Consider the following 114,278-nt stretch of genomic DNA (forward strand, 5'->3'; position numbering starts at 1 on the left):
CTAGTTCCAGACTATTGACATGTGGAAGCAAAGGCCCAGGGAGAAGTCTGGGCGCATCCAGAGAAAATCGGGACTTTTTATTGAGACCCTTAATAAAAGGGTCATCCCTTAACCCAGTATTTCCTCAAGGGAGTCAAATCCTGCCTGATAAACTGACTGTCATGTTTAGAGATGTGGGTACATAGAGATTATCAATCTCACATCCTTCCTTCTTCTCTGTTAGAAACTTCAGATCTCCTCCTTTGTTCCCACAGTTCAAAAGTGAAGACCTGTGGGTTTTGGAATTAACCCGTAGGGTGGCACATGGCAGTCAGCAGAACACAAGAAAATAAGAGTGAATTAGATTGATGGTGGTCATAGCATTAGAAGGTTTCCATGTACTTCCTTTTATAACAAGAGCAAGCTCTGAGCCACAACAACTGACATTTCCATGAGCTGGGAAGCCTCTATGGATGGGATAATTTTCTGTTATCACCCACAGCAAAGAGAAATGATGCTTTTCACAAAGATCTAAGGTTCTGTCCAGGACCACATAATGACTGGCTTTTCCCTTCTCTGAGTTTATATTCTAAGATTGGATGAGAGAGACAAATCATCAATTTGCACATATTCATTAATGGTGATTATAAAGGAACTGTGTAGGCACAGGATAGCATTGGGAAACTGTCTTAGACCATTTGGGCTGCTCTAATAGAATACCATAGACTGGGTGGCCAGAAACGATGAACATTTATTTCTCACAGTTCTGGAGGCTGAGAAGTCCAAGATCAAGTTGCCAGTAAAATCAGTGTCTGATGAAGACCTGCTTCCTGGTTCATGGACAGTAGTCTTCTTTCTTCATCCTCACATGATGGAAGGGACAGGGAGCTCTCAGGGGTCTCTTTTATAAGGCACTAATTCCATTCACAAGGATTCCAGCTTCATCACCTATTTACCTCACCTCCTAATACCATCATACTGGTAATTAGGTTCACAACATATGAATGGGGACGGAGGATGCAAACATTGAATAGAAAGCAGAAAGTATAAGGCAGTTTACAAAAAAAAAAAAAAAAAAAGTAGTACAGAAAGATTTTAGCATCTACAGTTCCTGGTTAATTAACAGGAAGAATGGAAAAACTGAAACTTTGGTTAACTCCCATGCTATCTGGCTATCCTGCTTTTACCTCACAGATTATGGGATTATGTGAGATATCTAACAGTTTGGAGGAAATGCTATCTCAATGCAAAATGATTTCGAAATAGAGCATCTCATCAAAATAGAGCACTCATAAAGCCTGAGGCCATCAGAATCTCCTGGGATGCGTCCTGAAATGCAGATTCCAGGACTCCAACCCAGCTCTACTTAATCAGAATCAGAAGCATGAGCCCAGAGAAATCTGTATTTTGAATAAATTCTCTATGTGGCTCTTATGCCCATCAAAGTTTGAGAACCCCTGCCAAAACCCCAAATCAGGAGCCAGCCCAGTGAGTCTTGAACTTTCCCATCCTTCAAGAAAACAAAAAGTTCACAGAAAAGAAAGTGTGATAGCTTTGTGGAGTTCTCTCACACTCCTGGAGAACTGTGTGTACATGAGCTGTAATCAGACCCATAAGGAGAAAGCTGTGACAGGAAAGGTTTTCACTCAGCCCACAGAGCTAGTTGAATGAGATCAATAACCTTTGCCAAAACCTAATCATGCAGAGCCGCCATGAATAACTTTAATATTTTAAAGCCCCCACAGCACAGCCAGGATCTCCAGCCAACTCAGAGAGCCTTTCCAATGTCAGTGCCACCTTTTGTTTAAAATTGCTGCCTGTCAGGGCGCCCTTCCAAATCAAAACATCATTTAAAGAATGCTATAGAAATTCTAATACCAGAATATGCATTGCGCCAGTTTGGACAAAATTTCCAGTGGAAGGAATCTCCTAAAACATTTTTATGACAACATCTATTTAAGCTTGACCAAAAACAAGGTTTCAAGGAAATTTTCTTATTTGATATTTGGATACAATATAAATTCCCTAAGAAAAACTAGATGTATGAAAAGGCAAATTATAATATTACTATTTTTGGTGATACCTTCTTTTTAGTTAAAAAAAAAAGTTATATTAAAACCAGCCATTCTACATCATGAAATTCGCCAACTGCCCTCTGCTAATTTTGAGAAATATTATCGTATTCATGTTCTCAAGAATTTTGACCTATTAGGGAACCCTGAAGAATAATTAACACTTACAAAACTGTCCTATTCAACATTATTTCTTCATTATCTAGTTCATAAATTCACCCGGCAAGCTTTTGTTGGTTTGCCTTGTTCTGTTCTGCTGGTCAGGCTGCCAATGGCTGAGTCTCACTCCCAGATTCTTGTTTCACGGGTCTGAGGTGAGGCCCAGGCGACTACAATGTGCAGCCAGGGTTGAGATGTCCATTTACAGCCAATGCAATAGGTTTTCCCCAAGATATTATCAGAGAAGAAATTTTCACTGATATAGGCGCCTTACATTCATAATTCAAGAGTTTCTAAATTAAAAGGATTTTCAGCCTCTAATTCTGTTATGCAAACAAGCCAACTGTTCTATGCATCCCATAGTTATGTGATCTAAGTCTCCAGGAGTCGCTGAGCCTAATTCTTTCGGAGTCTACTAGGGTAACTCCAACATCTGAGTATAAAGAGTGTTATTTCTGAAGACCTCTCTAAGTTGGGCCAGGTTATGTATGCAGCTTTGATTGTGCGTGTTAAGGCACCGAACTATTGAAACATGTTGTCTCCTTGGTTAGGTCTACTGGGCGGAGCCTGATACATCAAGATGCTCCCAATGCAGATGAAGGGGAGGACTCAACAGAAGATGGCTTGCTGTCAGTATTTGAGGCTGTGACTCCCAAAATTCTAGTCCCCACCACCTCAATCCCACTTTACTCCCAATGTACAACCAGTGGTTTCTCATCTCATCTCTTTGCTCAAGATTTGCCCTGCCTGGCATCTGTCCCTACCCTCCCCCTCACCACTGAAATACTCTTTTCTCTCATCTGATCGAACTGTGTTCAGGTCTCTCCAGTGGCACTTCTCTCAGAAACAACCTCTGACATTCAGAGTGATTCTCTAGTAAAACTTTCAAATGAAGCATAAACTGGGGGGCCCCTCACTTGCATGTGTCCCTTCTAAGCCAGTGGATAGGGTCCTAGCAGTGTTTTCACATGGTTGGGTTTGTCAAATAAGATGTTCAGAAGGAAGATATTGTTTCAGACTCTCTACTTCAACTACCCTTGGATTAAACTTCCTCTTGTATCAGGTAGCATGGGAGTGACCACGAGCACTTTTGGGAATCAGGGGAAAGCGACATCGAGTTTGGAACACATTTGGTTGGTTTAATGGAATAATATATTTATGTGGTTGTCAGTACAGGAATAGTGTATCAATCAGAATTTGGGCATAGAAAGAGAACCAGTAGGAAATATTAACATAATGGAGAGAGAGAGAGAGAGAGAATAGGCAAATGTCTATAGAGAAAGGGAAAGTCAGGAGCAAGTTGGAACTCCATGAGCCAAAACTTTCTGAAAAGCAGGAATTTGCCCCCAACCCCCACCCTTGGGAAAGCCTAAGCCCAGTTTTGAGACCATTCAACTGATTAAGTTAGGCCTGCACAGGATAATAGCCCCAACTTAATGTCACCTGATTAGGGACTTTAATTACTTTTGCAGAATCCCTTCACAGAGCAGCTGTGAGTACTGTAGTTCAGCCTTGTGAGACTGCATGTCCAACAACCACCTCTCAATTGGTTTCTGGGAATGTACCTACCATCCACTGTATCCAATCGTCCAGACCCAATTGGAAGGCTGACAACCAGAATTAATTTATTCAGCAGTATGAGCATATCCTTAACGTACCCAGGACCACAGTAAGTGGACTTAGAGAAGAAACAACATTAAACATTTGAAACCAGACACTAGTCTACGGAAATTCCTTCGATTACGACAGGGTAAAAAATTTGAGTAGAAATTTCAGTTGCCATCAGAGCCAAATCAAAATGGAGGGTTGAAGTAATGCAGCATATACAATATAAAAGCACTATGTGGCTTTTCTTTTTCTCTTTTTTTGCTGGGAATGTGGTCAGAGTTTTATTAAATACATTACTTCACCTGTAACTTGGAAAAACATTTTTGTAACACCTCAAAAAAAAATGAGAAATTCTTCTATAGGTGCTGGTAGACTGCACATTGGGATGTGTAGAAAATATACCTTATTTTGTCATTTTTAAATTTATTTGTTAAAGGGGTGCCTGGGTGGCTCAGTCAGTTAAACATCTGCCTTCGGCTCAGGTCTTGATCCCAGGGTCCTGGAATCGAGCCCCACACTGGGTTCTCTACTCCACAGGGAGTCTGTTTCTCCCTCTGCCCCTCCCCATACGTGTGCTTTTTCATGTTTTCTTGCACTCTCAATCTCTCTCCCTCAAATAAATAACTAAAATCTTTTTTAAAAATAATAAATAAATAAAAATAAATAAATAAATAAATAAAATTTGTTAAAGAATTAGAGTAAAATACAAGCCAAATGAATGGGAATATAAAACTGTAGAGGCCGAGAAAATTAAGGCCATTCCACCTCAAGTTCAGCGTTAGCACAAGTTCAGCCATCTCAGGCCCCTGTGAATTAGAGCTGAACTTTACCTTACTTCATTTAAGGCCCATATTAGAATGAGAACAGAGCTGAAGCCAGTGGCAGGAGCCCCATATCAGAATGAGAACAGAGCTTAATGTCCTTGAAGGCCCCATATCAGAATGTAAACAGAACTTGAGAAATTCCTCCACCCTTTCTGAAGGTCCCCTAGACCAGCCCATTTTTATAAGCTAAGCTGGAACCCACCTTGGGGTCCAAGTCCCTGCTCCTCTGTGTCGGGTATACTTGGACCCAAGCTCGAGCTTGTTAATAAACCCTCATGTACTTGCATCTGTGTCGGTTCCTTGGTGGTTTCTCGGATTCGCAATCTTGGCCACAACAGAAACAAAGCAAAAATAAGCCAACAGAAAATTGGAAATTTTGAAAGTTGCAAAATGAAACCAACAGTATTATCTGACATCAAGATGGAAATAGGAACAAGAAAATCTTTAGATCATTCCCAAAGCAATAATTTATTAACAGGAAGGGATTGATTTCAAGTTGAAGTAATGAAAAGACTCTCAGGTTATATGGTAATTTAGTTAATGATGAAAATGAAGAGAACTGAATCATATGAACATATTAGAAAAAGATTTGAATTGTTAGCTGATTTGACACAAAATACCAACCTCACCAAACACATCATATGACATTATAAAAATGTCAACAAACTGATTAGTGATTATTACAGATTCAAACTTGTTTATGATTACTCATTATACTTTCATGCACACACATGTGAACTCAAAATAAATGCCCTAATGTATTAGTGCTTGTAGATGAATGAAATTCAAGAGTTTTTTCATATTTTCTCATAATTCTAAAATGTATACATTATCAATAACATGTTATATAGTTAGAACTATAAACTATCAAAGAATTTTTTAAAAATTCTATCATGCTGAAGACTGCATTATCTTTCTATTCTCTCCATAAAAAAATATTGCAAAAACCATTGCCATAAAGGGGGGAGATGGTTAATTTATGTGTCCACTTGTTTGGCCATGGTGCCCAGATAGTTGCTCAAGCATATTCTGGACGTTTCTATGAAGGAGTTATTTTGGATGAGATTAACATTTGAGTCAGTGGACTTTGAGCAAAGCAGATTACCCTCCTTCATGTGGGTGAGGCTTGTCTAATCTGTTGAAGGCCTTTGTATAGAACAAAGCCTGACCTTCCTTGAGTGAGTCTGCCAGCGGACTGCCTCTGGACTCAAACTGCACCTGGGTCTTCAGCCTGTCCACCTAGCCTGTACATTTCGGACTTACCAGACTTCCACAATTGCATGGGCCTTTTCTTTAAGATATCTCTTTCTTGGGTTGCCTGGGTGGCTTCAGCCTTCATGCCTTCAGCTCAGGGCATGATCCTGGGGTCCTGGATTGAGTCCCACATCGGGCTCCCTGCAGGGAGCTTACTTCTCCTTCTGCCTGTGTTTCTGTCCCCCTTCCCTCTGTGTCTCTCATGAATAAAAAAAATAAAATCTTTAAGACAAAATAAATAAAATACAATATATCTTTCTCCATTTAGATAACTAAGTAGATAAAAAGATAAATAGATGGCAGGTAGACAGACAGCCACATCCTTTGGTTCAGTTTCTCTGGGAAACCCTGACAAATACAAGGGACAATCAAAAGAAGTGCTGAATTGTGTCCCCCCACTCCCCCCAAATTCAAATATTGGTGCCCTAACCCCTAGTACCTCAGAATGTGACTGTATTGGAAGACAAGATCCTGAGGGAGGGTACCAAGTTAAAAAACAAGGTCTTTGACGTATGACCTAGTCCAATCTGACTGGTATCTTTATAAGAGGAGGTAGGACAGGGACGTCTGAGTGACTTGGTAGTTGAGCATCTCTGCCTTAGGCTCAGGTCATGATGTCCTGGGATCGAATCCTGCACTGGGGTCCCTACAAGGACCCTGCTTCTCCCTCTGCCCATATCTCTGCCTCTCTCTCTGTGTCTCTCATGAATAAAAAATAAATAAAAATCTTTAAAAATAAAAGAAGAGGTAGTACACACGTGGAGACACCAGGAACCTCTGCACACAGAGCGAAGACATAGGAAGGGGTAGCAAGTAGGCAGTGATCTGCAACCCAGAGAGACAGCATCAGAGGAAGCCACCCTTTGCCAGCACCATGATCTTGGTCTTCCTGCCTCCAGAACTATAAACTGTCAGAAAGCTGAAAGACAATAAACTTCCATGGTTTAAGGCATGGGTCCATGGTATTTTGTGATAGTAGATGCTAGAAAACCAATACAAAGTATATCGGGTAGCTAATAATTAAAAAACAAGCATAATTATCTTGAATTTATGATATTTGCTGTACATGCCAACTTTAAAAAATTGTAATTTCTCACATTTCTTTTTTCACTTTGAATACATTTTCACTTTTCGTACCTGTTTTTTTGTATTATCTTTCTTCAAGAGCCCCACCCTCCAAAGTGAATGCTGCAGACCTGCAAAACCCAGTTCTTGCACTGCTGAAACTGTGTCTGCATCTGTCACTGCTCCATTAATATCTAGACATATTTCAAATTATAATTATGTGAAGTGATGGATATGTTATCTAACCTTAGTCATTACTTTGCAATATACAGATATATCAAATCATTATGTCGCACATCTTAAATTTACACAATGTTATATGTCAACTATATGTCAATAAAGCTGAAATTTTTTTAAGATTTTATTTCTTTGAGAGACAGAGGGAATATGAGCAGTGGGAGAGGCAGAGGCAGAAGCAGACTCCAAACTGAGTGGTGAGCCCGATGCAGGGTTCGATCCCAGGACCGCAGGATCATGACCTGAGCCAAAGGCAGATGCTTAATCATGAATCACCAAGGTATCCCAAGCTAAAAAAATATCGAAGCCTATTTCTACCAGTGTAACCACCCACTGTTATAAAATGATCTGTGTCTAGACCTCCACTAGGCTGTGCACTTTTTATGGACAAGCACTGCTTCTCACCCATATTTGAATCTCCAGGGGGTCACTCAATGCCTGGCACATGTAACTGATGCTCTAGAAACATCTGAAGGATGAAGGAGCAAATATATAACTTGGCACACTAGCAAATACTGAAAAGTAAATTAAGAGTCTGCAAGTCTCTGCAAATATCAATTTTAGCTTTAGAGTTCAAGTTCCAAGCTATTCACATTGTCTGTACTCAACGGGGGGGGGGGGGGGGGGGGATATCCTTAAGAATCTTCCAGCTGCTGGATTCTGATCCAAACTTGAAGCAAGTGCAAAGCCACCGAGTAGAGTACTTACACATTTAATCCACCAGATAGAATTTTCTGGTTAAGAAACAAAACTCAATTTCAACAACCCAAACCAAAACTGTTCTCCCCCAACCACAAAATATCCTTGATATTTTAGGAGTATATTTGGATACCTGTGTAGGTATAAATGATTTAACTATTTGATTATATATTTGAGTGGACAATGTGAATGTAAAATATAATGCTCAGCACTCTACCAAATATGGACTGCTTCTTGAAAAGGTAAGACATTTAAGTCTGAGATACATGTTTGAAATCCAAAGTATCTTCTGTGAAGATATGGCTCTGAGTTATAATGAAAGTGACTTCTGTAAAGAATTTTTAAATCATGTTCTCTTATGTATTTCTCCTTATTTTATATTTCCAATTTACTCTTGTATTTTGAGGTAAAAAAATATATATTAGGAAAGGAATATATATATAGAGAATATATATTATACATATGTCATATATTATACTATATATAGTATAACATATATAATATGTATAATATATATTAGTATATGTAGTATATTATATAATAAATACATGTTATATATAACACATAGTACAGTATATATAGTGTATATAATACATACTATATATACTATACATATATTATATATTAATCATAATGTGTTTATAGTATAAAATTAATTATAATAGTAAAATAAAATATATTAATTATAATATAATAAAATAATTTAGTAAAATAATATAATAAAATATGGTATAATAAAATAATTATAATGAAATAAAATTATAGTATATAAGATATATAATAAAATTATATGTATATATAGTACATATATTCTATATATAACATGGTATATATATATAGTATATACTATATATACTATTATATATAGCTCACTAATATTATATATTATATATATATATATAGTTCACTATTATTATATATAGTTCACTATTCACAGCTGTGATACTACAGCCATCATTCCTGTTGGAACTTCTTCAAATGAAATATGCTTTATCCTTACCAAGAAAATGAAAAACAATATGTTTTCTATTGTTTCAGATATGAGAGGGAATCCTTTGTGCTCAGCGGGCTGTTCTCGAACTGCCTGTCACTTCCCATTTCTTTCCACCTGTTACTCATCTGATTTGGGGTATTAGAAACTCCATCCTATTCCAACCCAGTGTTCAGTTTATTCATCTTTTTTGAATTACAGACTTACCCAAAAATCTGCTATTTTCTTCCCAGGAAAAAAAGAAAGAAGGCACACACACAAATTGGTACAGCACTTTGCATGCAATTTTTGGACGTTCCTAGATCTCTTAACACCAACCAAGGTGTCCCATCTGGAGACCTCAGGTAAGGAACTCCCGCCCCGGACCAATCCCTTGACAAAGGCAAGGATGAACTGATAGTGTGGCATGTGTATGAGATGCAAAATCTCTAAAGTATTACATAGTGCACAGGAAGCTTTATCTAAGGCAACATTTTTTTTTTTTTTTTTTTTTTTTATGATAGTCACAGAGAGAGGGAGAGAAAGAGAGACAGGCAGAGGGAGAAGCAGGCTCCATGCACCGGGAGCCCGATGTGGGATTCGATCCCGGGTCTCCAGGATCGCGCCCTGGGCCAAAGGCAGGCGCCAAACCGCTGCGCCACCCAGGGATCCCCTAAGGCAACATTTTTAAGGCAAAAAAAGAATTATTAAAGTGAAAAAAAGATATTTAGAAACCTAATTCTCAATAACAGTGCCTTTGTTGAATTCTGACTTGAATCAGTGTTACAGAGGAAGATCTGGGAAAATCATGCAAGTCACTATGAGAAAAAATTCATTTTATACCTGGTGTTTTAGTGACATATCTTTTTTCCAAATAGATGGAGGGTTTAAAGAATTCCTCTTGCTGATCATACTGTTTATTTTCAGAGTAAAGTATCAAGTAAATAGATAAATAAGTCACACTTAAAAGAAATTTTACATTTACCAAGATCACCAAGATACAAATATATTAAAAATAGACCTTGTCTTTGATGTTTATTTCACATTATCTAAGTACATTCAGTTATGCAAATTTACATTTTTATGTCACATCTTTGCGTTCCTGATATACATACATATAACAGGACAAAGAACACATTTGCAAGATTCAGCCTGGAAAACCCTGCTCCGGGCAAACAAGATTCTCAGCTGCCTCATTCTTTCTGCAGGTGTACAAATATAATTCCAAATAACTGAAGTAAAACATCAAAATTGGTAAGAGAAAAAAGTGACTAAATTTTCATGCCCCCTGAGGATATCTGTACTTGATTTTTTCATCAATGGTCTTCTAATTACTGAATTACAAGTCAATAGGTAACATTTCTTTCTTCGGGAGCTCCTTAAACTATTTCAGGAATCTTAGGTATTTGGGGTTCTCCTAATCCACAGGCGGTTGACACTAGCTGCACATCAGTGATGCTTAAATGTTGGCATTCTTGTGCTGTGTATTCACCTAAGATATTTTTTAAAGTGGTAGTCAATATCCTTATTCTTCTTTTGTGAATATACCTTGCCAGGCTAGAAAATGAGCAATTATTTCTTCAATTAGGCAAAGAAAAAGGACAGGTCAGTTCAATACAGTACTAATTTTAAAGGAAACAATCACATTGAATTAAAGACCTTAACATTTTAGTTATCATGTTATAAAATTCAAAAATACCTAAATCACATTATGATACTAGATGCCTGCATGTTCATTCTGTTCAATGTTGCCCACGAGATCTTTTGTGTCACTAGTTCCTGGACTCGATCTGCTGTTAAAATAGAGAGTGTTTTCAAAAGTGTTTTCTTGAGGTAAGTGCACATGTCTTTTCTTATGAAAGAAATATGCAGCGAGGCCAGCACCCGTTATGATTAGGAGGACCACCATCACCACGACTCCTGCCACGCTGGAAGACGGCTTGAAAGGGTCCATCTTCCTTGGGTCAGCTAGAAATAAATAAAACCATGAGGATAAAGGTGGAGGGAGGCAAAAGGTAGAACACTATGGAGAAGAGTACAACTTTCTTTTTTGAAAGGCTAAAATGCATCACTGTCCTTTCATGTCCAATATTCATTGACATTTGTCAGATAGAAATGCAGGGCATGAAAACAAGTCCATGTAAAGGATTATTTTCAATATTAAGATTATTATACAGCTGCAGGAATATTTCATCTATCAATGTTTGTTTTGTTTTTTAAAGTTTTATTGACTTGAGAGAGAGAGTGAGTGTGAGCGAGAGTAGGGGGGGAAAGGGCAGAGAGAATCTCAAACAGACTTTGCACAGAGCACGGAGCCCTGCACAGGGCTCGATCCCACAACTCACGAGATCACAATCCAAACCAAAACCAGGAGTCAGATGCTCAACCAACTGAGCCACCCAGGCACCCCAATTAATCAATGTTTTAAAATATTTACACCTGTTTCAAAACAATTTAAGGCTGTTCACAAATACATCATATGAAGATAAAGAGAATAGTAATTATGATGATTTTTTTAAAAATGCAAGGGAGAAAATTAGGGAAAAGAGAAAACAAGAGTAGTGGGAATCTGAGCTCATGAGTATAACTAGTTAACAAACAGCACCCAGAGGTTAATAAAGAGGTTGAAGACAAACCATAAATCATACTTTGAGTTTTTTTAGCTGCCAACAAAATTGGTGAAATAAGATCAGTTACCTGATTCAAGTTGTCTATAAAAAAAAATTTAAGCTATTGCTTTTAAAAAAGGTAAAAAACCCACAAGGATTCCTGAGAGAAATCTCTCTCGGGGTTTTCACAAGGCACCTCTGTAATGCAGCAATGTCTTCAATAATATCTATGGTAAAAACACCAATCCAGTGCTTGATTTGGCCCCACATATACTAAAAACACCAACCTGACTCTAAGGTCTGCTTTCCTAGAGCATCATTCAAGCAAGACTGATGACGCAATGGCAAAGGCTAAAGTAGCCCAAGCAATTCTACTGAGCATACAGGGGGTGTAGGAAGGGATCATTATGGTTTTTTAAATGAGCAAACCATATTGATATATTACTAACAGAGAACTTAAAATTTCATATTGGTCTTACCTTTTGTTGCAATTAATGTGTGAGTAGGCTCAGCATCAATAACTGTGAAATAAAAAAATAATTAAATACTTACAAAAACCCATAATAATTGCATGCAGATAGTGACTATTATGTGGTTCACAAATACATGAAATCCTCCATATTTGGTTCATGATGGATGGTATGATATATATGTATAGATAATAGATGATACATAAATAGAATCTACGAGACATATATACATATATATGTATCATCTATCTATCCATCCGTCCATCTGTCCATCCATCCATCCATGCATGCTGCATCAGAATCCTAGAGCTATAGGAGTTTAAATACAATGAAAATTCTGAAAATATAATCCACTGAGTTGCATTTGACCCACTGATACTGACCCTCAAAATTTATCCAATCTATCCAAAAATAATGTATTCTAATCTAGCTGTTTTTGAAGCCTAAAGTACCATAAGGCATTGGGATGAAAAGTAAAATAAGATTCTAACTCTGCACCAAAGTGTCTCAAACAGAGTTTTAAAAGCCTGAAGAACTACACAATTCCAAAATAATAAAATCTACTGAGGATAGACTCTTAATTTATCTAACTCACTTATTTAAATCTATTATCTAATTAATAATTTCATCTTTTGGGAAGGATACTGTGTGAAGTGGAATGGCATAAAAATAGTCTTAACGTCTAGACAGTACCACATCACGGGTATGTAACACTATTAATTCCCCCAATCCCTGTCCTTACATGGTCTGCCACCTAATCTCAGAAGGAGATTTAATTGGTCTTACATGATTTATTCTATACTAAGTTCTGATTCCTCTGCAAAACCCTAATCCCTTCTGGTTTAGTGGAGATGACTATTTTAACCCCTTTTCCTTTTATGCTGTAAGACTTTTAAGCTGGTTCTCCAAACTGCCTGGAACTCCACAGTCTATATGCATGGGCATCCCCTCCCAAATGTACTGATAGACCAAAATCATTACATCAGCTAAGAAGACAGAGTATGCTCACTTGGAGCTGCAGCCAACAGCTGATCACTAGGGCAGATTGGATTTTTCACTTACAAAAGGGGAAAGTTTGCAAAAGACCTATAATCGTATTATAATCCCACACATGACCCCCTAATATCTGAAAGAAATGCTGGCCTGTGAACATGTGTACTGCAAGGAAAATTCTTACTGACTTTTTGGTCTTTTACAAATATATCCTTTGTAGGAAGAACAGTGAATGTTATTCCAAAATCCAGAAGATGCAGACAAAGCCACACAATCATTTCGTTCACCAGAGGGATCTCCTGTGTTCCAGTTGACAAAGGAGACTGGATTGTTGTTTATCCAAAGCCACATTCCTGATGATCAAATAAAGTCAATAAACACAGAAGTTAAAAGTCACTCTAAAATAAATTCAGCCTATTCATGCAAAATTTCTATGCATCTTGTATCATATTATAATCAATAGTTGTTTACAACTAGACTTTTAGTATGCAAGAGCATAATAATGACCAGTTGCTACAGAGAAAACAACAAAAAAGAATATGTTTCTCACATAGCTTTAGTTGAAAATGTATTCCCACTTAGAACAAATAGATATGCTTTATCCTTCCCTAATTTTTTTTTCTGGCAAAAGATAGAAACTATTTTTTCAAGCTTCTTAAACTACCTTAGCTATGGAAAACACTCTTTTAACCAACAACTTTCAAGATAGCGTAACATGTGAGTCATTTAAAATTTCAGTTCTTATTTTAAATGAAAATATAAGTTTGAATTTTCAAACTCTTCACAAATCAATCATTATTTAAGGCAAGACTTTCTGGAACAGAAAACTGTTTTGCACAGAACATTTTGAAATATTTGTTATTAAATTATTGTTCTGCAAAGTCACCTTCAACATTTCTGAACAATCCTATCCAAAAGTTGGTTTTGCTTTGAAGTGGCTCTACTCGATAGGACAGAAAACTTGATTCAGCAGCACTTTCAATGGAAACCAAAGAGGAACCTGTAAAGTATAAAAAAAACAATGTGATGGAACTGCATTTAAGGAACGAAAAATATTTTTATAAGGACAGTATTGATAGTAACTAGAGCAACAAAAATCACCCCAACATCTCCACTTAAGGGGAAGGATTTCAAAGAGTGGACATTTGACTTCTCAAAATTTCAGTTTCCCTTCTGAAAATCTGATTTTCAGGGTGTGCCTGGCTGGCTCGGTTGGTTAAGTGTCTGACCCGTGGCTGCAGCTCAGGTCATGATCTCAGGGTCGTGAGATTGAGCCCTGCACTGGGCTCCACGCTGCATATGGAGCCTGCTTAAGATTCTCTCTTAAAAAAAATGTTTTTTTTTTAAGCATAATTTTTGTACAAGCATTGAATGAGTTGTGGCAGGATATGCAAAGACCAGTAGGACAATGTGTCTTTTCTTTTTTTTTTTTCTTTCTGAAAACTGTTTTAATGTTTCATAGGCACTTCAAGCTCCACATGTACAAAAGGAAATGCATAACATTTTTGTCTAGAAATCTTATTTCTCTGTAGCTGTTTGCATGTTAGCGAGCAGCAGCATCTTCCCACTTGCTCAAGCCTGAACGTGAGAGTCATTCTTGATTTCCACCTTTTCTGTTGCCTGTGCCTAAATTCTGTTGATTTTACTATTTAAATATTTGTCACATCTGCCTGCTTCTCTTTGTTTCTATTACTTCTACCTTAAGAATGGCCACTAGCATCTCATACTCAAATTATGGCCAGGACTTTTGGGGTAGACATAATCTAAGATGGCTCACTTTGATCCTTGCCTCCTAATATTTACACATTTATGTAACATGCCTCCTCTTGAGTGTGGGTTTGGGTATAGTGACAGGTGTGTGAGTGATTTCTTTTATTTGAATATATCTGACACACAATGTTTCATTAGCTTCAGGCATACAACTTAGTGACCTGACAAGTTTACACATTAATTACGCTATGTTCACCACAAGTGTAGTTCCCATCTGTCCCATCACATCACTATTATAATACCACTGCATTCCTTATGCTCTGCTTTTATTTCCTTTACTTCCTCATTCCATAACTGGAAGCCTGTATCTCTCCCTTCCCCCACCTCACCCACTTTGCCCAAACCTCTACATCCCCTTCCCTTTGGCAACCATCAGTTTGTTCTTTGTATGTAGAGATCTGATTTTGAGTTTTGTTTGTTTATTCTTTTTTATATTCTATTTATGAGTGGACTCATACGGTATTTTTAGGCTTATTTCACTTGCAAAATACCCTCTAGGCTACGCATGTTCTCTCAGAAAAAGCACAAACTTATCCTTTTTATGGCTGTGTAATATTCCATGTTTTCCTTATCCATTCATCTACTGATGTACCCTTAGTTGCTTCCATGTCTTAGCTATTATAAATAATGCTGCCATAAACAGTGGGGTGTGTATATCTTTTTGAGATGGTGTTTTTGTTTTCTCTGGGTAAATACCCAATAGTGGAATTATTAGATAATATGATAGTTCTATTTTTAATTTTTGATACATTTCCATACTGTTTTCCATGGTGGCTGTATCAATTTACATTCCCACTAACAGTGCATTAGGGTTGCTTTTTGGCAACACCTTGCCAACACTTATTATTTATTTTCTTTTTTGATTTTAGCCATTCTGACAGGTGTGAGGTGATACCTCATTGTGGCTTTGATTTTTATTTCCCCAATAGTTAGTGATGTTAAGCATCTTTTCACATGTCTGTTGGCCATTTGGATGTCTTCTTTGGAAAAATGTCTATTCAGGTCATCACAGAGTATGTCCTAACAAGGTTATGTTATCTACACTATACTATCAGGAGATAGATGGATGTATTACAAGAGAAAATAAATACAATATGTAATTGACATGTCAAATAAGGAGATTTGTTTTAGGTGGAACAACTAAAGGGGAACATGGAGAAAACAGAATTTAAGATATTAAGAAGCATAGGATTTCAAGTGGAAAGAATAAAAAATAATTCCAAGAAGAGAAGGAATAAGAGAAGAGGCAGAGAGAGGGGAGAATAGAGCTTCTTTAAGAACATGGCATACAGATACATGGATTCCTCCATATCTGTTTTATGATGATATGATACAGACAAATGATGGAAAGATAGATCTGACTATTGCAAGGAACTTAGAGTGTTAAAAGATGTCTGTTTGGCTGGACTAATCTGGTTAACAGGTGAAAAAGGCTTGAGTTAGGCCTCATTGTAGATGGAAAGAGATTGGTATTCAGGGTAGTGATAAAGAACACTTAGTTTTTTTTTAGGCAGCAGAATTAATTATTAATCCTGTTGTTAGGTATAGGACCGTACAGAGTAAAAAGAGAGAGGAAAACTGAAAGCCTGGTTAGATTACTATGGCATCAACATCTCACATTACATTAGGGTTGACTCAGTGTCAGCATTAGAGTTTATAGTAAAATATATAGCTTTATAATAATAACAACTAATATATTTTAAGCACTTCATGCCAGACATTTCACATTGGGCTTTACAAGAATGATCTCACTAGGAATTTACAACCACCTTTTTAAATGAACGCTACTGTTACCCTACTTTATAGATAAGGAATGAAAATTACAGAAGGTAAGTAATTGGTCAAGATCCCAATGATAGTAGTGAGCTGAGTCATAGCATGATCCAGGCATTCTGAATCTCAAACCCTACACTTAACCATGTGCCTGCATCCCATGTTACTGCGTCCTGGTTGATCCTCTTGATTATTGCTTTTATTGTATAATTTTATGTTCCATTGTTTAATATATTTCAGAGATAATAATCATTTCAAAATATCTGTGACATGCTTTGATATATGAGAATCATTTATTTTATTTACAGGAAAACATAGTCACCTAAAATTGAAAAAAATGTTTCCCATATTCATTGCAAGTTTTTTTAAAAAAAACACTTAGCAACATGAAGGAAAAAAAAATTTAATTAAAAAGTTCCAAAGAAGACTTCGGTGACACCATAAAGAATGGCAGAGTAACTATCCATCAAAATCCTCTCCTCTACAAAAGTGGTAAGAACCCTGAAAAATTTCAGACCCCTAAAAATTAAGCAACAGTTGTAACAATACAGAAGGTATTTATATAAAAAATATTCAATCTTTGGATGAAGTGTGAGATTCATGGTGTTTAACTTGTTCTAATTTCATTGCCTTATCTTCAGGTTTCTGTTTACCTTAAAAACAATTGGCACCCAAATCACAGTGAAAACCAGCAGCCCAGAAGCCATTGGAATAGTCAGAATGGGGTTGGAGCATTTTCAAAGTCTCAATTCAAAAAATTTCCATTATTTTATCTCTCTGACAGTTCTGTGGAAAGTCTCACTTGCAGAGCTTGGCTTTGCTTGTCCTAATTCAAAACCCAACAGTGTAAACAGCCTTCTTCCTGAGGGAATTTTTCAAAAACTATCAGTGGCAACTGTCTAACATCATAGACACCTGAGGCAGGGATCACAGTTGAGGAAAAGAGGATAACAAAGAATAAAAGCATAAAAGGAAAAATGGGAATAAAATGACCATATTGAGCTCCAAAAAACTTTGATCCATTCTAGGGAATCTAGAAGGCCACAGACATGCACTAGAGTGTGTACACACCCAGGACTACATGCCTGCTTATGAAAAATTTGAGGGATTCCCAAGCTCTCACCCCTGGCTGACCTTGAGGGTCTGCACAAACAGGAAGTGAGGACTAAGACAGAGTTGTAAGCTAGCTGAATGAGTGTAGAAGGCAGTATTTTCAGGCAGAGTCCCTTAGGAAAATCTGGGAAACATATCGGTTTTAAGAATTTAAGAAATCTGTTCCCAATCATTAGCTGACCACTAAACTAGCTAAGCAGTGACTACAGTGACTACCCATGAAAAAGAATACAATCTTTACAGAATTAATGATAGAAAATCACTAAACCAGAAAAAAAAAAAGAAAACAGCAACAACAGCATACTCTGGAATGGAAAGAATCTCATCTCCAGAGTTGCCCATATTATTTAAAATGTCTAGTTTTCAACAAAAAATTACAGGAAATGCAAAAAAAAAACCCCAAAAAACAAAAAACAAAAAACAAAAAACCCAAGAAATTATGGGCCATACCCAAGGAAAAAAGCAGTCAATATCAACGGTTTCTGAGAAAGCCACACCTTCAGTTTACCAAAGACTGAATCAGCTATGTTAAAGAAATGAAGGAAAATGTGTAAAAAATGAACAAAAAAGTATGAGATAATGTCTCACCAAATGGAATATTAAGAGAGAGAGAGATAGAAATTATTTCTTAAAATTCAGGAGATGAAAATTATAACAATTGAAAGGAAAAATTTACTAGAGTAGCCTAACAGCAGCTTTGGTTAAGCAAAAGAAATAACCAAAAACCATGGAAATAGGTAAATTGAAATTATCCAGTCTGAATGATGGGGGAAAAAAAGAAAAACTTACAGAGCCTCAAAGATTTGTGGGACATAATCAGGTGTATCAAAATATACATAATGGGTGTCTGAGAAGGAGAAGAAAAAGAAAGAAGCAAAAAGAATACTTGAAGAAATAATGGCCAAAAATTCTGAAATTTGATGAAAACCATTAATGCATACATCTAGGAAATTCCACATCTATTTAAGCTCCAAGTGGGATAATTGCAAGGAAATTCATATTGCAAACTGTCAAGATAGAGATTCTTAAAATCAGCAAGAGAGAAGTGACTCATTGTGCACAAGAGATCCTCAAAAAAAACTGGCACTGATTCCTCAACAGAAACCATGGAGGCTAGAGGGCGATGCATAAGATACTCAAAAGGCTGAAAGGAAACAATTATTGACCAACAACTTTCTATCCAGCAAAACTATCCTTCAAAAATGAGGGGAAAATTAAGACATTTCCAGATACAAAAAAAAAATGGAGAGAAATTATCACGAGCAGATTTACTCTACAAGAAATACTAAAGAGAGTTCTTAAGGCTGAAATGAGAAGATACTTGACAGAAACTCAAATCCACATGAAGATATAAAAAGCACTAGTAAAGGCACCTATGTAAGTAAGAATATGACATATTTATTTATTGTTTATAACTCATTTTTAAAATCTTACATGATATAAAGACTACATAAAGTTAATAATTATAAATCTGTATTGATGGGCATACAATATATAAAATACGTTTGTATGACAATAGTAACAAAGCATTGTGGAGGGAATAGACTTATATAAGTGCAAAAATTTTATGTATTATTAAAATTACATTTATATTAATCTGAACTAGATTGTTGCATATTCAAGTGGTAATTATCAGCCCCAGGTCCACCATTAAGGAAATAAACTATATATATAAATAATTAATAAGAAAATTTAAATGGTATACTACAGAGCATGAAAATAGAGAAATGCTGGCAAAAGGGTAAAATGTTTCACTTATAAGATAAATAAAGTTTTGGGATAGAAATGGATAACATAGTGACTACAGCTAATAATGCTGTATTGTATAATTGAGATTTACCAAGAGAGTAGAAGTTAACTGTTCTTACCAGGAAAGAAAAAAAAAAAGTAAATATGTGATATGATGGATGTGTTAATTAACTTGATGGTGACAATCCCCTCACAATATACACCTATATCAAATCATCATGTTGTAATGATGTAAATCATCATGTTGTACACTAAATATGTGATATGATGGATATGTTAATTAACTTGATGGTGATAATCCCTTCACAATGTACACCTGTATCAAATCATGTTGTAAATGATATAAACATCATGCTGTACACCTTAAATGTCTCATAATTTACTATATTAATTATACCTCAATAAAGCTAAAGAAAAAAAAAACCTAATAGGAAAAAAAACAAAATCCAAGGTTGACTTTTGAATGACTTCTAGGAAATGAGAATAAAGCTCTTGTATGAATATATATATATCACTATTGGATAAAGAACAATGACATACAACATAATCAAAATTTAAAAAAGAATAATTCAACAGTTTTTCAAAAAGTAGGATTTAATTAAGTATTTTTAAATGCAATCTGAAAAATTAATTTTAACATTTTTATTTTGGGAGGAAAATTATCCATCTCTGTCATGTCTTTTTGAGTTTTGTTTTGTCTTTCTTCACATATAAAATAATCAGAACTAAAGGCTTTTCTATTAATGGTAAAGCAAATGACTCTTAGGCATTTGTCGAACCTGAGCTTATAGTGATAAGAGCTGAACACAACACTCTACAACTGAGAATGACAATCCCAACAATTGAGAATATTAGGACAGAAAGTAAGGAAGACTTATCCAGCAGATGATTACTTTCTACTGTAATTCTTTAAAATTTTGAGTCCATGATGTTATAAATTATATTTGTGTGGGACATGATGTTGACTATTCATTCTGTTATAAAATACAGAGAAAAATAAACAGGTATTTTTGCATTCCATATGATTTAAATGTACAGTGTTGTTCATATCATGGTAGTCCAGAATAGGTGATTATGGGATTTTTTAGAGTAAATGTGACACTTACCCATTCGGAGGCATTCCAGAGACGCTTGACCCCAGTTTCTTGTAAATGAAGATTCAATATAGTAGCAGTGACCGTGGAAAGGAATCCATGCTGTGTGCTCGGACTCTGGGCATCTGCCAGGCAGTTGTGGGGGTTCAGTGGCAGGGATTTCTGTTAATAAAATGACTTATAATAAAATAAAACCTGAGGTTTCTATATTAGCAGCTAAGAAAAATTTCATCGCCAATCATTATTTGTAAAAAGTTCTAATGGTAATCATTTGGATCTGCCATTTTTTGTTATTGGGTGTTCTTTTTACTTTATCTTTTTGTTTTCATTTTAAATATATTTCAATAGACTGTATTCTGGTAGAGTAGAAATCACAGTCATAATGAAGAAGGCAGATCTATAAATACTTACAAAGATGTTACGTTTCTTAAAAAGTCACCTAAATATAATTTGCAAAGCGTGTCCCCCTTCAAGACACTCTTTTCTGGAACCCTAACCCCTATTAATGCTTGTTAGCTATGACTGATGTCTGTGATATAACGAAATGTGACCATGAAAATTCTAGAACTTTATCCCTGTCCACTTCTAAGACTGTATTCTAAGAAAGCTAAAGCCATAAATCACTGATTCTGTTTAATCTATATGGATTCTGATAAAACTATTTTGATATAGTTGTGCTGTCAACATAAAAAGTCATCATAATTTCCTGACAAATCTGACATCAGAGATTCAGAGGATAATCTCAACAATAAAAATTCAAAAATCTACAAAGTGCAAAGAAACTCTAGCAATGAAGAAAATCTTCGACCTCCATTATTTGCCTCTTTATATATTTGTTTATTACCAAATCAGCCTTTCATTAGGTGAAGGGATATGTTCTGTTATCTTACTCTTAAGATACCTAAGACATGTTACGGTTTAATAATGTCAATAATGGTGTATATTAGCTCATTGAGAAAATATCAGATCCCTTGATTGGCTTTGTGTATTTGATTACCATCTGATCTTTTGCAGAGAAAATAAAAACTTTCATTGCAATACGCTGTCTTCCAGTGACCATCAATATCCAGATAAACACATGCTGATTTCAATTTGGGCTCATCAGCAGCCCAATTGGTGTATCTCATCCTCCATTTATCTGTCCAAGCATACTCATTATTGGTCTGCAAAGACAAAAAAAAAAATTAACATGGAGTCTTGTTTATTTAGAAAACACCAAAAGAACCAAGTGAGGAGTAGAAGTATATTTAAGACTGTGATTTGACAAATCTTCAACATTTGAGAACAAAAAGGACATTATAAATCATTTCTACCAACTTAAATTCAGTTTAATGTCACCTTTCTTTTATAAAGACCCTTGGACTTCTCCATAAAGACATCCTTGAAAGATAATTTGTAAAACATAGACTTAAAAAAACCCTTATGCTGGGGTAGCTGGGTAGCTCAGTGGTTGAGTGTCTGCCTTTGGCTCGGGTCGTGGTCCTGGGGTCCTGGAATTGAGTCTCACATCAGGCTCCTCATGGGAGCCAGCTTCTCCCTCTGCCTATGTCTCTGCTTCTCTCTCTGTCTCTCTCATGAATAAATAAAATCTTATAAAAAATAAAAATAATTATAAATGTCGGTATAGTGGAAATGTTGTTTAATCATTCTAAAAATAAATAAAAGCCTATTTCAAACTCATGAGAGAATTGTGACCATGCCTATAAGAAGAAAATGAGTGAACTATCAAGCAAATTAATTACTAAAATTAGAGTCAACATAGACATAAAAATGTCCTGCCTAAGCTTAATCACAGAAATAATTATGGAACTACTTACTTTTAAATATTCAGTTCCCTACTTAGGAAGTTCTCTGCCCATAAAGTGTACATTTTGATCTCTGTAGCACAGCATTAGAAGCTCTATCAAATCTGACATCAACCTACTTTCCAGTTTTATCTCCTTCTGTCCATTTCTCTCATCTTAGTACTCCTTATGTTCCACCATCCCAGACCATATCTATAAAGTCCACTTTCCCTAAGAAGCCTTCTTGGCCCTCTTTTCTGACTCAACCAATCCCTTTCCTCTCCTCTTTAAGCACTTTTATAGACTTCTCTTCAACCTTTCTGATCTTGTCTCTCTTAGTTACTTGTAGAAATCTCTATTTCTTCTACTAGGAAGTTTGCTGGCTGACTAGATAAGTGGATGGAGGATGGATGGGTCACAGACCATCAGAGAAGGCTCATTTTAAGAATATTTTGGCAACTCCATCACCACTCTTAGTTCTGTGACCCCACCCCCACCCCAGTTCTCTGCTAACCTGCCTTTTTCTTTTATGGAACACAGAGAATTGACTGCAGTGAAATTCTTCACATAACTTTAGGACTGATAACTCTAGAATGGCTTGCCACAGAAAATAAAAAGTATCCTCATCATCTAGGAACTATGCCTCTGATCTGGTTTCTTAATTTCCATGGCACAGCTATAATTATGACACTAGAGAGAAACAAGTTAATAAAAAAGGCTTAGATGTAGAATCTAAGTTTAACATTCAAAAGCAGAATTAAAGTTAATATAAGTTATATAAATCTTAGTTTGATTTCTGACACATATCACTAGCTTGCTAGATCCTTGAAGGCATTGGATCCTGCAAGACTGGATCTAATTCACATTAGCATCACTCACATTGCCTGGCTCAGCGTCTTGCAGTTATATGTAAGACATAAATAAAGAAATAAAACTTATTTTAATTGATTAATATAATTAATTTAAATTTAAATACATTTTATAGTATATAATTTGATTTATTTAATAAATTGATTTAAATTAAGTTTATTTAAAATAGATTCATGTAAAAGATTTTATGTAAATATTCAACGGAATGAACAGAAAGAGAATCATGCTTAATCACAATTTATCAATCATGTCAAGTCACACATGTTTCCAGTATCTTACCAAGTTACTGTTCAGGGCGATCCACACAGGTTCATTAAATCTTTGCATTTGCATCCATACAAATGCATTGCTATAGGGATCTAGAATGCTAGCAATAAGGGAAGTGTGAAGCTTGCAATACTTCTCTGCTTCATGCCACTCTAACTTTAATCTCACGAGTGAATAATTACTTTCCCCATATTTAATAAAGCCATCTGTTGGAATTGTTGTTGGAGAATTAGGCAAGGAAGAGTCTGGAATAAAAGATTTGTTTTTATTAGCATTATCAATGAACATTACTTTGAGTGTTAATGGTACATTATATCTATTACCATATCTCATATATTATAAAAATAATAAGGGTAGCATAAATCTAAACCATCAGGTGCTAAAAATATTTCCATGAGTCATTTCATACCAAACACCAAAAAAAGCTCTGTTTTTTTAACCAGTATGTCTGGTTGAATGAAATAATTTCCAAACTGTATTTAGATCATCAATATAGATATGTAATCAAGTTTCTAAACTATATAAAAAAAAAAAAACCCCAAAAGGCTTGCAAATTCAATGAGATCTAGTATCTGAATGAAAGAAACAACACAGTTTAATTCCATCAATTAAAAATATCTATCATCCTGTCATTACTAATCTTTAGTTTTACCATCTTGGGCATATTTCAAGGTTATCAACCATCTTCTTCCCCCTCCTCCATCTGTTGCACCCAATGCATGAATTTGCATCTATTTGTATCTATTTGACTCAACCTGTTCATAAAGTACCTTGAAGAGACTGCTTTAAGTTCTGGCATGAGGCCAGATACCAGCCCTGGATTCATTCAACCTTTATTCCAGCATAAGTCTTTTCTCCTACTGATGATTGTCAATGCCTTTCATCCTGTACCCTCATATCTCAACCAAACTGACTCAGGGACCAGAGTCACTTTGACTTTCTGAACTCTTCCTCAGTCTTCTAGCATGGGTTTCTAAAGGCTGTTTGGGCCCACCCATTCTTTGTGACACTGTCAAGAACCCCCCCCCAAAAAAAGACCTTCTTTCTGGGCCCCTTAATAGATGGCCTAGGGTGAGAGGTTAGCAAATGACAACCATAAGGTGAAATCTGTTGTCTGTTTTTGTAGCCAATGAGCCAAGAATGGCTGGACAAAAAAAAAAAAAAAAATTCAAAGAAGATTTTGTGACATGTCAACATTGTATGAAATTCAAATTTGTGTCCATAAATTGAGTTTTATTGGAACACAGCCACGGTCACTTATTTAATGTTGTCTGTGATTGCCTAGTATCACAGCAGAGTTGAGTAGTTGCAACAGAGAATGTACATTTACAGCCTAAAATATTTATAATGTGTCTCTCTACAAAAAAAAAAAAAAAAAAAAAAAAAAAAATTTGCCAATCCCTAGTCTAGGATTCTAGATGTCCTTGCCTACCAATTTTGTCTTGGCTAATTCTCAGACATGCTCCACTATATACGGACCTAATCTACCATCTGCCTTGTTCTGTCACTGTACAATGCCAAACCTGGTTTTGATTATGCCTAGTATGGTAATGACTTTATTTTGGCCGGGGCAGCTTCCCCTTTCTTTTGCTGTTGCTGCCACCTTGTGTTGGTAGAAGAATATCATTAAACCAAGAGACCCAGACCAGCACCCTTCCAATGGTACAGCCTGTAGAGACTGAATAACCACCATTTCCCAGCTTGGGGAGCTCTGAATTTGTCTTAATACCACTGGAAAATTTGGGGAGCACTAAAAGTGGCAGAGGAGGCTTGACGTAAAGCTTAAAAGTTTCTTGGAAGGCTATATGCAATTAGGAAACAGCTCATCTGTCCAATTTGCTTGTTTATTAAAACATTCATAAACCAATTATAATGAAAAACTAAACTAAAATACTGGGAGGTTTTTTTCAGGTGGTTTGATCATGGGTACTTTTTTCCTTCGTGCTTTTCTGCACTTTCAGAAATGTCAACAAAGAACAGGTGTTATATATTTTTTAAATGATGGGTTTTATATTCATTGATATGAATAAAAACATGAATGAGTATGTGAATATGGTTACCAATATTTATTTTTTAATAAGTTTTGATGAGTGGCAAATTTCTATCACTTATGGTAAGAGAAAGATTTTCAAAAAGCTTGTAAGTCACTATTCAGTCCTGGAAGGATACTTCTTCCTTTCCTCAAAACAGAGGCACAGATGGCATGTTTGGCATTTCTGGTGGCCTGAGATTCTGGTGCCATAGGACATAGCATAGAGGGAGAAGCAACACGTCCTGTACATAAATTAATGAATTAATGAAATTAATTCTGAATTAATGAAAGTTTAGAATTTCTACAGTACTTTTTAATCATCCAAAAATATCTTGTGATTTCCACTCATTGTTATGAGTTGACTTAGTTCCCTGACTCCCACGAGAATATAGAAAAATCAGTTTGATGCAGAAGAACAAGTACCTTCCAATTCCCACTCTAAGAACTGTGCTCAGGATGAGAGAAGCCCACCCCACCCTACCTCCTCCTCTCTAAACCACCTTTTAATTTCTGGCTCTTTTTGTACAGGAAGACATTTGTATTCTTCTTTCACTGGAGGCTAAAGTACAAACATAATCTTGACTCAGTAACTATGCACATTTTCTGTTTTATTTTTCTGTAACTATAGGGCTTCCCTAAGATACGAAAGAAACATAAATCAGATATCTAGGGATACAGAGTTGGCTTAGTCAGTAGAACATGCAATTCTTGATCTCTGGGTTGTGAATTCGAGCCCCGATGTTGGGTAGAGAGATGACCTAAAATCTTAAAAAAAAAAAAAAAAGATATCTACATTTTTAAAGGCAGAGAGTACAGAACCAATGGAGCATATATAATGTTCTGTGCCAATGGTTCTCAAATTATGCAAGCAGAACTGTAATATTCTTACTGTGACATTTTTTAAATGGTGTACCATCCTAAACTTCTAATGAGGCTAGAAAAAGTTCCAACCTCAAGTGTAAACTGCACAAAATGTTTGTAACGGATGAGGCGGTACACCCAGGACAAGGTCATAGGTGTCGCCCTTTTTTCTGTTATAGACACACATGGAATGAGGTGAGAAACAACGTGCAAGGCAATGGCCATTCTTTAAATAAAACTTTATGTTTTTAGAGCAGTTCAAGGTCTACAGCAAAATTGAGAAGGTCGTTTTTTTAGACTGTTAAATAACCTCAGCTCTTTGGGACGGCGAGGTTCAGTACAGCTTACCAGGAAGTGTCTGGCAAATGTAGCCCCGCTTGCTGTCACACGTGTCATCCATCCATTTTCCTGCATCTCTTGACTTCCCTCCAATAATAACAACACAGTCAGCCTGTACATTTGTGGAGAAAGGGCGGGGGGAGCAGCGTGAATCAACAATTGTTTAAATAAATTAATAAGCCAAAAAAAAAATCCCTCATTCCCAACCACCAAATTTAAAGACATCATCCTAATTCATTGACAGTTCTGGCCAATTCACCCTTACTTTCCACGCAACTGCTCACACTTTCTATGTGGATCTCTCACAATGAACTCTTGCTATTGTTTTTAAAGATTTTATTTATTTATTTGAGAGAGAAAAAGAGAGTGAGGGAGCATAAGCCACAGGGAAAGGCATAGGAGAGGGAAAAGCAGTCTCCCCACTGAGCAAGGACCCCTATGTGGGGGCTCAATCCCAGGACCCTGAGATCATGACCTGAGCCAAAGGCAGATGCTTAACTGACTGAGCCACCCAGGCACCCCTGAACTCTTGCTGTTCTTAATCAAAAGTCAGATAGATTTGGATAATTTTAGAGACAGGTTGGAGAAACTTTGCCATCAGAAATTACATTAATCCCTATCAAAATTTAGCAATCAAATGTTAGAATACAATGTCTTCTCCATCTTAATTCTCATGATTCAAACCCCCAAACAGGTATCCTACTGTTAAAGGGAAATAAATATAATCTATACTTTTTATTGCTAATTTAATTCATAAAATATCATTATGGATTCAGACCAAATTGTTGGCATGTAGCTAGAAAGCTTCCCATCTTATTTGCAATCTTACAGGGAAGTATGCCAGGCTGCAAAGAGTTTTCTATTTTTTGTTGTGAATATGTTTGCAATATCAAGCTTCCATAGGATAGTCTGAGCCAAAGCAAATAAAAAAGTCATAAGATCTGCACCTGCCAAAGTTTTCATCCAGTGTTTCAGATGAAGATTTTGATTTATTACATGTTGGGCTTCTTTAACCTATCAGTTCTAATAATTATATTTCACACCTATAATATCTGGCATTGTTCTAAATACCATCTATGTATTAATTCCTATAAACTCACATCCATCCGATGTGGTTGGTATTATGAGTATGCCCATTTCATAGCTGAGAGCTCTGAGGCACAGGTTAATAGAGGCACAGGTTAACTTGCCCAAGGTTGTACAGCTAATAAATAATAGCTAGGATTCAAACTCCAGGCATTCAAGCTCCTAGCACAGGCCTTAGTCACTGCACTACCCAGCTTCTCAACAAGTGAGGAATGCAAAGCATGCTATGAGCAGGAGTGGCCCCCCAGGAAGGGTTTCTTGTTGATAAAGAGCCACAAAGGAAGGAAGATTGGGTGTTTTCTTGACTGGATAGAACGACTGGAACTTCTCTACCATGCAGTAATGAAGAGCTAAACCAACATACCAATGATGTAGAGCAGAAAGATGGAAAGAACCCCAGTTATTAGTTATTAGTTACCCCCTAATCCCTGATCCATAGCTACCACTGCTTGCAATGCTGCACCAACTGCCTTTGTGACCTCCATGCCTCTAGCCTCATTATCCTATGAACCTCAACCCCCAGGAACTCCTGATCCTGCATTTACATGCTCCACTCATTCCCATCTTCCTTCTTAGCTTTTCTTATCTTCCATTACCCTGGCTTACACCCTACGCTCTACTTCAGAAAACCTGTACAGAACAAGTATGTTTCCACTACAAAAGACATATGAAAAGCTCTCTCACACTCTCTTTATCACACCGTGTTTAATCCTCTTCATTTTTCAAGTCCTAGAAATTGTAACAACACAGTATGTGTGTTTTGATTACATTTTTGTGAGATAAACTTTATATTTTTCACATACGAAGAACAAGTCTACAAATAAATTCAACAAAAAATTGTTTTTTCCTGGATGATGAGATTACAGATTTTGCTTTTATTGTTTTTGCTTGTCTTTATGTTCTCAAAACAAATGAACAAACAAAAACCACTTGAGCAATAATTTTTACACAAAATTCATGTCTCATCCAGAAATTTTTCTAAGCAAACCTTGCCTCATTCCATTCTGCTTGAATTTCTTCACTAAGTTTTTAGCCTTCGTGAATGTAATGAAGATTCAAACAATTTCTCCACAGAAAATCACCAACCCATCACCTAAATGTATCTGCCCTACACAGAGCTAACCCAATTAGTTATTGTAAAGGCACCATTGTGATCAGATAATTTTTCTGCTCTAACCTTTTCTTGCTGCCTATCTGACAAAGTCCAATTTAAATGGGGCATTTAAATTTCTCTAAATTCTGCATCAACCTTTCAAAGTTTACTCCTACTTCCTTTCTGTATAAAAGCCTTGTTATATCCAAAGTCATGTACTCCTGCCCAGCCCTACCTGGTGTCTTTTTCCTGAAGACTTTATTCACCTTGCCCAGTTAGCATGGCCTTCCCCACCCCGCACACCCGATCATTGTTTTAAACCTCTTGAGAGATCACTCTATCCCACAGTAAGCTTCTTTCCTCCTAACTACTACAGGGCTTTATAACTGATCCCGCCATCACGCCCTTGCATTTCTCACCATCTTCTTTCCCGTGGAAGACTTGTAGTCTAACAAAAGTGTGGGCTTCTTTAAGACAAGAACAAAATCTTTTGTTTCTTCATGTTTTTCCTCAATGCCTAGTGCGGTGTTTAACACTGATGGGTTGACTGTCCAATGATACAAGATTAAAAGTACTAAAATAAAGAAACAATTATCTGTCTCTTAGGTTAATATATGAGAGCAGCGAGCACAGTGGCACACAGTAAGTGCTCTACAAGTAGTAACTCAATCATGATAATTTCTATCTTTAGAAGTAGTAGTAGCTGGGCATCTGGGTGGCTCAGTGGTTGAGCGTCTGCCTTCGGCTCAGGTCCTGATCCTGGGGTCCTAGCATTGAGTCCCACGTCGGGCTCCCCACAGGAAGCCTGCTTCGCCTTCTGCCTATGTCTCTGCCTATTTCTGTGTCTCTCATGAATAAATAAATAAGAATCTTTTTTAAAAAAAAAAAGTAGCAGTAGCTGCCAGACGTAAACCCCTAATGATACAAGCTTCAAGAGTTTAGAGGCAGTTGATACAGCTAAAATTGATAACTCTGGGTTCAAGTGTACATACTGACTGCAACATAGGCCCAGATTGGAGCTGGCTTTCCCATCCATTGAGGCCGCCACCACCTACCCCACAAGCTGAAGAGTCCATAACTGAATTTACACCCCTTCCCTCGAGGTTGGCTCAATCTAAAACACTTAAGATCCGCAAGAATGAACCAGATCAAGGAGAACTCTGGTAGATTTTTCACAGATTAATCACTAATATGATGACTCTAAGTAGGCTGACGGTGCATGGAGAGGTGACCTGAAACTGATATTTACATCTTCATAGGAAAGACTGCTCCTTCTTCCACCAGGGTAACCTTTCCCCCAGTTTGTAAAATGAACTCCTCGCCCATCCGTCCAAAGGAATGTGTGCTCTGAATTCACATCATTCAGCCCAATCCAGGCATTAAAAGTGGAGTCCTTCATATGATAGGTAAGAAATGCTGAAAGAAAGTTCCACAGGGTAATTTTAAACTTTGGTGGGGGAGGGGAGGAAGATACTCAAACTACGGAAAATATTCAAAATACGTAATTTTAAAACATTGAGTACATGATTCATGTCTTTATTATGATTTCAAAGCACTTACCATGAAAACAAACACATTCTAACCTAACATCACGTTATCACTTCACTTTGTACTTTGGAAAGTTTCGTATAATAAAAGTCTGGGTATTTATCCGGGCCGCTGCAGATAGTTGTGCAGGCCGTGCCCTGCCCAAGGGCAGTGGGGAACTGGGACAGGGTGGCTGAAATCCATCCCAGGCCCTGTGCTCCATTTCATACAGCCCAATCTGGGTTGTGGCTGCCTGCCATCCTGCAGGAAGAGGCACTGTTTCTAATTCATACGCAGTCATCCCATGAGTTTGCAGGTGTCCTGATTCTTTAAATAAGACAATCTGATTATAATAATGAGGGGGCAAACAGGGTGCTTCATCCAGAAAACTTCTAAAAATGAAACCTACTTGTCAAAACAAGAAGCATTAGGCTGTCACATTATCACTACTTTGGATTTCCAAACCAAAAGAGCCACCCAATTAGAACTTCTCCCGGGGAGCAACTGTCAGGGGTTGGTGGCCGTCCACCAGGTGTGCTTGGACCAAGGGGGCATCATGATGCTAAGCACTCCCCTCAGTAGGAGAGAAGATTTGGAAAAATGCACAGAATGTAGAACAAGTGTGGCCTCTTGCTTCCTTGCCAGTTCTGCACAGAGAGGTTGGTGGCAAATATTCAGATGCTGTAAGGGGCTTAAGTGAAGACATGCCCCATCCCCTGTCCATTTGCCCTTCTGCACGCCTCCCACACCACACGCTGCCTTCCATGGCTAGTGACCTCATCTGCCAGCAGCCACGGACACCTAGGTGAATGAACATCAACTCTACAGAATATTTTCCAAACATGCTTAAATCCGACTCCCAAATGCAAATAGGATACTGAATGACTAAGCATTTGGGTTATTAAAAAGAAAATGCAAAATAGAAAGAAGCCTGAAGAGATACAATTATCTGTTTATTCATGAACAAACATTCCACAGAAGGGTCACTGTTACGTGTTTATTCTCCTGCCAGACTAGCAGACGCAGTGACCACTGTGCTCAGGGATTTGCTTATTTCTCAATCAAAGGTGAAAAAAATAAATAAATAAAAATTAAAATTAAAAAAACAAATTCTTTCAACATTTTTTAGAGCGAGAAGAACACAGCTAGATATTTATTTTGGTTTTGTTTTATTTCCTAAATAAGATCAGAACTTTCCCCATCCCCAACTTGAGATGAATGTGGAAAAGCACTACCTGCCAGGATTTCAGCACTGACTTTGTTTCTGCCAACAACCACAATAAGAATTCAACAACGTGTGTCTGTTTTGCCAGGAATAATGTTATTTTATCTGAAAATTGTTTCCTTCTGCACATCTCTATTACCCAGGTTCTAATTTTGTGATGCCAGGAATCAGCACTTTGTGGTTAAGAGAAGAAATCAATTATTATGTTTCTCTGCTGGGTAGCTAGGTCCAAAATGTGGTAGGCCAGTTAGAGAAATATGAATATTATATTCTTAAAACGTTTCTATTGTGTGCTATGGTTTGACCCTTCTCTTTCAATGTCTGGCAAGCTGCTGAACTTGACAAAGGCTCTCAGTGAAACTTTGTTTGATTTATTGTATCATGTGTTCCAAGAGAGCACATGGCGGCATTTACAGAGTAAACATTTGAGACAGTGCCACAGAGGGTTTTCCTGTGTCTTTCTTCTTTTGTATATTTTGTACCATGTTTTCTAGTAAATGATTCTGGAAGTCAAAGAATCTCAGAACCAAAAGGGAACTTAGAAATTATGCAGTTCCTCAGCTCCCCCTTAACATCTCACATAAACTCATTCGTACAAACACTCGTTGTAGATCTTTCGTGCTTTGTACCAGTCAGCATGTGTGACTCTATGACATCCCGTTGAGAACTTCCCAGTGTAAGCATTTCACAGCCCCGTAGAGAGCTCACAGAACAACTTATTTAATCAGTTCTAATTGTTAGAATGGCTTCCCAATTTTGAGCCTAAACCTATTTCTTTGCAACTGCCATCCCTTGCTTCCTTCTGGAACTATACAGGTTTACATCTTCTCTTTTCAAAGCCCACAGCCTCTCTTTCTGGGGCTGTGAAAGCTGAGGTTCCTTCAAACAAGCCTCACTCAATGCCTGCTGTGGCTTCCAAAACTTCCATGAATTTAGTTACTTCATCTGGCTGGTCTGTAGGTGGGCAGCATCCTTCTTAAAATGACAGGTCAATAATATACTGTAAAATCTATTTCAGGTAAGGTGGCCATGAAAAGACCATTGCCAAATTGGTCAACTATCTTTCTCTTGACAGTATAATAAATTTTCCAATCTGTTCTATAGATATGGTGAGTTTTCTCCTTCAATATTTTCTTCAAAGCTCTGGTTTATCCTTACATTTTATGGGGGGGGGGTGTCTCCATTTGCTCAAAGTTCATATTTAAAAATTAGTTTTATTGCATTTTAAGGTATGTGATCAACCAGTTAGAGGCACAATAAATGGAAAACAAACAATTTTTCCGTTTTACTTCTAGAACTACTCTACTTCTTTGACTGCTTGTAGGGTGAGGATAACCTGCTTCACACAGTTGTCCTAACAATGAAAAGGGACTTTTTCAATCGGAGAAGGATAAACATTATATGTTCTCATTCATTTGGGGAATATAAATAATAGTGAAAGGGAATAGAAGGGAAGGGAGAAGAAATGGGTAGGAAATATCAGAAAGGGAGACAGAACATAAAGACTCCTAACTCTGGGAAATGAACTAGGGGTGGTGGAAGGGGAGGAGGGCGGGTGGTGGGGGTGAATGGGTGACAGGCACTGAGGGGGGCACGGGATGAGCACTGGGTGTTATTCTGTATGTTGGCAAATTGAACACCAATAAAAAATAAATTTATTATTAAAAAATAAAAATAAAAAAAAATAAAAGAGATACCACCTCACACCAGAGAGAGTGGTGAAAATTAACAAGACAGGAAACAACAAATTTTGGAGAGGATGTGGAGAAAGGGGAACCCTCCTGCACTCTTGGTGGGAATGTGAACTGGTGCAGCCACTCTGGAAAACTGTGTGGAGGTTCCTCAAAGAGTTAAAAATAGAGCTACCCTATGACTGAGCAATTGCACTACTGGGGATTCAACCAAAAGATACAGATGCAGTGAAAGGGCAGGACACCTGCACCCTGATGTTTATAGCAGCAATGTCCTCAATAGCCAAACTGTGGAAGGAGCCTCGGTGTCCATAGAAATATGGAAAAAGAAGCTGTGGTCTATGTATACAATGGAATATTACTCAGCCATCAGAAATGACACCCACCATTGGGTTCAATGTGGATGAAACTGGAGGGTATTATGCTGAGTGAAGCAAGTCAATCAGAGAAGGACAAACATTATATGGTCGCATTCATATGAGGAATATAAATAATAGTGAAAGGGAATAAAGGGCAAAGGAGACAAAATGAGTGGGAAATATCAGTGAGGGAGACAGAACATGAGAGACTCCTAACTCTGGGAAACGAACAAGGGGTAGTGGAAAGGGAGGTGGGTGGGGGGTTGGGGTGACTGGGTGACGGGCATTGAGGGGGGCACTTGATGGGATGAGCACGCACTGGATGTTATGCTATGTTGGCAAATCAAACTCCAATAAAAAATATGCAAAATAGAAAAAAAAAAAGAAAAAAAAAAGGGACTTTTGTGTTAAATGCCCAGCACAGTGCCTACAACTGAATAAAATAGTTCTCCACGTGTGTTTGGGTTTTCTTCCCTGCCTAATGTTTACTCTGGAAAACCAAAATATCATTTACTATCAGCAGGAGAAAAGAATTACATATTTAAGGGCATCACTGATTATACAATGGTTGCATACCTTGTTCTTTCTCATTGTGGATTGATACCAGATTTCCCCCAAATCCTATGCAAGCTTTTCGCGCCTCTTGCCAATTTTTTCTTTCTTCTTCAACAAATCCAAAGATTTTGAAACACTTGGATGAAAGAAAAAAAAAAAAGGAACTAAGTAAAGATAATAGTGTTTGCTTTAAAGAAATTAAAATTCTTCATGAAGATTATAGCTAAATATAATTTTTTTTCCAACCAAACAGAGATCCAAAAGGCTAAGTTAGTTTTATCACCCACAAACTTCCTTTGCAAAGTTGTTTTCTTCCTCAGAACAAAGGACACATCCATTTGGAGAGTATCTTCAAGTATACTCTCAATTTCCATAGAGAACTTGAAATAGCAACCTCTATCCTTGCCTAAAATTTTCTAAAGTCACTAGAGAAGCAAAAGTTACCACCATACTGAAAGATTCGCATTGTCAATCCACACACTGATCAATGCCACAACTACAACTAATTTTTTTAGTACCTTGTTATTGTAAAAATGCCAGCCCTCCTTACAACCTCCTGGGACAGAAGGCACTGTAGGAACAACTGTGGCATTGATGCTGCTGTTGTGTCTCTGGCAAATGAAGGCATTTGGATAACCACAATTAATGTCATTCCAAAACCCTGGCAAAGAACAAAATAGCTAAGTTAGACTTACATATTTGCATTTAAAAACACTCTTTTTTTAAAAAATGCATTTTTTTATAGATTTTATTTATTTATTCATGAGAGACACAGAGAGAGAGGCAGAGATACAGGCAGAGGAAGAGGCAGGCTCCCTGTGGGGAGCCCAATGTGGGACTCAATCCCAGGACTCTGAGATCACAACCTGAGCCAAAGGCAGATGCTCAACCACTGAGCCACCCAGGTGCCCCAGTGCATTTATGTTTTATAAGGAGTCTCAGAAAATGGATTAGACTACAACCATCATTTTTACACAAGTAACTAGAAAGATCCATGCCATATTCTTTTGTTCTTTCACTTAAACTGATAATAGTTCAACTTTATAGATAGCTTCCTATGAGCCCAGAATAAACTTAGTGTTGCAGATGTATTATCTATATCACTATTAAGAACTAATAATAGTAATCTAATAATATCTAAACTTATATATACGAAGCATTTGTTTAGTGTTTTAGATATATTACATCTTTAATCTTCTCAACAATAGGTAAATTCTATCATTATTCTCATTTTACAGATAAAGATGTGGAGAGAGAGAAGGGAGATAGATAAACATTCTGGATATTTTGCTCAAATCAAAACATAAAGAAATGTTTCATAAAATGAGAAACGACACAATTGTGTCATGTATTAGAGCAAATGTTAAGCATCCATTCTCACAAACAGTTAACACTGCTGAAATTAAACTTCTTTATTTTCTCTGCTTTTCTTGCCTGATTTAAGTGCACGACTTGCTACTTTTAGCCTAGGGATGTAGCAGATGACACATCATACGACAAGGCAAATTCACGAAGATTTTTATATTGTCTACCTGAATTTGAATACATGGTCACGCAGTTTTCATCGTCATTTGCAAAATTAGGTTCACCTGTGGCCCAAGCCACGTAATCTACTTTGCTTCCATCCATCCAACTGGAAAAGAAAATTCAGGCATTTAGCAGTAATAATACAAACATTAGGATAACTGGCTGCAGTTTGGTGTGGGAAACAGATTAGTCAATGAAGATGAAGAGAGTATGGAATTTTAAGCAAACAGAAGAGAGGAGTCTACAGAGACTAGCAGGAAAAAGCCCAAGAAGTTGCTGCTTCCCGTGGCACTGGGCTCCTCTGCAGCAACCTGATGCCTTGGCTAGTCTGTCTTCTTTTCCTTCCCTGGAAGAAGCTACCTTTAGTCTTGAAGTGAGAGAGATAATGGAGATCCCAGTTTCTCTGGAAGTGGGTCAGAAGCAAACAGCCTCTCACAGTACTTATTAGACATGATTCCTACAAAACAAAACCACCCATAGAGAGAGACCAAGAATTCAGAGTTTCTCATTAAGCCCATACTCTGATTTTTATGTTTATTCTAGGTTTCTCCTAAGGTATGTGGGTCAATACTTATTTTCATAAATTATAGAAATTCAGAGACTGTTAGCTGGAAAGAGAGCAAGAGATCATCAAATTCAACCCTCTTATTTTAGAGATGATTAAAATGGGTGCTTGTCCAAAGAAGCATCAAACATTTCTGATCTTTAAAAATAATGAGTGTGAGTTTTGTTCTCTATTGCTCAAAAATGGCAATTAATGGTCAAGCGGAACATATGTGGCTAAAACATCCGTGCCTGAGCCAGGAAGACATATCTGCTCTTCAAGCTTAGGAGAACATTGTATTAATGAACAAGGAAAGAAACCCCAAAAATGTACTAATTTCCTCCCTCCCACAGCTTTTCCTGGCCCCTGTATCTAATGGAAAACAGTACAGTCATTCCTTTGAAGGGAAAGCATTTCGTGCAGTTGAAAGGGGATTTCAAAGTAGTGCTGTGAAAGCAGTAAGTGGGGCATCTTAAAGGCCCCTTTAATCCTGTGCACCAAGGATGGTCTAAATGGGAATCATAATTTTTAAAATAAGTTCAGTATTCATATATGTATAATATATCTTCTTCGTAGATCATTGGCTAACATGTGACAAAACCCTAAAACAAAGACAGGTGGAGTTTTGCAAGATTAAATCAGACTTTGAGTTATCTGTTTGAGAATTATGATGCTGAAAATATGAAACAGGATTTTTAAAAATTCCTTTTGTTTTTTTAAAGACGCATTTTAGATTGAGAATTCAGTAGGATTTTTAAAAATGTATTCAGCAAAACTAAAGTCTTAAAAATAACTCTTAGATATTTATCAGATTAGTCTCTGAAGCAAAGTTGTTTTATTTTGATGTACTTACATAAACTTTTTATCCAAGCTGATCATTAAGCCAATAAAATATGCTGGCTGTGCATCATTCCTGTTTACCTAAAGGATGGAAGTTTACATATAGTTCAATCCATACTTATATGATAGGAAAATTCTTTTTTTTAGAATATTTATTTATTTGTGAGAGAGAGGGCAAGTGGGGTGAGGGACAGATGGGGAGAGAAAGAGAATCTCAAGTAGACTTCATGCTGAGCACAGAGCTGGGGCTGACATGGGGCTGGATCTTAGGACCTCAAGATTATGACCGAAGCCAAAACTAAGGGTTGATGCTCAATCAACTGAACCACCCAGGCACCCCTATAATAAGAAAATTCTTAAACAAAATGTACTTATTAATGAGGCAGCCCATTTGGAACCTTTTCTAAGAACAGATTCATGCAGAGATTTTGTTGTAAAAGTTATGTTTTTCATAAAAATTAAAAGAAAAATATTGGGGTGCTTAGCTGGCTGAGTCAGAAGATCATGCAACTCTTTATCTTAGGATTGTCAGTTCAAGCCCCACATTGGGTGTAGAAACAAAGAAATAAGCTTTAAAAAAGAAAACTATGCACACTATATAAGAATGTGAAGTTATAAAACAAATACCTTAAATCATTCTCTATAATACCAAATGGCTACAGTAATTATTAGGTTGTTGGAAGATATTCTTGAAAACAAAGTAACCACATGGTATTTTGTTTCTGAAGAAAGACTTCATCCACATATATATTTGTGCAAATTAGGAAATATCCTCAAAATTTCAAACCAAAATATATCCACAAAGATGAAGGTAAGTCAGACTATACTCTAATCCCTTTGTCAGCAAATGAATTTTTATTTTTTCATTACGTTAACTTTATTTTTTTCTGCTCTCCCTCTTACCTCCCTTCTGATAAGCAACAAGGATGTCATGAAGATTTTTAAAAAGAAATACTAAGCCAAGTGCCTTTGGAAAAAAAAAACCCTATACTTTCTATGTTATGTGACAATTTCTGTACAACCAAGAAAGATTTTTTTAAAAGATTTACTTATTTATTCATTCATGATAGACAGAGAGAGAGAGAAAGAGAGAGAGGCAGAGACATAGGCAGAGGGAAAAACAGGCTTCATGCAGGGAGCCTGATGTGGGACTTGATCCCGGGTCTCCAGGATCACTCCCTGGGCTGAAGGCAGACGCTCAACTGCTGAGCCACCCAGGCATCCCAACCAAGAAAGATTTTTATGTGAATAATCAAGCTTTTTTTTTTTTTAATAATCAAGCTTTTAACCAACAATTTGGTCGAAATAAGATAGGTTTTTAAATAATCAACCTACACTGTACACAAAGAGTCCAGGATTGATATATAACAACGAGTTAAGAATTATGATATTTGAAAATCAAATTAGTGAACTCAAAGCCATCATGTGTAGGTCTTCACAAAGCCTCGACTAAAAGCTTTCTGGGTTCTGTGACTCTGCATTGAATATTTAAGCAATCAGGTCACTTGTTTCTGTTACGGCCACCACTTGCCTGTCCTCCTCTGGCATTCACATCTTCCCCAACCTTAGAAAATTCAAATACAGCACATAACTTGAAATTGCACCATGGGGTACCAATAGTAGGCATTATCTTTGCTTATCACATCACTGTTTCATTCTTAAATTAATCAAATTCTTACATATTTCCATAGAAACTTCTTTTTACTTTCACTTTGAATAGAAACAAGATCGCCAAAGTTCTTCTTGCAAAATTCTCTGGCTTTGTCCATGGTTTCCTTCTCTTTGCTAAAATAATACTGGTAGTCTTTGTAAATAACCCACCCATCTTCAGTGACTGGCGGATCTGAAAAATTAATGAAAAAGGGTGATGAATTTTACTTAGACAAATTCAAGAATCTGGTATGTGTGGTTCACAAAAGTGAAAAGGACAGAGTCGCTTTATCAGAGGTATCTGAAACTCTGAGAACCCAAATAAGCAAGATATTTAAGCCAAATACAGACTGCATTGCCTAAGGCCAGATATCCACCTTGCATCAACTCTGGAACTTTTTCTTCTCAATTAAGTTCCATGTATCATCATTGGGTAAAGGAACTCTTAGCGTTATTTTTATCAATAGGATCACAGAGCTGGCAGGAGTTACATACCTGCACCCATGATGTTCTGAGTTCAAGAAGTGGAAGCTGGGAGAAATCAGCTTTCATCTCAATATAACAAAGAGCCTGTAACAGATGGACTTGGGTGCTTCAGTGTATACCTGGAGAATCAAGGAATTCACATACCAGGAGGGCTCCTAAGCCTTCTTCCAAACCATGGTATTCTACAATTCTGTGCTATTGTAGGCTGAATAAGAGTCCCCAAAGATATCCATGTCCTAATCTCTGGAATCCATAAATGTTACCTTATGTAGAAAAAGATACTCTGTGCATGTGATTAATTTAAGGGTTTTGAGATGGGGGTGAGATTATCCTAGATTATCCAGCGGGCCCTAATATAATCACAAATATCCTTAAAGAGGGAGATCTGACTACAGAAGAAGAATAGAATGTGATAAATGAAGCAAGATGCTACAGTGCTGGTTTTGCAAGATGGAGAAGGGAGCCACCAACTAACAAGTGCAAGAAATGAAGTTCTAGAAGTTAATAAAGGCAAGGAATCAGATTCTCCCTTAGAGCCTCGGGAGGAAGCATGATCCTGCCAATTTTGACCCAGTGAAACAGAGTTCATATTTCTGAATAAGTGTGTGTTGCTTTAAGCCACGGGGTTTGTGGTAATTTGTTACAGGAACCATTGGAAACTAACACAGTACTAAAGAGGCGATCCAGCCCCTTGGATTTGATTCAAGTGGCCTTGAGATATTGTATTAAAACTCCTTGTGTTTGTGCATGTGAGCATCTAGAGGAAAAGGTCCAGACTTCCACAAGATTCTCAAAGATATTAAGAACTCTGCTCTTCCCAGGTTAAGTATGTCTCATAGAGAAAGGAAAGAGAAGAAAAAAAGGCTACCGATATGGAGTTCACAAAATATGAAAACACCTACTGTCTTGAGGAGCTGGCGTTGGCTCAGGTTTTGGTGTTTTTCCTGGAAAACAAAAGAAAATCAAATCATAAAGTATGCTGGAACTTCTGCAATCACATGTCCTTCTAATTTTACTATTTTCACTGGGTCAAAATAGCTAAAAATATAACTGCTCTCTCTGTCTCCTCCTCTTCCACTCCCTAATTCTCTTACCATGTCGTAGAGTTAGAGAATGAAGGACAGCAGAATTAGGTAAGTAACAGCCACCAGAAATTGGAAGACACTTTTCAGGGCCAACAAATAGTGTCATATAAAGAAAAAAAAGGAACACAAGTTTTGGATTCAGAAAGCCTAGGTTCAAATCCCAGACTAGGGCTTAAATTGCCTACCTTCAATTCTTTCAACTGCAAAAAGGAGTTAGTAGTATGTGTAGAGAGGTAGGGTAAAATATGTGTGCTATTGGTATGTAGAAGGTACTCAATAGATGATAATTAGCTGTGAAATTACTTAAAATTTTATTATTTGAAACCATTAAAGATGAACTATTTGTTTATAAAATGTTTTCTTCAAAAGAATCTCATTTTTATTAAATGTATATTTTACTAAAAGTTAAATAAACTTTCTGTCCAAGTAGTTAATGATGTATCTGGACTTTGTTGGAACCTGATAAAAGGACTCAGGTTACCCAGCTTGACTTAATGTATTTAACATCTGTTAAGAATAGAGCTACTAACAATACACAAAGAAACTAGTCATTGGGAGTTAGGAGACCTCTAAAGAAAAACTGGTCACCATTTATTCCTCCATTTGAAAAACTTTGAAAACACTAATCTATGCAGAAGTAGGGAAAATAAGCAGACAGACAGTGGGAGAGCAACAGGGTTGTGTCTCTATCTAAGCAGTGGCGTTGGGACAGTAGCCAAGGTCCCCAACAGCAGAGGGCAATGTGGTTCCACTTAACTGTTTACAAAGGAGGAAGATTATGTAAAGTGTGGTTCCAGGGAAGATCTGTTTATTCCTTTATCTGAACATAAGAACCTGGATCCTCTGACTTCAATGCCTGACTCGGATATGCGGAACTTTCTGAGTCCCAGATCATAACTGATAGCATGCAGTGATATTTTTTGACCACCAATAGCATGGTGGGTGTAGTAGTACCAAGCACCTCAAAATGGTGCTTGTGCTTTGTGCTGAACATTTATTTAAGAAATCAATATTTAGAATATTTGGGAAATTTTCACCTACTGGATGGCTGACATAGGTCAGGGGGTAAATATCCCCAAAAGAAATGGTATTTGCATTACACCCACTCCTACCCCTGTAGAATGTGAGCCAGAATCACAGCTCGTGGGAACTCTTTTAGAGGACGTGACTCTTGTCCAGGATTCCCGGGTGGCCTTTTGATCTCCTGTTCCTTTGGAACATTTATCTGTACTCAGTGACTTCATTCTTATCCTGTGAATTGATGGACCCTGCCAGTTCCCTTATTTTGTTATTTTGTTTGTTTGGTTCTTCTAATAAAGGGAAAATATTAGGATATCAGGAGGTTAGTTCTCCAATCTAGGATAAAATAAAGCACAGGTTATCATACCTTTTTGTATCTGGCATATCCAGTTGTTAAGATGTTCACAGTTAATATCATTCCAGGACATACCAGAGTCACCTTTCAACTCACCACAGTATTCAACATTTTGATAATTGTTAGGTTCTCCATAAGCCCAATTTTCATATGAAACCTATGTTAGAGACATTACATTGTAACCATTAATCATTTATATCAGGCCACTGCCTATCATTTATCCAAACAGGAAAAGAAAGGTATATTAACATTTTTTAAATCCTTTTACTTTTTTTTGCAGTACTTTGTTTTGAAAGCAAGGTTGATGAAAATGGGTAGGAAAGAAATAGCACCCATTACATAGAAAGTTTCAAAGTTTAATAGAATATGCTATTAATTATTATAAAATTTTCTGTGGTCTGGGGATCCCTGGGTGGCTCAGCAGTTTGGCACCTGCTTTTGGCCCAAGGGATGATCCTGGAGACCCGGGATCGAGTCCCACATCAGGCTCCCTGCATGGAGCCTGCTTCTCCCTCTGCTTGAGTCTCTGCCTCTCTCTCTCTCTCTCTCTCTCACGAATAAATGAATAAAATCTTTAAAAAAAATTTTTCTGTGGTCTTATTAATAAAATGGATCCAGGGCTGCAAAAGTGGGATTTAGGGATCCCTGGGTGGTGCAGCGGTTTAGTGCCTGCCTTTGGCCCAGGGCGCGATCCTGGAGACCCGGGATCGAATCCCACATCGGGCTCCCGGTGCATGGAGCCTGCTTCTCCCTCTGCCTATGTCTCTGCCTCTCTCTCTCTCTGTGTGTGACTATCATAAATAAATAAAAAAAATTTTAAAAAGTGGGATTTATATATATAGGGAAAACTTAGCAAAAAAAGCCCCACTTCTCAGTATTGGGAATCCCTAAATCTGTCATATCCCTACTGCTTAAAGGATAGTATTTCACTGTGATGTTGGAAACTTTCTCTTTTTAGCTAGGCAGGATAGAGAAGTGCAATTAAAAAAAATTTAAAAAAAAAGAGAAGTACAATTAGTTCTTCTTATAAAAGAAAAGGACTTATGAAATACTCCTAACAAAGCTACCACACTTCACCTAAATTAACAGTGAAAATCAATGAAGGGGATGGGTTCAGGTTCCCTTTGCAGTTTTCAGTGTGGAATCAGAGCCAAGAGAGTTTTAGATGAAGCATTTTCCAAAAATATCAATATGAAATCCAAGTGCCAATGGAGCTATGAATTAAATCACTTTACTTCAGTGCCTTGAAAAATTGCTGATGGTTTATAAGAGGAGGTAGAACTGAAATTACACAAAATCACTTCCTGGGATGACTGGAACACTAAATGCCGCCAGCATGTGTCCTAGCCTCTCACTTCTCCATTCCCGAGAATGGGGAAGGCTGACAAGGCCTAGTGGTTACTAATGGATTCTTGAAATTTGTTCCCAGATCTCCTGGTCTATAAAAGGCTGTAAACACTCAATTTTTCATATAAGTTTTTAATTTTAATTCCAGTATAATTAACATACAGGGTTATATTAGTTTCAGGTGTACAATGTAGTGATTCAACAATTCTACACATTACTCAGCACTCATCATGGTAAGTGTACTCTACATCTCCTTCACCTCTTTTACACATCTTCCCACCCTCCTCCCTCTGGTGACCACCAGTTTGTCCTCTATAGTCAAGAGTCTGTTTCTTGGTTTGTCTCTCTTTTTTTCCTTTACTCATTTGTTTTGTTTCTTAAATTCCACATATGACTGCAATCATACAGTATTGTATGACTGACTGGCTTATTTTACTGAACTTATACTAGCTAGCTCCATCTATGTTGTTGCAAATGGCAAATTTTCATTCCTTTCATGGCTGAATAATATTCCATTATATATAGTAATTTACACCCCACATCTTCTTTAGCCATTCATCTATCAACGGACACTTGGGCTGCTTCCATAGTTTAGCTATTGTAAATAATGCTGCAACAAACACAGGGGTGCATGTACCCTTTGAATTAGAGTTTCTATATTTTTGTTGTAAATACCCAGTAGTGCAATTACTAGATTATATGGAAATTCAATTTTAACTTTTTGAGGGACCTCCATACTGTTTTTCAGGGTGGCTATATTAGTTTGTATTCCCATCAATGGTGCACAAGGGTTTCTTTTTCTCTACATCCTCGCCAACACTTGTTTGAAACTCAATTTTTAAGAAGTTGAACTACTCGCACAAAATTTTGCATGATAGAATGAAAACATTATTTTATTTAAACTAGCAAAATGAGTTTTCTAATTTTTTTTCATCCAGTCCACTATGCTTATAACCTTGGGTGAACAGGAAAACTATATTAAGGCAGGAGCAGAATAAAGATCCAAAATAGCATTTACTTCTGCATAGAAAAATGTTTCTAGTTATTAATAATAATCTGTTTTATGAAAAACTTGGATTAAGCCATAGGATAGCATGAAAATAAATACATGATAAACTAAGAAAATGGTATATAATTAAATTACTCACAGGAGAACCATCACTCCAAGTAAAGCCCTCTGAAGGACTGCCATATGTCAATCCCAACCAAAACAGTTCATGGTAGCTTCCACTAGCCCTGTAATTTACAAGACACCAAGAGAGCTTATACTATTGGATAAAACAAGTCTAGTTACCTAGAAGAGCTAATCAAATTTAAACTACCTTCCAAACTTAAATTAGTATACAGGGAAAGAGATTCAATGAATAAATAAAAGCATTATGCAATTGCTGTGCAATTTGGTACACCTCATAAATATATTGAAAAGGAGCCGCCGATTGAGCATATTTAATTATAAAGCACTGAAAGATATTAATTTATTGATTTAATAACATGTATTGAGTGTCTGGTACTTTTATAGAGCAATTTGTCACAGGATTTATACCTACAAAATTAAAGCATTTGGAAGTGAAGCCAGATCAAAAAGGTCCTATGGATTTGGTATACAGTATAGGCACTCAAAGTAGCATTATGAGCCAAAACTTTCAGAAATATAAGAATTTTCTCAACATCATTAGCATCAGATAGGTAAAAGAAAGGAGTATTATATAAAAGACACTTACGTTATTAATCGCCATATTGCTTGCTGTTCTTCTTTATTATTGATACTAGCTAGATCACCACCCAGAGCTCTACAAAAATCTCGAGATTCAAACCATGTTTTCTTCTCATGTTTTCCTTTTGCAAATAGCTAAAGATGATATAGTTTCAAAAGTTATTTTTCACTTCATTGCTTACCAAATCAAGAGAATTAATTATTTACTTTTGATGAGATTTCACTTTAGAGAAATAAGACACCTCTATGGTGCAAAACAATGTAATTCTCTTGGTTGAAAATCAATTTAGAAGTAAGTATTTGGGTAACAAAATGTGCGAGATGATTTTGTTGAGAAAACCTTAAAAAATAAAAGCATGTTATGGCACAAGAGAAATTAGATTAAAATCTTAGAAGTTTCAGAAATATGGGAAAGCATACAGCTCACTGTAGAAGACAGGCTTAATTTGGTTAGGTGTAGAAAGCAGCACTGAGATGGGAAAGAAAGAAAAACTTTTGTCTCTCTCTCTCTCTCTTTTTTTTTTTTTTGAGAGAGAGAGAGAAAGCTTGTGCAAGCAGGGGGAGTGGAGGAGCAGAGTGAGAGGAAGAAAGAGAATTTTAAGCAGACTCCACACTCAGCCTGGATCCTGACTCAAGGCTTGATCTCATGACCCTGATATCATGACCTAGTCCAAAATCAAGAGTCAGACACTTAACTGACTTAGCCACCCAGGTGCCCCCAAAAACTTTTGAGAGATAGCAACAAAACACAAATAAGGAAAACTTCAAAAACAACAAAAAATGTGCCATAGTTTGTTATCCTGTTTAGCTTAAACAATGAATAACCTGGCAGTATTCCAATACTCTGTAGCTGGTGTCCTTTACAATGGTCTTGTCTTTTTTTTTCTTATCATTGCCTGTTTTAACAACTTTTAAAGCACATGCCACAAAAGACATGTATTTGGTAAAGCATCTAAAAAGGTTATGAGCTGAACTAAATTTAATAGATCATATAAATTAGGGAATATCTCCTATTACCCAGAAGCCTACAGTGAAATGGAATCCCAGACTGGGAAATACCTGTCTGTATGCAAATATTGTAGGAGTCCATTGTATCCCCCAACTTTTCTAATTTTCATTCATTGTTTCTCATGAGTCATGGTCCCTACTATCATAGGCCTGTGGGAAATAGGATTTGCTCACAACTGACTATGGCTGCCCAGATGTCACCACATAACTCAAGGCAATCTTCACCCTGACCCTAACTTGAGCTATCTAGACAAAAAGTACCCTGAGCAACTTTCCACATCAATAACTCCCAAGATTCCTGTGAGCACCTCAACCTGCTCAACTGTGATATAAGATTTTGTTTTTTCTTAAAGATTTTACTTATTTATTCATGAGAGATACAGAGAGTGAGGCAGAGACACAAACAGAAGGAGAAGCAGGCTCCCTGCAGGGAGCCTAATGCAGGACTCAATCTCAGGACCCTGGGATCATGACCTGAGCTGAAGGCAGACGCTCAACCACTGAGCCACCCAGGCACCCTAAGATTTTCTTAAATAAATTTACTATCACCTAAATTTTATTAATAACTCCTATATCTTAATATGTACAAAGATGGTCCATATATTTCCAAACAAACCCTATCTAAGCACCTCTAAAGCCATATAATTTTCTAACGAAGCACATATTCTAATTTGTTGAATATCCATCTGGATAACATCTCTACCAGAACCCTTGTTCACTTCCCAGCTCTGAAGAATTCTACCACTTTTCTCAAAATCCTGCAACAAATCTCCACAGCCTACCACCCTCCAGTGAATGGCCATGTATAGGATGAAATTGGCCTTTGTGTACTTAATTCAAAAGTTTCCAGATGCCACAATAAACACCTGATTTGCTTTATGTTCATCTTCAATTAACTCATTTACAAAATCCTCTTCTATCTTGGCCCCAAATGGTCCCTTCTAGGCAAATTATGCATTTAGCCCAGACTGGACTGAACAGGTTAGCAGTCTCCATGGCTAGTAGTGGGAGTGGCTAATCCAACTAGTCATGCCCCATGAGTTCCAGAAGACTAACCAGCCTCATTCTGATACATGTTAGTAATTCAAGTTTTCCCTTAGCCTTGCCTAAGTGTGTACCAAGGCATGCCATGGTCATATGCCACTCAAGGGACTAAGTAAAAGAGGTCCTGAGAGTGGGACATTAGAGAATAGTATCATTAAGCAGTAGATAAACACTTTTCTGTATTTGACTAAGTCTAATTTTCTCAAGAAAGGATGAAAGAGTGAAAAAAAAAGACACAAATGCGTAATTCACTGAAGTTTTTATCTCATTCATTTTAGTCAACTTGACTCCCTAAGTAGAAAATGGATGGTGTGATCTTGGAATGGATAAAATGATAGCAGAATAACAAATTGTCATCGAAAGGGCACGGAATGCCTTCACATCCCATCAGGTGTAACAACCAGGCACTAAACCAGAAAAATGGACCATTACCTCTAAGATGTCCATTTGGCATTATCAGTGCACTTACCTAAAAGCTTGGGCTCTAAGAACAGGGGTAAATGAGATGCAGTGGGATCACATGAAGTGAAACAGAAATTTTCATTTGAGATGCAGACAAGTGAGAGCTCAGACTAGGGCAAGGAAGCCTGGGAGCAAGGAGACACAGAGGGGGGATCCCTGGGTGGCGCAGCGGTTTAGCGCCTGCCTTTGGACCAGGGCGTGATCCTGGAGACCCGGGATCGAATCCCACGTCAGGCTCCCGGCATGGAGCCTGCTTCTCCCTCTGCCTATGTTTCTGCCTCTCTCTCTCTCTCTCTCTCTGTGATGACTATCATAAATAAATAAAAAAAAAAAAAAAAAGGAGACACAGAGGGAGGGTGATGAAGGCAAAGCATGTGAAGAAAGCTTCTGTGAGTTGGGTTTGTTAGCTGAAATGCAATTGGTCATTGACATGCACTCAAGGAGAGCTTTTTTAAAAACTGAAGCCCAGCTCCCTTTCCAAATTAATAAAATTAGAATTTTCACGGGTAGAGCCTGAGCACTGTGGTTTTTGGTCCTGTTTGAATTCCTCACATGATTCTTTATTAGCTTAGCAATCGATACTCACCTTGAAACACAAGCTTGTTTTACTGTTGGTGCCCCAATCCTCTGGACATTTGGGTTCAGGGGTTGTTGTGGGCTCCGGCGGGCGAGTTACTCCTTCTGCCCAGTGTTTGCACACAAATTTAGCCTTTTCTTCACATCTCAAAACATCCCACAAGCCCCCTGCAAGTCCCGTTCTCATGGCAACGCATCCTGTTTTTCGGCCTGTATTAAATACATAACAGAATTCACTTAACAGGTGCTATTAACGGTAGACCACGCTCACAGAAGAGAGTGCAAACCCGAGTGTCAAACGACATGGTAAAGTCTGTATGTGAAGACAACATATAGGTGAGAAATCCAGCAGCATTTTGCAATTCATTTACACTATTTTGAACTGCTATTTACCTTTTATTTCTGTGGCCTAAATCCCTGAGCAGAACTTTGATATCATATGTCAAGGTTTTGATAACATTTTGTATTTCTAACGTCTGACAAGGTGCCCCGCATATAGATATTTAACGATACAATAATTTTGGTATGATGAAATTTACCATCATGGTAAAAATAGTGGTTTAAGGTGAGTTATTTAAGGGTTTTTTTAAGAACCCCTTTTTTTCCATAGGTCTCTCAAAACAGAAATTCTTCACACACTTCAAAATGAAATACAACTGAGAGAGAGATTTTAGTTATTCATAGATAATGTAACTATGTTGAATTGGTTTCCTCACCTTAAAAGGCAAATATCCCTACCTACCTTACAGAGTTATAATGAGGGCCAGCTTTAGTGGATAAAAAGGCACATAAAATAAAATAAAATCTGTTTTACAGTTGTGATTATTTCCAAATAGTAATTCATTAAGATGGAACATTGAAACCAGCAGGAGTCTTTGCTGCTAGAATGAGATAATCTTTTATTGCTATTCTTTTAATGGACTTCAAGCTTTTAGAGGTAACTCTCAAAGTTCTGGGGAGGCATATCTTTTCCAAAACATTTTCTTTAAGATCTCTCCTTCTCCATGGCTCTGATTTCATCCATTTTTATTTCCAGCACATTCCAGGATGAATCTCTCGAGGTCCCCTGCTGAATGAGCAACACCCGTGAAAATAAGGAGTTTGGCCTAGAGAGTAAGAATTACCACTCCTACTGATGTTTAAAAAAAAGTCTATACTTAGTTTTTAATATCCTGTCCAGTTAATAATTTAAAAATAAACTGGTTGTACTGCCTTTCAGAACATTCAACAATTAACCAAGAATCACACTATCCAAATTACTCATCTATTTTTTTGTCAATAATTTGTGAATACAAATTAAAAGAACTTTTGAAGATTGGGACTTATTAGGGACGCCTGGGTGGCTCAGTGGTTGAGCGTCTGCCTTCGGTTCAGGGTGTGATCCTGGGGTTGCAGGATGGAGTCCCACATGGGGCCCCCTGCAGGGAGCCTGCTTCTCCCTCTGACTCTCTGTGTCATGGATAAATGGATAAATAAATAAAATCTTTAAAAAAAGATTAGGACTTATTAGGCCAAATAGCAAATTCATGAACTTAAGCTAAGGGTCTTGCTTTAGCTTTTAGCCCAGACACAGTGAAACATTTGCTATAAAGGATGTGGAATTTCTGGGCGGTGTTACACTGAATAATGTCACATGCTATAGCAGTATATAAAGAAGGCAAACAATCTTTCAGAGGCTATTTCCAAAACTACTTCCCAGGGAAGGCAAATCAAAATTGATAGGGAGTCATGGCAGTATTAGTGCAAGTAGTACCGATCTGGGAATTACATAGGCTAGTCTAAATCCATGCTTGCAATATTTCTAGTCACATAAATTTTCTGAGTTCTAGTTTCCACATCTTTAAAATAAAGATACTTAAATTTACCTTGCAGGTTTCTTATAAGGATAAAATAAAATCCAGGATATATAAAAGGCTAAGGGCAGTACATACAAGACAGTAGAATAATGAGTCCCATGTAAGCACAATTCCTTGCCCCACCACTGAAGCACAAGAATAGTTCCATTCATCGCTGCACTGAAAAGTTTAAATCCCTTTAATATAATTTTAAGGTTACAGAAATAAGTTAACCATTTGGAACATCTGTGGCCATTTAGGATTTCCTAAATATTTTTCAAACAAGGTCATACCAGACAACCAGTAGTTTTTCCTTCCCTGTTTTTACACCACTGTAAACGAATTAGAAAATTAGAAAGAAACAGAGAATGAAATATAAAATGCTGAAAGCATAATTAGTGCACACAGTCTATCTGGAAAGGCACATGGAAGGATAATAAGCTTTGCCCAATCGATTTGGAGGTTGAATGAAAACCGCAGCCCCAAGTACTGAACATACCTGGCATATCTGAATTCCAGTGGGTGAACAGAACCTTTTCCTCAATGGTCCACTGAAAGGTCCCTTTGTTTTGCACATCTGAAAGTCCTGTCCAAAAATATCTTTCAGGCCTCAATCCAACCAGACTAGTCAGAAAAGCTTGTTCATATCTTTAAAAAAAAAATTTAACTAAATTTTAGAAATGTGAATTTTTCTAATTAGCCACATGAAAAGTATCTCAATTGTATGTTTGAGTTAATGATTTAGTTGGTAATTCAAACATAGTGTGTCATGTTGATATGTCATTTAGATTATGCAAACTTGAGGTGCCTAAGTGGCTTGATCGGTTATGTGTCTGCCTTCCACTCAGGTCATGATCTCAGGGTCCTGGGATGGAGCCCCACAGCTGAATTTCTGCCCAGCAGGGAGCCTGCTTCTCCCTCTCCCTCTGCCTGCTGCTCTCCCTGTTTGTGCTCGTGCTCTCTCTCCCTCTGTCAAATAAATAAATAAATCTTTAAGAATAAATAAATAAATAAATTACACAAATTTCTAATAAGGAAATGAGGGAAAATACCATAGGGCTGAGTGAATAAAATCATTCATATATATACAAACCATTTATCCCTATTCCTCACCAGTCCCTATGCCCATCCTCAAAATGTAAGAGAATTCTGAAAACGCAAAGTAGTTCTTTAGCCTCTTTGAAATACATTGTTTAAAAAAATTAGTTCTTTAGCTATAAAGAGTTCTATAGCCTCTTTGAAATACGTTGTTTAAAAAAATTAGTCCACTTTTCAAATATTTCAAATGCTCTACACAGTTCTTAGTTAAGTAAATCGTGAGGCTGTAACATTATCAAGGATGATACAGATGGAAAAATCTGTGAGGATTTCCCCTTCAATTTTATTCTCTTATCTCAGGTCTGAAACAAAAGAGGAAATTATTGAGAAAAACAGAGAAGCAGAGATTCAATGTCTAGAAAGAACTGGGAGCAGAGTCACAAATTTCCCCATTTTCTCTCCCTTTAGATCTTATCCACCATGTATTTGACATAATCTGGTAATGACACAATTTGGTTAGTAAAGCAACCAAAGTTTGTCTTCACTGACAAACATTACACAATGAACCAGAAACATGGGCAAAAATCTTTCTTTGGAGCAAAAGAAAAGTGAAGGGATCCCTGGGTGGCTCAGTGGTTTAGCGCCTGCCTTCAGCCCAGGGTGTGATCCTGGAGTCCCGGGATTGAATCCCACATCAGGCTACCTGCATGGAGCCTGCTTCTCTCTCTGCCTGTGTCTCTGCCTCTGCCTCTCTCTCTCTCTCTCTCTCTCTCTCTCTCTCTCTCTCTTTTGGTGTCTCTCATGAATAAAGAAAATCTTTAAAAAAAAAAAAAAAAGAAAAGAAAAGAAAAGAAAAGAGAAGTGAAGCTCAAAGTTTCCAGCAATGAAGAGAGGTGATGGCTCCAGAGAGAGCAGAGACGGAAATGTGGAGGTTACCATAACAGAACATTGATATGACCCTAATCTGAGTAATTTCATTCCCTACATTGAAAAAACAAAAAAATGTCAAAGTCCTAAACTCAATTTTTCTCAAATGTCTAGAAATCAAATTTAACCACAGAGTTAGGGAGCTCCTGAATATAAATATCATAGAAAACACAAAGGAAAACAAACCCAAAATATAAAATATAGGGAAATCTCTGCTCTGATGAACCAAAAGATCAATTACAATGCAGATCAGAATATATTCCCATAATACTTAAAGATGTAAAGTTCATCTTGTCATAAGATAAAAAAGGATCTATGTTCAGATTTTCAGGCATTAGCATTATATGAGTATGCAACAATATATTAGGTATTTAATTGCACATGAAAAAAAGAATATGGTTGAAATACAAGCTCTTTTACAAAGACTATACAAATTCTATGATATCTCTTTTTTGTTTTTATCAAAGAATTTTTTAAAATATCAATAGCATTCTCTACATTTTATTGGGTGTGCCTTAAAAGGCCAATGGATATAACTTCTTGCATTAAAACACAACTTGTTTTTATCTTTTTATTATAAATCAAATGCACATTTTAAAATTTCTTTTAAGTTTCTTCAGTGCCTAATCCAGTGCTTTGTAAAGATTATGGGCAAGATAAATAAAAACTAAAACCTCAAAGATGGTTGGGACGCTAGAAGTCAAAAGTTATATAAAATATCCTCTATGTCTATGTTATTTTTCTGGACCTAACAGTCTAGCAAGCATAGCAAAGCAAAAAAGAAAGCACAGAAGGATATAAGGGAATAATAAAAAATTTATATTCATTAAATCTCTCTATCACCTTTTTTGGTGCAGATAGTGGTAAGATAGAAAGCAGCATTTTTTGAACTAATAAGTTTTACTCAGTTTCCTTGCCTTAAAAAATTTGACATATACTAGATCAGAAAAAAGTCAGACCCACAAACTATGTTTACTAGAATATTAATAAACTGTCCTGAATATTGCTTCATAGTTCTAAAAGAAGCAAAATACTTTATAGTATTTACAAGTGAATAATTCCAAAAAGAATATGATTTTTTTAATGCTCCTACTTCTGCAAGCCATACCTCAGGATAGATCACATGTAACTTCCAGAAATTTAGAGCATGTTGATATTTAGGCTTCTCTGAAAACATTTCATTATTTGACATACGTTCAAATAAAATTAAAGTAGTTGCATACCTGTCTTCAATAGTTGTTAAGTAAGCCTTCTCATTTATACAGGTTTGGTTAGCTTCTGTAAATGTTGAAAGTGTGTGTCCAATCAAATAGCAGTAAAAGCCATGTCTTTTCCAGCCCTGTTAATGTTATCAAGCAGATTATCATGGATACTGATTAAATAATATTATTTCAGTAATTCCTATACCATGAAACATAAATTGATAAATAATAGGAGTATGTGGAGAACACAAATCTGGAAAATTTGAAATGCAATGAAAAATATTTATATGAATAAAGAAAACAGTAGTACATTGTTCCTCTTAGGACAAATTATGCCACAAAACTAGAGGCAGGACATTTACTCTCACCACTCCTGTTACATCTTCCAACAAAAGTGATTTTTGAAATGCTTACTGAGGACCCTGAACAGAATGGTGAAGATTTCAGTGTTAGAATAAGTAACCACAGGAAATAATTTGCTGAGTAGCAAGCCTAGTTGCCTACTGAAGCCAAAAGTAGGTAGTGACTGTAAAGCTGTATCATCTGGTCCTAGGAGAATAATTATCACACTTATGGCAACATGATTCTGCATGGTTCTTCTCCCATACTTCAAACACACAGAAATGCTAAATAAAAACATAACAATAAAAAAAACCCATGCCTGAGGAAACCTTCAGGAACCAAAAACATATAGAAAACTAAAATGGTAGAATGGGAAATGCTCAAGCTGAGACTGTAGTTGTCCTGTCATGTACTAGACCTAGACTAGGGTCCTAGGGTCTCAGGGTAGGGGTACTAAATGTCCGTATAAATGAGGGTATTTGGCTATCAGACCACCTGAGGCAGGGAAATGGAACTGAAGTCCTTACATAAAGATCATACTGACTGGGGTGCCTGGGTGGCTCAGATAAGTGGCTGACTCCTAATTTCAGCTCAAGCCATGATCTCAGGGCCCTGGGATCAAGCTCCCTGTTGGGTTCTGCACTCAGTGGGGAGTCTTTTTGAGAATTCTCTCTCCCTCTGCCCCTCCCCCCACCCACTTGAGCGCTCTCTTCCTCTCTCTCTCAAATAAATGATTTTTTTTTAAAAAGATGATACCCACTAAGGGGAGCCCCTCCAGGAAAGTAGAGTGAGAAAACTATATTCACAGAACCAGGCAGTGGCAGATTCTTGTCATCTGCTTGGGCTTCTAGGTACAGGAAAAATAATTCTTCAGTTAAAAATAAATAGTGATTATGTGTCAGAGATGGGTGCTGGTCCCCAACTTGACATTGTTCACGTTGTATTAGAATCCACAGCCAAGTCATAAAATAAATCTTGGTTTACAAAAGGAGAAATTCCTCGGTACTCAGGTAAGTAAAATGCAGAACACAACTGAAATATTTCTGCAATACAGGTCATGTATGACTATGACATTTGAGGTGTAGGGTGGAGATGAGATGGGAACTAATCACAGTTGAAATTTATCAATCATGTGAGGCTCATTTTAAGGGAAAGTCAGCAATGTAACATAATAAAACAATTTGGAAAGAATATAAAAATAAGCATGTTTCTGATGATTTAACAAAAGAAGGCAAAAAGAAGCAGAACCAATAATGAAAGATCAAAATGCTATGAACAAAGAACACAAGTATCTGAACACACAAAAAATAGAATTTCTAGAAAAGAAAAAATATAAAGTTAGAAACACAATGACCAGATTAAATATAGAAAATGTGGCTTAGTCAATCAAATGAATGCATCAGAGAGATGAACAAATGAAAAGAGATTTTAAAAGCATGAAGAGAAAACAAAATAATACAATGAGAAGTTTCAAAATCAACCCAAGAAAAGTTTCTGAATCACCGAATAAAATTAATGACTGATGACTTTCAAGAATTAAAAGAAAGAGACAAATTCCAAAAATGAAGAAGCACATGGAGTACCAAACAGAAGAAAATAAATCCAAATTTCAACATATTGTACTAAAAGCCTGCATAATGACAAAGACAATGAGGAGATCTTAAAATCAGAGAGAAGATACAGAGTTCCCACTTTAAAAAAAGAAGAATTAGTCAAATAACAGGAATTCCAATGGCAAAAATAAAGGCCAGGAGAGGGGATCCCTGGGTGGCGCAGCGGTTTGGCGCCTGCCTTTGGCCCAGGGCGCGATCCTGGAGACCCGGGATCGAATCCCACATTGGGCTCCCGGTGCATGGAGCCTGCTTCTTTCTCCCTCTGCCTGTGTCTCTGCCTCTCTCTCTCTCTCTCTCTCTGTGACTATCATAAATAAATAAAAAAATAAAAATAAAAAAAAAATAAAGGCCAGGAGAAAATGAAATGATATATACGCAGCACTCTATGAAAACTACTGTCAACCTAGCATTTAGTTATTATGTAAGATGAAGATGGATCAAAACATTTTCAGATAAAGACAGAGAGTTTTCTACTCCCATATCATTGGTGAAAAAAAATCACTGAAAGATTTACTTTGGCAAGAAGGAGTTTAAATCAGGAGGAAGTGGGCTAAAAGTCTACACTGATCAAAGAAACCAATAGATGCCTTAGTGAATCCAGGTCTAAATGCTTGTAGGAATAGCAAAGATAACTAATTGCAGGTGGGAGGTTAAAGAATGAGAAATTAACAAGATGTATAGTTTAGTTAACATATTGAATCCCTGTCAGTTACCTAGCTGTGATCCTGTACTCTAATTACATAAGGGGTTCTCACTGGAGGGAGCAGAGTAGATGGCACAGGGGAATTTTCTGTACTCTCTTTTACAGTTCCTTGGGAGTGTAACATTAATTCCAAGTTAAAAAAAATTTTATGTTTACGTGGAATAATAAACTTCATTTTGTTCAGGAAGCTGAGAGAGATGCTGCTTAACTTCAAGTCAGAAATGTGTGTTAAAAACAGAAGGTTAACCATTAAAAAAAATTAGAAGTGGAATATGATTCCCATACGTGTAGAGAAGGAAAAGGTGATAAAAACATTCCATAGAACCAGTGGAATGTAAGAAAGGACGCACCAGAAAGGAAAGAAAACAGAATGGTAAACAAAATAAAGCCAAAATAAGATGCTAGAAACAAATACATGAGTATGCAAAAAAAAAAAAAAAAAAATCTAAACTCATGTTTGCCAGGAAAAAGCCAGAGTTCCTCCAATTAGATTTTAAAAAATTAAAATGCAGATACATATTTACAAGAGCCATTCCATGACATAGAACGATTAAAAAGAACTAGTTGGAAAAAAGAGATTCTAAGAAAATACCAAACAAAAGATAGCTTCTGTGGGCATATTAATATTATTTAAAATTGATTTTACGGTTAAAAGAGCATTATAAATAGGGAAAGTAATTGCATAATTAAAGGATGGATGTATCAGGAAGATACAACATAGACTAAAGTATATAAAACAAAAACTGACAGAATTGCAAGGAGAATATTTTGTCGAACAGACAAAATATTAGGAATATAGAACATCTGAATAATATAAATTAGCTTTTTATCTAGTCAATATCTATAGACCCCTGAAGCCAACAATCAAAGATCATCCTGTTCAAATACACTGAATATGTACAAAAACTATGAATTAGATCATAAAGTCTCAACAAGTAATAACCAAACCTTTATATGATCACAATGCAGTGAAATTAAAATCAACAGTTTCTAATTATTTAGAAACTAAAAACCAAAATTCCCATCCCTACCACCAAACTGCCATCAATATCAACACACACATAAACACTTCTAAATAATTCAAGGATCAAAGAAATCTTAATGGAAATCAAAAATATTTGGAAGTGAATCATAATGAAAGCACTAGACAAGAAAATTTGGTTGATTGGTCCACGGTTCCAAGTTCATCTCTCATTTCTGTAAGAATTCAAAAACACATTCATTTGAATGTCACATCCATTAATCCCACCATTTAAAGTTCCTGATATAATTTCAGATTTCATACTCATCTGTAAGATTCCTTGTCAGCCTGGCAGAGGGAACGTCTGCATAAAATGGCTTAACATTTGTATCTGTCAGATATCCTGAAATATCAGAGACTCAGGACCACTTTGCCCCGGATGTCTCACAAAGGTAGCAATGAATTGAAAACTGATCCCAGATCTGTAGAACACATCTGCGGTTTTGAATTCTCACAAAGATCCCCACACCATGAAGTGCCCAGGCACAGATTAGAAAATAAATAAATTAATTTTTAAAAAATCTTATCTTCCTTTGCTAGTGAGTGGATTTTTTGCTGTTATTGTTGTTGTTCCAGTCTTCTCAGCTCTCTAAGGAAGCTACCTATCACAGGTATTTTTAATCTGGTCAAATTATTTAATGTCTCTGAGCTTCACTTTCCTCTTCTGTCTAACTAGGAACATAATATTTATCCTTTAAGATAATTAACTGTACTCAGCAAACAGTTGTGGATATTTTCTTATTTTTCTTATTACCACCTTAATGATTAAATTGGATTTTATCAGACATTGTAGATATGACAATTACTAGACTATACATATAACTTTTATTATACATAGAAACTGTTACATGTATACAGACTTTGATCCATTGTACAGAAGTAATAACATCTAAGGATTTTTTATTATTTATAGAAAATTACAACAATATACACAATCCTGTATATCCATCCCTATGATTAGACAAAGAATATGTAAGTACACTGGTAGTGAAACCAGTAATCTCAGTGTAGAGACATAGGGTTGGGAGACCAGAGTTCTAGCCTTGCTTCTGTCACTCTAATAAAGTCATGGCTTCCCTGGGCTGAATTCCCAGAGCATAATAATTAAAGGGGGGATTTTGATTATCACAGAGATATCGTGAACTAGCTCTGATTTTCTGTTTCTGCTCAATGTTTCTTTATGATTTATTTGGACAGTTCTAAATTATGTTTCATGAACTCTCAGCCTTCTGGTGTTTGTTTATAAGATGATCTGATCACAACATGACATGCTTGGAAAGAAAATTAGTTTCTACTTTATTTTTATCCAAGAGAAGTGAGAAAGGTAAAAAAGGGGAAGACAAGACAAAGGTAAAAAAGGGGAAGACAAAAAGGAAAATGATAACCATACACCCTGTATTTTGTAGTTTCTGGATGCTTTTAGAAATTGTTTCACAGAGATCATTTACTTCAACCTCAAAGAATTATAAGAGCTGCAGAGAGGTAGTATTAGCTGACATACAAGTGGGGACAAAGCATAATAACTTGGCATGGCTTTATAACCGGCTATTACCAGCTAATCTGATCCCCTGCTTCCCACTGCAGGGATCTACGGGAAGAATCCCTATCAGAAGCAGCACCCTCAGAAATATTATAAATGGAGAAAATGACAGGACAGTTTGCTATCCAAAACTTGCGGTTATCTATGGGAAATGTTTCTACAAACCATAGGATCACTGACTACCAATGCCTCAATGACCCTTCTTCCATGACTATAACTCACTATAGTCTCATTGCCCTCACCAGGCTCCATAGAAGTGTGGTTTTATTTTCTGTTCTCATTCCCCCATTTGGAGCAGGAGAATTGCCATGATGTTCTTTAAGCTGCTACTGACCACATGCACCCGTATTACCTGTAGAAGACACCCAAAGATGCTTTTGGGGAGAACAATGATACCAAACACTAATGATAACCCATTGGATGGTTAAACAGTTAGAACACATGGCTGGCTACCTAAACAATAATAAAGCACTTTCACAGCCAAAAAATAAAGCCAAGGCATCACATAATATTTTCTACTCTGAAGTTATTGTGCATGTTCTATACTCACTTTCTGGCAGCCTGTTTCTGCTTTCACTGTTCCTGTGGGCTGGGTTTGAGATTTCATCTTACAGATGTAGTCAAGAGGTCTCTCGCAGGCTCGATCTGCCCAGTACCCATCCTGCAGAAAGCAAAGAGAAAAACAATGAATGATTATCAGTTGTTTGGCTCTGAGGCTGTTTCCTTACAATCAGGCCTCAGGAAAAAAAATAAATAAAAAGGTTCTTAAGAGAAAAATGGTATCTCTGAAAGGAAAGGTAAATTGACGTTTAATAAGTGAATAGCAAATTTGATTCTGGCTGCAAAGATGTGAAAAGAGATTGCAGCCCCAATGTGTTTTTCTATTTTGGCTGTCCATGCCACTGTAGAGTAGAGGGATCTAAAGAGAAACTAAGAAAAGCTTGTAAGTTCTTAAGTGATGGTGTCAAAAGAAGGTCTATACACAGCCTCTTCTATCAGCTGCTTTCAAGTGGTTTCAAGTGGTTTCCTCTTCCTAGGACCCACTTCTTCCTATCCTTTCAATAGTTAACACCTACTCTTTTCTTTAGCTTTCAATTAATCACAATGAAAACAACCCCAATGATGAAATAGCCTCTAATACTTACTGAACAGTAGGTTTGGGCCAGTCACTGTGCTTGTTCTATGCATCAACCCATTTAATCCTTTGCCCATCATTAAGTTGGGTACAATTATTATGCCTATCTTATAAATGAGAAAAATAAGCCATGCATCAAAACCCAGCATCTTGCCACCATGTTCATCATCCATTAGCAAAAGATAATTTGATGATATTCTTTAGTCACTAAAGTCATATTTAAGGACATGGAAGCAATCTTCTCATACATCTCCATGTAACCTAAAAGAACAAATGTAGCTCTCCAAGTACAGACTGCAGACTGTGGTATGTGGATGTACTTAAGTACATCTACTCAGAGCAACCAGTAAGAAATAGAACCAAGGTCTCATTTGACCAGTCAAATCTACTCAGAGCAACCAGTCAGAAATAGAACCAAGCTCTCATTTGACCAGTCAAGCTCTATATATTGCCATTTAGAACCCAGCACAGGAACAATATGAATATGGGTTATTGGTTAATTTCACCCTTGAACTGAATGCTTCTGTCTCTTGCTTTTTTTGTCCCCTTAAAAATTTGACCTTGCTAAACAACTGAAATGTAGATAGATCACCTAGACTAGAAACAATCTAAATGATTATATGAGTGAGTGAGGCAGGAGGGAAAATACCCTCAGGCTTTTGCTAGGTATCAGCAAATACAGTTGCCTTACCTTGCCTTTCATGACGACACAATCTTCCTGCCTGTTGTTTTCATGGCTTGGTTCCCCACGAAGCCATTTAGTAAATGTTACAGGGGTCCCATCACTCCACTCAAAATACATTTGAATCTTGATGTCATTTAAGCCAATCCATAACTCATCATTTGCCTCTAAACAGGAAGAAAAACAGAAAAGTAACATACACATAACATTTTTTCTTTCCAAAAATCAGTTTATCAGGAAAGAAAGGTCCCTGTTTTATTAGCAGAGGTCTATTCCCTTAATATTATAACAGATAAAAGAGCATCCTCTTGAGTGTTAATCTGAGTTGCCTACTACATTTTATGTTGTCAATATTAGTTTACACAATGTATTCTTTATATTATGAATGCAACTTTATTCTTTTATTGTGTGAGTATAACTTATATCTCATGGCAGTTGCTAAAATGAAGCTGAAGTTGATCCATCATTACTCCCTATTTTGTGAAGTTACTTTTTTGGTTATAAATAACTTTCCATATCTACTGCACACTCTCAGTGTTGGATATATGATAATTTCCTTATATATTAATCTATTCGACTGTTATTAAACTCATGAATGTTTTAAAGTACTATTAAAAACCACTTCTAGGGATGCCTGGGTGGCTCAGCAGTTTGGCGCCTGCCTTCAGCCCAGGGCATGATCCTGGAGTCCCGGGATCAAGTTCCACGTCGGGCTCCCTGCATGGAAGTTGCTTCTCTCTCTGCCTATGTCTCTGCCTCTCTCTCTCTCTCTGTATATCTCTCATGAATAAATAAATAAAATATGTAAAAAAAAAAAAAAAACCACTTCTATTTTATTACTATGCTATTTTGAAGAACATACTGGGTGTTCCCATTAAAGCTCAATATCTATAATAGGAGTGAGAAGATATATAAACTGAGGGGTTGAACTGTCTCTCCTGACATTTGGGACTTATTTATTAGTCTATAAATATAAATGAATATGAAGTCATTTTCACTATAAAATACCAGAAAAAATTCAAACAAGTAAAGGTTAAAACAAAAACAACCAGGTACAGATATAAGATGTGACCATTTTGTTTTATTCTATGAAGAACATTGATGATCTTATCTGTAGTTAGAATTCTAAAAATTCTAAATGTTTTAACTAAAATGGGATAAAATTTAAGGCCTAAACTTTCATGGCTAGAAACATATATATTTGCAAATTCAAAAAAAAGAAAGAATAGACAATGTCTATTTAGTTTGTACTACTGGAAATGTCATTATGAATGTCTGACTTATGTTCTTTACATGGTAAAAATAAAATTACTCGCCAAAGGATTACAAACATGATGTTGCAGTAGAAAATGAGAAAAATGCCATACCATATAGGAATTTCCCTAAATGGTTTCATCTCTTCCTCCTAAAAGTTGTCACTCAACTTTGCTTTTGGAGAAGTCTCTATTGGCCCATTGCCAGCCCCTGCAGATGTTTCCAGTACCATGAAGCATGAATGACATCGCCAGGATGATCCCCTTTTCCTTTCACTTAATTTGGCAGATCATGATCTTTTGGGCAGAAAATATAAGCTTCAAAATGACCTCATGTGCCCTTCTAGGATTTAGGTTGAAGACTAATAAAAATGTAAACTCTCAAGTCCCACAATTAAAGTATTAAGAGTTCCCTATAAACATTTTTTCTCACTAAATTGTGCACCTCCCTCTAGTTTTTATAATTCCTAAGCACAATCTAGATTCTATAAAAATACACAATACACAAGTTTAAAAAGTTGTTAGACCAATTATTATGAATCAGTTAGGGAAGCTGTCTTAGTTGATGTAGTCATAACTTATGTGGGCAAGTGTCAATTTCTCCATTGCGTTTCCACAATTAATATAAAAATATTTTTAAAAAGAGATATTGTCTCAACTACTTAAAGAGTTTTCTAGGCTTTTGATTTAGAAACAATAATTTTGTTTACCTTTACTTTTATTTGTTTTTATCTATATTATTGTTACTGTTTTAAATAAATCAGCCTATCAACAATAAAGAAGGGAAGATTTCCCAGTGAAAAAGTATTAATTCCTAATCTGAATTGTAGAACAACCTTTGCCAGAGGCAGCTCCAAACAGCAGCAGCATATGAAGATCCTGAACTCAACTCCTCCAACGGATACAACAAATCTATAGCTACCTATGGAACAATTCCTCTGAAAGGAACCTGACAGCTAGCTGAACCACTATTCTACAACAAAAGATAAAAAGGCCATGTTGAGATGGCTAGGAGAAGCAGAGACTTAGTCCTGCCAAAAACCCACAAGGGTGTAGTGACCCACCATCAGGAGGGGTCTCACAAATATGGAACTCCTTCCTAAAGAGCAAGGAATTTGTGTCTCACATCAGGCACCCCAACTCTCAGGATGTGTACTAGAAATGAGACCCTAAAACATCTGGTTTTGAAAACCAATGGGGCTCAAATCCAAGAGAGCCATAGGGTTGTCAGAACAGAGGTCTCACATGCAGTGGCACTCAACCCAAAGCCCAAGGCAAAAGCAGCAGTTTGAAAAGATCCTAGACCATATTCAAAAGAGATTCATTTGCTAATCTTAAAAATTGCTGGGGGGGGGGGGGGGTGGCAAAAGCCTGTTGGAAATCTCTCCAGAGAAAACAGTGCAGAAAGGCACCATTCTTACATTCTTCCTCTACTTTGCTAGTGTGGGGACTTAATAGGTGCTATTTTTGTACTATCAATCTAATCAGGTAATGCCATTCCATCACACTGATGCTGTAGCCCTGCCAGAGGCAGTAGGTGAGGGCCCCACACCTCCTTCCACTACTACAGCCCCCTCCCAAAAACAGCAAGCAGCACTTTGCCTCCCTACATCCCTTCAATGCACAGCCCACACAAAGGATGCCCCTTGAGTCCTGGGCTTTGGTAGCCAGAGTTGGGGGACAGTTTCTGGGCCCTGTAAGTCTGAAACATTGGAGAGACAATTCAAGAAACAGCTAATGATTAAAGCAAAGTTAGATGGTAAGGATCATCACCCACACAGGGCCACCACTTTAAGACAGAGAGGTAACTGATTCCTGACACACAGAATCCAACAGAGAGTTAAACAAATTGTAGAAACAGAGGAATATGTTCCAAGTTTTTTTTAAATGAAACTCCAGAAAAAACTTAAAGAAATAGAAATAAATAATTTACATATACAGAACATTCCATTCCCAAACAGCTGAATATATAGTCTTCTCAAGTACACAGGAATCTGCTCAAAGATAGGTCACATGTGAGGCCACAAAATAAGTCTCAATAAATTTAAGAATACTGAAATCATATCAAGCATTTTTTCAACCACAATGGTATAAAACTAGAAATCAACTACAAAAAGGATACAGGAAAAAATCAGGAATAAATTGAGATTTTAAAAAATGCTACTGAAAAATCAATAAGGTAGTAAAAAGATCAAAGGAGATATAAAAAAATACCCTCAGACAAATGAAATGTAAATAAACATACCAAAATCTATGGGATACAGCAAAAACATTCTAAGAAGGAAGTTCACAGCAATACAAAGTTCCTACCTCAAGAAAAAAGAAAAATCTCAAATAAATGATCTAACTCTACACCTAAAGGAACCAGAAAAAGAAGAAAAAAATGAAGTCCAAAGTTAGTAGAAGGAAGGAAATAATAAAGATCAGAACAAAAATAAATGAGAAACTAAAAAGGCAACAAAAGACCAATGAAACTAAGAGTTAGTTCTTTGAAAAGATAAACAAAAATGACAAACTTTTAGTTAGATTCAATCAGATAAAAAGAAAGGTGCAAATAAATAAAAATAGAAATGAAAGAGGAAAAATTACAACTGATACCAAAGAAATACAAAGTATCATAAGAGACTACTGTGAGTAATTATATTCCTACAAATTAGACAACTCAGAAGAAGTGGATAATTCCTAGATATATACAATCTTCTAAGACTGGACATGAAGAAATAGAAAATAGAAAATCTGAACAGACCAATTACTAGTAAAAAGACTGAATCAGTAATCAAAAGAAAAAAAAAAAAAACAGCAAACTGAAGTCCAAGATCAGATGGCTTCACCAGTGAATTCTGCCAAACATTCAAAGAAGACTTAAAACTTATTTTTCTCAACTCTTCCAAAAAATTGAATAGGAAAGAAAACTCTCAAACTTATTTTATGAGACCTGTATTACCTTGATACCAAAATCAAAGGCATCACAAAAACAAAAAAAAAAGAATCCCTGATGAACACAGAAGCAAAATCCTCAACAAAATGTTAGCAAACAGAAATCAACAATGCCTTAAAAGGAGCAAATACCACGATCAAATGGGATTTATTTCAGGCATGTGAGGATGGTTCAGTATCTGCAAGTCAGTCAATGTAATACACCATCATTAACAAAATGAAAATCGTATTATCATCTTGAGGCATCTGGGTGGCTCAATTAGTTAAGCATTAAACTATTGACTTTGGCTCAGTGTTTTGAGCTATTGGGCTCCATGCTGGGTGTGGAACCTGCCTAAGATTGTCTCCCTTTCCTTCTGCCTCTCCCTCCACTCATGCTTGCTCTCTAAAAAAATTTTTAATTTAATTTTAAAAATAATACCAATAGAGGCAGAAAAAGCAACTGAAAAATCAATATTTATTTATGATAAAATCTCTCAATCAATTGGAAATAGAATGTACCTTAACATAATAACACCATATATGGTGTGCCCACAACTAAGGTACTCAATGATAAAAAGCTGAAGGCTTTTCCCTTAAAACAAGAAAAAGAGGGGCATCTGGGAGCCTCAGCGGTTGAGCATCTGCCTTTGGCTCAGGTCATGATCCTGGAGTCCTGGGATCAAGTCCTTAATCAGGCTCCCCATGGGAGCCTGTAATTTTTCCTCTTTCATTTCTATTTTTATTTATTTGCACCTTTCTTTTTATCTGATTGAATCTAACTAAAGGTTTGTCAGTTTTGTTTATCTTTTCAAAAAACTAATTCTTAGTTTCATTGGTCTTTTTGTTGCCTTTTTAGTTTCTCCCTCTGCCTATGTCTCTGTCTCTTTCTCTGTGTCTCTCATAAATAAATAAAATCTTTATTTAAAAAAAAAGAAAAAGAAAAGGATGCCTGCCCATTTTCCCCAGTTTTACTCAACATTATATTAGAAGTCTAGCCAGAGCAATTAGGCAGGAATAAGAAATAAAAGGTATCTAAATTAGAAAGGAAGAAGTAAAATTATCACTATTTGCAGCTGACATGATTTCATAGACAACTCTAAAGACGCCACCAAAAAAATTGTTAAAATTAATAAACAAATTCAATAAAATTGCAGGATACAAATTAATACATAAAACTTTGTTGCCTTTTTATATGCTAACAATGAACTATAAGAAAGAGAAATTAAGAAAACAATTCCATTTTCAATTGCATCAAAAAGAATAAAATACCTAGGAATAATTTAACCAAAAAGGTAAAAGCCTTGTACACTGAAAATTATAAAACTTGATGAATGAAATTGAGGAAGAAACAAATAAATATAAAGATAGTCCATGTTCATGGATTGGAGAATTAATATTATAAAAATGTCCCTATTACCCAAAGTAATATATAGATTCAATGCAATCCCTATCAAAATATCAATGTCGTTTTTCACAGAAATATAATGAACTTAAAATCTGTATGGAACCACAAAAGATCCCAAACAGCAAAAGCAATCTTGAGAAAGAACAAATGTAGAGGTATCACACTCCTAGATTTCAAACAATATTACAAAGCCAAAGTAATCAAAACAGCATGGTTTCAGCATAAAAGCAGACACACATCAATGGAACAGAATAATGAGCCTGGAAATAAACCAATGTATATATGGTCAATTAATTTACAACAAAGATGGTAAGAATATACTTTGAGGAAAGGACAGTCTCTTCAGTAAATTATGTTAGGAAAACTGGAAGCCACTTACAAAAGAATGAAACAGGACCACTATCTTACACCATAAACACAAATTCATTCAAAATAAAGACTTAAAAATAAGCCCAGAAACCATAAAACTCCTAGAAAAAAAAAACATAAGCAGTAAGCTCCTTAACATTGTTTTTGGCAGTATTTTTTAGCTCTGACTCAAAAGGCAATGGCAACAAAAGTAAAAATAGTCAAATGGGACTACATCAAACTAAAAAGCTTCTGCTCAGCATAAGAAAGCATCAACAAAATGAAAAGGCAACCTACTGAATGGAAGAAGATATTTGCAGACCAAATGTTCATTAAGGGTTTATATCTAAACTATATGAAGAATTCATACAGTTCAATAACAAAAAAAAATCTGATTTAAAAATAGGTAGATAACGTGAATTGACATTTTTTCAAACAGTACATAAAGATGGCAAACAGATACATGAAAAGATGCTCAAAACCACCAGCCATCAGGGAAGTGCAAATTAAAAATCATAATGAGATATTACCCAATGTGTGTCAGGATGACTATTATCAAAAGGACAAGAAATAACAAGTGTCGGCAATAATGGAGAGAAAAGGGAAACTTTGTGGGCTGTGGTCGGAGTATAAATCGGTGCAGCCACTATAGAAAACAATGTTGAGGTTCCTCAACAAGTTAAAAATAGGTCTACCATATGATACAGTGATTCCGCTTCTGGGTATTTACCCAAAGAAAACACTAACTCAAAAAGACACATGCACCTCGAATATTCCTTGCAGCATTATGTACAATAGCCAAGATATAGAAATAGCCTAAGTGTCTGTCAATGGATGAATAAATGAAGAATACATTTCATATATATATTCCATTGTAAAAAAAAATTATATATATATATATATATATTCCATTGTGTATACACACACACACACACTGGAATACTACAAAACCATAAAAAAGATTAAAATCTTTCCATTTACAACAACATGGATGGATGGAGCTTGAAGGCATTATACTAAATGAAATCAGAGACAAATATCCTTTAATATCACTTATATGTGAAATCTAAAAAAGCAAAACAAATGAATAAATAAAATAAAACTCATAGATACAGAGACTGGATTTGTGGTGGCCAGACATCATGGTGGGCGGTTGTTGGGGGAAGGTGGGTGAGAGGGTCTAGTACAAATTTCAGGAGCACCTGGGTGGCTCAGTCAGTTAAGGACCAGGTCATGAGCTCTAGGTCCAGGGATCGAGCCCTGTGTTAGGCTCCCCCACTCAGCAAGGAGCCGGCTTGTCCCTCTGCCCCTCCTCTCACTCATACTCTCTCCCTCTCTCAAATAAATAAATAAAATCTTTTTTTTACAAAAAATATGAACTTCCAACTATAAAATTAAAAAGTTATGGAGATGTAATGCACAGCATGGTGACCACAGTCAAAATTGGTAAATAGGTTTATTCTGGTGATCACTTTGGAATGAATACAAATGTGGCATCATTATGTTAGATATCTGAAACTAATAAAATGTCAGCTATACTTCAATAAAAAAATAAATGAAAGCAACCTTTGTCAGTCAACTTCCCTACATAACTACAGTAATAAACATAAGCTGCTTCTTTTACTATATCATGTTATATAAAGTAGAGAAAGATTTGCACTTTGGGTCTGTGGTATCTTAACTAATCTGTTTTCCAGATTCATTTGCAAACTTTATTACCTGCTGTAAGTATCATGACTTGGATACTATGATATTATTCAGACATATCAGTCTTGATTACATTATTATCTTCTAGTCTGAATTCTCCAGAATGCGTAATTAGAGAATATGAAGAAGTTGTTTACAGGCTGCAGCAGGCTATTATCAGGGCCTATTAAATGGAGTCAAGTAGACAGAGGGGAAAGAATTCCGTTTGGCACAGGTGCTAGGAGCCCTGGTGTTTTGGGGTCTTTGCAAAGGTTCTCTGTGACTACTCTGCTAATTCCCATCTTTTGTCAACTGCTGAAAAAGCCCTCCTTCACTCCCCCTGACTCCTATCAATTTTCAGGCAATAAGTGTCAGGAAGCCTCCCCCACCATTGCCACCATCCATTTCCTCTTGTTTTGCTGGCTGGAAATGAACAGCTGTCGCTAGTCAGTAGGCTCGAGGGGGAAGCACAAAATGAGCATCACTGAACCAGCAGGTACCCAAGTGTCAGTTAGCATTCAGTTCCTCCTCTCTTGCCTCCTCTTTGGGATAAGTGTTACCAGTTCATTTTTCTTTGTTTTCTGATAGAATCAATTTTTGAAAACCTTCCAGTATTTTGTTTAGTACATTCTCTGTATAATCTTTAAATTACATACCTAAAATCGAGGCATACCTTTCTTTAAGTTTAGGCCACCACCTAACCACCCCAGTAAAATATCCTGTTTCTTTCACTGCTCAACACTGTAGCAGTACTAGCTAGGTCAATAAAGAAAATAAAATCCACAGTACAATATGGCTCATTTAGAGATATTTCTGGTGAGAGAAACTATGGGTGTCAAAAAAGAAAATACGTACACACCAGTACTTCCAATAAATGAAATATTAATGACAAATTTAAGGTAGACTGTTCTGCATGCAGATTATATAGAAAAAATAATATTTTAAAAACTATATGTCAGTTGATTATGTATTAAAAGAAAAATAAGTCAAATTATCTTCTTGATAAAAGTTTTTAAAATTTTGGGTGCCTGAGTGGCACAGTAAGTTGGGTGTCCAACTCTTGATTTGAGATCAGGTCATGATCTTGGGTCCTGGAATCAAACCCCGAGTTGGGCTCCCTGTTCAGCATGGAGGCTGTTTGGGGTTCTCTCTCCCTCTTCCCCTGCCTCTGCTCATGCACTCTCTTTCTCTCTCTGTCTCTCTCTCTCAAATAAATAAAATCTTTTAAAAAAATTCTTTAAATTTCTAAATAATTTCTACTATGCATGATTAATATTTATATTTATCAAATAATCTCACTATTAATCTTCAATTATTAAATTAAATTTAACATTTATGATTAAATTTTCCAAGAGATGGGTGGAGAGTGGGGGAGAGCCAAGCATATTACTGCTATAAGGTTTCTCACCATATCCGAGCTGGGAAATGATAAAGTCAAATTCCTCGATGCTGTGGACACTGGCTAGATCACCACCTTCCTTCCGACATGCAGTTAAGGCATCTCTTTGAATTTTCTTCTCTTTTCTATCAATCTTATAGCAGTGACCTGCGTATGGCCACCACTGACTTGGACAGTTAGTAGGCACATCACTTTCTAGAGAAAAAAAAAAAGAGTTTGGAAAACATTTAAAAGGGAAGATGTTTTTAAAAGTATAACAAAATTTTCTAAGCATTTAAAGGTAATGTTTACTTTTCCTTTTTGGCACACATACTCACAAATGATAACTAGGTGGAGACAGAAGCGCCACCAATGAGCCACAGAAACCACAAGAGCATAAGCCGGCCACTGGTGCCTCTACACTGACCCACTGGCTCTGGCTTGTTTCAATGAGATGGCATATGATACTGTAGTGACCACAGAGCTTTAGATTCAGAAGTCTTTCAGGCCAAGCCTGAATGTGCCACAAGTTGTGTGATCTTGGGCAAGTCATAGCACATGAACTAAAGCATCCATATATGTAAAAATATTTCAATAATGTCAATAACAATACTAATATGAAGCTATTCATCTTCACTGTGTTCTTCTGAACTAGAAAACACTTGGGATAATGTCACTATAGATGACAAATATCATACAATTATTATTTAAATCAAGAGTAACAGTGGCCAACATCCTAATTATTGCTACTAAGAGTTATGGTCAAATTTCATAAATCTTGATTTCGCATTGCAAAATGAACTAATCGTAAAGAGCTGGGGAAATGGAAAGGAAGGATGTTTGAAGACAGAAACTCAAGTTATCCATCCTTGTATGTCCCAGAATTGGCATGGGGCCTGGTACATGGCAGGTGTAATGAATGTCGGTTGAGAAAATATATTTGATATATAGCAGCTCATCAGTTCTCTTCACAGATACTATTTCAAACTGCAATTTCGCAATAGACCTTGCTTAAAAAGGGACTATATTACCAAATGAATGTTAATTTATACATTTGTTTGGTAGTGAATGTTCTCAAATGTGCTGCCTTAGTAAATGCTCAATATAGTAAATGTTTGCTATTCATTTAATGAATGCTGTACAGCCATTATTCCGAGAGACCAGGACTGTTTGCCGTATCTTCAAGTTACAGGATTGTGTTTACACAGTCATATAAGTAAACAGTCACTCATGATGACCAAACGCTCTGTTATTGTCATAGAAAAAATGCATATACTTAAAAATTCTGGCCCCTCAATACAATTTAGATGTTCAACATTGCCACGTTACAAAATAAATAAATAAATAAGTTAGTATAGCTCTGGAGCCCTCTGGTGGGATATTTTGACTTTGCTACCTAGGAAGCTAAAAATAATGTCAGCAAATGCTGAGGACTTCAAAATGTGCAGATGACCTTTAAAAATGTTTAAAACAATCAATGAAATGGCATTCCATGGGACAGACACAAAACATCACTTGTTCCTGTAGAGCAACACTGTCTATTAGAGATACAATGTAAGCCACAAACAAGAGTTCCATACATAGTTTTAAATTTGCTAGCAGCTATGATAAATTCTCAGAGGGGGAAAAACAGGTATTAATATTTCCCTTTACGGATGAGGAACACAAAACTGGGGGTTAAGTATCAAGGCCAAGTTCTAGAATTCTACTTCCCATACCAGGGAAGCTGTAAAACAACCATTTTTCTCTTCCCCTAAGTGGCAATTCCAAATCTTCCAAAGGAGAATTGTATGAGCTTTTCCAAGGAGAAAGAATGATACTATTTCTCCTATGGGAGGAATAGAGGAGATGAAGTACTGAGGCCTCCTGCACATGTGCTTATAATCATCATGGTGTCTCTGGAAATATCACTGAACCCAAGAACCAGGACCCTCATCTGTACCCACTGGACATCTTGACCATATCTGTATCTATTAAATTTGCAAAGGTACCTACTCTTTGGTCTGGCAACTCCACTTCTAGGAATGATCACTCGCATGAAATGACACGTGTATAAAGTTATTCATGATAGGAATGTTTCTGATAATAAAAAAAATTGGAAGTAAACTGAAGGTCATATGGTGACTGGTCAAAAAGTATACATGGTCTCTCTCTGTAATGGCTATCATGCAGCCATAAAAGTAAACCAAGAGGCTATTTGTGTACTGTATGGAAAGATGTCCAAAATTTTTATCTGAAAAAAGTGAAGAATATACATAGAGTATGCTTCCATTTGCATACTAAAACAGACAAAAATGATTATAGACATATTTGTTTATATATTTATACAATAACTACATAAGGATAAATATCCAGAAACAGTTTACCTAGGAGGAGAACTGGATGTTAGAGGTTAAGAGGTGGAAGGAAAATACTATTGCTTCCTATCATTTTTATACCTTTTGACTTCCCAGGCATGGAAAAAGTCAAAGAGAAAAGCCAAGAATGCCACAGTGTCAGATTTCTCAAGCAGAATACATACATACATACAACTAGAGAATTTCTGCAAAAACAGCCGATGGTGAAAAAAGTGTAGGTTGCTTGCTTTTTGCCAGTTTGAAGAAAAAAAGGTGCATTCTTGTGTAACTTAATTCTTCTCAAAATTATAAGAGGGAGCATAATTGAATTCTTTCCCCAGAGTCTAGCCTATATATAAAATTCATTGAGTACTTTTTGGATGTTTTATCTCATTTCTGTTAAGACTGCCATTGAAGATACTAAACTTAACAGCACTAGAGCCAGATGGATCCTTAAATAGCAAGAATATAATAAAAAAAAGTCCCTTGCAGAAATCTATTTCCTAGCTTGGATTCCAGTTTTGTCACATGTGCAAGTTTTATAGATCCTCCGAATAACCTCTTCCTCGTCTAGAATGTGTGAATAATAATGCCTAGCTCACAGAGCTCCTATGAGGATAAATTCTTATTTATGTTCTTTCAAAGGCTTTGTACATGCCTGAGCACCATAGCACACTAGTTGGTTACTAGTAACCAACAAAAAGAAATTCCATAGGGATATCATTACGTTTACTCTATAAATTATCAACAAAACCTGTCATTTCACACAGTTATGGCTAGACTATAAGTTTTCTTCTTTAAAATACAATATTTTATACACTTCAGATCAAATAGATCACTTACCTGAGGGAATCACAAAAGAATTCAAAGTTGTGTTGCCCTTTTTACAAATATAGCCTAGTCTCTGAACACATTCCAGATTTTCCCATTTAGCATTTTTCCCAGGATTTAGGGACACACAGCTTTTTCCAGGTTCTGCTGATGGACTTCCTTTGGGGAAAAGGAAAAATCAAAGTGGATTATCATAGGTTTTACAAGCAGATAGCCCCCACAATGGCACGGCTTCATCCTTGGTATTTAATGGATCCCATTCTGTCACTGGCTTCACATTCACCAAGAAATCTTTACTGACTGCAGAGAAAAGACATGTTGGGTGTCTATTTCTTTTCTTGTCATTGGATCATTCCAATGTTTAAAATGTTGATTATATGAATTTACTTCTTTGAAACAACTTTTTTCACAATATCAACAATAAAGCTAGACCATATAATCTTGAACAATCTTCATGTTGGGTTTCGTGATGTATAACCAAGAGATATCTAACAAAATGCAAAACACATGATGTTCCAAACCAGTCATATTGAACACTGTAAATACCTACCAAAAATCTAAGTAATGCTAACTGTGAGGAGCAAACTAGAGAATTTCTGAAAGTGGGAATCTTTCTCCAACAAGAGAGAGAAAGACAGCAACGAGGAGAAAGACAAGGGGAAAGGGAGCTTGAGGTGCAACATGACATGGGAAATGCTGATAAGATACACCCCCAAACTAAGACTCTTCCTCAAGATTTTCTACCCAGCCTACTGAAGATTTTTAACGACTAACCCTTCATCCCATATCTTACAGAAAAGTGATAAAAGAACCAGATAAAGTCAACTTCAGGGATGCAATGGATACATGCATTGATGCCCATATTTCTCATGCTTTTTCACTAGTTAATATTCTGCAAACTAGCACTCCATCTCTCACCTGAAGACAGGGTGATGAGCCACATTGTGTTAATGGCTCTGTTTTGTGACCTCTGACATGTGTATAACCTGGACCTGGACCTCACTTTGCCTTCTTTCTAGATGGGAATCATATCACCTGCTCCATAAAGCTTTTGTCAAAATTTTTTGAAAGTTGTGGAAGAGCACACAAAGAAAGACATTGTTAGTGATGAGGACTTTAACATATCAATCAGTAGTGATGAGGACTTTAACATATCAATCAGTTGTCTTTCAATGGCTACCACAGTTCTATATTTGAATTCACACTTCTACATCATTTGTGTAAAATATCCTCACTTAAACTGTGAATGTATTTCAATAGATACATTATTACTTGGTAAGTACTCAATTGAATGCTTGATCAAATAATTCATGCAATGACAGCTTCTACTATTCCAAAAGATTTCTGGTTTTAGTTTGAAGAAACTCTAATTATTTCAGAAGGGATTTAACCTTGCAGCTACTACTTCTCAGGAATTTGGTTTAATAAAGAGAGAATTTTTCTTTTCCTTTCTCAACCATATTCCAATTTCATTCCTTACTTTCACTGAAGTTAACCTCTCAATTTTCTTACTGAACTCTTGGAATGCAAGTGGTTAAATATTACAATAATTATTCCAAAATTGCACAATAAAGTGACTTGCCTAAGATGCAATAATAAGCAGCAAAGAATATACTCTAGTTCCTTAAAAAAAGAAAAAAAGATTGGGGCACCTGGGTGGCTCAGTGGTTGAGTGTCTGCCTTTGGCTCAGGTAGTGATCCCAGGGTCCTGGGATCCAGTCCCGCACAAAGCCGGGAGACTGCTTCTCCCCCTGCCTATGTCTCTGCTTCTCTCTGTGTATCTCTCATGAATAAACAAAATCTTTATTTAAAAAAAATCATTATTATCTAAAGATCTGATTGAGCCTAATTGGCATTCTCCAATTTAATCTGAGTAGGCAGGCAAATCAAATCCTCATCCACAAAAAGGACATTTTATATTCCCTTGCAGTAATGTTTAGTTCCCACATTGTAAAGGAAAATAAAGCCAATTCTAGGACAGCCCTGTAAATATGCACTGAAGGAATGCACTGGAAGTGGAATTTCATAGTAAAAGCCAGTCAATTTAAACCAAAATGTATCCTCTAAAATTTCCCTCTTGTGTTTTAGCATCTATTCTGAATATCCTTCCTTCCTTCTTTTCTTTCTTTCTTTCAAGTTTTCATTTTCTCTAAATACCATAAATCAGTAATACAGAAAAGTTTAATTTCCTAAGCCAAATGCAAAAACCATTCAGTGGCTTTTAAGAAAGCAGTCTGACCACATGAAGGAACACTGTATCATTACTTTCTCATAGCAGAACTAGTAAATGAAAATGTGACTCATCCTTTCCCACATCCATGGCATTCAGTAATCATTAATTATTGTACTTTTTGCTAATAAACCAACATTAATTAGTACAGGGGTATGGGTGGAGAGTTCTGAATCACACTTGATAGAGCACCTCAAGCAGCTACTAATGGTTGGCATTTGTGAATAAGATAAAAGTTTTTTTTGTCATCATTGGTCCTTTTTTATTTTCTCTGAATGATTGCCATGTATGTAAAACACATTTATTATTTAGCCTCCTTTATGTTCTGTTACCTGTATGTTATGAAAATGTAGACATAATTAGTTCACAGCATTTTCTGTCCTCCAAAAAATTTGACAGCTGTTGAAGTCTTGGTCATCCCCCAATAGCATTTCTTTATAATTAAACCACAAATTGCCAACGAAACTGGTAATGAATTATTATATTACCTTGGAATATTATCATCTGTCTGAAATATTATTTTAATGCAGCTCTATTAGATTAACAACAGGAAACAATGAAGTTAAGATCATTATAACAATGACAATCAGAGCAAATATCACAAATATCTCAGGGCTCAAGATAATGAGAAATTTTCCAGCCCCAAATAATCCACACTCACTTAAATATGTGTGTGTAAATATAAATAAATACATATAAAGTCTTTGAATATATAATATAGCATTATATAGTATATATCTCATAAATATACATTTTATATATAAGCATTTTCAACTGGAACATTGTAAAATTAGAAAATTTGATTTTGAATATAATACCTAGCCAATGAAGAATACTCAGAGAATATATATACACTTTAACAGTGTCCTGTATTGATTGGTGTCACAATCCTTCCAGACAAATCCATATCCCAGGAGCCATAAAAACTTTATGGTTTTAGTATACACAAATCTAGTTGGCAGATTTCAAAGCAACATGAGAAATGGACTATATTCGGTAAAGTTTCCCAATTCTTTTCTTTGAGTTCTACATGTGAGATGATGAAGATCCCCATGGTATCCAGATAAATTAAATTTAGATGAATTTATTCCCAGGCAAGCTGAACCCTACCTGGTAGCCAGTTCAAATATCGGAATGGACTGCCACCACTCCACTGCCACCCACTGTTGAAACTCAGGCTGTTAAGTCCAATCCAGAGTCCTGAGGTCAAGGAAGTAGTTAATCCTATACAAGAAAAGCAAAAACAAAACTGACATTTGGAAAAGACAATGGAATCGCATTCAGAATTAAGTGCTTGAATCAAAATGTATTTGAGAGAAATGATTAAAACACCATGCCCAACATTTCTCCTTGCATTCTCTTGAGGTAAGTACAACTACTACCTCCACTGGCTGATAAACAGAGGTGAGAGCCTAAGTAAGATTCTTAGTAAGATTCTTGGTAAGCTTCTAACCCAGATCTGACCAGGCTTTACTCTATTGTCTTGAATACTCCTATAGAATGGTATGAGTGTGCTTTTTTAATTTGGATAACACTCTATCATCAAATAATAACATTCTTACTTCACTTTTGAGTACAAATAAGTTTTTTTTTAAAGATTTTACTTATTTATTTGAGAGAGAGAGATAGAGAGAGCAGGGGGAGGAGCAGAGAAGGATGAGGAGACTCCATGCCAAGCGCAGAGCCAGAATACGAATGTGGGGCTGGATCTCACGACCCTGAGATAATGACCTGAGCCAAAATCAAGAGTCAGATGCTTAACTGACTGAGCCATCCAGGTGCCCCAAGTGTACAAATAAAATTTATTATGAATAAAATTCAAAATATTCTATCATAAAAATGTTTACTAAACATTTTGATCTATCATGCCCACAAATTATTACCTAACCTTACATTCTAGAACTTATTCTAAGAATTTTATTTTATAAAAAAAAAAAAAGAATTTTATTTTATGGCATCTTTTAAGATCCATTTTTCTCTCATTAATATTTTGCTTAAAGTCTAAGCAAAAATCTTTGGCTAACATGAACAACATTTTGTTTAGGTACTTCATAAATTGTAATTATAATGTTCCAAACTGTGTGAGGTTGGCGGGTGCTGATGTAGACTTAAAAAACAAGCCACAGGCAGCTCAGCCCTCTGGTGTTAAACACTCTCATTTGTTACTATTTATACTTTCTAAAAACCACACAGATTCTCTGTTCTCTTCACATTCTTTTTAGTTGATTATAAAGAGTTCATAAAAAATAAAACTATCCTCTGTCTTTAATAAAGTACTAAACTTAAGTTGGTATTCTTGTCAATGGCAAGAATTAGCACTTATTCTATTCAGAGCACTGCCTGTGTTCATTTAATCCTCACTAGCTATGCTAGGTGTCTCGTGACACCAAAGTGCAGACACTCCAGTTCTCCAACTGAGCTACCTCAAAGTCATTAACATTTTCCCCAATTTTTCATCAAATCATGTATGCATGCACACATTCAAGTCACCAATTCAAGTGAATAGGGGTCAAAGTGACTCAGTGCCAAATAATCAGATCTCACATTTATTGCATCCACTTCCATAAAAGTGAAGACAATGGTTTTAGAGATAATGTGACCTCATGTTGCACTCAGATTATTCAGCATCTGGCAGAGAGGCACTAGCAAAGGGCAGTCCAAATATCCACTTGAAGATATGATTAGGTTGATATTGATTAGGTAGGCTGATTGCTTAATAAACTGAACTGAATTCAATGCAGGAATTACTTACTGAAAAGTAAACTTGACTTTACTTTTCAGGAAGTAAAATAAACTCTACTGTGTGATTTTTTTAAATAAAGTGATAAAATAACAATGGGATGAAATAAAATACTGGAATGTAAAAATGGGTGAAAATGAATTCAGACTCACTCATTTTTATCAAATGTTCAAGAAAAAATGTTTGAGTTAGCACAGCTCTTACAGGCAGGTACTTTAAGTACCTTGGGAGGCATCTAGTTCAATCTCTTCATTTTACAGAAAAAGAAACCAAAGACAGAGAGATTAAGGAACTTTTAAAGTGAAGGAGATTAGCAGATCAGGATTGGAACCCAGGGTTCAATGTGGTTTCTCCAGTGGCTTCAATTCCTGCTTAAATTAATCTTGCCTGTGAGTTACTACTAATACCTTTTCTAGATAACTTTAAACATTAGAGCACCTTAAATAAACAACAGTGAACTAGACAGATATTTCCAATACATGCCCTTCCTCTCCAAACAATAGCACATGCCAGAACTCATTCCTATCACCTGCAAAGATGCAGCTTTTGGTTCTCCAAAGTTGGAATTTTACCAAAAAATAGAAATGTTTATTGTAAACTACCAAGGAGATGAGATTATCAAAAGGACAAGTCTTGAAATTTCTTTAGCCTTAAATCTCTGGGATGAGCATCATCAAGTATGATTGCAATCATCTGAAAAAATAATAATGTGATAAAAATTCATTCATATTAAATCAATTTCATAATTATTCATCTTATCAATGGTTTCTTTTTAGTTTGTTAATTATTTTTTACATGTAGTTATTTAAACTATTTTGAGTACTATTTTATTACTTAGGTCACTTTTGGATAAATGAAAGAAATCAACTTAAAAGTTCTGTCCTCCCTCATTTATGTAATAGGTAATTTGTGTCAAGAGGAAATACTTGCTTACTGGTCTGTGCATTAGAAATGTTATTCTGGGATCAACGTCATACCGACACTACACTTTATGTTAGTAATTACTTTGTTAAATACTATTGGGCACTGAATGATTTTTTTCCATAAATTATTTAAAGTTGTAGTAACCTGGAAAATAATTATCTCTATACTTACAGAGGAGTATACTACAGAAAATGATGCTGAAAGTAGCATTTCACAAATGTTAAATATAGCTATTTATTCCCTCAAATCAAATACTCTGGTATTTTTTTAATTGTTATTAAGAAAATAAGCATTTCTAAGCTTTTAAAACTATAAGTAATTCATGGACCATAGGAAGAATTAAAGTAGATTTTGTCTGAGATGGCTTAAATTACTGTGTTTGGCAAAATGAGAAAAGAAGATAGCTTCTTATAGGAATTATCTATCTTCTGATAGCCTGAGTCTGCTCTGTGTACTTCTAGGCTTGTTTTAAAGTATTAAATTAGTAAATACTTCTTAAATCAGGGCCTAACACATAATATGTACCCAATAAATGTAAGCTGCTATTGTTATCAGTATTAGTACTCTATCTTGAATCAGGGTTGGCAAAACCTGTGATTAGAAACAAAATTCAAATTTTGTGTTAAATATATCATCACCACTTAAAGCAGATGAGCATTGTCTACAAATTTCTTTCTCTAATGTGCTTTTGTAATATCATAGAGAGACCTAGGGTTGTTTTTTGTTGTTGTTGTTGTTTTTAGCATTACTATACAAAGTATCGATTCCACACACTGAACTTTTTAATGCTTTATTTTTCTGCATGTGCATTGTCTGAAATGGTTATGCACCTATTTTTGAACCTAGTTATAACAGAAGATGCATTCACGTCCAATGTTATCCTTCCCTTTCATCTTTCCTGTACTGTGGTCCAATTCACTTTCCAACCAGCACCAAAAACAATCAGGGAAACAAGCCAACTTTCACTTCCTACAGCTTATTTCAGTTCTGTAAACCCTAACCTGGCACATATGCTGTTATAACTCTGATTCAGAAATTGAAGGATAAATAGCTTTCCAGCAGAAGTTGAGGATGATGCAATGATCATAAATGATATAAGAAGTTGCCGGTGGGCAGACGCAATAAGCCCTGCACACAAGGGGAAATCAGATCACCATTTTAAACTAAATTCACCAGAATGATTTGTTGATACTTAAATTAAGGATTCTCTTTAGTGATTTGGAAATCACCAGATCCTGGCTCATTTCATGAGTAGGACCGGGACAGAGCAAATGGAAAGATAGTGGGCAGCTCCAATCCAACTGTTTTCTTAACAGGAGGTATTAGGCAAATTTCTAGCTTCTTCCTTTTATTTCATCTATAATATGGAGACATTTAAAAGTTTGGTATGAGCTTTAGAAATAAAGCCCAGTGTCTGGCACACAGCAGCTGATCAATACATGACAGCTCAATGGATCTGAGTCATAAAAACGGTTTACACCTTTTAAAAAAATGTTATTTACACTGCTTACAGTCCTCACATGGAATAAATCTTATTTTGAAAGTATAACTATTTATGGATATACATTTTTTTCCTTTTAGTGGCATATTACCTCAAATGGAGTAGATCTACAATTCTTCACTCACACCATTATTTTCCAGATTCTTTCCTACTACCTCCCAATGAGTCCTGAATGCCATGACTATCTTCCCTTCAAAAAACAAAGTTCTGTTTTACTTTATGAATTCCCCTTTAGACCTACCCCCCACCCCATCTGTGATATTTCTGACTTAAAGAAAAGCAGGAAATGCTACAAATCTCACTAGTGAAATCATTCTCATCCAGATTTCAGTTAAAATTTGCTGACTAAAATTCCGGAGGCTTGGATAAGATTCAAACAAGTATCTGAGGTGAACTCGGCCTCTGAGCCTCTTAGCGCCTGTCTGCGCTCCTGAGGGACCCAAGAATAGCACTGGCTGATTAGGAAAGCATTTCCTGATGCCGGAGCTGGAGCTGCTGCACTCACATCACCCCTTGCCTCCATGCAGCTGGTAAGGCAGGTAAAAAGTCACCTGCATTCTGTACCTTGGCTTCCAGAAAGCCAGAAACCAAGTAAAACTTGGTAGAGTCTAGATAATACAACGCAGAGTCCCTTAAAAAAAAAAAAAAGCCAGCTCAAATCATTTCAACTTTTTTTTTAAGTTTTTATTTTAATTCCATACATCACCCTCTGCTCATCACCACGAGTGCCCTTCTTAACCCCCATCACTCATTCTCCCCATAACTCCCATCCTCTGCACTGGTAACTAGCAGTGCGTTCTCTGTGATTGAGGCTGTTCCTTGGTTTGCCTCTCTCTCTCTCTCTCAATCTCTCCTCTTTGCCCTTTGCTCATCTGTCTTGTTTCTTAAACTCCACATATGAATGAAATCATTTGGTATTCATCATTCTCTGACTGACAGAAACCACTTCACCTCTGATAGTTTTCTCTCACCCAGGCCAGCTCACACAGAAAACACCTGACTTGTCTGATGTCATCTTTTCTCTTCCTTGATCATCTACATGAATTTAGTTTTGTCTCCGTCCATGCTTTCTGCCCTGATTTTTATACATAGTCGTAAATATTAATCACTCTGATACTCTGCCCTGATACTAGGAAGGCCTCCCAGACCAACATGAAACAGAATAACTGAGGAGACATGAGGCATAATTCTTTCTCTGAGTTTATGAACACACAGGTCAGGTTGCTTTTCTATTATTGGTCTCGGTCATAATAATAGAAATAAAATGGTCAATTGCTGTCTGTACTGAAAAGAGACCATTAATAAATGCTAAGCTTGGCACCCCACTATTATTGCAAGAAAGATTCTATTACAGTGGAGCAGCTCATGATTCAGTTCTCAGGAATGGAGGAAGAGTAGAAAAATGCATTTCATGGGGCTCCTGGGAAGCTCAGTCAGTTAAGTATCTGCCTTCAGCTCAGGTCATGATTCTGGGTCCGGGGATCCAGCGGGCTCAGCGGGGAGTCTGAGTCTCCCCTGCTTATATTTTCTCTCTCTCTCTGTCAAATAAATAAAATCTTTTTTAAAAAAATGCATTTCACAAGGCTGTGCTAAATAAATGTGTGTTACCTCTTTTCTCCAAAAAGAGAATGGAATAAACATCTTCTAATTCAATTAAAAATAATAATAACTTACAGGGGAAATGTGTTCCAGTCATTGAAGACCTATCATCCAAAAAGAGAAAAAAAGGCCAAGCTGGGGACATGTTCCATCCCTTGTATTGGTTTACACATACTCCCCCCTTTAACAGATGATGTGACTGAGGCCCAGAAGCTTCAAAGCTTCGAAGAGCTGAGACCCAGGCTGTCTGGCTCCAGAGTTTACTCTCTCTCTCTCTACTCCTACCTTCTGCTGCCTGGTGGCTAGTCAACTAGACTGTGTAGGCATTGCTGACACAGCAGGCGCTAACACAGTAGTCCCTCAACCACTTGCCCCAGAAGTACCTGGAAGGTTGACAATATGTAGACTCCTGGGCCCCACATAACAGCTACTGATCTAGCATCCCTGGCATTCATGTCCATGTATCTTCATTTTAACAAAGTGGCCCAATGATTCATATGCAACTTTACATTTATGAACCACTGCATTAACCATCTTCTTGCCATAAACTGACCACCTGTCCACACATGAGGCTGAATTTCTAAATAATTACTCTTATTGTGCGACACCATCAATTGTCATTTAGCAAACATTCTTTGAGACTCTCTTCCTTGGACGTTTCTATGTGAATCTCTATGGGGGCTGAGGGATATCACTATTCATAAGACTATGGGGGCTGAGGGACATCACTATTCATAAGACATTCCTCATTTTCAGCGATTTGCTCCTATAATCCATCCTTCACATGTCTTTAAGTTTTCTTTTTTCATGGCACTCACTAAAATTTGTATTTATCTATTTGTCTTCTGGTTCATGCTGGTTTTCCCCACTGGACTTTAAGCAACATGGAGACAGGACATGACTGGCTCTGGTCACCCTCATGTCTCTAGGACCTATCATAATACCTCACACACAGATACCAGCCACCTGGTTGAATAAATGAATAAGAAATAACAAATGAATGTATTTATAGTCTTGTAGGTGAAGTGAGGCATATACATACACAGCTATTATAAAAGTAGTAAACAAATAAGAGAAATGCAGATAGAAATGAATAAGATTGCATTTCACCTGTATGAAATTTGGGGATTCCAGGTATAAAACAGCATGGGAAAAGATATGGCAATGAGAAAGTATTAGATAAAGATGAGAGACCCAAAATTCTTCTGTCAAGACTGCAAAATACCTAAAGGAGAACAGCAGTCAGGGAAGAGCCGTCAGCCTCTAAATGCCAGGCAAAGGTGTTAATTATTTGATAGGAAATAAACAGCCATGATGGCTTTTTTGAACACGATAGGCATAGGATTAGAGATATATTAATCTGGTAGCAGTGTCAGGGTGAACTAGAACTGCTCCTAATCTCTCGGCTCCCCAAGTGTGGACTTCAGAAGCTAAAACAAATAGTTTGATCTCAAGCAAACACTGGTTCTCTTCCCATCTTCACAATCCTATAAGAACAAATGCTTAAAAAACAAACACATTGTGGGAAGAACACCAATAAGGCCTGAAAATCAGTAGAGTCTGGGAGTTTGAGAGGCAGGAAGTAAAAAGGACTCCAAGTTTCAGAGCTGCTCTTGACTCATCCCTGCTTGTGGCAAGAACATATGATATACTTCCTTCTCTCCTTTTGAATTCCGTGATGCTGATGGAAAATCTTTGGCTTCAGGTTAGATCTGGAATGCTTGACCAGCATAGTACCCCTGCCATGTCCAAGAACATCACTGACTGATTGTGATGCCTTCTACTCTGAGCCCAGGTCAATTCTCAGAATCCTTCTCAACACAGGTTCTTGAAACTGTCATAATTGATGAAAGAAAGTTTGCTCCTGAGACAAAACCTACTTGCCATTCCGGGGGGCAAATCTATCCTACCCTTGTAATACCTGCTCAGGACTGGCTCTCTCCTAATGTCTATAATCAGATGCACCATCTGCTTTTAAGCTAAACTAGATAGAAATAAAATCAGCATGATCTTACAACTTTCTTTTCTTTACCCGTCATTACCTGTCAGGTATGTTTGCTCATGTATCTCCGTGATACTCAAGAGTTCAGCACTCTGTTGTTGGCAGCTCCTCCTCGCCTGATGCCAAGTTAAAGCAGATTTGGAGTTTATCTGGTAAGAAATGCCAGTCAGCGGGTCTTTATTCCATAAGCTTTCACTGCCCTCAACTGTAAGAGAAGTCAATGGAATTGGCTGCATTAGGCATAAAAAGACTTTCAAAAAACAATATTTTTAAACAATTTTAATAGCATTTTTGTCTGAAATATATTTATTTTCTTTTCTCTTACTTATTTTAAAAGCACCTGTGAGATTTTCTTCACGCCTTTGATAGAGAAAGAGAGTTTTCAAAAGATCAACCACACCTAATTTTTTTTCATCTGCCTAAGAAAGGAAAGAGAGGTATTGTCTCCCTATTTTTGTGTCAAGATGTTTGGGATCAATTGAGTTGAGAAGTGAGCCAATGCAAAAACTAAGAATAGAGATGCCAGCCCAAACTCCTGGAGAAATGTGGGGAAAGAGAATATATGTATCTTCTCTCAGGAGGTGAATATTTTGCCTGGACATTCTATTTGGGTCTTCTCAGACCAAAGGCATGGGTGTTAGAAGGCAAAGTCGTGGACTCTACCTGTATCCAGGCAGTGGCACTCACTAGTTTGTCCTTAGTTTTAAAGTCTTTTTCCCATCTCTAGAATATATTAAATTTATGTAGCCCCAGCCAGAAGTAGATGGTTAGTTTTCCTTCCTTTAGAGTAAAAAATAATTCTTTGAGCTTATTTCTGCCTTTGCTGTTTTACAATTCCCAATATACTCTATAAGCTTAGTTATACTTTATGAAAGGCCAAGAGTAGAGACTGATAAATATTATTTGTAGTGTGTTACCTACAAGATGTTTGGGAAATTAGTCAACAAATGAAATATTTCTGTGTGCTTCATGTTATGAAAATGTCCCTTTTTTCTCTCTCTCTCTTTAAAAGATTATATTTATTTGAGAGAGAGAGCAAGAGAGGGAGAGCATAAGCATGGGGGGAGGGGCAGAGGCAGAGAGAGAAGCAGACTCTGCTGTGGAGCAGGAAGGAAACCTGATGTAGGGCTCAATACCAGGACTGCAAGATCATAACCTGAGCTGAAGGCAGATACTCAATGGACTGAGCCACCCAGGTACCTCCCTCTTCTCTTTTTAATAATATAAAATTCTATTTACAAATCCTAGGGAGTAATAATTTCTTCACTTATTCCTAAGGAAGAGGAGGAATCATGTAACTTCCCAAATTTTCTGAGAAGTGTTCAACCTGCCAAGAAGTTGGCCAGTTTCCCATAAGCATATAACCTACGCTGCCATGAATCTTTGTATGTGACAAGGAAGTAACCTTTTTCATACACATACCACATAATGTGATATGAAACTTGTGGTTCTATGAAACATCAAAGAGGAAGAAAAACAGATAAAACTTCATTTGGGCAACAACATAGAAATTTCTATGTTGGGGATCCCTGGGTGGCTCAGTCATTTAACATCTGCCTTCGGCCCGGGGTGTGATCCTGGAGTCCTGGGATCGAGTCCTACATCAGGTTCCCTTTGCCTGTGTCTCTGCCTCTCTTTCTCTGTCTCTCATGAATAAATAAATAAAATCTTAAAAAAAAAAAAGAAATTTCTAAGATGTTTTCATTATAAAATGACTATATATTTACATAAAGATAAATTTGAATTGATAATGTTAAACTTAAATGATCAATGATCATGATGTGGGGCACCCGGGTGGCTCAGTCAGTTAAGCATCTGCCTTCAGCTCAGGTCATGATCCTGGGTACATACTCTGTACCCAGATTCCTGCTCAGTGGGGAGTCTGCTTCTCCCTCTCCTTTTGCCCTTCCCCCTGCTTGTGCTTCTCTGTCAAATAAACACATAAAATCTTAGAAAATATAAAACAAATGATCATGATCTGAGATCTTACTAGTTCTCAGATTCTTCTCCACTAAGTGAGACCATCCATTCACATGAGACTGGTTTAAGGGTTATTTGAAGATGGAGATGTTTTAAATACATATTTTTAGAAATTTGGAGATCTAATACGGTAAACAATGTGAGACTTCTTTTTAAAAAGAAGGGATTATTTTCTTGCCCAGAAATGGAAGTAAGAGATATACATGATCAAAGAAGGAAATGTGATTTGACTCTTCTCTTCATTTAAAGAGTATATTTTGCACTGTAGATCAAGGAATTAAAATCTATTTCCCAATGAATATATAGGTTTGCTGACTCTACACCTCCCCATATCGTTCAAATTCCCACAGTAAACCAATACAACTGATGTGGAAAGCTAAAGTTGCAAGCTCTGGAGAACTGAGAGAAAGGGTCTTTTCCTTTTCCTGTTCTCATGATACTTTAAAATAAATGTCTAAACAGAAGGAAAACATTACAATAAACAACACAAAGGACAATGAAGATTAGGTCAATAACTGGTACCTTATCTTCCTGTATTAAACCTGCTAGTTGAAGGCTAATATTTACAAAAAAAATGCTCTTTTGAAAGGAACACAAAGTAAGGAAAAAAAGTAGATTGGGAAATCACAAAGCCCTTTAAGAAAGGCATGAATGTATTAAATGTGCTTTAAATTTTTAATGCACACTAAAGTCAAACAATTTTTTAAATTTCCTATAGTTATTTTACTTTTACATTTACCAACTACACACACACACACACACACACACACACACACACACACATTGGTTTTGAAGACATAAATTAGAAGTAACAAGACTAAAAGATTATTCAAGAAAATACTCAGGATACCCCTCCAACACACATGGATCCCAAGGTCGTGAGGTTTTTTCTGTTTTTTTTTTTTGTTTTTGTTTTTTTTTTTATGATTAGTGACTAGTCATTTGTCTTCCATTTAATGATTGACTAAATCATACATACATCCAACAACTCCTTCATCAATATCACTTAAGTGCAAGATGCTGTAGACTCATGAAATCCACACCTCCAAGAAATTCCTTGATAACAGATTTATAAAATACCATTTCTACTAAGTAAAGGTGAAAGACACTCCTCAATCATTGGAATACAAGCATTACTTTATCTTAGGGGAAAAATATCTCAATTCCAACAAAAAAAGACATCTAATACAGAGGTCAGACATCTATTAACTTTTCGTGGGAATCAAACTTCTGAAAATTGTTATAAGAGGCAGATACAATTACTTCACCCAAGAACAAGTTAGCAGCATCGCCATGAATGGGAAGCCTATGAGTTTTTGCAGATATTAGCCCAGAACATGGGAACTGCACACAGAAGAAAATTATAATACTATATGGGGCTGAAAAATAAAATTTATTTTAAGTGGGATTATAAATCTAAAAAGAGAAATAAGCATGATTCTTAGGATTCTGGCTTTAATGTGAGACACTAAAACATTTTTAGCATTATTAATTTATTTGTTATTATTTTTATTAATATTACATTCATAATTAATTATTAATTCACAATAATGCTTGTGTGTAGTTCCCAAAATTCAGTGGTAAGTGATGCTATTGCAATTCAGGTGGCCTTACAATCATCCCAGACTGCATCTGCACCTAACTCCTCTCCTGCACCCATCCCTCTGCAGGCCAGCAGGAGAAAGCTCAGGAGAATAGCACAAACAGGAGTTGCTGTGCTCTATAAAGTCTGAGGGAGCAAGAGCAAGGGTGAAGTTTAGGGGGTAGAAAAGGAAGAGGATAGCTGGCAGGAGGCTGAGGAGGGGGGGTGATAGCCCTGCCTCCTTCTTCAGTCTCAGCCTTGGCTTCCAAGGCTCTTCCACTCCCTTCTCTCCTGCACCTCAACCAGCTACACTGTTTCCTTACAGATTCTTGAGTGTGGAGAAAACACAGGAGAATTCTTATGTTCTGGCTGCTTCCTATCAATTCCATGCAATGCCACTTATTTTGTATTACTGCGTAATACGTTTTCATTTTAAAAATCCTTCAAGCATAAAAATAATCTACTTCCATTTGATTCATAGCAAGGTTAAATTAAACGACACTGTTCTTAAATTAAATTTACTGTCATTACTATTCATTACTATCACTTTCACAGGAAGGCGCCCTTTTCATTACATTGGCAAAACATCAGGAGTCCCTCACATCTCTCTAGCCCCATCAAACCACATGCTTATGGCATTGTTTAAATTTTGGTTTTGAGGAACTCCTGGGTGGCTCAGTGGTTGAGCATCTGCCTTTGGTTCAGGGTGTGATCCCGGGTCTGGGGATCGAGTCCCGCATCAAGCTCCCTGCATGGAACCTGCTTCTCCCTCTGCCTGTGTCTCTGCCTCTCTTTCTATGTCTCTCACGAATAAATAAAATCTTAAAAAAAAAAATCTGGTTTTGATCTATGGTTTAATAAAGGTAAGTCCCAACGGTGACAGTATTCAGTATATATAGCATCAGCATAATTTGCCCTAAAGTCTTAAAAAATAACAGATAGAACAGTAATAGTTGAAGGAAAGAAGCAGTTGATGGAAATAAAGGAGTCATGTATGCAGCCCAGGGCTGAGAAGTCAGAAGATCTGTGTCCTGGTCTTCAGCCAATATGGATCACTTTCTCCATTAGAAAGTGGGGACAATGATATCCGTACAGGGTTGCAGTGGAGTGTGACAACATGATAAGTGGGAAATAACTTTGAGAGAGAACATAGTCCCAATAAACACAAGGTCTTATCGCCATGTTGCTGTACTAAATGTGGCAAATTTTCTTGACGACAACACTACTTACATTTCAATGGACAATATCCAAATAGCTTGTCTGCGTCATAATCTGCGGTGGTTCCACACCAGAGCCATCCATCTGATCGCCCAGCACTTGTGCAATCTGCATACCACTTGTTCTCAAACTTGAATGGAAATGCACATGCTGCCCCATTGGCATTGCCCAGCAGTGTGTACATGTCTAGAAGAGACACATTGACCACACTTAGAATGTAAGTCAATCTTCTGAATGGTGGCTTTGCAATAAGAAAAATGCCGAGGATGGGTCTTACTCTTCTGATCACATTTAATGTTCCCACACGGGGAATTCATTTCTCTTTCCCTTCTCTCTGTACCCCAGTCCCTTTCTGAGTACACACAGCTGTCTGTGTTAGGAACAACTCTAGTTCCACTTCATTTCTGCTGTCTTTTAGGACAGATTTTCCTCTTTCCTCATGTTAGGCAAAAGTAGTCAGCTCTAGTGACACCTGCCTTGACTTCTGCATTTTCCCTCAAACAGAGAAGAGGCTATCCTTCCTCTTGCTTGGTATCACAGAATTACTGAATCTCTACATTGAAAAATAACATTCTAGCTGTGTAACTCTAACGCACAAATCCCCTCCTACCACTTCCTGTCAAGCCAGCCTCTACTGGAGTCCCTCAACAATGACTATGAGGAAGGGTCAGAATTTGAACATAACTCTCTAATCCACATCATAGAAAGAAAGCACTCAAAACCATTGGATACCATTTATAATCAATATTTGTCCTTCTTAAAACTGAATTCAAACAGAGCAAAATGGGAAGCTCTGAGCTTACCTAGAAAAGAAAACTGAAATAAAAAAATCATTGTTGATTATGGTTTGGCTTAAGCCAAAGAATTAGAGAAGCTCATATCTCCACTGACAACCACACCACTCCTCTAACTGCATTCTTCAAAATGTTTACTGTCTCTGTCCCTGTAGAGACACCGCCCCCACCCCCGCCCCGGGAAAACAATAACCCTCTATAGGGTAGTATTTTGCCTATTGCCACCTGATGATACTCAGAATTTGTCCTAGATAAAAATACTCTTTTCTTCATTAAGTTTTGTAGATTCATGACTTTAAAAGGAGTCCCTAAAAGATATCTCAAAATCCGATTTAGACAATATAAAATGTATAAAACGTAACACAACACCTAACAAATATTAAAATTGTAATTCATGCTAAGTTCCTTACTCTCTTTCCTTTCTCTTCAGTCACTGAGAAAAAAACATGGGAATTAAGGGTTGCCAGATTTGGCAAGTAAAAACAGGATGCCCAGTAAAATTTGAATTCCAGATAAATACTGAATAATTTAATACCAGTATATCCTAAGTTTAGTAAGCTGTGCGACCTTTGGGATATACGTACACTAAAAAGGTATTTGTTGCTTCTTTCTTTCTTTTTTTTTTTTTTTTTGCTTATTTCAAACTCAAGTTGAACTGGCCTAGATTTTATCTGATAACTCTTGAAGGGTTGGTGCATGAGCCTCCTGGGGACACACATGTGTGCTCCTCAGACCAGTCCATCTGGTCTCAAGTGAGTGGGGTTACTCACTGGGAGTATTCAATGTGTGGACAAAGGTCTAGTGTGACCCAGACTAGAAGCAGGGGCTGTAGCATCCCAGGGACCTAATGGCCTTGTCCTCCACACCCAGCTGGGTGAGAACCCCATGAGAGAGGGGCCATCACCCATGACCCTGTACTCATCCAATCCTCCTGACAAACTAGGCTTATTTTCATTTACTAAAAAATTAACTTTTTTGTCAATTAGCTAGTTGTTAGGAACTTCAAAATACAGTCCTACCTTTGGTTCCACTATATTACAGGACCAGTTCTCCAACTCATATATTGTATAAGGAACATGCTGGATTTAGATATAATTGTGCCACCCTTAATCACTGGGTATCCTGTTCCTTCATATGAAGAAAGCCTGTTAAAACCACTTCAAGACCAGCTGTACTCTTAATTAAATTAGCCAAGAAATTTTCAGGGCTGGGTTTAGAGCTCTCAATCAGAAATGGCATTTTCAGAACTAACCCTATTTATTTAAACATAGCCCTGATGAGGCCAAAAGAACCAAATTCCATTCTAGCCACTTCACTGACAAATCATAACTACCGTCAATTTTTCTTCCTATGTGGTCCAAACTCCCAGATAACAGTTTGATTCTACTAAGTCTACAATTCTGATTCTCTTATTCTAAAATAATTCTTGGCCTCAGCCAGTTATCTTCCTCAAGTGTTCTTTTAGAGAGACAGATTCTATGTATACCCTCTCTACATTATCTTCAGATCAAATGTGTATACCAATGAGTAGATTCCAAGATCCCTTTGAAAGGCTAGATCTTCTAGTAGGAATAGCTTAAGCTCTGAGAGAGACATGAAGAGCAGACAAAATGTGGTCAATGGACCATCTTCATCCAACCACCGAGGTGCTCATCAAGATAATTCAATAGATTCTTAGATCTTACCCCCTATATGCTAATTTAGCTTCTGGGTAGGAGGGGAACCTTGGTATCTGCACTATTAACAAGCTTTCCTGGTGATTTGTAAACATATTACAGTTTGAGAACCACTATCCCAAACCCTGTGCATCTTTTTCTCAAATAAGCAGGAGAACACAAAGGATGATTGGATTTGGGGATTGGGGTCTATGTAACTTCAGTGATATATTTTTAAATAAGAAGTCTGATGTCTTAGCACCAATCTTCCTTGTTTTGAATCCCTCAATTAGGATTATTGTGTCATCTGTAGAATTTGACTCCATCAAGTTTGGTTCACTCTTGTCTTGCTGAAGTTTTCTATTGAGTTTCTCCTGAAAGGTTATACTACTTAGGTTGCCTCACCTATAATTTCTAAAACTTCATTATGTTCATTAAGTGGCTCAGGAGAGCCTCTTTCTGAACCCTTCTTCTCATTCTTCTACAATGCCTACCCTCCCTCCTCTTTATAAAAAAGGAAAATGGAAAGCCTTAGAAAGAGCTGAACTTCCCAGCTCTGATTAGCTACGGCAACTAGCTAATCAACCAATCTTTGTAGCCTCAGGAACATAGTAATTTTGGAAACAGGTAATCTCTCATCCCAAAAGGCAGGCTATTCCTCTGACTCTGAGGTTGTTCTAGATAACACTTCCAAATAACCAAGTGTCCAAACCTGGAATGTGGTTATCATATCATCCGACACAAGAAGGTTTTGTAAAAGGTTTCAGTTCTGTTTTATTTGTGTTATGTTGTTTCTGTGCAGCCACCAGAGAATGAAATTTGGCCAAGATAAAACTAAATACTCTGGTTTTATTTAACCTTCAAGAGCTTAAGGAACCAACTTCATATAAAATTATTTTCTACCCCACAGGTGCTATCACTTTCTAAAATAGCTGACTAAATATGTTACATGTAATTTGCAAGCTAATTCCTTAGATGTTCTAATCTTGTGATTATTATATTTTTTAATGCTCATAAGGGGACAGAGAAACATTTAGAAATTTAAGAGATCAAGAAATGCCAAGCTTTCGTTTTAGGCAATTTGACTCGAGAAAGAATGTTGTTCCATGTGTCATTCTCTAGGAAAACATAAACCAAAGGAAAAGAAACATCTGGTTAGATTCATTTATCACAATAACCAAATAATGTCAAATGGGAAGCTTCTGGTCAAAGACTACAGTGCAAATTCATTTCTAAGAATTGCAATCCATAACTTAAAAAATATTTTAAAAAGTTAAAAAAACACAAAATAGTCATTCCATTAATTATATATAAATAGCTAAAGTATCATTCACTGTCATTTATTTATAGAACGTAGAATAGTCTAAAACACAACCAATTAATAATTCTAGCACAGACTAAACAATAATATACTTATTTTCTTGAATTAGATTCCAGCTATAAAGATGAGAAAAACTTGACAGAAAGGCAAGACATTCCATGCTTCTTACCTTCATAACCTCTGGAGCATAAGTCATCTGTAGTTCCATAGACTTTCCATCTGCTCCATAAACCAGAACCCTTGTAAAGCATAATATTCTTTTCTTGTTTATTGCCATAATTAAAAAATAAATCTTCTCCCTTGATGCCCAAAAGTGTGTCATTTTTGCACTCCCATTTCTGAAATTCGCTCTTCGGGTCACAGGCATACAGAGTGACAGCAACCCAATCAGTTTTTGATGGCACCCCCAAACATAATTTAAAAGCAATACTCATAATCCGGGATTCAGACACCCATCGAAATTTCTGTGCTTCATTGTCCTGGTTGCAAGTAGCTGTTTGGACTGCACTGGGACTTACTGCTTCCACACAGCGCTTGTGATCTTCATTGTATATTAAAAATTGCCTAGTGTCTGTTTAAAAAAAGTAATAAGAAAACATGCTTAAGTGGATACATATGACAAATAATATTTTTGGTCAAGATTCCCAACGTTTTTATTTCCATAAAACTCATGATCCCAGGAGAAGGGGAGAAGTGGACTCTACCTGGGCCAGCTCTGCTCCCTCTGCTCCAGGCGGGGAGGAGGGTGGTGCAGGAGACCCAGAGCGGGAGTGTCCTTGAGGCTAGGGGAGAGACTAGGGGGAGAGGCTCTCCCTGGAGAACACAGGGCCCCCAGCAATCGGCTGGAAATCCTGAAGACTTCCTAGTTCATTACAGGGAGCATTACAAAAAGGTTTGCCTTAAATGCACACAAATTATAGTAGAGTAAGCATAAAAGGAAGATAACAGAGAAAGAAATAACATGCATTTGAGAAAAGACAATTTAGAAATATATCCAGGGGATCCCTGGGTAGCTCAGCAGTTTAGCACCTGCCTTCGGCCCAGGGCATGATCCTGGAGACCTGGGATTGAGTCCCACATCAGGCTCCCTGCATGCTTCTCCCTCTGCCTGCCTGCCTGTCTGTCTGTCTCTCTCTCTCTCTCATGAATAAATAAAATCTTTTAAAAAAGAAAAGAAATAAATCCAAAAAGCAGTAAAATTAAATATATGTGTACCCTGGAATAGAATTTTGAAGTCTGATTCAACCCTACTCTCTTTGAGATAAAGGAAATACACACATAATTATTCTAATTACAACATTAATGAAGCTTTTCTGTAACTTAAAAAGTAATTTTATTTTAGGAAATGTTACCTTTATGTCCAGCCAATCTTTGAACTAAGTGCTTTCTGGATAGCCCTACAAGAGCAGTGTTTTGTTTTGTTTTCCCTTGCAACAATAGGTAACTTAGAGATATAGCACTGAGATAGAAGTTAGTATCTGTTATATAATTTTAACTTTCATTTTATTGGCATACTCAAGCTAGCCTTTGTATAACAAAAAGAAACAATGAATTTGTCAAATTCACAGTAAAGTTTAATTAAGTATACATCCTTACTTCATTTGAGGTAATATTTTTTAGAATAACTACAAATAACAGTGTTGTTTTATACTTACAACTTGGGAATGGTAATGTAAATAAATATATGTGGATGGCTTATACTTATCGTACAAAGCTGCTAGCTGGCAAAACTGAACTTCCACTTTGCAAAAAGAAAAAAGAAAAGAAAAGAAAAAAGAAAAGAAAAAAGAAAGAAAGAAGAAAGAAGAGAAAGAAAGAAGAAAGAAAGAACAGAAGAAAGAACGAAAGGAAGACCAGCAAGCACGAAACCTACAAAAGAACTACACTGCACGTTGTTATGCCCACTGACTCCATCCCCACGCATACCCTCCCCTCAACCTCACCACCCCCACTCAAACTACCAGAAAAAGAAAAGAATAAGAACAGAAAAGAAAAGGATCTGGCAAGTATCCCCGCCCCCCCCTTAAATCAAAACTGAATTCATGGAAAGGTTTTTTTCTTTTCTGTTTATTTTTTTTAAGAATAGACAAATGAAACTGACTTTTCATTTTATGACATAACTATCAAACATTACTTCTGAGAATTTACTAAATTCCTTCTAAGTAAGTGTTCTTTCAAAATGAGCTGCCAGTATTGCAGATATTTGAGGGTCTGACTAAATTAGTTCTTTATTTTTAATCAAATCATCCCAGTGAAATGTCTTAAAGTAATAAAAGTACCACTAGCAGAGTGTACATTTACAGAACCTTTTCACAAGCCATATTCTTTTTACTGTCTCAACACTCCTGTCAGGTTAGAACCACTTACATCCTGAGATCAGTTATTGGACCATTAATTTGCCTTGAAAGTTTATTTTTCCCTGCCCTGCTCCTGCATCTGCTCTTGCCCCACACTTGTTAGAGACCTCCTGCCTCTAATCCATCTGGGTTCCTAATTTGGTGCTACTTTGAACCTTAGCCGGGCGTCCTCGGCTGGGTTTCTCATTTCTGCTGGTTTGATTTCTTGGAATTGGGACTCAATAGTCTCAATTCAGAACACCTGCTTCTGTTTGCTTCTCTGGAGTTGACATCTGTCAACTGAGTATGCAATGCCTGGCTGAAGCTCCTCCCATTTAGCTGAACTCCTTCCCAGACTTGATCTCATCTTGTTGCTGCCCATGTCCTGGTGTGACAAGATGAGTAACTTTCTGTGTCGGCAATAAAATTAAAATATTAATAATATCATGTTCTGTTTATAATAAAACACAGGACATAGGGGAGAAAAGCTTACTATGATAATTCACCACACACAAATGTAAGTCTACGCTTTTCTATCTAAAATGGTAATGAAGTCTGAAATTTTTCATATATATCTGTGAACTCAACTATATTGTCCTTTACATTTAATTTGTATGCTATTCCACCTATTGTTTTCCTATCTAGACTTATCTTCAGACAGTTTTGCTCAGTAACACCTCATAAACAGTAATATTTTCCACCCCATACTTCAGCATCATCAAACAGCCAACATTTATTAATCACAAATTCAGTCGTTCAACTAGTTGGTAACCAGATATTTAAGGTAAGGTGCTTGAAAGTCTTTATGCACAAGTAGTGTTGTTCTTCTTTTAGAGATTTTTATACTTATTTGATTTTTATTTCATGCAATTTTCATCTGCAGTTCCATCTTGATTTTTCTCTAAATATTATGGCATTTAATAAGCAAACCTCCAATCTTCCGTTTTTCATTAATGGTATCATCATCCACTAATATCCATAAGCTAAAACCCTAGGACATCCTGGATTCCCTGATTTCCTTCACTTTCTAGAACAAAAGCAGAATCTATTGGCTCTATCCAAAAATATACTGTGATAGTTAATTTTATGTGTCAGCTTGGCTAGGTCACAGTTTCCAGATATTTGGTCAAACACTGGATGCTGCTGTGAAGGTTTGTTTGATGAGATTAACATTTGAAGCTAGACTTTAAGTAGATTATCCTCAGTACTGTGGGTGGGCTTCATCCAGTCAGTGGAAGGCCTGCAAGATAACAGACTGAGGTCCCTAAAGAGAAAAAGAATTTTACCTCCAGACTGCCTTTGAACTTGGACTGCAATATCAACTCTTTCTTGAGTTTCCAGCCTGCCAGCCTACCCCTATTTTGGACTTGCCAGCCTTCACAACTGCATGAGCCAATTCCTTAAATATTCTCAAAAGATAGAAGATGATTGATAGATGGATGGATGGATGGATGGATGGATGGATGGATGGACAGACAGATATAGAGATACATACACATACAAACACACCCACATAACCTATTGGTTCTGTTTCCCTGGAGAACCCTGACAGATACATATACTCTAATCCATTCTTTTCTGTCTCCACAGCTACCATCCTAGACCAAGCCACCATAGTCTTACTCTGGTCTTCCTCTTAAAAATGCAAGCATCAAAGAATATAACACTTGATTCTCCCAGTTTCCTGGGTGAGATGGGCCTACTTTGCCACCTGACTCCAAACCACAAAACCTACCTCATGTAATAGGTTGTTTCTATTTAACTACATAGATTAGTCTGATTTTTTCCCCCTTTTTGCAGTCTTTTTAGTAGATTGCCTGTGATGTGCATCCCATTCTGGTTGAATGCTTATTCAACCATGAAACTGTTTTCTTTTTCTTCTAGCTTTGTGAGAGGTTTTCTAAGCTGGGAGGAGATTTTGTTTTTAACTATATCTTCCCCAAAATTTAAAACCTTCAAGAGTACACTATTGTACATAGGACAAAAATATCAGCCTCCACATCCTAGCTCCCTAGGGAGGACATGATCCTGTCTGGCTATCTCTTAGGATACCACCTTCCAGCCACAGGCCTTTCTGTTCCTCAAACACTTAATTTCCACTTTAGAAATTTCATATTTTAAGTTCCTGTCTGGCTATCTCCTAGGCTACCACCTTCCAGCCACAGGCCTTTCTGTTCCTCAAACACTTAATTTCCACTTTAGAAATTTCATATTTCAAGTTCTCTCTTCTTGGGATGCTCTTTAAGGCCCTAGTTCAAGTGTCAACTCCTTAGTGAGCAGACTATCCCAATTTTGCTCTTTTATTTTCTATATAGCATTCACAACCATCTTAAAATATATTCTCTTTAAGAAATCACTTAGTTATCTTTTGCCTGTATCCCTCCACTGGAATGTAAATTCCACAAGTAGACTTCATTTTTCTGGTTCAGTACTCTATCCTCTCTTTTTGGAGCATTATAGTCTGTCGACAAATACTAGTTGAATGAATGAAAGAATATTAATTAAATCTGAAGCACCTTGACTAGACACCCAGACACATTATTTTATTTAATAACTGATTAATGATGATGAGTACGTTTAATGTTAGCTTCTTTCCCTGAAAGTTTATTTTTACCAAAGAACAATCTATAAATGTTTATACAAGGAGTACTTGGAAATGAAAAGCTCTATTTCAATTCACCCTTATCTATTCTGGCTTCCTTTATTTATCTTTGACATTAGGGAGCAGTGCAAGTTTGATATTGCCTTTGCCAGACAATATAAGGAAATGTAAAATTATCATTTTATGATTCCACAGTCATACATAATTCCTCTCCCCCACTAGTCAACACTGAGTTTTACTTTTATCATGGTATCTGTGTAGTGTCTCTGATTTAAAATGTCATATTTCTTCCTCTGAAAATGATCCAAGGCCTTGACTAAAAGTCATCTTGTGGTATTTTTGCCACTATCAACCACACCAATGTTTTCTGTTCTTTTTCTATACTAACTATGTTATTGTAATAGAAATATTACAAAGCTAACAAAAGAGGATGGTGGAATTTCTATATTCATTTCCCTGCCATCTCAATTATGGAATTAATTGTGTTTTAATTTTTGCTTATTAAATACTTACACATCAGATATTTATTTACAGGATTGAAGAGACCCTTCTTCCATCCTTAACTCTATTTTTCTAACCTCATATTAATTTTTCAACAAATATGTGCCAGGCACTGTGCAAGTAACCTTGCAAGGACAAACCAGAGACAACTTTTGTGCCACATTGAGCTCACACCACCTGCAGTTAATTTAAAGGCAGAAACCTCAAAGGTCAAAATACACACATGAAAGAAGCAGTAAGTTCCAGATGAATATTTCAAGTCAAAATAACTGAAGACTAGATATCCAATAACATGAGTGTGAATATTCTTTTTTTTTTTTTTAATAGGCTCCATGCCTACCAAGGAGCCCAAGGCAAGGCCCAAACCCACAACCTCAAGATCAAGACCCGAACTGAGATCAAAAGTCAGACGCCTAACCAACTGAGCCACCCAGGTGCCCCATGAATATTCTCTTAAGCATGTTTTAACAGATTTAAATTTTTCCATTGTCATTGGGTTAATTTTTCCATTGACATTGGGTTAATAATTAAATTTCTAAATTGATTAGCAAAGAAAATTAGGTGATTAAATTTGACTATCTAGAGATATAAGTATTATATGCTGTATTTCCTTATACATTTATAGACTTTCCCTGCTGGCAAATAAAATGCTGAGCTGCAAACATCTTTATCTTTTGCAAGACAGTGAAGCTGGGTAAGAGGAAAATAAGTGGATACTTTGTACCAGATACTGCCAGAACCCTACTTATCTCTTCTTGCCTTTTGCCATTTCAGTGCACATGAGCCCCACTCCCCAAGGTCAGCATAGCATCTCTGGGCCTGGGGGGCATCTGAGTCCCCTGTGCCTACACACTGTGAAGACAAAAAAGGCCAGAGAAGCCCCTGAGTAGTAGCCTTTTACCAGTGACTGATAGCAATTGATGAATGAACACCCCAAGTCCCTGGCACGTTGGGAGGGATAACTCTGAGGCACATATCCTACATTGTCACCCAGAGCACTCTAGCAGGGCTGAACCCCAGGTGTTCCCAGTGGTCACTGGCTCCTTCCCTTCCAGTCCCACCTCCTTACTCCTTTGCCAGGGTTTCCTGGGACTGTCTCCCAAGAAAACTATTCGCTCAAATCATTGTCAGAGAGACAGCATCTTAAGCAGCCCAAACTAAGAAATCTGTCCATTAGCCTCAGTAAATGAATGTAAAAACCTTCATTTGTGTCCTCTAAGAACCGAAGTTAAGTGAAAAGCAGTTATTTATCATTCACCTAGTACATGCAAAAAACACAAAACCAAAAACTATGCCAAGTACTGGGGGCATGGGGAAGACTAAGGATCACAGTGTTAGGTTTGGCAAAATTGAACAAAAGAATAAAGGAAAAATTAAGAATTATTTTGGTTGTCACTTTGATCTTTCATTCATTCACCAAATATTCAGAGAGCCTAATAATTTTAAGTCACTGCATTTGGCCATTTGGGGAGGTACAAGTGTGAATCCAATAAGGGTTATGACCTCAAGGAGAAAGGAGAGGCCAGGCATAAGACATTTATCCAACTTCCTGTCTTCCTTCCTAAAGATATGAAGAACTACACCCTTCCTGGGTTTGTTCATTTCCATCTCAGTAGGTCTCCCTCGGTCTGCTGATTTCTTTACCTATGTCCTGGACTCTACCCCTCTCTGCCTCTCCACTTGTTCTCCTTTTCTTTCTCTCCTAGAACTTCAACCTCAGAATGCCAGCCTCTCCCCTCGTTCTAGGACAAAATCTATAGGTAAAAATTTGACACTACACCAATCTTCTTCTCTTCGCAGCCATACTCATTAATTAGTTCATCTTTATGGGGACACCTGGGTGGCTTAATAGTTGAGCGTCTGCCTTTGGCTCAGGGCATGATCCTGGGGTCCTGGGATGGAGTCTCACATTGGGATCCCTGCTTCTCCCTCTGCCTGTGTCTCTGCCTCTCTCTCTGTGTGTCTCTCATGAATAAATAAATAGAATCTTTAAAAAATTAATCCTTATGTATCATGTCCATTTGACCATGGCATAATCAGAACTCTTGTCACTCACTGGGTGTGTGACTTTGGTGAAGTTTCTAAACTACTCTGTGCTTCCTTTTCACCATCTGAAAAATGAGGGGAAAATCTTAGGACTTGCTGGTTGTCGTGAGGCTTCAATGAGATCACCCAAATAAAGCACTGAGAACAGTTCCTGACACACAGAAATCGCTATATACATGTTAATTATTATCATTAACTTAGGAAAATCAGTTTTGAAGACAGCGTGAAATGGTTCAGAACAGGATGAGACCAGAGAAAATAGAGCTGTTGCAGCAGACCAGAGAAAGGAACAGAGATGATGGAGACTCCAGTTTCCAAACTCAAGAGACAGATGATGTGGTGGAGAAGGGTATATTCTTTGAGGTCAGCAAACTTGTGATCAAATTCTGACTCCATCATTCGCTTGTGGTATTGCCTCAGTTAAAGTAATCACTCCAGCCTCGATTTCCTCATCTGTAAAATAGGGATAATAATGCTCCTTGATAGACTTACCACAAACTTCTAAATGAGATAATTTATGTAAAAACACCCAGCATGTCATTTTGCATAAAGCATACATCCCAGTATTAATAACCTCTTTCCCTTCCCCGAGTGAAAAGTCTAAACAGTTGATATAAATAGAGGGACTAACTAAGTCCTTCTTTGACATACTGTTGTTTTGAGCACATTTTATGTCTTTCCTGATCTATATCTTCCCTGGTCTACACACCCCAGCTGGTAAATTCTTAGCCTCGGAGCCAGAAGACAATAGTCAAGAATCAGCTCTGGTCCTTATTGGCTAGCTGACTTCTGAGCCTGTTTTCTCCTGTAATAAAAGGTGGATGGTAACACCGACCCTTCTTACATCATGCGGCTGTTGTTAAGGATCTGAAAATGATTAATGAATGTGACTAAGGTTCTGAAAGTGCTCTGTGACTTTAACTTGGTTTGTAAGTGGACAAAGTTGTCTTAGAAGGTTTTTTTTTTCTTAAAATTCCTTTTTTTAAATAAAATTTATTTTTTTGGTGTTCAATTTGCCAACATATAGAATAACACCCAGTGCTCATCCAATCAAGTGCCCCCCTCAGTGCCCATCACTCAGTCACCACCACCTCCTGTCCACCTCCCCTTCCACCACCCCTAGTTCATTTCCCAGAGTTAGGAGTCTCTCATGTTCTGTCTCCCTTTCTGATATTTCCCACTCATTTTTTCTCCTTTCCCCTTTATTCCCTTTCACTATTCATTTGGGGAATATAAAAAATAGTGTTTTCTCCTATGTCAGATTCAATTCTTTTTAAAAGGGTATTGCTTTCTTACCTCTTTTATTCTTACTTTTGTCCTGATTTTCACTAGTTTCCTCTAAGGACCAAACTAACCCCATGATGTTTCCATCCAACAATGCATGATGGTAGCCAAGAAACAAGAGGACACTAATATTCTCATTATGACGTCAGTTTCATTCCCTCTCTGCTATGGAGGTAAGCTACTTCAGAGGCTACTTTCCTTTTGTTCAACTCCTTTCGTGGCCTCTGTGACCTCCTAGCTCTGATCCTTAGCTGCTCATGTTCCAGTCCCAGAGGACAGATCTGAGTGTTGAAGGTCTTCAGCTCCTTTCTGAAGACAAGGGTTCTTGTCTTTAACTGATGTTGAGCATATTTGACTCTGTAAAGTTGACATTTAACCAATGATGACTCCTTCTACTGAGAAATTAGGTTCAGCACCCCCTAAGGCACTGAATTGTCATGTGACAAGGCAACTGTCATCTTACCTTTGTAATATCCTACATACACAGATCTCCATCTCTCAATTTCAGAAAAGTCAGATGAAGTTTGGAACAGTAACAGGAAAAATAGACAAATATAAGAACAGTGGAAAAAAGAAAATGACAAGAACTTGGTTTTGCTCAGTAACTTTAGAAAGCATGTCTTAAATCCGGTGTCTAAAAGAAGTCACATGTAAAGGAAGAAATGAAGAGATTAGAGATAAAATTAGAAATCTTTTTTTTTTAATTTTTTTTTTAAATTTTTATTTATTTATGATAGTTACAGAGAGAGAGAGAGGCAGAGACACAGGCAGAGGGAGAAGCAGGCTCCATGCACCGGGAGCCCGATGTGGGATTCGATCCCAGGTCTCCAGAATCGCGCCCTGGGCCAAAGGCAGGCGCCAAACCGCTGCACCACCCAGGGATCCCTAAAATTAGAAATCTTATAAAGAAAATTTTATGAAAATTAAAATGACTAAGGGAATGGCAAAGGGGAATTATTTCTTGAAGAAATTCTAGATTGGTATTAACCAATAATTCATATACCAAAAAAATGCATTGCTTCTGTTTATTTTTTAATTTTTAATTTATTCATGAGAGACCCAGAGACATAGGCATAGGGAGTCTGATGCGTGACTCAATCCCAGGACCCCAGGATCATTCCCTGAGCCAAAGGCAGATGGTCAACCACTGAGTCACCCAGGTACCCTGCATTGCCTTGGGAGTCAGGAGCTCTGAGCACTAAATTGGTTGTGCCATTAACTAGTTGTGAGACTCTGGAAAGATCACTTAACCTGTCAGGACTTCAATTTTCTTATCTATCAAACAAGGACGGTGGATGCAGCATGGGACTGTGCCAGAGATCAAATTCACTGTATCTTTTTTTTTTTTTTTTTTTTTTAATAATCACTGGCTAGTGAGGTCCTACTGTTGGCATCCTTTCCAAGTCTGCCTCCAGTACCATTACATTGGTAGTTTGAAATCAGCTGTGACAGGAATGTTACACCATGAAAATCAGTAAATGCCACAAATCAGTGCTTTTTTTTTTTTTCTTCTCTGGGAACTAATTGTTAAGTTTACCAACATATTATTGCTTATGCACCAAACCATCCCATTTTAAGCTATGTTCCTCTGCTGAGGTCCAACCTCTGAGTCTGAGCATCTCTCACTGTATCATGACTATGACTATATCACCACTGAGGTCTAAACATTGGTGCTGAATGCAATTCTTTCAGCTAAACACCAGGGCAAGAAGAAAGCTAAGAATTGCCCCCCCGTCCCCCAACCACATACCTGGCCTCCTAGGACCTCAAGGTAGGACATGGATGCTCACAGTGCTGATGACGTGGAGTGCGCTGGGTTCTGAATTGAAAGAAAAATAAACCACAGAAAGTAGGGAGACCTTTCTGTGGGTTTTCTTTATGGGTAGGGAGCCAGGGCAGGGGGTGCAGGGGTAAAGGAATTCATATACCCTTTGTTCTACTGCTAACTGAGCAGTAACTAACCTCTGTTCATGTGCTGTTTGAACCAAGAAAAGGTAAAATCAGAATTATAGGTTCTCAAGTTAAAGAAAAAAATTCTGTAAGAAGCTCCCTTACCCATGTTTCTGTTTGTTTTTTATTCTCTGAGTAAACAGATCTTCAGCAACTCCCTGCTTCCCCCATATTTGTGCCTATGAAGAGGAAGACATTCATCAGAGTAAAGGCATTCTGCTGTCTCAAGGAGGAAAACTCTCCTAAGCAAATTGAGAAACATTTCTTGTCCCAAAGCATTAAGAGTCAATTTAGAGAAAATTAGTATCTATGGGACCCAATATGGTAGCCATTAGCCATAAGCCATTGCATTCAGCACCAAGTCTCTGGTACACTTGAAATGAGGCCAGTCTGAATTGAGAAGTGCTCTAAGTACAAAATACATTCTGGATTTTGAAAATCTAACTTTTAAAAGATGAATATAAAAATATCCCAATACATTTCTTTACTAAAAATATTTTAGACATATCAGGTTAAATAAAAGATATTCATAAAATCAATGTTTTTTAGTGTGGCTATATAATGTAGCTAATAAGGTTTCTTTTTTTTTTTCTTTTAAAGATTTATTTATTTATGATAGAGAGAGAGAGAGAGGCAGAGACACAGGAGGAGGGAGAAGCAAGCTCCATGCTGGGAGCCCAACGCGGGACTCGATCCTGGGTCTACAGGATCACGCCCTGGGCCAAAAGTAGGCGCTAAACTGCTGATCCACCCAGGGATCCCCGCTAATAATGTTTCTATTGGACTTCCTGCGTTAGGCTCCAGGTCACATACAGAGAGCCCTTGAACTGTTCACCTAGATTCTGCCTGAAGACTTTCAGTGACAAGGAACTTAATCCTATGCAGATGATTCTATGTGGGACAGCACAAGTCTTAGAAGATTTTCATTGGTCTTGGTTTTACCTCTTCCACTTGCAGACTTGCAAGATGAACACTTGAAAATGTGGTTTTCTCCCACTTGGGTTAAGCATCTCCTCCTCCAGCACCCCTTACTCAATCAGAGATATGCTTTGTAGCCAGAAATAAGGCAAAATATCTTCTCAGGCTCTAAATTTTTCCTCAGCATAGTTTCTTGGGAAATCTCTCCTTTAAATCTACTGCTTTTATTGGATAATTAGTTACTACTGTGGGAACAAGAACTCACTACTTCTAATTGTCAGCACTTAGGGAGCAATTCCTATGGCCCATACTATGTTCCAAACATTTCATATTTTGTAACTCATTGAATCCTTGCAAAAGCATGGGGCAGGTAACATTAAGCTCCCTGTTAGAGCAGGGAACTAATACATAGAGTAATTCCGTAGCTTCCCTGCAGGGGCAGGAGGCCTTCACTTGTATAATCACTGCTACTTTTTTTTTTTTTTTTTTAAGTAGGCTCCACACCCAGAATGGAGCCCAGTTTGGGGCTTGAATTCACCACCCTAAGATCAAGCTCTGAGCTGAGACCAAAAGCCCAATGCTTAAGTGACTGAGCCACCCAGGTGCCCCATATAATCACTGCTACTTAATGCTTAATGATTTAACGTTTTCTGTGGTCAGCACCCTCTCTGAAGTCTCCTGATGGTTGGAGTTTCTGTGTTATTAATATGCTCCCATTCCTGCTCTCACCATTACATGGAAGGTATGGAATGCCATTGGCAGAGGTGGCCTGTGCTGATGTAGGAGAAAAGGGGGATCAGGAACCAAAAGTTCAAAGTTGAGATCCTTTCAATCTCATTTCAAAAGGGAACTGGGAATGAAAATTCTAACAGGCACTCTCATTCTGAAGTTTAAGCAGTTTGCATCTAGAGAACGAGAAAAGACAGACTCGACAATGTGTTTGAGAATTGAAAAGTTATAAAAAAAAAAAAAAAAAAAAAGTTCCTCATGAGCAATCACCAGTCTCCAGAAAGAAAAAGAAAAAAGAAGAGGAAGAAAGTGTCAGTTTGAACAACTTAGAATACTGATAAAGATGAACTTTGTAGCTATAAAAACCATGAATAATTAAAAGATTTGTTCACAGAAAAACACGCATTGTAAAAATCTCATGGAATCCCTCTTTGGAGGATGATCTATGATCCTGTCCTTAGACCCACCATGAGGAAAGACACCAGTGCCTTCCTCCTTTTGGCCAAAACATTCCAGAAGATATTTCTTGGTGGTTAGACAGGATTATTGTGAATTGAAAACCAGAACGCAGAAACCACAAAGGAAATCCCTCTAAGAACAGAGCAGAGAAAGAATGATGGGACGTGGGAGAAGTCAGGAGGAGACAGGGGTTCTGTGGGGCTCGAGGCCAGGTGGCACCTCTGGCTGGAGAAGCAGCCTTGCTTCTCCAGGCCCCGGGCTTCTAGGCCTGGCAGCCAGGAGGAGGCAACCGGTTTCCCACAGAGCTGATGGGGCGCGGGACTTTGGCTTTCCTCCTCACCACAGATATTAAAAGGAATCCATCCATTAACCTTGACCCCAAAGGAAATGTGGCATAGCCCCCAGGCCCCAAGTCTGAAAGCTTCTGCTTCAGTCAACTTACCCAACAGCTGTACAGCAACCGGAATAAGAGAGAGGAAAACCAGGAGTAGGGACAGCTTCATGGCCCAGAGTTTATCCTTCGCTTCCACTGATGGAGACGAGGGGGTAAGAAGGAGCCAAAACAATGCAGGCACCCGCTCACCCCTTCCCCTACTCTGTTCTCAGAGCTGCCCTGCTGAAAAGAGGTATGGAGGAAGCTGTCACTTTTAAAGGGCTTCTGAAATTAGGGAAAACCTCCAATAAGGAGATATCCTGTCACATGAGGGTAGTTGGAAAAACAGGAATTCAAAGTTACAACTTTGCTTTGTAAGCTAACTTCTGAGAAGAGCAGACACAGAGGAAGGGAAGAAAGGGACACATGTGGGAGAGGGGTGAGGAAGGGGGGTGGTGAAAGGGTGATCCTGAGAAACCCGGAGCCAGGCTGGCCTGCAGAGAAGGGGAGAAGTGAAACAGCTGTGTGCCCGAGAGCTGGCTCAGAAGGGGCTGTGTGACAGGAGGCCATTACCTGGGCCAGAAAGCTGGGGTTCCCTCTGGGAAGCAGCTGAACCAATGGTCCCTCAGCAGACAACCCACCCCAGACACAGAAATAGCAGGCAATGAAAATGCTGCATGCTGGAAACATTTTCTGATGTGCTGAAACTGATCCCCCTCATTCTCTATATTCAGTGCTTGGAGTGTCTTTTTTTTTTTTTTTTTCTTAGATTCAAAAGACACAGTTCTCACAGAGCTCTGTTCCTTTAGCCAGAAGAAAAGTGAGAGGCTAGACATAAGAAGAAATCTCCTTGAGGCTGGGAAGCAGAAAGTTCTAGAAGGCTTTCTCTAGAAAGTTCTCCAGAAAAAGAGAGAAAAGAGTGACAAAAGATTTGTAATAAAGCCTTGATGCCCAGCCTCAACCATACTGGTTGTCTTCAAAGTCGGAAAGTTCCTCTCAGAGGAGAAAATCTGCTAGTTCGTTCACAGGATGCATATTCCTTACATGATGGGTGGATTTCTTTCTTTAAAAGCAAAAATAGGAGCACCTAGATGGCTCAGTTGGTTAAGCATCCAACTCTAGATCTCAGCTCAGGTCTTGATCTCAGGGTTGTGAGTTCAAGCCCTGAGCTGGGCTCCATGTTGGGCATAGAGCCTACATAAAAAATGATAATTTTAAAAAGAAAATACAAACAAAAATGTTTATAAAACACAATATTAGCCCCTAAACACCTATTTTATTATTTTTCAGAAGTAAAACATGGATTAATATTTTGATGCAGATATCAGTAATTAGATAGCCAGCCCACATGTGGAATGTTGGTAAAGATAAGCAATTCAAAATGAAGCTGCTGGAAACATTGCATTTTTTTTTTTAATTTTAAATGAGTAGTTTATCATCAAGTGGAAAGCCCCAAGACTGACCATTTTTGTTAGAATTATAAAAGTTATAAACTGCTACCTAATAAGAAATGTGATATAGTCCTCTCATTGATTTTTTAAAACATTCTAAATTTAAGGTTATTCAGGCAGGATGCAAAAGGTGGTAAAAATATAGGACAAAGGTCTTTTGTTTTTTTCATTAAGCCAAGACTTGACTGACAAAAATAAGTTGGTTATGAAACAGATGAAACAAAATGTTTGTTTCTTAAACACTTTTACTGATTTATCGCACACAAAAAAAGATATTTTAAATGAGTCATTCATGACTTTTAAATGTACATAATTTACATAAATTCAAAAAATTTGGCCTGATTTGGATTTGTATCAATTTCAGAAGCAAAGAAAAGGTAATTATATTTTCTCACACTCACCCTCAAGGTTTTTTGAATTACATAAATGTGTCACATGGCCAACCAGGATTAGTGGTAAATCTGACTTTGAAACAAAAGGAGGCCAACTGTTCCACAAAGAATTTACCCAAGACCTTGACCTTATTGAAACAAAAATATATCAGGCTAGCAGGATAGGCAAACTCTCCCAAAAGCTGGACAGTCAACTTTTGTGAGAGTGACATCACAGAAGATGGTGGGAATAGGAGACTCTAGGAATCCATCATTTCATCTAAACAACTATTGAAATGGTGGGAACTGTCCGAGGTAATTATTTGGGAACTCTGGACTCTAGTAGAAGTCTTAGAACACACAGTGGAGATCTAGTAAATTTCAATGAATTTCAACCTTTCCCTTATGGTAGTCGCTACCATATTCCCCAATCTTTGTGGCTGACAGCACAAGGGCCACAGACTGAGTTTCTAGTGCAGCTTGCTAGGGCCAGGGTGGATAGAAAGGACCTTGCCCTTCAAACTATCAGAGTTGTGGGTTTTGAAGGCTGACTGCTGCTTTTAATTGCTTTCAACATAGTACTAGAAGTTTTAGCTGAATTAATTAAAGAAAAAAAAACAAAAGCATCAAACTCGAAAAGAAGTAAAACTATCAAAGAGAAGTAAAATAATCTCTTTTCACAGATGGCATGATTTTATATGTGGAAAAACCTAAAGCTTCCACCAAAAAAAAAAAAAAAGAGCTAATAAACAAATGATACAAAATCAAAATCCAAAAATCAGTTGCATTTCTACATACTATTAATGAAAAATCTGAAAAGGAAATTAAGAAAACATTTCCATTTACAATAGCATTAAAAAGAATAAAATACTTAGGAATAAATTTAACCAAAGAGGCAAAAGACTTATACAATGGAAGCTACAAAACATTGCTGAATGAAATTAAAGAAGACCTAAATAAATGGGAAGATATCCCATATTCATAGAATGGAAGACTTAATATCTTTAAGATGATGGTACTATCCAAAGAATTCCATAGATTCAATGTAATTTCTATAAAAATCCCAATGACATTTTTGCAGAAATTTAAAAAAAACTCATGATGGTACTATCCAAAGAATTCCATAGATTCAATGCAATTTCTATAAAAATCCCAATGACATTTTTGCAGAAATTTAAAAAAAACTCATCATAAAAATCACATGAAATTTCAAGAGATTTCATAAAGGCAAAACACTCTCGAAAAAGAATGAAGTTGGAGAACTCAATTCATATTTTCTGATTTCAAAATTTACCACAAAGTTACAGTAATCAAAATAGTATGGTGCTGGCATAAGGGAAACATAAAGACTAATAGAATAGAGTAGAAAGGCCAGAAATAAATTATCACATATGTGGTCAATTGATTTTTTTCACAAGGGTGCCCAGATCATTCAATGAAGAAAGAATTGTCTTTTCAACAAATGGTTTCAGGAAAACTGAATACCCATATACAAAAGAATGAAACTTTCACCTTATACCATATATAAAAATTAACTCAAAATGGATCAAAAACCTTAAAGCCATAAAACTTGTAGAAGAAAACATCAGGAAAAAATCTTCATGCCATTAGACTCAACAATGAAAGAAAAAATAGATAAATTGGGCTTCACCAAAATTTTGAAAATTTTTTATATCAAAAGACACAGTCAAAAGAGTGAAAAGACAGTCTACAGGAGAAAATATTTACAAATCATATATCTGATAAGGGATTAATATCCATAATATATAAAGAAGTACAACTCAATAGCACCACAACACAATCAATTTTAAAAATGACAATGAGCTTGAACAGACTTTTCGCCAAAGAAGACACACAAATAGCCAATAAGCACATGAATTCAATATCACTAGTCATTAGGGAAGTACAAACAAAACCACCATGGCATATTACTTCACTCCCTCTGGGGTGGCATCTATCAGAAAACAAAAACAGAAAATAACAAATGTTTGTGAGGATGTGGAGAAATTGGACCCCTCGTGTACTGCTGGAGGGAATGTAAAAGCCACTATGGAAAATAGTCTGGCCATTTCTCAAAAAGCTAAACATGTAATTGTCATTTGATCTAGAAATCCCACTTCTAGTTATATACCCAAAGAACTGAAAATAAAGACTAAAACATTATTTGTACACCAATGTTCATAGCAGCATTATTCATAGTAGCCAAAGGATAGAAGCAACCCAACTGTCCATCAGCAGATGAATGGATAAACAAAATGTAGTGTTGGTCACACACACACACTGGAATATTATGTAAAAAGGAATCTGATACTTGCTACAACACGTACAACCTTGAAAACGTTATGCTAAATGAAATAATCCAGGCACAAAAGGGCACGTAATGCATGATTCCACTAATATGATGTATGTGGAATAGGTAAACTCAATAGAGACAGAAAGAATAGAGGTTCCAGGGACTGGTGAGGAAGGGAAAGTGGTTATTATTGTTTAGTGGGTAGAGAGTTTCTGTTTGAGATGATGAAATGTTCTAAAAATAGTGGTGGTAATCACACAACATTGTGAATCTACTAAAGCTACTGAATTGTACATATAAAAACGGTTAAAGTGGGAAATTTTATGTTACGTATATTTTACAGCATTAAAATCTGTTATATTCTTCTACTAAGCTTTGGTTCTGGTTTTTGCTTAGCTGTTAATGATGGTGGCAGCTTTTAACTAGCACTTCCTTCAAGTTAATGATGTATTTCTCTAAAATGAAGAAAATCCTTACTTTTTTAATTGGCAAGATAATTGCTGAACTTTTTATTTCCTCCTAGACATTCTCTTTCTCAAGCATAACATAATTGACACCCACTCAGTTCCATAAAAGATGAACTTGGTGACTCTTTTGCCCTGGAAGTTCCAAGAAAATAGCTCAACAGATTTTTTGTAACCTGTTCTATCATTTCTCATGGTTAATACTGGCAACTGATTCAGAAGTTCGTTTTGTTTAAGCAAGCCAATCTTTTGATGGGCAAATTTCCTCAAATGGTATCACGATAATTATGGCCCAGAAAGAAAAAATAAGATATAATGATGCAGTTGGGTACAAACTTAAATATTTAAAGGATGGAACACTGTTTATTCATATTCTTATTCCTCACACTTTCCACTCCTTACCAAAATACGTCAAAGCACAATAATTGCCTTACTGCAATTAAAAAAAAAATTGTATTGGCTTGTCTAAAATTTGACTTTGTGATTCTCTCCAGACAAAATATTTAGATTGACTATAATTTACCATATATATATATATATATACACACACACACATACATATACATACACACACAGAGACACACACACACACACACACACACACAATTTGAGGGGCCTGTGAGTTTTCCAGTTCTCTAATTGGTGTTTTGTTTTGTTTGGTACCACACACGTCTTTATAACACATTTATTTAACTTTGCAAAATAATTTAATTAGAAGGTCATTTGACCCATTTAATATTTGAGAAAAATTTTTTAAATAAAATTAAAAATGTACTTTAGGGTCAAAGGAAAAGTACCGAGACTTTATAGATGGAAGCCAAGACACAAAAACATTAGATTTCTTCTCCTGAACTACACAAATATGTAATGTTACCTATAATATTTAGCAATTCAGAATGTAAATGTTATATCTATTCACTGAAATATTCTAGAAACCCTATTCTCTAAGGTACCTAAATCTTAAAAGAAAGAAAGAAAGAGAAAGAAAGAAAGAAAGAAAGAAAGAAAGAAAGAAAGAAAGAAAGAAAGAAAGAAAGAAAGAAAGAAAGAAAGAAAGAAATACATTGTAGGGGAAGAAGGCATTGCTGAAAACTCCATTAATATTTTATTTCAAGGGCAGCCCGGGTGACTCAGCAGTTTAGCGCCGCCTTCAGCCCAGGGTGTAATCCTGGAGTCCTGGAATCGAGTCCCACATCAGGTTCCCTGCATGGAGCCTGCTTCTCCCTCTGCCTGTGTCTCTGCCTCTCTCTCTGTTTCTCTCATGAATAAATAAATAAAATTTTTTAAAAAAATTTATTTCAATACATGAGAAATAATGACATTTTTAATAGGAACATCCTGAAAAATTAATATTTGTGTATATAAATGCAAACTTTCACAGAAAATATTACTATAGTAAATATTATGCCCAACACATATAAAATCATTTTTGATATATTTAAGACTACCCTATTTTTTTAAGATTATTTTTTGAGACACTTAGTTTACAATACATTTGAGAGGAAATTTCCCATATACTCCTCTTACCCCTCATGTGCATACTCTCCTCCATTATAATCTTCTGTACTTTACTTGTTCATCTTTTTTTATTGTATCTGTAGTTTTGCCTTTTCTAGAATATCATATAGTTTGAATCATACAGCATGCAAGCTTCTCAAACTGACTTCTTATATTAGTAATATTCAGGTAAGTTTCCTTCATGTCTTTTCATGTCTTGCTAACTCATTTCTTTTTAGTGCTTAATAATATCCTATTATCAGAATTACCATAATTTATTGAACTATTTTACCTACCTAATTACCTACAGAAGGACATCTTTCTTGCTTCCAAGTTTTGACAATTACGAATACAAGCTACTAAAAATACCCATATTCAAGCTTTTGTGTTGATATAAGTTTCCAACTCCTTTGGGAAAATGCCAAGAAGCATGATTGTTGGATGGTATGGTAAGAGTATGTTTAGTTTTGTAAGAAACTGTCTTTTTATCTTCCAAAGTGTGTGTACCTTTGCATTCCCACCAGCACTGAACAACAATTTCTTCTGTTCCACATCCTCCCCAGCATTTGGTGTTGCCAGTGCTTTGATTTTGGCCATTCTAAATGATGTGTAGTAGTATCTCAATGTTTTAATTTGCATTTCCTTGATGGCATATGATCTGGAACATCTCTTTATATGTTAATTTGCTATTTGTGAGGTGTCTATTCATTTGGTGGGGTCCTTTTGTCCATTTTTAGGTTAGGTTGCTTGTTTTCCTAGTGTTGGGTTTTGAGAGTTCTTTGTATATTTTGGATAAGAGTCTTTATTAGATATCTCTGCAATTTTCTCCCAGTCTGTGGTTTGTCTTCTAATTTTGATATTGTCTTTCACAAAGCAGAAGGCTCTTTAATTTAATGAAGTTTATCAACTATTTCTGTATGGATCATGTCTTTGGGTGTTATACCTAAAAAGACATCACTGTACCCAAGGTCATATAGGTTTTCTCCTATGTTATCTTTTAGTTTTACAGTTTTCTATTTACCTTTTGGATCTATGATACATCTTGATTTAATTGTTGTGAAGGGGGTAAGGTCTACATACAGATTTATATTTTTTGCATGTGGACGTAGTAGTTCCAACACCATTTATTGAAAAGACTGTCTTTTCTGAATTTTACTAATTTTGTTCTTTCTCCAAAGATCAGTTGACTATTTTTATGTGGGTTTATTTTGTCTCTATTCTGTTCTATTGACCTATTTGTCTATTGTTTTGTCAATACCATATTGTAAAGCTACAAGTAAGTCTTCAAGTCAGGCACTATCAATTCTCCAACATTGCTCTTCTCCTGCAATATTGTGTTGTCTGTTCTGGACATTTTATCTCTCCATATAAACTTTAGAATTAGTTTGTCAATATTATTTTTTTTCTTTTTTTTTTTTTAAGATTTTATTTATTCATGAGAGTTACAGAGAGAGAGGCAGAGACATAGGCAGAGAGAGAAGCAGGCTCCATGCAGGGAGCCCGATGTGGGACTCGATCCCAGTATTCCAGGATCATGCCCTGGGCCAAAGGCAGTCAACCACTGAGGCAGCAGGGTGCCCAATCTCTGTCTTTTAAATGGTGTATTTATATCATTGTCATTCAGAGTGATTATTGATAAAGTTGAATTCATATCTATCATATGCATTACTGTCTTCTTTTTTGCCAATTTTGCCTTTCAGTCCTTTTTCCTGCCTCTTATGGTATTGAGCATTTTATATGACTCCATTTTGTCTCCTTTCCCAGCATATCTGTTTACTTCCTTTTTTAAATTTTTTTTAGAAACTGCCCTAATGTTTGCAACATACTTTTACAGCTCATCCAAGTACAGTTTCAAATAATGCTATACCACTAGCATGAATGTATCTTGAAATTAAAAAAAAATCCTAATTCCTTCCTATCACTTCTATCATTGCTGTCATTTGTCTTACTTACATATAGTTGTACAAACCATGTATGTATACACTATATACATAAGCATACATAGATGAAAACATTGTTCCTATTATTATTTTGAACAAACTGTTACCAATTAGGTCAGTTAAGGATTTTTTATAGTTTTTATCATCTGTTCATTTTCTGATACTTTTCCTTTTTTTATGTATCTCAGTTTCTGACCTATATTTTTTCCTTCTAAGACCTTCTTTAAACATTTCTTGCAAGGCAGGTCAACGGACAACAGATTTCCTCAATTGTTTAAGAAAGTATTTCTCCTTGCCTTTGAAGAATGATTTCACAGGGCACAGAATTCTGGTAGTTTTCCCCCTTAATTATTTAAATATTTCACTGTTCTCTCATGGTTCCTGAGAAGGATGTTAGGGATAGGGTGCTTTCTTCCACTGGCACATCTCTCAGGATATTTTTTCTTTGACTTTCTGTAATTTGAAAATGATATGCTGAGGTATAATTCTTTTGCCATTTATCCGGTCTGGTGTTTTTGGAACTTCCTTGATCTGTGGGTTTGGTGTCTTACATTAATTTGGGGGAAATTCTTAGTCATTATTGTTTCAAATATTTCTTCTGTTCCTTTTTATCTTTCTTCTGTTCTAGTATTTCTATTACTCATAACTTATGCCTTCTGCAGCTGTCCCACAGTTCTTGGGTATTCTGTTCTATTTTTTTTTTCAGATTTTCTTTGTTTTCAAACATTCTATTGCTATATTCTTTAGTGCAGATATTTCTTCCTCAGCTGTATCCAGTCTACTAATAAACCCACTAAATTCAGTCTTCATTTCTGCTACACTGTTTTTTGTTTCTAGCATTTCTTTTTTTGTTCCTTCTTGGGAGTTCCATTTCTCTGGTTAAAATGTGCATCTGTTCTTGCATGCTGTCTACTTTATCCAGTTGAGCCCTTATTATTAACCCTACTTGTCTTAAATTCTTGGTTTGATAATTCCAACATCCCTGACATGTCTGGTTTTGACACTTGTTCTATCTCTTCAAATCATATATTTTTGCCTTTTGGTATGCCTTGTAATTTTTTCTTGATAGCTGGACATAGTATGTAAAAGGTAAAAGGAACTTCTGTAAATAGGCCTTAATAATGTGGAGGCAAAGTATGTGGTGGGGGGGAGCATTTTATAATTTATGACCAGATCTCAGTCTTTAGGGAATCTATGCCCTGAGACTGTGAACTGCACAAGAGTTTCTCTGGTTTTCTTTTTTTTTTTTTTTCTCCACTTATCCTAAGGTCGACAATATAGCAGAGTGGGCTGGAATTGGGTATTTTCCCTTTCCTCAAGTCAGCTAGGCTCTGATGATTACCCCAACATATTAGGCTCTGGTTAGCTAGTTTTCCCCTGAGGGCAGGCTTTATTAAGAAGAACAGAGTGGTCTGGCTTATTTCAAAAAGGTTTCTTTTCCCCTCCCCTGGTAGAAGCATGAGGGATTTTTCTCCAATATTTACTATGGAAACTTGGTCAAGCTCCTGGAGGTTAATCTTACAGTGTTATAGGGAGCCC

General features: G+C 36.8%; 1 protein-coding gene across 5 annotated transcripts; it reads right to left on the reverse strand.

Annotated features, from left to right (window-relative positions):
• Positions 1–9,768: 9,768 nt before the first annotated feature.
• MRC1 (mannose receptor C-type 1) lies at positions 9,769–105,022 on the reverse strand. Of its 5 annotated transcripts, XM_038529984.1 has the most exons (32): positions 104,793–104,946; positions 102,045–102,113; positions 99,289–99,463; positions 91,695–92,096; positions 87,768–87,941; positions 83,016–83,180; positions 75,320–75,433; positions 71,992–72,138; positions 68,843–69,028; positions 59,833–59,990; positions 58,557–58,667; positions 52,809–52,924; positions 50,120–50,268; positions 47,796–47,995; positions 44,703–44,830; positions 44,130–44,217; positions 41,647–41,791; positions 40,077–40,118; positions 38,718–38,881; positions 37,052–37,119; positions 35,660–35,760; positions 34,646–34,788; positions 34,149–34,263; positions 30,020–30,186; positions 26,601–26,703; positions 23,372–23,604; positions 21,436–21,601; positions 20,451–20,600; positions 13,826–13,939; positions 13,128–13,292; positions 11,956–11,997; positions 9,769–10,835 (listed from the first exon to the last, which is right to left on the reverse strand). In XM_038529984.1, exons 3-32 carry the CDS (start codon positions 99,407–99,409, stop codon positions 10,585–10,587), a joined length of 4,428 nt encoding a protein of 1,475 aa, XP_038385912.1. In that variant the 5' UTR covers positions 99,410–99,463; positions 102,045–102,113; positions 104,793–104,946; the 3' UTR covers positions 9,769–10,584. The 5 variants fall into 5 exon arrangements, with proteins under 5 accessions (XP_038385912.1, XP_038385913.1, XP_038385915.1 ...); XM_038529985.1 differs by lacking the exon at positions 102,045–102,113 and having other exon boundaries at positions 104,793–104,951; XM_038529987.1 differs by lacking the exon at positions 99,289–99,463 and having other exon boundaries at positions 104,793–104,942.
• Positions 105,023–114,278: the final 9,256 nt, after the last annotated feature.

Source organism: Canis lupus, chromosome 2 (genome assembly GCF_011100685.1).
Source record: "Canis lupus familiaris isolate Mischka breed German Shepherd chromosome 2, alternate assembly UU_Cfam_GSD_1.0, whole genome shotgun sequence".
NCBI classification, from domain to species: domain Eukaryota; kingdom Metazoa; phylum Chordata; class Mammalia; order Carnivora; family Canidae; genus Canis; species Canis lupus.

Coding starts and splice junctions, on each gene's coding strand:
- MRC1 (XM_038529985.1), bottom strand. CDS start 99,409: ATGATGGAGTCAGAATTTGATCACAAGTTTGCTGACCTCAAAGAATAT. Junction 92,097..99,288: donor CATCTCTGTTCCTTTCTCTG/GTCTGCTGCAAC, acceptor TTTTTTAAACAG/ACACTAGGCAATTTTTAATA. Junction 75,434..83,015: donor TGAGCAAACATACCTGACAG/GTAATGACGGGT, acceptor TTTCTTGTATAG/GATTAACTACTTCCTTGACC.